At 38.0% G+C, this 101,041-nt stretch overlaps 1 pseudogene; it reads right to left on the reverse strand.

Moving 5' to 3' along the window:
- Positions 1–602: 602 nt before the first annotated feature.
- On the reverse strand, positions 603–60,167 carry LOC117094168 (annotated as a pseudogene).
- Between the last annotated feature and the right edge of the window lie 40,874 nt (positions 60,168–101,041).

Here is a 101,041-nt window from a genome sequence, read left to right on the forward strand (position 1 = left end):
GCCCATTTTCTGTGAGTAATGATCATCAATCTTTAAATTATTTAAGAGCCAGGGCAAACTGCAAGAGATACTAAGTAAAGGGAACTAAGTGGGCATTGTAGTTTTAGGCAAGCAAGTCTGTCTTTCTTTTAAAGGATTTTCTAAACCTGCCGTAATGGAAACACGAAGCAATAGCAACATAAGGGACAAAACACTTAGAAGCACAAAAACATGTCTCATTTAATCTACTTTTCCCAGCTACGTCAGGTTAGCTTTTGGATGTAAAACCTGCCATATTATTCCCAAGGCTCAGCTTAATCAATTTTGGAATATTCTCCTCCAAAAGGAGAAATCACATCTCTCCAGTTTCTCACAAGAGAGAAAGCATTTGCAGCATTATCCAATCTTAGTCTTTCCTATTTCTGGGCCCTACCTGTACTATAGGGAGGATGTAGGAGTCTCAATTTAACCAAAGAAATGGACTCAGAGCCCCCCCTTAACAGCCACTAGGAGAATCAATCATTTCTGCGTAGAAACTGAGATCTGACTAGGTGCCCATTTCATCCCTGCCTATATGCTGGTCATCCAGTGAGGTGAGGAGTAGGAGGAGAGGGCAACCTGGGTTACCCTGTAAGCTTGCTGGTGATAACCAAGGACTTTCTCTGGGGCAGAACGTGGTCACTAGTCACCAGGTTCTTGTTTGGTTCTGCACTTGGCAGCCGCTTATTCTTCATCTTGGCTTTGGCCATGTTGTAGTCTCCTGAGACAAAGTACCTTTTCCCTTTCTGTAATCTCTTCATAAGGAAGTCAGAGCCTCTGGGCTCTTGTCCTAGGCTTGGGTATTTGGACTTTAGCTTTGGCTCCTCAACTCTCTCAGAGAGAATACCTTCTTTATTCTGCATCTTCGTTTCTCCTTGCTGGTCTTCTCCACAGGGTTCTGTCTTTCTTGTTACTGGGATGTCGTGGGACTGAGTCTGTGGAGTGTAGGAGGGCCCAGAAAGTCAACCTGACAAGGGAAAGGGGAAGGGAAATGGGGACAACCTATGCTGCTGCTTTGACTCCTGTCACTAGGGTTGCTCAGTCAAAATAGCCATAAATTGTTTTTCTGATTTATTTGTATTGTTTATCTGTATTCTCTTGCATCTCACTTAGTTTCTTTAATAACATTATTTTGAATAATTTTCCAGACATTTCATAGATTTTCTTTTCTTTGGGATCTTTTACTGGAGAAGTGTTGTTTTTCATTTGAGGCATCATGTTTCCTTGCTTTTATGTATTTCTTGTGTCCTTATGTTGATATCTGTGCATTTGGTATGAGTTACTCCTTTGAATTTTATGGATTGGCTTTTGTACAGAAAGACTTTTTTCTATAGATGTATCTATAGCATTGGTTGGGTAGGATGATTTGGCTTTGATTCTGAGTGGCTGCAGGAGTATAGTGTCTGTATAATTTTTTCTGCTATAATCAGTGTATGTGAGTTCCTCAGTGGCTTAGGTTGCAGTAGTTAGCAGAGTCTATGGTGAGGTTTTGCACAGGACAAGGATCCCAGGAGGGCCAGTCCTTGGATGTCAGTGGTGGCAGCAGCGAGTTGGGTGTGCAGGTCTTCGGGCCCCTGAGTAGTGTGTGTGCATGCCAGCAATGGTAGGCCTAGGCAGACCAGTCCTTGGGCCTCCAAATAGCTTGCTTGGGTGCTGGCAGTGGTGGGCCAGGTGGGCCTTTTGTTCCTGGATGGCATGCATGGCATTGGTGGTAATTGTGGCAGCAGGCCAACCTGAGTGGCATGCACAGGTGCCAGCAGTGATGGTGGTAGGCTGGCTGAGCTGGTCACCAGGCCCCAGGGAGGTTCATGTGGGTGCTGGTAGTGTGGGCAGAGTGGCCTCATTTCTTATGTCCCTGGACAGTGCATGTGTGCACTGGTGGCAGCAGGCAGGGCAGGCCTACTCCCAGGCCCCAAAGCAGCATGCACAGACAGCAGTGGTGATGGAGTGGGACTGTCCTCAGGACCCCAGTAGTGTGTGCAGGTACTGAAGGCCACAAGTGGGGCAGATTGATCCCTGGGCACCTGGATGACATGCTCATTCATGCCAGTACCCAGGCCCCCTGAAGACATGAGCAGTGGCCTTGCTGCTAGAGGAAGGGAGGTTGCTTACAGTGGTAGCAGCAGCCCTGGGCATGCAGCTCTCAGGCTCTGGGAGGTGTATGCTTTAGCTCTCCTTGTCCCAGTGGCAGCCTCCTTGTTGCATTTCACCTCCTCTTCTTTGGGGTCTAGGATATTGTGTGGCTAGAGTGCTAGGCAACGTGCTGTACTGCTGGGTCCAGTTGACATCGTAACACTACAACCCTCCGAGGGTTGGCAGTGTGGCTCCAGGGTTGTGAAGATGCAGGTAGAGCAAGATGTAGTTAGGTGGAAGGTGGGGTCTCAAAATGGTGCTGTGCTGCAGTTGCTTGGGTCTCGATAGTGTGTGGGATCCAGTGCAAAGTCCATCTCTGGAACCAAGCCCTTGCATGGGCTCCAGGCAACTCCCTATACTAGTCTTGGGGTCCATGTGGGCTGAGAGGCTCTCCCTTGGCTGGATTGCAGGAGTTTGCATGGGAATGTGGCTCACTAGGGATATTTTGCTTACATTTTCCCCTCAGTGAGGAGTTCCTCCTGGCTCCAAGCCAGTGCTGACTAGGCTGACTGCTTTGATTCTCTGTTCTTTGGTGCTTCAGAGGTTTCCTTGCTGAATTCCTGTGTTCTGTCTTAGAAGCTCCATTCAACATAGGGCTATCTACTTGCTCTTTTGTCCTTCTTTGTGGAGGAGGTGAATGCTGGGTACCTTTAGTCAGCCATTGCGAAGCTATCTAAATTGAAATGTTTCATAGATGCCATGCAATCAGTGATATCTTTAATAAATGCCTGAAATTCTATTAAAATCATGGAATATGTTTGTTGTGTACAAAGGTACAGTGATTATGTAGTTCTGATAATAGTTCATCTTGTTTATTATATTTTCTTTATATGGTTTTAAGGTATGAGTAATTTCTTGATTACTCATACTCTTTCTAGATTACTCAAGAAATTAATTTCTTGAAATAAATTATTTACATTCTTAAATAAGGAGATATTCTTAAATGTCTTTCTTTCTAAGCCACATAATTTTTGTAACTTTAAGAATATAAAGAATATTTTCTTGAGCTATTTTTCATAATTACTTACTCTCAGTAGTATAGAAAAATTATAAATTATAATTAAAATTTATCTTTACATTGAATTCTTAGTCATGCACAGACTCCATATCACCTTTTAGAATTAGAAAGGAGAGATTTAAATAGTATAGACTATTAAATTCACAAAGTAATCACATGAAGGGGATCTAAAAAATGTCTGTAGTCTAAAGTCTTGTTCTTTACAATGTAGTAAAAATATATGAAATACAAATTTGGCTCTGAACTTTAAACTTGAAGAACTCTACAAACAGTACAGGAAATATGTTTCGAAAAATAGCCAGAAATCAAAGGTCAATTTAATATGCCTAACAAAATGAGAGATTACCAAAAGTGGTTTTCTTTTTTATTCCTTCCTTTTTTTATTGAAGGAAAGCATTCTATCTGTAAATGTCATTCTCTTTAAAATGCTCAAAATAATTTCCAAAAGAATAAATCTTTTATTGAGATTTTTACACTGCTTATCAAAAAGTTTTCATTCTCTATACCTCACTTACTTTTGACATTATAAATGTGTATCTCTTGAAAAGCATCTTTTATTAAATAAATATTTACATATGACTCAGTCTACTACTAGTCCAGGCAGTATGGATTTAAAGGTGAGAAGACATAGTCTTGATTCATAAGGAGCAATGGGCATTTCCTAATGATTTAACAAGTTTAAGAATCATTATTTGAGAAAGACAACAAATATTTTCAGTCTAATGCCATGTGAAAACAAATTGTATTTTATCGCTGATTTAACATGGGAGGGTGTGTGTGTCAGTTATGTGTGTGTATCAGTTATATATTATTATATAATAAATGTTAGTGGCCCAAAAAATGTACCATATTTCATAAGGCTTGTCAGGTTCATCTGGATTGTTTTAGTCTATTTACTCTTTGTCTCAGCTGAGGCTGCAGACATCTGCAGGTCTGACTGGGCTCCATCATCCAATATAATTCATACACATGACTGGCAGTTAGCATTGGCTTGTATCTTGTTTCTTCTTCTCATGACTTCTCAACTTGGCTTAGACTTCTAAGAATGTGGCAACTGGGTTCCAAAATAAAGTATTTCAAGCAATGAAGGCAAACACTGTAAATCCCTTGAGACTTAGTGCCAGAAGTTACATAGTATTTCTTGTACTGCATTTTATTAATGGAAACATATTACAGGGATAGCCAGGTTACTGAGAGGAGAAGTAGAATCCAGCCTCAATAGGAGGAATCAAATAATTTACAGCCATCTTCAAGTAACTACAGGGGGAAAAGTCTCCATGTTTGGTGAGAAATTGACACAGTACCCTATAAACTGTTTCAGACTCTGCCATTACTTAAATGATTATTTGCTTTTTCTAAACATTGCTCCTTTTTGCACAGTGATTGAAAACAGAGTTCATTGTATTGGACATTATAACTTTTTGATCTGGCACACAGCTTTTGAAAAATATATATAAGTAACATGGCTGCAGGATAATTACCACTGGCACGTAAAAGTAGAAGAAAAACTTAAAAGTTTACATTTGATTTATGAAAACTCACTGAAAATTTCTAAGTGCAGTTTATAAATACAACTTGTTTATGCTCATTGCTTGGTTAGACTCGAAATGACAGAAATTTTGATGATTGTTACACCACTCTTGTAGCAGAGATTTCTAGGTATTGCCTCCCTTTCACTTTCTCCTCCTTCCTTAGTGTAGATCTGTATACTTTTAGCTTAACTAAAGGATTACACTTCCAAGGGTCTGTTACAGTTAGTTGTATGACTAAGTGTCAGTGATCAGTCATAAGAAGTGTTAGGTGAGCGCTTTTTGTCTTCTTTCATTTTACTGTTCAAAGTAGATGATACTGCTGAACAAGGATCACATCCAGATATGGAGTGGGAAGCTGAAAAGAGTCTGGTTTCCTGATGACATTGTGGAACACTTATGCCAGCCCTTGACTGCCAACCTCAGGATTGCTTTTATGTGAGAAAAATAAACTTCTGCTTGTATAGCTACTTTTATTTGGGATTTTTGTTGTCACTGTTGTTATAAGGATCCAAGCGTAATCCAAACTGATTCACCTGCTAAGCAAGTTCTCTATCCTGAACTTAAATTTAATGAAAATATAGTCAGTTTTGAGAGTTATCTTTTCTATGGGTGTTTTAAACATGATTTTGCCTTTTTTTCTTTTCTTTTTGACCTGCCACTTACTTGGTGGCTTCAATGAAAGAAATATTGTATGTGCGCACATGTACTCATTTACATGCAAGGAAAATTAAAGAATTGTTAACGCTGACCTCAGATAATATTCTGGTTGTTGTTTGCCAAGTACTAATTGGCCAAAAGCTACACCAAAATAAGTGAATTCTTTTATGTCTATTGTTTCGATTATCAGAGCTCTATTGAGAATTTCAAGCAAGAAATGAGTAAGTCTAATTAAAATCAAGTGCAAAGTTAAATACTTTAACATTAATATGACTAGCATGTAATCAATGGTTGATACAAGTAAAACTTTACAACATATTATATAAATGGAAATATGTAACAATGGCTCTGAAAAGTTGTATACAAATCTTCATGTGGACATATGTTTGTATTTCTCTTGGGTATATCCCCAGGAGTAAAATTCTGGGTCATGTAGTAACTCTATGTTTAATAATTTTAGAAACGACTAGACTGGTTTCCAAAGTGGTTGTACCATTTCACATTGCCAGCAGAAGAGTATGAGGGTTCTGCTTTCTCTACATCCTTGACAACAATTACTGCTGGACTTTTTGATTCAAGACATCCTAATAGATGTGAAGTAGAATCTCAAATGTGGGTTTTTGTTTTGTTTTGTTTTGTTTGAGGCACAATCTCCACTTACTGCAACCTCTGCCTCCAAGGCTCAAGCAATTCTCGTGCCTCAGCCTCTCAAGTAGTTAGGATTACAGGTATGTGCCACCACACCAAGCTAATTTTTGTGTTTTTAGTAGACACAGGGTTTCACCATGTTGGCCAGACTGGTCTCAAACTCCTGGCCTCAAGTGATCCACCCAACACGGCCTCCCAAAGTGCTGGGATTACACGCATGAGCCATGGTACCCAGCCTCTCATTGTGGTTTTGATTTACATTTCCCTGATAACTAATGATGTCAAATATCTTTTCATGTGCCTATTGGCCATTTGTTTATCTTCATTGGAGAGATAGGTCTATTCACCTCTTTGCCCATGATTTGATTGAGTAGTTTGCCTTTTTATTATTGAGTTGTAAGTGTTCTTTGTATATGCTAGATACAAGTGCCTTGTCAGATATACAATTTGCAAATATTTTCTCCCATGCTGTGAGCTGTATTTCTACTTTCTTGATGGTATTCTTTGAAACAATACCTGTTAAATTTTGATGATGTCTTATTTATCTTTTTTTTTTTTTTTTCTGCTTTTGCCACTTGTGCTTTTGGTGTCATATCTGAGAAACTGTTGCCTAATCTGAGGACATGAAGATTTACTCCTATATTACCTTCTAAAAGTTTCATAGTTTTAACCCTTATGGTTAGATCTATTATCTACTTTGAGTTAGTTTTTGTATTTGGTTTCAGATAGGAATTCTGCTGAATTATTTTGTATATGGTTATCTGGTTGTCCCAGCACCATGTGTTGAAAAGATGATTCCTTCCCCACTGGAGGACCTGAGCATCCTTGTCAAAAATCAATTGACCTTCAATGTAAAGGTTTATTCTTGGACTCTCAAATTCTATTCCTTAATTTATATGACTAATTTTATGCCAGTATCACACTATCTCAATTACTGAAGTTTGTAGTAAGTTTTGAAATTGAGATATGTTAATTTCCCAACTTAGTTCTTCTTTTATTAGATTGTTTTAGCAGTTCTGTCTTTTGAATTTCTATATGAATTTTAGTACCAGCTTGTACACTTTTGCCAAAAAAAAAAAGGCATGTGGAATTTTTTTGGGAATCACATTGAATCTGTAAATCAATTTGGGGAGTATTGCTATCTTAACAATATTAAGTGTTCCAATATATGAACATAGAATAGGTTTTTTATTTAGTTTTTATTTTTTAATTTATTATTTATTATTTTTATTTTTATTTATTTATTTATTTTTGAGATGGAGTCTCACTGTGTTGTCCAGGCTGGAGTGCAACGGCATGATCATGGCTCACTGCAACTCCGCCTCCCAGGTTCAAGCAATTCTCCGACCTCAGCTTCTCAAGTAGCTGGGATTACAGGAACCTGCCATCAGGCCTGGCTAATTTTTGTATTTTTGTAGCAATGGGGTTTCACCATGTTGGCCAGGCTCACCTTGAGCACCTGAGCTCAAGTGATCTGCCCACCTCAGCCTCCCAAAGTGCTGGGATTATAGGGGTGAGCCACGGCACCTGGCCTAGTTACTTTTTAAATACTTATTTCAATGATGTTTTAGAGCTTTTTCAGTGTATAAGTCTTACATATCTTTTGTTAAATTTATTCCTCAATATTTTTGATGCTACTGTAAATAGAATTGTTTTATTAACCTCATTTTCTAATTTTTTATTATTAGTGTATAGAAATACAGTTGACTTTTGTGTATTGATCTTATATCCTGCATCCTTGATGAATTCATTTATTAGTTTTAACAGTTTTTCTGTGGGTTTCTTATTATTTTCTATATACAAGAAAATGTCGGGTATGAATAGAGTCAGTTTTATTTCTTATACTCAGATGCCTTTTTTTTTTTTTTTTTTTTTTTTTTTTTTGACACGGAGTCTTGCTCTGTCGCCCAGGCTGGAGTGCAGTGGCCGGATCTCAGCTCACTGCAAGCTCCGCCTCCCGGGTTTACGCCATTCTCCTGCCTCAGCCTCCCAAGTAGCTGGGACTACAGGCGCCCGCCAACTCGCCCGGCTAGTTTTTTCTATTTTTTAGTAGAGACAGGGTTTCGCCGTGTTAGCCAGGATGGTCTCGATCTCCTGACCTCGCGATCCGCCCGTCTCGGCCTCCCAAAGTGCTGGGATTACAGGCTTGAGCCACCGCGCCCGGCCTATTTATTTTTATTTCATAATTGACCATAATAGAACCTCCAGTACAATGTTGAATTAAGTGGCAAGAGTGGACATTCTTGTCCTGTTCCTTATCTTAGAGTGAAAGCAATCAATCTTTCAGCACTAAGTCTGACGTTAGCTGTGGGTTTTCAAAAATACATGCTCTGGCCGGGCGCGGTGGCTCACGCCTGTAATCCCAGCACTTCGGGAGGCCGAGGCGGGCGGATCACGAGGTCAGGAGATTGAGACCATTCTGGCTAACACGGTGAAACCCCGTCTCTACTAAAAAATACAAAAAAAAAATTAGCCGGGCGTGGTAGTGCGCGCCTGTAGTCCCAGCTGCTTGGAGGCTGAGGCAGGAGAATGGCGTGGACCCGGGAGGCGGAGCTTGCAGTGAGCCGAGATCTCACCACTGCACTCCAGCCTGGGCGACAGAGCGAGACTCCGTCTCAAAAAAAAAAAAATACATGCTCTTTATCAAGTTGAAGAAGTTCTGTTCTAATCTGTACCTCGTTTGCTGAGTATTTTTATAATGAAAAGGTTTTGGGTTTAGTTTTGTTAAATGCTTTTTCTCTATCTATTGAAATGATTATGAAGGTTTTGTCCTTTATTCTATTAACATAATGTGTTGCAGTGACAGATTTTTATATATTAGAACAACTTTTCATTCCTGGGACAAATGCCACTTGGTCATGATATATAATCCTTTTTATATGTTGCTGGATTCAGTTTACTAGTATTGTGTTAATGATTTTTCTGACTATATTCATAGGAGATGTTGGTCTGTTGTTTTCTTTTCTTCTGATGTGTTTGGTTTTTGTATCTGGACTCATAAAATAAGTTGGAAAGTTTTTCCTCCTCTTCTATTTTTTATGGAAGAATTGGCGAACGATTGGTGTTAGTCTAATAAATGTGTGGTAGAATTTACCAGGAAAGCCATCTGGACCCAGGCTTTTTCTTTGTGGGAAGTTTTTTTGATTACTAGTTCAAATTCTTTTAAAAGTCTACTAAGATTTTAAAATTTCATCTTGAGTTAGTTTCAGAGATGTGTTTCTGTTTTCAGAAATTTGTCCATTTCATTTAGGTTAATCTAATTATTTGTTATACAATTGTTCCTAGTATTTCCTTATAATCATTTTTAATTTTATAAACTCATTAACAATGCTCCCTCTTTTATTCCTGATTTTAATATATTTTTCTCTCTTTTTTTCTTGGTCAACCTAAGCAAAAGTTTTGCCAATTTTCTTAGTCCTTTCAAAGAACTAATTTTGGTTACATCGATTTTCTCTCTTATTTTTCTAGTCTCTCTTTCAGTTATATACACTCTCATCTTTATTATTTCCTGCCTTCTGCTTGCTTGTGACTTAGTTTGCTCATCATTTTTTAGTTTCTTAAGGTTTGAGGTTAACTTATTGATTTGAGATCTTTCTTTTCTTCATATAGGAATTTACAGGTATAAATTTCCCCCTAAGTATTGATTTAGTTGCATCCTATAAGTTTTGGTACATTGTGTTTTTATTTTCATTAGTATCAAATTATTTTCTAATTTCCCTCGCAATTTCTTCTTTGATCCATTGTTTAGTTAGGAGGGTGCCTACCATTGATGTCAAATTATAGTATACAGGGGAAAATACTGAAAGGAAATTTTAATAATTTATAGTGTGAAGTACGTCCTACTCTGAAAACAAATTACTCGCATTTAATAGAACATACCATTGCTTCACCGCATGACTGTGTTTATTATCACATATTCCAAGATGGTGTGGGTAGATCTCAAGGTTTTCATTATGTTTTCACTACCTACAATATCCTTTATTTTGTCTGATTCCGTTTCAGTTTCTCTGATTGTTCAGCAATCAGTGCAGCAGGGTGGTTTTTCTCCTTCATCTTCAGGAGGCCATGTGGTTAGCAAAGAAAGTCAAACATTTATTATATTTTCAATTTTCAGCATAACAAGAGTTCCAGCAGAAGAGGACTGACATTTAGTGGACCTGTAATGTATTTCATGTGTTATTTTAAATTAATTATTTCAAAAGAATATGGTAAGGAAAATTGTTCTCATTTTCCAGTTGAGTCTCAGGAAATGTCAGTAGTTTTTCAAAAAGTCAAAACAATAAATCATAGACATGGGATTTAAACCCAGTTTTGTGCTATGTTAGTGCTCATAGTCTTTCCACTGCATCTGCTTCCTGAGGAGCAAAGAAGGAGGACCATCACTACTAGATTTGGGGAGTTTTATAATTAGCACTAGAAACATGGTAGCTATGTCAGGTTCCACAATCTTTCTTTACTTTCTCAAAGCTTTTACTTTTTAATTATCTGTTAATTCTCAACTAAATGTTCTCCACCAGATGATCCACTTTAAAATGAGTTGGTTTACAGAGTGTTTGATACTACAATTCTTCTTCTTTCTATTAGATCTGTTTATTGCATTATCCACATTCTAGCCATGATTTACATGCCACCAAATCTTGGTGGTACCTAAGATAGAATCTGTAATTTTGCTGCAAAATCCTTTGCCTGTTATTTTTCATGTTGTATCCCAGTAGATTTGAAGTTAATAGTACTATTCCTATCATTTTACTCTATCCTTCGCCTGTTCTTATTCTTTTTGTCCTAGCTGTTGGCCTTCCCCATCTTGTCATACTTTTATGGTGTTTTCTTCATTTCCGTGGTCAGCTTAAAGCTTATAAGTTTAGTGGTTAAGATAGATTCTGGTGTGCATAGAAGTAATAAAGGTACATTATTATTGTAGTTTAAAGGTTGTATATGATAAGACATTTTGTTTTTACTGAATGGTCTATTCCCCATCCCAAGGCAAGCATGAATAAAAATAAGTTAAACGTGAAAAAAAAAAGATGGATTCTGAAGCCAGCCTGTTAGATTCAAATTCTTTCTCTGACAACTGACCTGAAATGTAAGAACTTGGGTATGTTACTTTACCACTTCAACCTACCTTACAGGGTTATTGTGAACTTAAATAAGTAGACACATGTAAAATGCTTTATCAGAGTTCAGCATACAGTGTTCAAGAGCTTTAACTCTTATTTCTCTTATTAGTATTATTCATTAAGTCAGTCACTATGATTCACATATAATTTTCTTTCAGTAAGAGTATAAGCTGGCACCTAGAATTGTAATATTTTTTAAAGAATTTCTACATGATTAGCCATTAGCATCCTACAATCCTCTCACTTTTTTACTATCACATTCATAGCTTTTCTTGAATAAGTTTTTATAAATTCTGGGCGTCTGGCAGCATGCCATAGTAGAAGAATTTAGAATATTGGGCTAGAAAAGAGATTTGTAAACTTAATAGGGTCTGATTTCTCCTTGTTTGATCAAGCACAGGACAATCAACATCCTTCCAAAGGTTTGGGCTGCCTTTAATGAATGGGATGCATCCTTATATGATTCCAGGAGGGCACACTTCCTCCTCTCTTCCACTAACTAACCTCTCCACCATATTTTGATTTTCCTGGAACTCTGCATCTTCTATAACAAAACACATTTCTCAAGTCTTGTCGTTTTGCAGAGAGATCTTTCTTAGAAAAACAAAGCATAAACTCTGCAGGATATTGGATCACCTCTCTTTAGCCTTGAGGTGAAATATAAGCTTTTTTGTTTCCCTATGGATACAACTTTTACAGGATATATGGGTAGAGGATTAGAAGATAAATGCTTTTGAGATGAGGACTCAGCTTTTCTGGTTCACCAATTTCCTTCTGTTCTCTATGCCTTCTCCTACCCAACCTTCTAATTGAAGGTAATTTCAAGTAACAACAGCTTTCTTCAGCAACTGCCATGGAATGAAAATCATAGGAGACATTTGTAAAATTATAGTTTCAGGGTCTGACCTTGAGCTCTTAAATCAGAATCTCTGAGTTTGAGGTTATACAAGTCTGTATTTTTTAAAATTCCATCCAGGATATACACATTTTCTCTATTTTTTTTCCTTTATATACCTGATAGTAAATACATATGTGTACATATATATTTAAATAAATATTTTATATATGTGTGTGTGTGTATATATATGTTTAATGTTAATACAAGATGAGCATCTTACTATATTGCCCAGGCTGGTCTCAAACTCCTGGTCTCAAAAACCTCAGCCTCCAAAGTAGCTGGGATTACAGGTTCAAGCCACTGCACAAGGCATGATAGTAAAATTTGAACACTGGGTTTATTTTTTTACTTTTTTAAAAAAATTTTTCTTAAATTATTCAAACTTCTCTCTGTTAGTTTACCTTCTGGGAGATTACCTTGCTTTATTTCTATCTTTTTTATTTAAAAGCTTATTTCAAAAACTGATTTCTAGGTACACTTCTTGTTTTCTAAATGTTATAAATTTCTTGTTTTATGCAGGCGGGCGATATTCTCTCCCTATCTTCAAAGATACAAAGTAGCTTCAGTTTCATCTGGGGTCAGTTTTCCTATTTGTTTATTTTGGTTTTCATCTTTAATGTTATATATTATTTTCATCTTCTGGTGACTATCGGGGGAACCCACCCCCAATAGTTAACATGAGTTCTTTTCTGTTTCCCTAAGTGTCTCGGCTGGTCTGAGAAATAAAGGGAAAGAGTACAAAAGTGAGAAATTTTAAAGCTGGGTGTACACGGGAGATGTCACATGTCGGCAGGTTCCGTGATGCTTCCTGAGCCATAAACCCAGCAAGTTTTTATTAGCAATTTTCAAAAGAGGAGGGAGTGCACGAATAGGGTGTGGGTCACAGAGATCACATGCTTCACAAGGTAATAGAATATCACAGAGCAAGCAGAGGCAGGGAGAGATCACAGGACCACAGGATGGGCGAAATTAAAATTGCTAATGAAGTTTTGGGCACGCATTGTCATTGATAACATCTTATCAGGAGTCAGGGTTTGAGAGCAGACAACTTGTCTGACCAAAATTTATTAGGCGGGAATTTCCTCATCCTAATAAGCCTGGGAGCACTACAGGAGACTGGGGCTTATTTCATCCCTTTGACTTCAACTGTAAAAGACGGCCACCTCCAAGGGGGCCGTTCATAGACCTACCCTCAGGTGCACATTCTCTTTCTCAGGGATGTTCCTCGCTGAGAAAAAGAATTCAGGATATTTCTCCTATTTGCTTTTGAAAGAAGAGAAATATGGCTCTGTTCCATCCGACTCACTGGCAGTCAGAGTTTAAAGTCTTATCTCCCTTGTTCCCTGAACATTGCTGTTACCCTGTTCTTTTTTCAAGGTGCCCAGATTTCATATTGTTAAAACACACATGCTCTACAAACAATTTGTGCAGTTAATGGAATCATCACAGGGTCCCGAGGAGAAATACATCCTCCTCAGCTTACGAAGATGATGGGATTAAGAGGTTAAAGTCAAAACAGACATAGGAAATCACAAGGGTGTTGACTGGGGAAGTGATAAGTATCCATGACATCTTTACAATTTATGTTCAGAGATTGCAGCAAAGACAGGCGTAAGAAATTATAAAAGTATTAATTTGGGGAACTAATAAATGTCCATGAAATCTTCACAATTTTTGTTCTTCTGCCATGACTTCAGCTGGTCCCTCCTTTTGGGGTCCCTGACTTCCCGCAACAGGTGACCTTGGATACTGAGTCAAATTTAATATCTAAGAGGGATTATTGGGTAGGAACTCTGTTTGTGGATAGAGTTAGTAATACCAGGCTTCTTTCAGAGTGAGTGTTAAGGGAGCTACCTATTACTGTCAAGTGTCAGAAACAGGAGGACTGTTCCAAAAGGCACTAACACACTCAGTAGCTATCCTAGTTATCTCTAGATTTTTTTTAAACCATCTAACAATTATATCTTCATTTTTCCTTTTTCATCTTGGAAGGAGATACAAGCTGTATATAATATTCTGTATAAAAGGGTGGGGAAATGGGGTGAGGTAAGTTGGAATCAACTTTTTTTGTGGTACACACAAACCTCTAATCAATTCCCCTATTTTCTGCCTCTGTTTTCACTCCTGTCCTTTGTCTTACCTGCTTGTTGTCTCAGGTCTGGAGCCTTGATTGATTTTCTACTGCACTGAATCCCATTTTGTTTCAACTCTAGGCTATGGCTTCCACAAATTTGTCTCATTTATCAATACTATTTTCATGTGCTTTTCTCTTGCAGAAATATGTTGAAATAATTCATTTGCTGAAGCCACTATCTCATGTTAATAGGCCTTAGTTATCTGTTACTGTCATTTGAATGGGGATCAATAGAGAGGAGAGACAAAGCCTATGCACAGCTGAACCACCATCTTGGACAGCTGATATAAGGTTGCTCGGCAGTGACAGTTATTCCAAGTGGATGTTCCCATCTTTTGCAAGGCCCAACCTTGAATTCAGCTCTGATTTTGCTAAATTAGCTTGATCATGTGATTCTCCAAGATTCTTTCTACTGAGATGCTCTCCCACTGATAAGAAGCGTCTTCTTATCAAGGAGAATTTTGGTGTCTTCTTTTGTTCTGGCCCATGTGTACTGTATCTGCCAAAGATTTCCTAATTTCTAACGTAGCTACATTTTTTCCCCCCATTTAGACCATTTAAATAGAAATCTGTCCAGACTGGAGATAAATGCCCATCTCAGTTGCCATTTGACTAGAAATCCTCTCCAAGCTGTTGTGGGGTGAATTGTCTTCCACTCACACCTAATTTTATATATTAAAATCCTAATACCTAGTACCTCAGCATGTAACTATCTGGGAGATAGGATTTTAAAGAGGTAATTAAGTAAAACTGAGGTCATGAGGGTAAGTCCTAATCCAATATGACTATTGTCCTTCTAAGAAGTGATCAGGACACAGACGGGCATGCAGAGGGAAGATCATGTAAATACATAGAAGGCCATCTGCAAGTCAACAGGAGATGCCTCAGAAGAAACCAACCTTGCTGACACCTTTTTCTCAGACTTCCAGCCTCTAGAACTGTGAAACAATTAATTTCTGTTGTGTAAGTCTCCCAGCCTGTGGTACTTGGTTATGGAAGTCCTGGCAAATGAATAGACAAGCTATTAATTGAGACAAGCTCTTGTCTTAAGACAAGGACATTAAGATACAGCAAAGAAGACGGCTAATGAGTGGGGATGGTAGACTTACACTCAGGGCTTCTGACTCCCTCCTAATTCTCTTTTGTATTACACTACCCCTGTCTTTCTACTAGCTGGTTCCTAGAACATATATTATCCAAGGGTCACTAATAGCATGGACCACAGGTCCTGTATCAATAGTTCATTCCATGTATCTTTCAGTTTTACATTCTGACTGTTGAATTTCTCTTATTTATGTTGAGCTGAAATTTGTAGCCCAGTAGCTAACACTGGTTGGTGCTGGATTTTCCTTGAAGGAACAAGAATAAAGATAATTATTTTCCATGTAGTAAGTCTTCATTAGCATACTTTCCCCTTTATCGTCCACCCCATAATTGCTTCTCTTTTCTGACTGAGCAGGTTCCTTCAGCAACTTCTTTTTAAAATCTTTTAAATTACAGTAAAATACATATAACATAAAATTTACCATTTTAGCCATTTTTAAGTGCACAGTTCAGTCGTACTACACACATTCACGTTGCTGTGCAACCATCACCAATATCTAATTTCAGAAATCATTTTATCTTGCAAAACTGAAATTCTATACCTATTAAACAACAACTCCTCATTCCCCCCTACCTCCTGCTCCTGCCAACCACCATTGTACTTTCTGTCTCTATGTTTTGATTTCTCTAAATACCTCATATAAATTGAATCATGAAGAATTTCTCTTTTTTGTGTGTGACTGGCTCATTTTACTTCACATAATGTCCTCAACCAGTTTCTTCTATAACAGGATTTGTAGCTCCTTCCCAATTTCAGTCATTCTTCTCCGAAAACTCTTTGTTCATATCCCATTCAAGAAAGTGGAGTTCAGACAACACATATTAATCCAAGCATAGTCTGAGAGGCAGCGAAGAGAATTCATTCTGGATATGATGTTTCTAATAAAGAACACGTGAGATCTTTTTGATTGCCTCCTGCCACTGTTGACTCATTGAGCTTTACTATCAACTCAGAGCCCTAAGTCCATTAAGGCACTTCTTCCCACTGTCCAGCCCCTACCATTGTGTATCACCAGGCACAAGGAACATTCGCAATTGCATATCAAGGTCATAATGAGACTGAAAAAAGGATCTACATAAAAAATGAATTTTCTTATGCAGTTTCTTCTATAATAGCATTTCACATTTCCATTAAATTCTAGTCCATAGGTAGAATCAATGCAGTGACATTGGGAGATAGAAAGTAATAAAAATTATTAATATACACTGACCCTGCTTTCCAAACGCACATTCTGTAATGACCCAGAATTACTATGCTGAGCACATTTTTTTTCACCGAAAGCACAAACATATCAAATGGAACATTTTTTATTTTACAAATACATACTTGTTTGCATTTAATAGGCAGTTCTCAAAAATGATGCCAAGCCACAATTATATGTATGTGATAAAATAGGTTGTGAACCCAGGTATGGTCATTTGTTATTAATGAGAATACTAAAGTTTTATAAATGAGGTACCTTTTGTTAAAACTTGAGGTGGATCGAAGGATATCTCTCTCATTTGTTTTCTGGTATGGAAGGAAAATGGTTGAGTTATAATTAGTTAGCTAGGTGGAAATTGTTCATAATTCAGTCTTCTTGGAATGCAACTGTTATTAATGTACTGATAATACCTGAGGGATTATGAATCACTTAAGTTATTTTAAGTTGCAATTTTAATTATTTTTTATTTTACCAAGTGGATAAATTTATTATAAGGAAGAAAATTATAAAGAAAACGTAACTAGGAATGTGAATCTTAGGTCTACATTACATCCATAGGACTGTTTAGAAATGCTTTAGTTCCCAGCTGTTTCTTTGTTTCATCAAAATCTGTGTAACCAAGGGAAAGTGAACATGTGAATATCACCCATCCCATATATTAAAACCATATGTGTGTGTGTGTGTGTGTGTGAGTGTATGTGTGTGTGACTGTATGTGTATATATAGAGAAAGAGAGAGAGAATCACTGATGAAGGCAATTTGGATAATATATGTATCTGGGAATATAAATATAGTATTTTACATTGTAAAAACCTTATAATGTATAAGATTATATTTTACAAGACACTTGAAGTATTGATATTTAGGCAAGTGACTATCTCATGCTAGTCAAATTCCCTAAGTATATAATTCACTGACTCCTGCTAGGACAGCATTTTGGTAAAGTAGTCATCAAGATAGATGGCATTTTGATGTGTGAAATGGACAGACTGTATAGCATTACGTTTAACTTTGAAGTTGGAAAATTGTTTAGTGGTGTCATAGTTTGCTAACAGTTTCCCCCGAAATACCTATAGCTTCTTAAACCTATAGGAGACTTTCAGACAATATCAGCACCTTCAGAAAATACATATTACTCAGGAAATGATACATTTGCTAATAAAAATAATTTATATATTCATTTATCAATAAATAGGTTCAGAGAATCATCCTATACTTTTGGTTGAGAATCATGTACAAAAAATGTAGTCAAGGTACTCAAATTGTCTTTCTAATAGACCATTTCTTATCAGCTTTACTTGGTCCATAATTTTCAGTGTGACTAGCTTTTTTTCTGATCTTTAGGTCATACTTCAATTAAGTAGTATTTTATTGATAAAAGCTTTTTCTAATTAAATTACAGTCCTGTGCTGCATAGTGGGTTTCAGTCAACAAGAGACTGCATATATGATGGAGTCACCTAGTAAGCTAAGGTTAATTTATTATTGAAGAAATAAAAATATTTTAAAATAAATTTAGTGTAGTCTAGGTATGCAGTGTTTAGAAAGACTAGAGTAGTGTATGGTAAAGTTCTAGACTTTCACATTCACTCACTACTTGCTCACTAACTCACTCAGAGCAACTTCTAGTTCTGCAAGTTCCATTTATAGTCCATTTATAGTAAGTGCCCTATACAAGTGTACCATTTCTTATCATTTATATAGTATTTATAGTCCCTTCCCTATGTTTAGGTATCTTTAGATATGCATACTTTCCACTGTGTTACCACTGCCTGCAGTATTCAGTACAGTAACATGCTGTACAGGTGTGTAACCTGGGAGCAAGAGTTATACTGTATAGCCCAGGTGTGTAGTAGGCTATACCTCTTAGGTTTGTGTAAATATACTCTGATGTTTGCACAATGACAAAATCACCTAAAGATGCATTTCTCAGAATGTATGTCATTCTTAAATTGCGTAAAAATCTCAACTTTCTCTTTTAGGATGAATATAGATTTTACTGCTTCTTGTCTTTGTTCTTTTGCTTTGTGCATCCACTTGTGTATTGTTTTACCCTACTGTATTTTATCATTTATTGTTTATTATAATTATTTTTTGAGACAAGGTCTCCCTGTGTTATCTAGGCTGGAGTGCAGTGGTGTGATCTTGGCTTACTCCAGCCTCAACCTCCTGAACTCAAGCAATCCTCCCACATCAGCCTCCTGAGTAGCGAGTAGCTGGGACTATAGGCACGCGCCACCGCTCCTGGCTAATTTTGTTTACTTTTTGTAGAGACAAGGTCTCACTATATTGTTCAGGCTGGCTTCAAACTCCTGGGCTCAAGCAATCCTCCCGCCTTGGCCTCCCAAAGTGTTGGGATTATGGGCGTGATCCACTGTGTCCAACCCCCACTATATTTTAATTTACCACTGCCTGTACCCTCTTCAGCAACTATAATCTTAATTATTTCCAAGTTTGAATTGACAGAATTTAGCTTCCTACTAAATGACTGGAAATTAATTTTCTCATATACCAAATGTCCCCAGGTTTTGCGAATAGGTAGCAAGGTTTCAGTGTGACACTATTTGAGGTTCTGTAGGCAGTTAATGAAGTTTTTCTTTTAAAGAAATCTTTTCCTTTTCACCAAATGGCCTCCAGATTGCTGGGCTGGCTGGACTGGTGTGCCCTTAGCAATATCCTCAGGGCCTGACATAGGTGGAGCTTGCCCCTTTCCTGTGCTGCTGTGGTTGGTATCCTCCTGCTGTTGCTGGACCTGCTCCCATTATTACTGCCTCAAGCCTCTGCAGTCAGTTCTCTTAGTTGCTCCCTTGACCCTTCGCTGTACTCATCTTCCCCAGTCTTCCAACTAATCTGCCTTTGGTGTTGATAGGCCTTTTTTTTTTTAAAGATTTTATTTTCTTTATCCGGATAGGAAATTAGACATTTTACCAAGGTCTAACAATGACTGGTTCTTCAAAGTGAGCACAGTCTTTTAAACTCAGGTGATGCATGCAATAACCTTGTGGAAGTGGTTCAGCCAGCTCTTCACTTGCATGAAGGCACAGGGTCTGTCCTTTTCTTTCCAGAGGCCCCCTCTCATATTCCACTGCCAGTTTCTGTTAGGCGTGACTTTTATGACAATGGTATTTCCTTCCTTATGGTTATGAAACCAATCAACTGCACACCAGGTGTATAGCATTTCCATACTAACTTTCAGCAGCTGACATCACCACTGATGCAGGTTCACGCCGTCTTTGAGCTATGCCACCTTTAGCATGTTGATTCTTCTCATATTGGCCCCAGCACGGACACAAGATGACTGTAACAGCTCCAGACATCACACAGTGAGTTTCAGTGTCTGAAAGAGTGTCTATCCTTTTATAAGAGCCGAGAACACTCCTCTATAAGTCACCCAGCAGATTTGCCTTCACATTTCAATGGTCCAAGCAGCATTGTTGGACCCACTCTGAAACTGGGAAGGGAAATGGAGTGGCCTTGATTGGCTTATGCTACACAAGATTTATCCCCAGAGTTGAGGAGGGGACTAGGTTCTCCTGAAACACATGGATTCGTATACAGAATCCAAGTTCTATTACTAAGAAAAGTCCAGGGATAGAATTGGCTATAGAATAGGCCCCCGTCACGTCTGCTGCTGGAATGAAAAACTTTGCTTGAACAGATGAGAACTGTGCCCAAAAATACTGAGATGAGCCTTTGGGAAATAAACTATCCAAAAGGCCTTCTGCCAGACTGCTCTAGCAGTGTTCTTTTGATTCCTGTTGCACTTGTTAATGTAACACTTACTGACACTTAGCACATCTGACCTTTTGGGGTCAATTATCCTATGTTCTGTTTCCCCAACTAGACAGCAGATGAATATTTTAGCAGGTTGAGATTCATGAAAGGGCAGTGCAGGAATCAGGTATCTCACCATGTTTCTAATCTCAGTTGCCTTCCGTGTGCAGAGCAGGGACTGGCCCTAAGCACTGGATGAAGTCAGCTGACTGGTCTTGCCTTCCCCAGTGCAGAGCCTGCAAACTGCCAGTTGTGGGCTGTGTCAGGCTAACACACATGCTGTTTTAACATTACAATGTTTTTTAATTTTTTTAAAAGAAAACTGAATAGTTTTTAACATTTAAAAATTGGAAAATGTTCTATAAAATCTTGATTTCTCTTTTTTTAAAGAAAAAAATCTGATACTATGACACCACTGAGTCCATATCCTTTTAGAGCAGCAGCTGACTTGGGCTGCCCAGTGCTGGCCTTTTTAGAGTGGAGCCTGGGCTTTCCTGTCTTCTAAGGTGCTGCCCGGATCTTGTTCTCCTCACAATAAGAGCATTTAAGGTACCTGTTGGGCTTCTGTAACATTTATGTTTGAGATTGCTATTGTGCATCATCCTGTATATTGACGCCATGTTAATTTTTAAAAATCTGCTGCTGCACACTTTTGATTACTTTTGGTTGTCTTTTTTTTTTTTTTTTTTTTTTTTGAGACAGAGTTTCACTCTTGCCCAGGCTGGAGTGCATTGGCGGTGATCTCTGCTCACTGCAACTTCCACCCCCCGGGTTCAAGCGATTCTCCTGCCTCAGCCTCCTGAGTAGCTGGGATTACAAAGGCCACCACCGCTTCTGGCTAATTTTTGTGTTTTTAGTGGAGACGGGATTTCACCATGTTGGCCGGGCTGGTCTCAAACTCCTGACCTCAAGTGATCCACCCGCCTCGGTCTCCCAAAGTGCTGCAATTAAAGGTGTGAGCCACCACACCCAGCCTCAGTTGTCTTTAAATAAAGTTTTCAGCCTCCTTGGTAGTGTTTTGCCCATCACATACATGGAGATTCCCTATCTCCACTGCACATTGCCATTCCTCAAACAATGGTATCCCTACTTGCTTCCATGACTTTGTTAGAAAACGCCTTGGGTCTGGAACACCTCTGTGGTAAGCTAAATAATGCAGCTCCTGTTCACCAAAGATGTTCATCTCCTAATCCCTGGAACCTGTGAACATGTTACCTTCCATGGCAAAAGGAGATTTTTGCAGATGTGATTTAGTTAAGCATCTTAGGATGGGGAGATTATTTTGTATTACCTTGGTAAGCCTGATATGATCACAAGGGTCTCCTTATAAGAGGAGACCAGATTGGAAGAAGGTAATGTGAAGTCAGAAGGGGAGTTTTTAGAGTGATGCAATTACAAATTACAAAATGCCGGCCGGGCGCAGTGGCTCACACCTGTAATCCTATCACTTTGGGAGGCCAAGGTGGGTGGATCACGAGGTCAGGAGTTCAAGACCAGCCTGGCCAAGATGGTAAAACCCCGTCTCTACTAAAAATACAAAAATTAGCCAGGCATGGTGGCAGGCGCCTGTAATCCTAGCTACTCAGGAGGCTGAGGCAGACAATTACTTGAACCTGGGAGGTGGAGGTTGCAGTGAGCCGAGATCCTGCTGCTGCACTCCAGCCTGGGTGATAGAGCGAGACTCCATCTCAAAACAAAAGCAAAACGAACACACAAAAAAGAAATGCCAGAACAGCCATCAGATGGTGTAGGAAGCATGGGTTGGCCTCCAGAAGTAAGCAGACCTGCTGACATTTTTAACTCCCGAAGATGAAGTTTAGACTTCTGCCCTCCAGGACTACAAGAGTAAATTTGTGTTGTTTTTAAGCCACCAAGTTTGTGGTAATTTATTATAGTTACAACAAGAAAATCACTATAACTTCCTTCCTCTATCTTTCCTTATAAATGTTACCTTCTCATTGAGATCCTTGGGAATCATCAAAACATGCACAGTCTCACTGATTTTATGTGCGTACATATCTTAATTCCCCTACTAGTTTACAAGCCCATTGAGAATAGGCCCTTTGTGATTCAATATGGTGCTTTTCCCAGAACTTATTGTTATTATTTCTGAGATGGAGTTTCGCTCTTTTTGCTCGGGCTAGGGTGCAATGGCACGATCTCTGCTCACTGCAACCTCCACCTCCCAGTTTCAAGTGATTCTCCTGCCTCAGCCTCCTGAGCAGTTGGGATTACAGGTGACTGCCACCATGCCTGGCTAATATATATATATATTTTTTGTATTTTTAGTAGAAACAGGGTTTCACCATGTTGGCCAGGTTGGTCTCCAACTCCTGATCTCAGGAGATTCGTCAGCCTCGGCCTCCCAAAGTGCTGGGATTACAGGTGTGAGCCAATGTGCCCAGCCTTCCCGGAACATATTTAAGTGCTTGATCATGGCTAATAGTTAATAAATATTTGTTGAGTGAAAGAAAGGGAAGACTAGGAATATTAGTGGCCAAAATGGCCATGAGGTGCAATTATAGGTAAGTTTAATAGTATGCTTAAATAACAATAGTTTATATGGCTTCATATCTTGGAATTTTAGTACCTCTAGATTAGTTGAATTCGCCTAATGAACTTTCAGGAAAGGATAAAAGAAAAGAGGAAAGGAGAGGAGAGGAGAGGAGGGGAAAACTTGACAAAAACCCAAAGAATAGACTTTCTCTGCTTCATCTTTATTTTGGGTGTGGTGTGAATCACAGAAAGACATTTCCTGTTGGAGCACTAGGATAAGCAACTTTTCTCATTAAGTTTTCAATTCCACTTCTATTGATGGCTCGTCCTAGATGGTATAGATTATAGAATTCTAAAGGCATGTTTGTCTTATGAGACCTTTGGTCAAGAATGGCATTCTACTCTAGACGTTGTAGATTCCCATAGCAAATGAGGTCAAGAAAATTTTTCTTTGGTTTTGTGACACATATTAGATCACAGCTGTCTAAGTGAACAATGTACTATTTCAGTGCTACTTACACATTGGCATCCAAGCAGTTCATCTCCAGGGAAAGTTACACATTTGCATAATGTCACTGAAGGTTTGTGTTCCTGTATTAACTGACAGAGATGGGCAATGACAGGCTACCAGGCAGCTGGGTTGATGGCAGAGCCTCTGAAAATAGAGTGCACATTCTTTCAAGATGACATCGGCCTTCAATTAAGGGAAGGTAGGAAGATACCCAAAGGAAGGAGAATGGGGAAAAGAGAAAGAGCGAGCTACTAAAGAGTTGGAATGATAGACGGTAGCTTTGATTACTGAAGGAAGGAGGGAAGCAAATATTTTCATTATGTTGGACTTTGGATGACAGAATGTGATACTTGGTACATATGGATGAAACATTTTATTTAACTCAAGGATTAATGAAAGAGGAGAACAAATAGATTAAGATTAGGCTAATGTTATTACTGTTGTTTTTCCTTGTGGATTACAACTTAAAATCTTGTCTTTCTTACGCGGAACTGCAGTGAAATGTGACCTTACCGTCTGTCCTCGTGTAGGTTCATGAGAGCAAACTTTGTTTATACATCTTGCCCATTCTGATGGAGAACCCAGCACCTGATCTAATTCTTCAGAAAATCTACTTTACATGTGAACAGCTTAAAAATGAGACATGAACATTACTTATTTTATAGAACATTTGATTTATATGTGTGTATAGGGCATTGATGGTGGTGGTGGTCATATCACACAAATCACCAGCTCTGTCTCAGCAACTGCTATGTAATGTATGTTCTGAAACTCACCGAAAAAAAAGGCCTCCAATTAACAGGGCCCACCAATTTTAAAAGGCAGATAGCAATTACCTTTTGTTACTTATGCATTCCTTTGGGGTTGCAGCCAACACCTCATTGGCTCAGTGTCTTAGGTTGTGTTCCCTAGAAGCAAATGCTGAGATGAGGATTTGAGCACAAGTGATTTATTGAAGGTGTTTCCAAGAGAAACTGGAAAAAGAGTGAGGGATGCAGAATGCAGAAGAGGAAGAAGCCAGGCAAAGGTACAGCCTTAGGTGAAGTCCTAGACTTGCCCCTATCCAGTGGCATAGAAATTACACCTCACAGTTGGTGATTGGAGGCAAGAAAGCTGGGCTTCCATGCTCTGGTACCATTAATAATTGGCCAAGAGCCAACTCAATGGGCTATAAACCCTCATGTATTTGAGGCTTTCGCTGTGTACAGTTTCCTGAGGGCCATCCCTCAAAGAAGAAGCACTGTTGTGGGCCCTGACAGGCAATCACACATTGAAGCTGGGGAAAAGCGGGGACAAAGAAACAGGAAGAGGGATCCAAGAGAATCTTAGCTAAATGCTGACACTGACTGCTACACTTATCAAAGTACTCTTTTCAAATACCAAGTGCCTCTTCAAGGGGAATTCTTGATAACAACATTTCTCTCTCTCACTTTATTTTTATTGCCCTTCACTAAAAGATTTTCCTTCCCCTGATTACTGTAACAGTATTAATTAAGGTAAATTGCCCTGTGAAAATGGTATAGAAAATGAAATGGGCTATACAGGTCAAAATTTGCTATCAACATGAGCTCTTTATTCCCTTGACTCCATTTGAATACTTTGCCCAAACTGACTTCTTGGATTCTGGTCCTGTGCCCTAAGGACTTAGTTATGGTATTTCCGGATTTTTTTCTGGTAACTCTGTAGCCTTACTGGTTTTGAAGTGAATATGTCAACAAACTGCTTTCCTTTCCTTCCGTGACCTCCCTAGGTTTGAACTCTGTTGTGCATTACTGAGATTTATTCCTAGCTTGTTAATGATAATGGCCATAATAGTAAAAGTGACAGCTATCATTTATTGAGTTCTTTTGTGTGTCAGGCAATTTAGAAATAAATTCTCACATTGTCCTTGATAATTGGGTGTTACTATTTTCTTTTTATGAATGAAGAAACTGAAGCAAAGTGGGAGAAAAATAAAACTTTCCCAAGGACCTCTCCTTTTTTTCAACATGCTACATTGGGGTTAGCCTGTCTAAAAACCCATACCCCTTCTCCCCTCACATCACCACTCACTGCTATCTCTAAGCAACTTGAATTTTACAAAATTGGGGCAAATTAAAGGCAAACACATATTTGCTTTTTTGAGGTCAGTAGCAAGTTGTCTTCTTCAGTGAGGCCTGCTGGTAAATGGTAATTCATTCTTCAACTCCTATGTGTAGACTGTCAACTAACAGCAAAAGAGATAGTAGTTCTTTTGTAACTTAATATCTTTTGAATTAATTTTTTCTGTCCTCATTAAAGGCTCTTAGCATATCAAAAAGGTGTTTTAAAAATCACCCTGAGAATCCAAAGAGCAAACCCAAGCACATTTTGATATATTCATAATGAGGCCAGCTACCTCAGTTAATAAACAGGCCACAGCACTATGAACAGAAGTGTCCCCCAAATAGTCCACAGGGATGAGACTAGTGATGTCAAAGGCCTCTGGCAGTTTGGCAATTCTCCAATGTTCTGACTCCTGTGATGCCATTGAGAGGTAAGAGGGAGGAGATTATCTGCACTGGGACCCTTTCTAGGCTGCTTTTAAGTCTAGGTTAAATGTTTTAGGTTATTTTTATTTTCTTTTTAAAATCCAGATTGGACTTATTTTATCTGTCTCTCAATGTAGGAACTTCATTTTCTACTATCTTGGGAAGATCTGGTTGGTTATCTATTGCTGTGTAACAAAGCATGTCAAATTTAGTGGCATTTTTAAGAAAAATATTTATTAAGTAGGGAATCCTTCCCCCATTGCTTGTGTTTGTCAGGTTTGCCAAAGATCAGATGATTGTACATGTGTGGCATTATTTCTGAGGCCTCCGTTCTGTTCCATTGGTTTATATATCTGTTTTGGTACCAGTACCATGCTGTTTTGATTACTGTAGCCTTGTAGTATAGTTTGAAGCCTGGTAGTGTGATGCTTCCAGCTTTGTTCTTTTTGCTTAGGATTGTCTTGGCTATATGGGCTCTTTTTTGATTCCGTATGGAATTTAAAGTAGTTTTTTCTGATTCTGTGAAGAAAGTCAGTGGTGGCTTGATGGGAATAGCATTGAATCTATAAATTACTTTGGGGAGTATAGCCATTTTCATGATATTGATTCTTCCTGTCCATGAGCATGGAAGGTTTTTCCATTTGTTTGTGTCCTCTCTGATTTCCTCGAGCAGTGGTTTGTAGTTCTCCTTGAGGAGGTCCTTCACATCCCTTGTCAGTTGTATTCCAGGAACAGAAAACCAAACACTTCATATTCTCACTCATAAGTGGGAGTTGAACAATGAGAACACATGGACACAGGGAGGGGAACGTCACATACCTGGGCCTGTTGAGGAGTCTGGGGGAAGGGGCGGGATAGCATTGGGAGAAATACCTAATGTAGATGACAGGTTGATGGGTGCAGCAAACCACCATGGCACATGTATACCTGTTTAACAAACCTGCACGTTCTGCACATGTATCCCAGAACTTAAAGTATAATTAAAAAAAAGAAAACAAGGTATTATATCAATTTTTTTTTCGTGTGTGTGAGGGATATTGTTTTATACCATGTGATGTCTATTAGGATCACTCTGTGATCTTCAGTTAGTGTCTGAACTATTAGAATAATAACTCAATGGATGAGTTGAAGTGTAGAATGAATGCAATTGAGGTAAGAATTAGTGAATCAGAGGATCAAGTTGAGGAATTCCCTCTGAAAACATAAAAAAAGGTAAAAAAAAAAATAGAGGGAATGAAAGAAAAGTTAAGAGATATGAAGGGTACAAGTAAGAAATGCCAATGCCCCTTTAATATGAATTCCAGAAAGATAAAAGAATTAATGGAAGGGAGAAAAAAATAAACAATGATGATTACAAGTTCAACGTACAAAAATCAATAGCATTCTTCTACAAAAGATAATATAGCTAAGTAAGAAATATAGTAAAATGGGATACTTTTGGCAATAGAAACTACGAGATATTCAGGAATAAGCCTAACAGAATGCACAAGATCTTAAGCAGAAGAATTCTTTTTAAATTGCTGAAGTTAATAAAAAGAAGAATTAAATAAGTCAAGAGATATGGTATATCCAAGGATGAGATTACATAACATAGGAAAAACCTAATTTTCTCCTCAAAATTAATCTTAAATATAATGCCATTCCAGTTAGAATTCCTGGAGGATTCTTTCATGAAATTTGAGAAACTGGCTTTCTAAAATTAATATGGGAAAATAAAAGCCCATAAATAAATATAAACTTTTTTAAATAAAAAAAGGGAAAACATGTCATATCAACACTTGGGATCTAGTACAAAGAAGTAAAAACAGCATGACACTGGTGCAGGAAAAGAGAACTGACTAAAGGAACAGTACGAAAGTTCCAGAAGTATGTATTAGGTTGGCGGAAAAGTAATTGCGATTTCGTACCATGAATTTTTAATCATTATAACTAGGTTAAAACACATTTTTAATAATCAAAATAGGAAGCATTACTATCAACCAATGTTACTTAAAAATTTGTACTTCGGGATTCCATGAACTCTTGGAAAGCATTTTCTGCATCCTGCTGGTTATGGGAGCATTTTCTCAGCAAAAAGCGTCCAGATGCTTAAAGAAGTAGTAGTTGGTTGGCAAGAGGTCAGGTGAATGTGGTGGATGAGACAAAACTTCAAAGCCCAATCCGTTCAGCTTTTGAAGTGTTGGTTGTGCCACGTAGAGTTGGGCATCATTGTGGAGGAGAATTGGGCCCCCTCTGTTGACCAATGCAGGCTGCAGGCATTGCAGTTTTCAGTGCATCACATCGATTTGCTGAGCATACCTCTTGGATGTAATGGTTTTGCTGAAATTCAGAAAGCTGTAGTAGATCAGACTGGCTGGTGGCAGACCACCAAACAGTGACCATGACCTTTTTTTGGTGCAAGTTTTGTTTTGGGAAGTGCTTTGAAGCTTCCTCTGAGTCCAACCAGTGAGCTGGTCATTGCCGGTTGTTGTATAAAATCCACTTTTCGTTGCATGTCACAATCCGATCGAGAAATGGTTTGTTGTTGTTTTGTAGAATAAGAGAAGATGAAACCTCAAAACGACAATTTTAAAAAAATTTTTGCTCAGTTCATGAGGCACCCTCTTATCGAGTTTTTTCACCTTTCCTATTGGCTTCAAATGCCAAACGGCCATAGAATGGTCAACGTTGACTTCTTCGGCAACTTCTCGTGCAGTTGTAAGAGTATCAGCTTTGATGACTGCTCTCAATTGGTTGTTGTCAATTTCCAATGGCCAGCCACTATGCTCCTCATCTTCAAGACACTGGTCTCTTTTGCAAAACTTCTTGAACAACCACTGCCCTGTAAGTTTGTTAGTGGTTCCTGGGCCAAATGCATTGTTGATGTTGTGAGTTTTCTCTGCTGCTTTATGACCCATTTTCAACTCAAATAAGAAAATCACTTAAATTTGCTTTCTGTCTAACATCACTTCCATAGTCAAAAATAAATGTAAAATACACAGCAAGTAATAAGTCATTAGCAAAAATCATAAAGCAAGAAATGTACATTAAAATGATGTATAACATAACCACATTTATTTAAGAATGGATCTCAGTATCAAACGGCAAATTTCAAACAGTGCAAAAACTGCAATTACATTTGCACCAATCTGTACATGTGGAGTTCAGTGTATGATGGCCATTACAAATCAGTAGGTATACAGCAGATGATTAATGGATAATGTTAAAGAAATTATCCTTCTATGAAGAGAGAAAATAAAATAGACTTGCTACTTAACACCATATGGCCTTCAGATGGGTTAAAGACTTAAATAATAAAGATAAAGTTACAAAATTAAGTAACGTAAAACATATGAGAATATCTTTATTATCTTGAACTGTGGAAGAATGTAAAAAATTAGATTCTCTAAAGTAAAAACCATTAGGTAAAGCTTCATGTTTCTTACTTTTACTGCAAATTTGTTTCTCTTTAATGAAGTTTACCATCACCAAGTTAAGATATGCTGCTAGACTGGAAGAAGATATTTGCAATATCTAAAATATAAAAAGGGATTAAATGTCTAGAACATAGAGTAAATGTCCAAATTAGCAAGAAAAAGGACAGCCAATAGATATTTGGGCAAAGATGATGTAATTCAGAGAAGAGAAAACCAAATGGCTAATAAGTGTAAAATAAAAAGATGTTCAAGAGAAATGCAAGTTAAATTTATGACTAATCACTAATTTGCCAAATGTCAAACATGAGAAAGTCATGTTGAGGTTAAGGAGATCAAGGAGGAGGGAATCCTCATATTCAGTCATTTGGGGGAGTATCCTGGCAGTGCTTAGTGATATTAGATATGGATGTACCATTAAACCCCACAAGTCCGTTCCAGTGTGTATACTTGATAGAAACTCAAGCACAGACCCATAAGGAGCCATGTTTGAGGACACTCACAGCAGCATTTCTACCAGGCAAAATTTTGTCTCAGATAGATGACTGCCCTTAGGGAAACTGGCATTTAAGCTGTGTTATAGGCTGGGTGTGGTGGCTCATGCCTGGAACTCCAGCACTTTTGGAGGTCAAGGTGGGCGGATCACTTAAGGTCAGGGGTTCAAGACCAGCCTGGCCAACATGGCAAGAACCCATCTCTACTAAAAAGATACATTTACTGTGGCTCCAGCTTTCAGGGCACTCTTATTGCCTACTCTCACCTCTGACCTGACAGAGTTTTGAGAAAATCTTGTGGTTTGCAGTTTTCATGCTGTATCAAATAATGAACTGGATTCCATAAGGAAGACAAATAATACAGGTAATAGAATTATTCTGCATTTAGAAAGTCCCTCGTTTCATTCTTCAGTCCTTGTGTTTTTTGAGTATGAAGTGACACTAGAAATGCATCTTCAGCCATTCCCAGTGAAGACTACATATCTGAAGTGATTATCAAATTGTTTTTTTACAAACCCTCAGCAGCAGATTTTATTTTGATTTTTTTAAAAAAAGGATATATACACGCAACACATGTATGTATACATACATATGTTAAAAAGTTTGCAACAGTTTGCATTTATATACATACTGAGGGAGTTAGAATATGCTATCATAGCATATTGACTATTTACATAGTTAGACTCTTGAAAAGCAGCAGGTGCAAAAAGATCACTTTGACCTTCATGCTGTTTCATAAGAGCAAAGGATGAAATTCCCAGGTGAAAGGCACTCTTCCTGTACTAGAAGAAAAGGCAACATCCTTATCTTCAAGGACAAGAAGTTGAGATTGAGAGAACACTGTACAGACCTTGTTATAATAACTCTTATCTTTTAAACCTCCCTGCATAATTTAGTCACATGTTCACAGTTTACTGTTCGTTGTCCAATTCAGTATAAAGCAACTGACTCTAGATGCTTTTTTGGTCTTCATTTCTTTATAAAGGTACCTGTGCTATGTAAAATGTGTATTAAATACATGTGTATGCTTTTCTCTTGTGAATCTACTTTATCTCAATTTAATTCTTGCACCTAGCCAGGACCCTAAGAGGATGGAAGTAGAATTTTTCTGCACCTATAGTTTATACATACAAACATATATATACACAGGCACACACAGAGTTTGTAACAGAATTTGCATATATATGCAAATATATGTATACATGTGTGTATGCACATACACACATGTATATGCATCTACATACATGTGTATACGTGTATACACATATACATAGGTACATACACGTGTATACATATGTATGTACATAAACATATACATTCCAACTGTTGCAAACTGATATAAGCCCATTTGGTCTGTCAGAAATTATTTCCTGGATGCTATCTGCAGTATCCAGTATTTGGAAGTAGGTGAGGGACTATTGGTTCAGTTTGCTTGAATCAGGCTTTGTGCCTATTATGCTGGTGTGCCCTTCAGTTTAGTAGTTTAGCACTCTTAAAAGTGTCCTCGTTTGGCTGATAAATTATATGGCTACCTTGCTTTGGTTCCTCCTCTACAAGCTGTTTACCAGGTAGTGTATCACATTGAAAACAAATCTTAGACCCAATTTTGTCATATATACAAACTTTTGTTAGCAAGCACGTTCAAAGACAGTCATACAACCCATTTGAAAAGCCTGATGAGGGGCCATCTTTGTGTTTCCACAGGTCCTCCAGCAGCACCTTGTCTAAAGGTCTTGTGTGGCATAAAGCTTAAATAATTCTGAGGGGGCCGGGTGCGGTGACTCATGCCTGTAATCCCAGCACTTTGGGAGGACGAGGCGGGTGGATCACCTAAGGTCGGGGGTTCAAGACCAGCCTGACTAACATGGAGAAGCCCCCATCTCTACTAAAAATACAAAAATTAGCCAGGCATGGTGGCACATGCTTGTAATCCCAGCTACTCGGGAGGCTGAGGCAGGAGAATCGCTTGAACCCGGGAGGCGGAGGTTGCAATGAGCCAAGATCGTGCCATTGCACTTCAGCCTGGGCAAAAAGAGCGAAACTCCGTCTCAAAAAAAAAAAAATTAAATAAATAAATAAATAAATAAATAATTCTGAGGGCTCTCTTTAAGAAAAAAGTGATACAAAATTTCAAATACAAAACTGAAGATAAAAATGAATATTTACTTAGTGAAAAGAAAACACAACAAATCACACATTTTGTGGAGCTGACAGATACCATAAACATCAAACAATTCAGACAAATACCCCAATATCCTGCCGGGCTCATCACTATAATAGTTTTTTTCTACTTTTGTTGTTGTTTTTACAATGACTTTGGTTATTTCCTCCTATATTGGCAAATTAAAAATGATTTGTTATTGTTTCATTTACTGACCAATATTTAACTTATTATATTTACTGCTTTAAAAATTTTTATTGGCTATTCTAGAATTTACAATACATATTTTTGCTTTATCAGAATCTACTTAAAAATATTATACCACTTTGGCTGGGCACAGTGGCTCACGCCTGTAATCCCGCACTTTGGGAGGCCGAGGCGGGCATATCACCTGAGGTCAGGAGTGTGAGACCAGCCTGGCTTACATGGCGAAACCCCATTTCTACTAAAAATACAAAAATTAGCCGGGTGTGGTGGTGCACACCTGTAATTCCAGCTACTCAGGAGCCTGAGGCAGGAGAACAGAACCACTTGAACCTGGGAGACAGAGGTTGCAGTGAGCCGAGATCATGCCACAGCACTCTAGCCTGGGCGACAGGGTGAGACTCTGTCTCAAAATAAATAAATAAATACATAAATAAATAAATAATATTATACCATTTTAGGTAGTGTACTTTAAAAGTACCGGTGACACTATAAAACAACCACACAAACAAGTCTGCATAATAACCAGCTAACATCATGAGGAGAGGATCAAATCAACACATATCAATACTAACCTTGAATGTAAACCAGCTAAATGCCTCAATTAAAAGGCACAGAGTGGCAAGCTGGATAAAGAGCCAAGACCCAGTGGTATGCTCTCTTCAAGAGACCCATCTCATAGGCAGTGACACACCTAGGCTCAAAATAAAGGGATAGAGAAAAATCTGCCAAGCAAATGGAAAACAGAAAAAAGCAGGGGTGTGAGTCCTAATTTAGGACAAAACATACTTTAAACCAACATAGATCAACAAAGGCAAAGAAGGGCATTACATGATGATAAAAGATACAACTTAATAAGAAGACTAACTATCCTAAATATATATACGCTCACATAGGAGCATCCAGATTCATAAAGCAAGTTCTTAGAGACCTTCAAAGAGACATAGACTCCCACACAATAATGGTGGGAGACTTCAACACCTCACTGACAATATTAGACAGATTACTGAGACAGAAAATGAACAAAGATATTCAGGACCTGAACTTAGCACTGGAACAAATGTATCTGATAGATATATACAGAACTCTCCACACAAAAACAACAGATACACATTTTTCTCATTGCCACATGGCACATACTCTAAAATTGACCACACAATCAGACATAAAACACTCCTCAGCAAATGCAAAAGAACTAAAATCATAACAACCACTCTGTCAGATCACAGTGCAATAAAATTAGCAATCAAGACTAAGAAATTTGCTCAAAACCATACAATTACATGGACATTAAATAACCTGCTCCTGAATGACTTTTGGGTAAATAATGAAATTAAGACAGAAAACAGGAAGTTCTTTGGAACAACCAGAACAAAAATACAACATAACAGAATCTCTGGGACACAGCTAGAGCAGTGTTAAAAGAAAAACTTGTAATACTAAATATTGACATCAAAAAGTTAGAAAGCTCTTAATTTAGCAACCTAACACTGCAACTAAAAGAACTAGAGAACCAACAGCAAACCAACCCCAAAGCTAGCAGAAGACAAGAAATAACAAAAATCAGAACTGAACCAAAAGAGATTGAGATACAAAAAATCATTCAAAAGATCAAAGAATTCAGGAGCTGATTCTCTGAAAAACAACAACAATAACAACAACAACAAATTAATAAAATACACTGCTAGCTGAACTTATAAAAAAGAAAAGAGAGAAGATCCAAATAAACACAATTAGAAATGACAAAGGGAGTGTTACCACTGACCCCACAGAAATACAGATAACCACCAGAGACTATTATGAGTACCTTTATGCACACAAACTAGATAATCTAGAAGAAATGGATAAATTTCTGGACACATTTACCATCCCAAAACTGAACCAGGAAGAAAATGAATCCCTGAACAGACCAATAAGGAGTTTCAAAATTGAATTAGTAATAAATAGCCTACCAACCAAATAAAGCCCAGGACCAGACAGATTCACAGCTGAATTCTACCAGATGCACAAATAAGAACTAGTACCATTCCTACTGAAACTATTCCATAAAATCGAGGAGGAAGTACTCCTCCTTAACTCATTCTATAAAGCAAACATCATCCTGATACCAAAACCTGGCAGAGATATGACACAGAAAGAAACTTCAGGCCAATATCCTTGATGAACATTGGTGCAAAAATCCTCAACAAACCAGCAAACCAAATCCAGTAACACAGGAAGAAGCTTATCCACCACCATCAAGTGGGCTTTATCCCTGAGTTGCAAGGTTGGTTTAACATACACAAATCAGTAGATGTGATTCATCACATAAACAGAACTAAACACAAAAACCACATGATCATCTCAATAAAGAAAAGGCTTTCAACAAAATTCAATACTCCTCCATGTTAAAAACTCTCAATAAACTAGGTATTGAAGGAACATACCTCAAAATAACAAGAGCCATTTATGACAAACCCACAACCAACATCACACTAAATGCACAAAAGCTGGAAGTATTCCCCTTGAAAACTGGCACAAAAAACAGGATACCCTCTCTCATCACTACTATTCAACATAGTATTGGAAGTCCTGGCCAGAGCAATCTGGCAAGAGAAAGAAATAAAGGGTATCCAAAAGTCAAACTATTCCTGTTTGCAGATGACATGATTCCATATCTAGAAAACCCCATAGTCTTGGCCCCAAAGCTCCTTAAGCTGGTAAACAACTTCAGCAAAGTCTCAGGACACAATATCAATGTATACAAATCACCAGCATTCCTATACACCAACAATCATCAAGCCAAGAGCCAAATCAGAAATGCAATCCCATTCACAACTGATACAAAAAGAATAAAACACTTAGGAATACAGATAATCAGGGATGTGAAAGATCTCTACAGTGAGAACTACAAAACACTACTCAAAGAAATCAGAGATGAGACAAACAAATGGAAAAACATTCAATGGTCATGGGTTGGAAGAATCAATATCATTAAAATGGCCATACTGCCCAAAGCAATTTATAGATTCAGTGCTATTCCTACCAGACTATCAATGAAATTCTTCAAAGGACTAGAAAAAACTATTTTATAATTCATATGGAACGATAACAACAAAAAAGCACAAATAGCTAAGGCAATCCTAAGCAAAAAGAACAAAACTAGAGGCATCACATTACCTGACTTCAAACTATACTACAGAGCTACAATAACTCAAACAGCATGGTACTGGTACAGGAACAGACACGTAGACCAGTGGAACAGAATGGAGACCCAAAAATAAGTCCACAGACCTAAAACTATCTTATCTTCAACAAAACTGACAAAAACAAGCAATGTAGAAATGACTATCTATTCAATAAATGGTGCTGGGATAACTGGCTAGCCATATGCAAAAGATTGAAACTGTACCCCTTCCTTACACTGTATACAAAAATAAACTCAAGATAGGTCAAAGACTTAAACATAAAATCCAAAACTATAAAAACTCTGGAAGACAATCTAGGCAATACCATTCTGAAAATAGGAACAGGCAAGGACCTCATGACCAATATGCCAAAAACAATTGCAACAAAAGCAAAAATTGACACATGGGATCAAATTAAACTAAAGAGCTTCTACACAGAAAAAACACTATCAACAGAGTGAACAGACCACCTACAAAATGGGAGAAAATATTTTCAAGCTATGCAGCTGACAAAAATCTAATATCTAATATCTATAAGGAACTTAAACAAAGCTACAAGAAAAAAAAAAACCTCATTAAAAAGTGTACAACAGGCATGAACAGACACTTTTCAATAGAATACACACCTGCAGCCAACAATCATATGAGAAAAAGCTCAACATCACTGATCATTAGAGAAATGCAAATTAAAACTACAATAAGTTACCATCTCACACCATCTCACAGTTTGAATGACTACTATTAAAAAGTCAAAAAATAACAGGTGCTGGCAAGGTTGCCGGAAAAAAATGCTTATATACTGTTGGTGGGAGTGTAAATTAGTTTGATCATTGTGGAAAACAGTGTGGCAATTCCTCAGAGACCTAAAACCAGAAATACCATTTGACCCAGCAACCCCATTACTGGGTATATATCCAAAAGAATATAAATTTTTCCATCATAAAGACACGTACACACATGCAGTGCTACTCACAATAGCAAAGACATGAATCAACCTAAATGCCAATCAATGGCAGATTGGATAAAGAAAGTGTGGTACATATACACCGTGGAATACTATGGAGTCATAAAGAATGATATCATGTCCTTCTCTGGAACTTAGATGGAGCTGGAGGGCATCATTCATAGCTAACTAATGCAGGAACAGAAACCCAAATACTGCATGTTCTCACGTCAAAGTGGGAGCTAAATAATGAGAGCAAATGGACACAGAGAGAGGAACAACAGACACTGGGGTCTACCAGAAGATGGAGGGTAGGAGGAGAAACATCATCAGGAAAAATAACTACTTGGTTCTAGGCTGAATACCTGGATGATGAAATAATCTGTACAAGAAAACCCCCATGACATGAATTTACGTATATGACAAACTGCACATGTAACCCTGAACTTAAAAGTTAAAAAAAGTGTACCTTCATTTCTCCTTCCTGCTCTTTTTGCTATTGTTTTTATCATTATATTTCTTCATGTCTTATGAATCCCACAATATATTATCTTATAATTATTTTTAGCAAATTAGAAAATTCAAAAATATAAGTAATATATTATCCACATATTCGCCTTATCCACCTGTCTTTATTCCTTTGTGGAGATTTAAGTATTCATGGGTTACCCTTTTACTTGAATCAGAAAAAACCTTATATAACATTTATTGTGTACAAGTCTGCTAATGACAAGTCTGTCTGTTTTTGTTTATCTGAAAAAGCCTTTATTTTCCCTTCTTTTTGAAGTATATTTTCACTGGATAGCAAATTGATTGTTTTTCTTCATCACTTTATGTATGTCATCCTATTTTTTGTTTGTTCGTTTTTGCTTGAATTAGTTCTAACTAGAAATCAGTGTAATTCTCCTTTTGCTTTTCTTTAAGTAATGTCTTTTTACTCTGGTTGCTTTTAAGGTTATCTTCTTATCACTGGTTTTCAGCAATTTTACTATGATGTTTGTGCTTGGGATTGGTTGAGCATATTGAGCCTCTGTGGGCTTACAGTTCTCATTAAATTTAAAAATACTAGGTTATTCAATTCCTCTTTCTCCACCCTTTTTGATTCTTGAATTTAAGTATTTTTATCTCATAGATCTCAGAATTCTTGATATTGTCCCATCAATAAATGCTTGCCCATTTTGTTCAGGATTTTTTTTCCTTTCTGTGATTCAGTTTGGAAGATTTCTTTCACCATATCTTTAAGTTATTATAGTGTTTACTTTGATGTTAAGTACATATAGGAAGTTTGTCATTTCTGACATGTAATATTCATTTCAATAAGTTTCACGTCTTTTTAAAAATAGTTTTCATGTCTTTCTTCATTTTGTTCATGTTCTCCTTAGTATAGTTGACCCTTGAACAACATGGGGTTTAGGGGTATTGACCTCTCCGTGCAGTTGAAAATGTGTGTATAACTTTTGACTCCATAAACACTTAACTACTAATAGCCCACTGCTGACTGGAAGCCTTACCAATAACACAGTAAACACATATTTTGTATGTTATATGTATTATACTGTATTCTTACAATAAAGTAAGGTAGAAAAAATTTTACTAAGAAAATCATAAGGAAAATAAAAATATTTATTCCTCATTATGTGGAAGTGGATCATCATAAAAGTTTTCATCTTCATTATCTTCACATCGAGTAGGCTGAGAAGGAGGAAGAAGAGGAGGCGTTGGTCTTGCTGTCTCAGGGCTGGCAAAGGCAGAAGAAAATCCATTTATAAGTGGGCTTGTGTAGTTTGGATTCATGTTATTCAAGGGTCAACTGTATTCTACCGTGACTTTTTCCTTTTATTTAGTTTTTGTTGGTTACTAACCGCATTTTGCTACTTCTTTACACGTCTTTATAATTTTCAATTGGATGCTAGATATTTTCAAGAATCAATATTTTGCTGTCTTTTTTTTAAATGTGGAATTTTATTTTATCAGTCAGTTGAGATAAGGCTGTAGTTTTGAGGCTTGTTCTGAATCTTTTTTAGTGTGGATCCTGAGTTGTCCTTACTGTAGCTCTAGTTAGTCCTATTGCTAGGGCAAAACCCTTTTGGGGTCTGTATTCAATGGCCTAGTGCTTCAATAAAGTCTTCGCTTTGGTTAATTGGAACTTGGATATCTCCCAGCCCCATGTAAGCACTGAAAATTGATCAGCTGGGTGGTGGGTGAGGGGAGGGAGAGCATTAGAACAAATAGCTGATGCATAAGGGGCTTAAAACCTAGATTACGGGTTAATCGGTGCAGCAAACCACCATGGCACACGTATATCTGTGTAACAAACCTACACGTTCTGCACTTGTATCCTGGAATTTAAAGTACAATTTAAAAAAACTTATTCAGCTTACAGTTGCCCTATAGTTTTCTTACTCAAGAGAATACCTTTGTTTAGCATGTCCTCTCCAGTATTCTACTCTTTCAGCTTCCTCCATGTACTCTGAACATCCTTTCTTCCTGTCAGCAAGCCCACTGTGGTTTGCTTAGGTTTTCTCCATTTCTGTGCTACAGCCCAGAAATTACTTCTATGAAGCAGACCAGAGCAATGGTAGGATTCACCTTGTTTGTTTACTTTTTCGTAGGGTTTACTGTCCTGGACTTCCTGTATTTTAGTCTCTGTAAACTCTTATTTAATACTATGTTAAATTTTCCAATTAGTTTTGTTTGGGTGGAAGTCATTAATTCATCATGGCTAGAAATAAAACTTATACCTTCTAATTTCTTCCATAAAGAAAACTTTTAAAAATTATATTAGATCACTACAAGAGTAAGAATTTTTATTCTGTTCGCCAATTTGGCCAAGTGCTAAAATGCCTGTGCTAAACTACTAATTATGTAGTTTCTCAATAAATATTGGTTAAATACTTGAATAGATTAATAAAATCTATTTTTAACCAATTTGACCTCTGTTATAGCTCAGAAAGGAAGACTGATGATATGATTATGTTAGCCCGTTTCTGGAATGTATACTTTTTATCACCACTTTTAAATGCTGATTATTATTAATAATTATTTAGTGGCATATTCCTGATTACAGCACTTCAAATATTATCTAATATTTGAAGGGTACAGGAATAAGTTAAAAATATTGAATGTGTACATATATATACCACCTTACCTATATTGAAGTATTATTTTATTTTATTTTATTATTATTTTTTGAGACAGAGTCTCCCTGTACTGTCTAGGCTGGAGTGCAGTGGTGTGATCTCACTCGCTGCAATCTCTGCCTCCCAGGCTCAAGCGATCCTCCCACCTCAGCCTCCCAAGTAGCTGGGACTACATGTGCACACCACCATGCCCAGTTATTATTTTTTTTTTTGTATTTTTGTTAGATATGAGTTTTCACTCTGGTGCCCAGGCTATGTTGAAGTATTTTAGACAAAACTACAGATGACATATAACACAACACAAAAAGGCAGTAAGTAAAAATTCTCCTTCCCACGCCCGATTCTTACTCTCTCAATTCCCTTTTCACAGTTGCTCCTTTTTAAAATCAGCCTGTGCATATACAACTTACAAATACCTGTCCTTTTGTCTCACAATGATCACATATTAAATATACTAACCTGCATCTTTCTACTTTAATATATCTGTGAAGAAGAGTTTCATAAACCACCTCACTGTTTTAATAGTTGCCTAGTATTTCATTGAATAGTTATATCATAATTTATTTAAAACATGTTTTTTGATGAAAATCTGTTGTTTCTGCAGTTAATTGCAGTTATAAGCATTGCTGCAATGAACAACTTTGCATATGTCCTGGTGCTTTTTACATGCCACAGTTCTATACAATTATATAAAGTAGTAATGAAAACTACTCCAAACCAGGTAATGAACAAATAATCCTTCTATAAAACAGTTCTTTATTAGTGGACAGTAATTGCATAGCCCCAGTTAAAATTATTATAATAAGAAACCTCGAGCACACAAAACGACCCAAAAATATTAACATTGCTTTGTAATACACCGTTGCCTCTTCTCAACTGGCTCTGTGTAACAATATGTGGTATTACTATGGTAAAAGTTGTTTTTATTAAGGAAAGAAATTACATCCTTGCACTTCCTTGATCTTGGGATTAGAGAAAAGAAATTGCAAACCTTGAGCCTTTTTGTATGTGTGTGCAAAAAAAAAAAAAAAAACAACAACAACAAAAAACCAAAACCCAAAACAAGAAACACTTACGTAAATGAAGAACCAGAATCTTGTTTGCATTTTCTGCATTTAAAAAAATCTACTGTATAATTTGTTAAATTAGTTGTTTGCATTCATAGGAGAATTGCATTTGTCTTGCCTTTATTTTCTCATTAAGTTGTCTTGGGACACCCCCTCCAACAGAGAGAACTATTGTTCACAGTTCTGAAATGCACGATAGTCTTGTGCTGGTAAAATTGTGGCTACAATGAGTTATCTCTGAGAAGATGAGGCACAAATATTCTTTCATATGTTAGAAAAATTCAACTTTCCCAAAGAATAATTGTGGATCAGGAAGTCCTTCAAATACTTTTCTTGTTCTCCTATTAACATCTTTGAGTATTGAAGAAATTCCCCATGGAAGCCTAAAGACATTATTAAAACAAAGCAGGAGTTTGGATTTTGTAATGTAAAGATTCTTGATAGACACATGAGAGCCTGGACGTGGAATAATTCTTAACTCCTCACAATTAAAGGTCATTTTGTATGACATTCAAAATGTAATTTTCTTAAGACTTTGATTCTTAATTGTTTTTTTCCTTATCAATACCTGGAGGGTTTCCCAGATCTTCCATACTTCACAGTGTTCCTTTTATAATAGCTACCCAAAACATTCAGAACAGGCGATCTTCGAAATGTCATGTTAAGAGCGAGAAAAGCCAGAGGACCAGTTCTCTGGGAGACAGTCGGCTAGATTTGGGGTTCAGGCCACAGCATATCTCAGCAATAGGATGGGTGTGAGATGAGGGAAGAGAGAGAACCAGGTTTTTTGGAAAGCTAGTGGATTCTCATGGCTATGAGAATAATAATAGAGTGGGTAGCCCTCCAGGAACTGCTTCTGATGACACCCCATTTATTCTATCACTGTCTTAGAGGCTGGGGTAAATTCTGATTTGACCAGCAACTGTGACGTGCAAATAATTGGAACTTATGGAACAAAACCTCTCCCCTGATAGCTCCTCTACAGTAATGACAGCTATAAGGAAGTAACTGACGGCAAACCATTGTTATTATTTAACCTTTATAGTCAACAGCAGGCTGGGTGGTGTGAAAAATGAGGAATACAATACTGAGATAGTTTGATGAGTTTATATTGTCAAGTAAACAGTGGCAGCTAGAACAGTACGCTATCCTCTTAAAAGGGACAGGACAAATTTGCCGAATTCAATGGTTTGTTTCTTTTCTCCTCCCCCTCTTAGTGTTCTTCTTTGATGACTCATATATCACAGCTCAGGGGTTTGACAACTTGGTTATGCATTGGAACCATCCAGAGAATTTTTAAAAACACTGCTGCCTGCTTCTCACCCTAAAGATGTTGTTCACCAATATAGGCCAAGTGCTAAAATGTCTGTGCTAAACTACTAATTGTGTAGTAGTTTAAAACCTGGGGTTCTATCACTCTTCTTTCATCTTGTAGCCATTTTACTGCTGAGATATGCTATGGCCAGAACCCCAACTCCAGCAGGCTGTGTCCCAGAGAACTGGTCCCCTGGCTTTTCTGCTTCTGAAGAAGATATTGTGAAGATCACCTGTTCTGAATGTTTGGGTAGCTATTATAAAATGTCAAGCTATATAATAAATCAAGGGCATTTTCTAGGCATCAAGATTTTGAAAACCTCTCTATATAATACCCACTGGTCTCCTGCTCCTCTGCTAAGTGGATTTCAAGGGGGGTCTTTTGAAGACAATGCCTTATCCCTTATCTACAGCAAAGGATCTAATGGTATAGATTTTTGGCAAATTGTTTGATAGTAAGTCTCTAATTAACGTGTGAATCACATTTTAGCCATTAGTCTGTTCGCTTGGGATAGATATGTAAGAAAGACCCCTGTTAAGCTTTCCATGTCATGCTTCCAACCAGCTTCAGCTAATTTATTCTGGATCAAAGGTATATTCTTCCATTACCTGGTTCCTTTATATAGACCTAGAGAGTCCAGATTGAGTTACAACTGCTCCTGTGGCCACCCCACATCCTTCCTGCTTTTCTCCCATCATCTAAAAAGCATATTGGATGTTTTGCAGGCTCTGAGATGCCACCCTAGAAGTAGCCATTAGGTCAAGGTGAGGCTCCCCCAAGGCCACAGACATACCAGATGTAGGCTATGTCTAACTCTCAATGTTCTGCAGTAAGTTGATGTATTAGTTATTTATTGCTTTATAACAAATTACCCCACAACTTAGCATGTTTAAAACAACAAACATTCATTATCTCAGTCAGTCTTTGAGGCTCGGGAATCCAGGAATGGCTTTGCTGGATGGTTCTGGCTCAAGGTCTCTCAACAGGTTTTAGTCAAGCTGTCTTCTGAAGTTTTAACTGGGGTGAGAGGATCTACTCCCAACCTCACTCACATGGTTGTTGAGAGGTCTCAGTTTCTTGCTAGCTGTTGGTCAGCAACCTCAGTTCCTTACTAGTTGGTTTCCCCATGAGGCTGGTCATGAAATGACATTGGCTTACTCCAGAATGAGTGTTAGAGAAAGAAAGAGAAACAGAGAGACAGGAAGATATAAACTGCAGTGCCTTTTGTAACTTATCTTGGAGGTGACATACCATCATTATGCTGTATATTATTGGTCACTCAGACCAACCTTGATACAACGTGGAAGGAGATGTCACCCCTGTAACACTCCACTAGAGTGTCAGTACCAGGATTTTGGATCATTGGGGGCCAGCTTGGAGACTGCTTACCACAACTGGGCCAGACCAAGCACAGCAAACTCATTAGCAAGATTAAATATGCTCTTCTTAGTTGGCTTTTGTTTATTGCTCATCTTCCATCGCTTGGATCTCTCATTTCATGCTTTCGCAATACTAAGCTACTTGTAGTTCCCCAAATACACCATGCTATTTTATTGCTGTGCTTGGTCCGGCCCAACTGTGGTAGCCAGCCTCCAAGATGGTTAGGGATGGGGGTCTCAGGAGGGATGGGTGAAAAGGATTTCGAAAGGCCACTAGAAAACTTTCAAGAGTGATGGATATATTCATTATCTTGATTTCAGTGGTGATTTTATGTGTGTATACACACACCAAACTAATCAATTTGTGCAGTTAAATATGTGCAGTTTATTATTTGTCCATCATGCCTCAATAAAGCTGCTTTACTAAAAATAAAAAAATTAAAGTGCTAGAACAACAACCACCAAAAAGAAATCCCTAGGGTATGAGTCAGAGGTCTGAACAATCCTCTCTTACTCAAAATACCACATATATTAGAGGGGTTACAACGTATCTTCAGAAGGTCATCCTGATGATTTGGATAATCAACAAGTTTCCTTTCCCAGCATAATTCATGGCAAGGAATGATCTCTTGCCACTTCTGATGGTGGATTACCGTTGAACGTAATATAGTATAATTATAAGGAAGATTCAGAAGCCAAAATGTGGGTGACGGTTAGATACGAAGCACAATGTATTTATGTTTCAAATAAGTCGAAGCAGAACAGGGATGATGAACATTTAACATTGTTCATCTGTCAATCACTGGGAGAAAAAATCTGCTATTCAAACTAAGTGCCTTGTAGTTGTCCAGTAGAGTAGACGGGTTTTGTGGATTCTACAGAGCCGGGCGCGGTGGCTCAAGCCTGTAATAATCCCAGCACTTTGGGAGGCCGAGACGGGCGGATCACGAGGTCAAGAGATCGAGACCATCCTGGCTAACACAGTGAAACCCCGTCTCTACTAAAAATACAAAAACTAGCCGGGCGAGGTGGCGGGCGCCTGTAGTCCCAGCTACTCGGGAGGCTGAGGCAGGAGAATGGCGTAAACCCGGGAGGCGGAGCTTGCAGTGAGCTGAGATCTGGCCACTGCACTCCAGCCCGGGCGACAGAGCGAGACTCCGCCTCAAAAAAAAAAAAAAAAAAAAAAAGAAATGCCCAATTGTGAGAATATTGACTTTTACATGCCCCCTTTAGTTGGCCAGGACGATGACAATTAGACACTGAGTATTAAATGGGAGTAGGTGGTAAGTATCACTAAAAGTCACTAGTGAAGTGTTTTAAGCAAGAAATACAAATTGGTTAGTGTTTTGGAAAGATTGCTTTGGTGCCAGAGTAGAGAATTGATTTAAATGCCTGTTCTCATTACTGAAGTCAAGGGATTTTTATTTCATCAATATTTTATTGTTTAATTGTCCTAAATTAGCATTGATTTGTACAATTATATTTCATTACTAAAGGACGAAAAATGACTCTTAAAACAGAGAAGTAATTCCTTAACATAATTTCAATTTAAACAGCCGGATAAATATACAGAAAGTTTTTTTTTTCTTTAATGTGGCCTTAATTCAGTAATGACAGTTTGAAACTACTCCCTGCTCACATTAAAACATTAAAAGTCTCCCGTGGCTGAAAAATGTGTGAGTGGGAGGGTGAGCCATGATAAACAGCTCCAAATGTAGTGAACAGAAGAAGCCGTCTCCTCTAGAGAGAGGTGAAGGGACAAGTTGCCCTTTAGAAATGAGACTCATAGCCTATTCTCTACTAAAGAAGGAAGCGGGCTTCACAGGCCACAAAATGTCATGCCACATTTTCAGAAAAATAACAAACCCAACTAACAGAGATCTTCAATATTTTATTCTCCTGGACAGACATTGAGACCTCTTTACAGATCCGGAATATCTTCTTGTCCTAAACAAGCAGTGCGACCCTTTATAGATCCTAAATGTCTTCTTGCATCAATCATGAGATCTCTCTTCAATGTATGTTATCATTATCATTTCATGTAGCCTTTGTGTAGTTAGCTAAATTGTAAAAACACATTCTATCTCTTCCTTCCCTCTTGAATGTCTTGAGATCTCATTTTGCTTAAATTAGTGTCATGTCATTGCCCTTCCCAGTTGACCATGTGGCAAATCATGAAGAGTTTTGAATTATACTCATGTATCAACCAAAGCTTGCCATACTGATGTTATAGAGGTAGAGTAGTGTGGTCCCTTCCTTCAGTGCTCCTTTCTGACTGTACAGTAGCTCTTATACATTGCGAAGGCTTCTTTTCATATTTTGAATCTGGATTGATTTTTCCTCAACAGTACTTGACTTAGCCTATGGTGTTTTAGGCCCTTTATTATCCTGGAATGGAAAATTGGGTACTGGAAAAATGAAGCAAGACTAGAAGAAATAAATTAGCATGACAGAAAAATTGCAAAAAATATCTGAGTATGTAGAAATGAAAGACCCTAGCCTGAATTCTAGGCTTGCTGTCGGATATACCTGGAAACTCAACTTTTTCTTTAGTCAGTTTCACATAAATACTTAGGGCCATGTAGTGTACTTTCTTTACAACTGTTGAGTACATAATCAGAGACTTTAGGCAGGTAGGAGAGGAGGCCATGAGGATATAAAGGTTGCCCCAAGACTATCCAAAAGCAAACTTACATGCCTGGTTGAACTTCTAGGGAGAGGGGTAGGTGGTATTTCATCTGTTATTCTCATGGCAAACTTTGAAGACCTGGGAAGTACCCATGAGGGTGCACATAGTTTTGTCTTTAGGACTTTCTCTCTCTGTGCTGTTAAAGGACTTCTCCAGCCTCTATTCATGACCATAGTTACATTCTATTAATCAAATCATCATCCTGTTGAAACACACATGTACCTGTCATATGAAATGAATAGAAATAGTCAGTGTGCTAGGAAAATCGTACTCCCAAAATGGGAACAAGAAAACATGATAAATGCCTTCAAATATTTGATGGACCACCAGGAGCTAGAAGGATTAGGTCATTTTATGTGGTTTCCAGTAGTAAAATCAGGAACAGAAAAAAGACATAGGTCAAGATAGGGAAGACTTTTTGTACAGTAAACAATTTAAGTTGGTCATAAGCAATTTTTCACCACTGAATGTGTTTGCATGGAAGCCTACTGCTGTCCTGTTAGATCACAAAGGATGCTTTCAAAATTCGGTCAAGCTAGATATTTTCTATGTCTCTTTAAACTGTAATATTCTAGAATTCAAACAGTAGGATAAGCTCAGTATCAACATTGTGAACTACAATTTTCATAAAACTTTTGTTTTCTATCATTGGAGATAATTAAGACTGTACTCATTTTTGTTCTGCATTGTGAGATGTTCTTGCTCCTCTCTGTGATTGTTGCCATTTTGTGTCTGGCATCTATTTTAATTTGTTATTTCGTGTGTTTATTTGTTTATTCAATCAACCATTTATACAACAAATATTGTTGCACTATTCTATACTAAATATTATGCTAAGGACCCCAAAGTGGAAATGACTTAGTATCTCCCTTGTCCTCATAAAAACGTGAGTCTCTGCTCAGCTGCTGCTAAAGTTGGAGCTTTACCCTTAAATGTATGTGATACTTCTAGTTTTTAACGGATTGTTTAGGCTCTTAAAAGGTACTGTTATTCATTCAACCTGCTGTCTCCAAGTATGGATGAACTTAAATATCCAAAGAGTCAGGTGAGAAGACATTTGAGATACATCATTTGGCTCCATATTTAAATACTGCTTTTTGGCCACGACAGAGTGATTGAACTGGTTTATGATCAGTGCTTACAGGCATGGGATACAGGTTCAAAGAGCAAGTTTCAAATCCTGCTTCCTCTGGTTACCACCTATGAAACCAAATTACTTAACCTTTCTGTCTTGATCTTCTCATCTGGAAAAGGGAACTGTGGCAGAACCTACCTGTGAGGATTCTTATGCGCAATAGAAATACTGTTTGTACAACTGCTTGCCACAGGACTTCATGTGTAGTAATTACTGAACAATGAGAAACAATTATTATGGTGCTTTCGATGAGGCTCTCCTCTGTGCTTACTTATATTTTAGCACTTATTGGATTGAATTTTGGTAACTATAGTTCTTTTCTTACATCTCTGTCACCCTCACTAAACTGTGAGGTTTCTAATTCCCTGACCTTACCTTAGTCTTCACTAGATCAGTGTTACAGGGCTTTCCAATCTTGTTCATGCCAGGAAAATACTGAAAATCTTAATGTTTGAGTGACACATCAGGGAAATGAAAAAGACTGATCTGGGTGAAGGTGAACAACCTGTGGGCTCTAATAACCCTGAACTGCCCAGCCTCCCTGAGGGCTGAGAGCATCTATCTGTCGGGACACCAGGAACTATGGCACGGTGGCTGGAAAGCTCTGGCCTCATCCAGTGTCTGATGGAGTGATAATCAGGGAATAGTTGGTAACTGTTCTGTTGCCTTTTTTCTTGGATTAGAAAGACTTCCACCTCCCGGCTCCATTCTGGTGCTTTAGAAATGAGACATTCTATTTATGTTTTTCTGCTTTTTGAGTGTAAATCCTATATCCTGAAATATTGAGCTGTTTCACCAAAATTTCCTTCACAGGGATCTACGGGCCCTTACTGAAAGAGATGTGGTTCATCTGGTAAGCTGTCCAGAAGACTTGGAGTTTCCAAGGTGGTTTAGGCCTCAGTGTGTTGTTTTATTATGAATTACTTGCATGTACATAGGAATTTTATAATGGATCTCCAGGAATAAGCTATAGGGGTATACAATATCTAGGTACAAACTTCTTTCTATTTTAGTTTAAATATCCATAATTGTTATGGGGAAATGCTTCTTTCCCTAACTCTCTGTAGTCCATGAAGAGGGATTTTTTTCTTAAATGTTTTAAGCCTCTTGCCTCAACTGTTCTTGTCATGGAGGTTGAATAAGCTTGTTGGTTGGTGGGTGAAAATTATTTATTCACAACTCTCTATTGGGTAAAGCCAGATACTGATAGTTCTTAGGCATGGAGAATCCTGTCTCTTGTTGCTATCCTCCATTCTCCTGAACCGTGTGCAGCACTTATCCTCAGGAGGTGTGTGTGTGTTCAGACTCAAGCTTTTTTTGGGGGGTCGACTGTTCCAAGGTATAAACCAGGAGGGGACAGGATTAGGGTGTTTTAACAATTCCATTTGGCTCTTCACTCAGCCATTTCCTTCAGTATGACTTTATCAGAAATGGTTTCTGCCTCTCTGATACCAGCATCTGATCTCAGTTGGTTCTGAGTTCAGGCAGAAAAAAGTGTTACCATTTATCAGATTCGCTAGGATGCCAACAGCAGTCAGTTACTATTTACTAGTACTCAATTTGGATTTAAAAACAAATCCTTAAAAGAGAAATGAGACATGTATATGGTAAAATAATTCAAACCATATACAAGAACAAAGTGAAAAGTAAAATTCTGTTTCTTTTCCCTTTGTCTCTCCTCACAAAGTTACCAACTATTAACATTTCTGTGAGCGTTTAGAGAAAAAGCACTTATGCTTACATATGTATTTATGTGCTTTAGAAAATGCGCACAAAAATGTTGGGTTAGGCAACAGTTTCTTAGACACAACACCAAAAGTACAAGTTATAAAAAAAGATTGATACGTTGCATTTCAAAATTAAAAACTTCTGTGCTTCAAAGGACATCATCAAGATAGTGAAAAGACAACCTATAGAATGGGAGAGAATATTTGCAAATTATATATCTGATTAGGGATTTGTATCAAAATATATGAATAACTCTTAAAACTCAATAATAAAAGATAAACAACTCAATTGAAAAATGGGCAAAGGATCTGAATAATTTCTCCAAAAAGATATAAAAATGACTAATATGCACATGAAAAGATACTCAACATAATTAGCCATTAGGAAACTGCAAATGAAAACCAAAATGATATGCCACATCACATCACTAGGAACGCTGTAATAAAGAAGATGGAAAAATAACAAGCACTGTCAAGGATGTGGAAAAAGTGGAATCTTCATGCATTGCTGGTAGTCATGTAAAAGGCAGCCACTTTGGAAAAGAGTCTGATGATTTCTCTAAACAGTAAACACAGAGTTACCATTTGATTTGCAAAACCTAGATAAATACTCAATAAAAATAAAAATATATGTATAGGCTGGGTGCAGTGGCTCATGACTGTAACCCTAGCACTTTGGGAGGTTGAAGTGAGAAGATCATTTGAGGTCAGGAGTTCAAGGCCAGCCTGGGCAATATAGTGATACCCCATCTCTGCAAAACATAAAAATGTAGCCAGGCATGGTGGTGTGCACCTGTAGCCTTAGCTACTGAGAAGGCTGAAGAGGGAGTATCACTTGAGCCCAGGAGTTTGAGGCTGCTCTGAGTTGTAATTGTGCCACTGCACTCTAGCCTGGGTGACAGAGTGAGACCCAGTTTCTAAAATGATTTTTAAAAATGACTACACAAAAGTTGTACATAGACTACAACGTGGTTGAACCTTGAAAACATGCTAAGTGAAAGAAGTCAATCACAAAAGACCACATATTGTATGATTCCGTTAATATCAGATATTCAGAATGGGCAAATCTAGAAACAGAAAGTAGTTTAGTGGTTACCAGGAGCTGGTGGTAGCGAGAATGGTGCATGACTGCTAATGGGTACAGGACTTCTTTTTGGGAAAATGAAACATTCTATAATGAGATTATAGTGATTGTGTATACAACTTTATAAATATACTTAAAATTAGGGAATTATACACTTTAAATGGATAAATTATGACATATGTAAATTATATTTCAATAAAGTCAGAAAGATAAGAAGGTACACATATATGACCCTTTTACACTAAACACATTTTAGGATGTTCCCCCCATATAAGCACATATAAAGCTGGTATGTTTTTACATGGTTATGAAATATCCTAAATTATGGGACAATTGATTGTTTTCTGTTATTTGACTTTCTATCAAATAATTTCCTGAAGTGGAAAGGAGGCTTGTTCTTGGCCTGTTCATATCCTACAAATGACCACAGTTAGGGCATGAGAAGCATTTAGAATGGATACAGCAGAAGATCAGGGAAAGAGGTGAATAGACTTTGATTCTGTAGATGAGGCTTGGAGTTTTGGAGAAGAAGCAGAACAGCTGTAGCCCAGTCGTTGGTGCCTGAGAGCCTTTCCTTGTCTGAACCAGTAGTTTTCCGGATATTAAAATTGGACCACCAGGCCTGTCCCAAATATGATGAACTTATTCAGAGTTAACTCAATGCACCTCTGTGGCTGATGATTTTGCTTTTTGATTAGGCCTGCTTTGCATTTCTTTGTGGGAGTCAATAGGTCATTTACTATTTCATACCTTACTTTAATATTTTTGCCTTCTCTCCTATCTCAGGCTTGTGAGTTTATTTTTATTCATAACTGAGACCTTGGAAGTTGTACCTTTTATGAATATTTATAAATATTAATATTTGTAAATGGAGAGAAAAAGAAAAACTCATTCTTTTATGAATATTTGCAAATATATTTTGCTGTTGGTTTCTGATAAGTTCTTTTTATCAGGTTAATGTTATTTCTTCTATTTCTTGATGAATAGATTTTCTTAAAAATCAGAAATAGATGTGGAGTTTTACCTGATTTGTGGGGACATTCATCACTATGGTTGTATATGTATTTATTGTTTCTTCTTTAATTCATTCATGTGGTTAATTGCATTAATGCATCTCCTAGTCTGTTTTTGATCATTCATTTGGAATTCACTTCACACATATTTATTTAGTGCCTTCTACATAGCAGATGATGTTTTGAGCACTGATGAAACAGTAATAAGCGAAACCGACATTATTCTTTAAAAACTGTTAAATATGATCGACTAGCATTTAGGGTTTTTTTGTATTAGATGTTAGAATCCATCTCAAGAAATATTTAAAGCTATGAACAAAGATATATTGATAAAGAGTGACTATTGCAACATTGTTTATAAACATTAACGTGCTCATCCATGGGAGAATGTTAAAGCAAATTTTAGTTCTTCCACCTATTGAATAATATGTAGTAGTTTGTTTATAAACATTAACATGCTCATCAATGGGGGAATGTTGAAATATATTTTAGTTCTTGACCCTATTGAATAATATATAGTAGTTAAAAAGAACCAAGTAGCTCAGCATATACAAATATGGAAAAAAATCAGTTTGCAAGATTTATGTTTCCATAACATCATGTCATTTTTGTAAAAATGAAGAAAATCTCTGTGTGTTTGTACTTTCTATAGGCATAAAAATATCTGGAAAGATATGAAACAACAAACTATTAACCGTGGATTCCTCTGGCGTCTGGGATGAGGAGTAGGGAGCATGAGGACATATTTTTACTTATTAATGTGGCACTATTGTACTGCTTGTTTTTTAAAAAAAACAACAGGCAGGTATTGTTGGGATTACAAAAGGAGAAAAATTAAATGTAGAGCTTGAGCATTAGAAGGAGAGCATAGAAAAACATTTTGAACACAACTCCATGGGTTAGTGCTCAACTGCAAGCAACGGAACTGTCATAGCTAGTTTTAAGCAGAACGCTACTTATTACTATGTATTAGATGATTTGTAGTATCATTCGAAAAGCCAGAGAAGCAGGTGGTAGATGGAATTTCCAGAAACAACTTCCAGCCCCAGAATCATATGGTCTCTGCTGTGATCAGGGTAGTTGTCACCACTGCCACAAGCAGCTGCAGACTCAGGAGACGGATGACTCCAGAACCACCCCATTTCTCCTGTGATCTGCCACCATCTGTGACACATACCCTGCCTCCCTCCCCATTCAACTCACTTCCAAATTCTATAGCCTCACAGGAATGTGTCTAACGGGCAAAACCGAAGTCTCATGTTGAACCCTAGCTGCAAAGGAGTCTAAAACTGTAATTTTGTGTTTTCCAAACACCACAGTAAAGGAAGATGTGCTAGAAGAAGTCTTGAATAAATATTAAATATGCAAGCCAAACACAGCATGTACCTCAATAAGCAAATAGTACATTGCTTTTCAAATACAATAAATAGTTATTTTCCCACAAAGACTGAGAAAGTCATCAATTCATTGGCAAAATACTTTTTGATATGTAAGAAATATATGCTTATTGTTAAAAAGTGGCCAAGTAAGAAGCACATAACAAAAAGGTAGATAAAAATAATCTGAAAGCCCATCCTCCAATGTTAATATTTTGATTATTAACATCGTTAGTATTTTTACCTTTCAAACACCTACACACACAATTCCTGGCCCCACACACGTAAAAAAAAGAATCATATTAAACATTGACAGAATCTGTTTTAAATGTGTAGCAAAGCTGGATGCAATGTTTAAAACGTAAAGTTAATTAAAAACCATAAAACATGTATTGACTTAATAACTTAGTTTAAAGACTTATTGAATTAATAGACACCGAGTTTATAAAATGAAATTCAGTTTTAAATCACTTTCATCGGGTCAAAAATAGGCTATCTTTTCTTCATTTTTAATGAACTCTAATTTTTGATTCCAAAGGTTTTGTTTTTAATTAACTTTTTAAACAAATTTTGAAAATATCTCCCTTAATACTGCCACTGGCCCTCAGTATTCAGAAAATTCTGTATACTGTTTAGTTTTAAAACAATGGAAAGATCAGTTATTAACCATCCCTATGACCCATAAAAGTCATGAAACCTGTCAGTACCTTTGTTTCCATGTTTGCAAAGCCAAGGTGTTGAACCAAATTATCTCTAAGGGTTCAGAACTATGAGATTGAACATTCCGTGAAGAGATTTCCATCCTTAGGGAAAAGTTTCAGACTGCAAAATCCTGGCTTTGATTTTCAGGACTGCTTTTCATGTACCGGGTGACCTTGGGCTCATTATGAACTGCTGGATGCCTCCACGTATGAATTTGAGCACTGAGATGAAAAGTAGCTCCTATTTACTTCCTGGAGTTTGATGAGGACTGCCAGCTCCCTTGCAGCAAATGTCCTATATACATATGATACCTAATTAAAGTAGGGACTGTAATGTGGTCCAAGAGATAGCTAAACAGAGTTCTTTAATTTCAGTGTAGATTTTAATCTTGAGATGACTTTGAGAGATGTGAAAACAACAGTGACAGCATTTTAAGACAACAAAAGAGCACAGGAGTTTATTTCAGGTAATGAATGGATTGTATGATCACGTCAAATAAAAAGTTTACCTAGCAATATAGATTACTCAGTCTATAAATCTACCAGTGTAGAAACATACATTTCATATATCCTCCTATATCTGAAAAAGCTTATACAAATTAAATGCGATTATCTCTGGGGATAGAATTACAAATGGTATTCAGAGTTTTCCAAGTTACTAATTGAATTACTTTTAGTAAGCCAATAACATTTTCTATGTCTAGAAAAAAACACGATTCAGTGCCTTAAAAAATGTAAATGAAAGTTGTGCTTTGTTGCATATATTCTGAGGCTGGAGCAGGTAGGTGGGATAACAAGGAAAGAAGGAGTACCTGTTAAATTATTCTGCCTGTTTTGAGAGAGAGAGAGGGATTGAAAACGCTAGTGAGTAGAAAGTTCCAAGACCCTTTCAATCATTCGTGACCCTAACTTCTCGCCTGTCAGATGACCTTAACTTTTGCTTCCAGTTTAAGATTTACCTTTAGGAATCAATGTTGTCCTTTCTGGACAATCACTTAACCTTATCTTGTTTAGCACTTGCAGTGGTGGATGCCAGGAACATTAAAGGCAAAAGGTGACATATTCCCAGGCCAGACTGTCTGCAGATGTCACTAGGACTATTTCAGTAGGCTTGTTTCTCACTGTCTCCATTTCCTCCCCTAATCCATTTTACAGTCTTCTTGCCATTGTTTTCTAAAGCACAGCTCTGATATTTGCATTCCTTTGCTCAATAATCATGAGCACTCCCCTAGTACAGAAAAGTAAGAAAAACAGAGACAAAATATCCTCCAAATAACTTTGGTGGGTTTTCAAGACCCTCTTTGTGCCCCAACTTACCTTTCCAACCTTATTTTTCCTTCAGGCTGCAATCCCTTCCTTTACTGCTCTTTGCCTTTGCTTATGCCAGTCCCTTGGATCAGCCTTCTTTACTTCTATGCCTCCATATCCCTGTCATTTAGGTTTTAGCTCAAACCCCTAGAAGGCCATCCCAAATTCCCTTCCCTGAAACACTCTATGCCTGCCTCTCAGCTCCCATAACACTCCATCTTTTCTTCTCTTGGGCACTTACTACCGTCCACCCCGTGGCTATTTGTGCTCTCTGGGAGCTCAGCCATCAACACACTCAGTCTCGGCTCTGAGCTGGTATTTTCTATTGTAGGACTGTAATAAATACGTGCTATTGAAGAATTGGGTTCAAAATTGTTCTGGGCTAGATCCCATCAGAGTAGCTATACAACGAATGCCTATTAAGCTTTTGAAAAAAAAAAAATTAACTTCTGCAGGCCACAGAAGCACCATTTAGTGCACAGGGCTATGATTTATTAAATAATCCTCTACCAGACCCAGGTTTTTTTTAAGATGAGTTGCTCATAGTTAACACTACACTGTCTTTTTGGGGGATTGTGAGCTCTTTCTTGGTACTAGCCCTTAAATCCACATCGATGTCTCTGAGGCTGTAAAATGGCAAAGTAGTTAATCAATGGCATTTGAAATTATAGGCAATGGAACAAATTTTCAACTTTTTGTCACACTTAGCCCGCTTTTTCTTTTCTGCCTTCTTGCCTCTTTGATTTATTTGTTTATATTTTTCTTTCTTAAATAGGTTGGATGTAGGCTATTTTTCAGAGTGATTCAGTTGGAGTAGCTGCCAGTCTCTATTAGTGACAATGTGTGAGTGTTTGGGGAGGTGAGTGGGAGTTTGAGGAGGAAGAGGTAAGAAAGGCTTCCCCCTCCCCAGGGAGTGGGGGCAGTGGCTGTTTCATCAAGGAAAGCAGAAGACCAGATTGTCTTTCCCCAGAATTATGTAAACCATCTCACCTTCACCTGTGACTCGATTAAGCAAACCTAAAATCAACAGATGACCATGAAATGAGCAATATTAAATTTCTCCACTTAGCAGCATGAAGTCATAAAATCGAAGCTAAATTCAAATAGGAAACATCACAAGTAATATTTCTTGAACAACTAGGTTTGTGATCTAAGATTTGTATCCACTACATATATATCTTATATATCACTCTTAGGTAATTTTGTTTGGCTACCCTGAGTCTGATACATTCTGGCTGCCCTCATCAAGTTGAATTTCTAGAGTGAAGAGCTATGGTTAAGCTTGTAGATAATGGTGATTTCCCCAACGATGTGCTACTCTTGAAAACCTTTTCTGGGTAGCCTTGTAGCCTTCCCTTAGTTAAGTCTGTGATCTTCTTGCCACGACTCTTTAAATTATTAATACAAGAGAGACAAGGGAGAGAGGAGAGAAGTGGCATGATGTGGGCATAAAGACATGTGAATAGAGTTGCTTTGTTCTGTTTATACATGTGGCAAAATTCTAAGAAAGGCTTGTACCTATTTTTATAACTACAACTTTCAAGGAGCTTTTCCTATGATTGACTTAGTTAAGAAATAATGTTTAAACATTTTGTTGAACCAATCTATATACAACTGTTGCCAATTTCTTTCCACAATATTAGCGCTGAATACTCATAGAAAAAAAACCACTCATTTTTCCTTTAATAATCAAATAATTCATGTTAATGTAGAAAAATGAGAAAAAAGAGAAAAACCTACAGGAGTGAATAATGCAGCAGCATGTTAAAACGGTACTCTTTTTATTATATCTTTGAGTTTCAGCAGAAACGGCAAAGGCTACAAATAATACAGTAGATTTCATGTACCTCATATTCTAAAGTACCATGTGAACCCTGTATGCAGGATGCACTAAGAAATGAAGGAGTTATTTGACACATATAACCTTGGGTGGTCTTCCATGTTGAGAGTATATAAGAATTGCTTCTTTCTTACCTCGGCCAAATGAGATAAGGGGTTTGAGAACATCTACTTGGAGGGATTCACATTTGTTCCCTGGTGTTTGGTGAACTCGGAACTGGGGTCTATTTTTTTTCCAGGAGAAATCCTAAGATGAGAAACGGACTTGAGTTTCTAAGAGTGAGCTGTGCTTTCTTTGAAGGTGGAACAAAGGTGTGTGTTTCTTGTGGAACAGATGTAGGTCCCATTGAAAGGAATGGCCTGGAATTATATTAAAATAGACCCTGTCCAGAATACTATGTGAAGAACCAATGTGACCCCAACGCGGACGTGGAATGCTGCAAGTTCAGGTGTCCAGAGGATATTCGATGTGTGTCAGAGGAGATGCTGCGAAGATGTGAAAGGAAATTATCATTAGAGGTGCACAGAGATGACTCTCAAAGGATTTTGCAAAAGATCTCTATAAAGCCAACAGTCAGTTCTGGACTGCCGTTTCTAAAGAATGTAAACACCAGATCACAGATGACTCATTCAAAGAAGACTGTCCTGACTGGGCACGGTGGGTCACGCCTGTAACCCTAACACTTTGGGAGGCCAAGGCGGCAGATCACTTGAGGTCAGGAGTTCGAAACCATCTTGGCCAACATGATGAAACCCCGCCACTACTAAAAATACAAAAAAAAAAAAAAATTGGCCGGGTGCAGTGGCTCACACCTGTAATCCCATCACTTTGGGAGGCCAAGACAGGCAGTTCATGAGGTCAGGAGTTTGAAACCAGCCTGGCCAAAACGGTGAAACCCCATCTCCACTAAAAATACAAAAATTAGCTGGGCGTGGTGGTGGGTGCCTGAAATCCCAGTTACTCAGGAGGCTGAGGCAGGAGAATTGCTTGAACCCGGGAGGCAGAGCTTGCAATGAGTTGAGAACACACCATTGCACTCCAGCCTGGGAGATAGAGTGGGACTCCATGTCAAAAGCAAAACAAAACAAAGCAAAACAAAAAAACCCAAAACCAACCAACCAACAAACAAAAACAACGAACATTGTCCCTACACCTTTACATCTGTTCACCTTTTTACCCTCATCCATCTCTGGAGAGGCCATACCTTTCCACTAGCAAATGGTGGAGGATGCAAAGTGAGAAAGAGAGAAGCTAAGATGTTATCTTTTTTCCACTGTAGCATCTTTAGTCTAAAGTGGGCTCAAGCATTATTCCTCATTACAGGAAAAGTGACACAAATTGGATAAGAATTTGGAGTTTTAATATTACACCTGACAGTGGTGTGTGATCCTTAGATTAGACTACACTTTTTATTATTTGGAAAAAGAGACCATTTTTTTGTTATTTAAGATAAACCAGAAAAAATTACAGGAACTCTTTGAAATTTGAACTAAAGGGCAGGGCACAATAAAGTCACAGAGGGATTTGTGGGAGCATTACTGAGAAAATATGGTTAGTTTCTGCGTACTGTTATAATAACAGTCACCTGAGATGCTGTTATAATAACAGTCACCTGAGATTACCCAGAGCTCGCCAGTGCGTGTTGGTTTATTTCTTCCCAGTCCTTTTTTCTTTGCCTCCATACATTTTGTAAAATCAAAAATTGGGATCATACGATATCATTTATGGTACATATTTCCCATCGATTTCCCCTAGCCCTTTATAAAGTCTTTAAAACGTCAGGCAACAATAGCAAAATTATTTAGAAAATAAATTTGGGTGTACCTGGAAGACATAAGGCAATTTAATGCTATTAATTTCCTGTAAAGGTCAAGGCAACTGTGTAATTGTCCAAGGACTAACATTAAGGACTATTACAGTGCTTTGCAAATCAGTTAGTTTTACTTGCTGCATTTTGTTGATAGAAGTGAGACACTGCAGCATATGAGAGCTTTACACTCCATTTCCATCCTGTGCAGAATGCAGGGGGTGTGAGTCCCTGGTCTATCCCCTTCATCACAAGTCATCAGTCTCTTTTGAAGTATCGGAAACACATGGTAATTGCAGCGAGACAATAATCTTGGCGCTATTTCATTAATTATGCCTCCTTCCCAGCTGGTGTTTTTATTTCAGGAATGTTTTGTCTTCCTTGTGTAGGCTTCATGCCCCTTGGGCAGGGACTGAATTTTCCATTTCGTCTTGTCTTGTGCTGTTGCCTAACAAACACTGAAATATAATTTAGAAAATGGATTTGGTTCACTTACAATTCATCTACAAAGATTGGCAATGCCACAGGTATTTTTCAGCCTTGTGTCTTGCAAAAAGAATATATTTCAGTTTTAGTTTCTCCAGTGTCTCCTCCTGGCAGGGACATGTGGGCGAAGGTGGTTCCTTTGGAAATGAGAACGTCAGACATTACAGATATTCATGGCAGAAGGGACCACTTCTTTCAGCTAAGATGTGACTGAGAAATATTGGCAAACTTGCTTTTTTTTCTATCACTATTGCACATTGACAGCCTATGATAGACTTTTTTTTATTGGTTTACACATTCTTTAAAAGTAGAATTAATTGATAACATATACAAATCAGAAGACTCACATAAAATTGAAGATAAAGTGAAAACAGCTGACAATTAAGTCGCATATTCCTTTATGGTAATAATCAGCTGAGGAGCTATTTTGCTTTCAGATAGGACGTGCCTACTCCATAATACTAGTTTCTGTGACTGCCTAATGTGTTACCAACTATGAGCCAGTGTGTTATTCACCATTTAACATTGTGCTTGTATTGCCTCTCCCCTCTATATTTAGCCTACTTTAGTCATCATATAGCTTGCCTTACCCTGTAAGCATTTTAATTTTGCAAACTCTGCCTTTTCCACATGGTCTTCCTGATCTGCCTGTTCAGTAGTTATAAGGTTCCAATCTAAGTATCCAGTTAATCATTGGAGAACCCTTCAGACAATGATATCATAAAATAGTCTATTTAGAAAGAATTCGATATGGTTATGCTTTGTGACCCCACCCAAATCTTGTCTTGAATTGTAATCCCCATAATCCTTTTAATCCCCAGGTGTCAAGGGAGAGACCAGGTGGAGATAATTGAATCATGGGGGCAGTTTCCCCCATGCTGGTCTAGTGATAGTGAGTTCTCACGAGATCTGATGGTTTTATCAGGGGCTCTTGGGCCTTTGCTTAGTACTTCTCTTTCTGGCTACCTTGTGAAGAATGATGCCTTGCTTCCCCTTCACTTTAAGCCGTGATTGTAAGTTTCCTGAGGCCTCCCCAGCCATGCTGAACTGTGAGTCAATTAAATCTCTTTCCTTCGTAAACTACCCAGTCTTGGGCAGTTGTTTACAGCAGTGTGAAAATAGGCTAATACAGTAAATATTATACAAATATTTGAAAACAAAAAATATATTTAAAGCTCCTTACTAATAAGATAAAAACTAACTCCAGCTTGGAGAATAACACTGTTGGCAAGTTAGTACTACCATAACTGAGCTAAGGTGTGTAGTTCTGGATTCTAGTTAGAACTGATGCAGAAAGAGGCAGCTGCTATATGTCTGGACAACACTCTAGTTGGTAACATGATGGTAAGCTTTGCTTATCTCATTGTTTGTTTAAATGGTTGGAATTATGTTTTTCTTTTCAAATTCCAGCTGTCAAGAGATCATTTATCTTATAAGGACTTCTGAAAGCCACTCACTCGCTCTCAGGACTTATTCTGCCAATTCTGCCAGCTTAACTTTGCATTAGGAAGCATAGACATCAGAATTTTGTCAAACTAGTTTAGACTTCAGGGGTGAAGGTTCTGTTTCAGTCTTTGCTAATCTCTTCCACCCACAGCACCTTCTAGTTGAGTAAATTGCAACCATTCTATCCAGCGGAAGTCAGATGTTAGGGAGTCGTCTTTGGCAGTTTTCTGACAACCATATGCAATTAAGTCCTGTTCTAATTCTTAAATACTCCTGACACATCTGCTTCTCTCCTATTGCCACTCTCCTTCTCCAAGCCACCATCCTTTCAAGAAAAGCCTTCTACTCCAGACCTCCCCAGTACAACAGCAGTTTTCCATTACCTTCAAGATGAAGTCCACAGTAATGAACATCTCTCCAAAACCCTCCATCTTCCACACTGCCTTCATCTCCAATGTCTTCCCAGAATCATTATGTCTTTTTGTCCCACCTCCAGACTCCCTAAGGACAGCACGCATGCTCTTCGTCTTTCTGGAATACTCTTATCTCACACTTTATTTCATGTCTACTTTTCACCTTGAACTTCTTTCCTCAGCCAGTCCTTCTCTGTACTTAGTACTCTCATAGCATCCTATCATTTTCTTTTTGAAATAACAATTACATTTTAATTTATTCTCCACTGGGTAGTAAGGTTCAGATTCTATTTGTCTTATTCACAGTTATAAATCTGATGCTTAGCACAGGGTCTGGAACCTGCTTGGTGCTCAAATATATTAAACTAAACATGAAGCCGCGAGGCTTTGAATACATAAGACATATGTGTGAGAGGTAAAAACCTGAGCAAATTGGTTATTTAACATTTGCAAATTATGCAGTTTTATTGCAGAAGTTAAGTAGAAAAATCATACAGGCAGAAAAATAAAGATAATAAAAATCTCTTTAAGTTCTTCAAGATAGGAACAACTGTAAATATTTTTGTATAAATTATTGCTGTGTTTATCCTCTATACATGTAGGTGTAGTTTATCTAATTTTTTAACTTAACACATTATGAAACTATTCCTGTGCTGCTATTCTATGAAACATCATTTTTAATGTCCATGGAATTGATGTTTCAAAATTAATGTCTGCATTCTTGCTTATAGGATTTTTAGATTGTTCACATTTTAACTTTTATTGTCTTAAATTTTTTAAAATTAAATGTCATGTCATTACTATATACTTTTAGCTTTTGGAATGGCTTGCAAGAAGAGTTGTATTACTGAAAAGTCTTAATACTGAGACACCATATAGCAGAGTGGTTAAGAGCATGGACTCTGGAGCTGCATATTCCAGGACTTGAGTCATGGCTCTGTTGCTAACCAGCCATGTGACTTTTAACATGTTACTTATTTTCTTTTCCTTTTTTCCTTTTTCTTTATTTTATTTTATGATAAGAACACAGCATGATATCTGCCTTAACAATGTTTTCAGTGTAAAATGCAGAAATGTTAACTATAGGCACGAGATTGTACGGAAGATAACTAGAACTTACTTATCTTGCATAATGGAAACTTTGTCAGTTGATCAGCAATTTCCTATTCCCCCCGCCGACCTCAGTTTCTGGTAACCACCATTTTACTCTGATTCCATGAGTGTTAACTATTTTAGATAACTCATAAAAGTGGTATCGTACAGTATTCTTTCCTGGCCCATTTTGCTTAGCATAACATCCTTCAGGTTTAACCATGTTATCAGTATGGCAAGACTTCCTCCTTTTTTTTAAAACAAGGCTGAACAATATCCTATTTGATGTGTTTTACACGTTTTTGTTATTTATCCATCGATAGACATTTAGATTGTTAATGTGGTATGGCTGTGTCCCCACCCAACTCTCCACTTGAATTGTGTCTTCCAGAATTCCCACGTGTTGCGAGAGGGACCCAGGTGGAGGTAATTGAATCATGGGGGCCAGTCTTTCCATGCTTTTCTTGGGATCGTTGAATAAGTCTCATGAGATCTGATGAGTTTATCAGGGGTTTCTGCTTTTGCTTCTTCCTCATTTTTCTCTTGCTGCTGCCACGTAAGAAGTGCCTTTCACCTCCTACCATGATTCTGAGGCTTCCCCAGCCGTGTGGAACTGTAAGTCCAATTAAACCTCTTTTTCTTCCCAGTCTCAGGTATGTCTTCATCAGCAGCATGAAAACAAACTAACACAGTTGTTATCGCATCTTGGCTGTTGTGAGTAGGGCTGCAGTGAACTTTGAGGTGTTACCTAACTTCTGTGTGTTTTAGCTCCTCATCTGTAAAATGTAACGTGATCACAAATCAGGCTTTCCTTAATGAATTGGGCTACTTCAATAAACTTTTTCCCTGCTTTCCTTCAATCCCCCTTCCAATCCAATTTACAGTCTGCTTTTAATTGACCCTTAATGCCCAGTTTTGATATTTTCAGTCTGTTGTTCAAGAATCATCAGTGCCTTTCTAAGTGGAAAAAATATCTCCGGACTCCTTCATTGAGTATTCAAGGCCTTCTATGTCTGTGCACCACCCTTCCCTCTACAATTGTATTCTCTGTTCCTTTTCTGCTCTTTATCTTGGCTCTTGTCAATGCTTTAGCTCTTCTTCTTCACCTCCACTTATTCCTAGCCTTATAATTAAGGACTCAGCTCAAACTCCTAGGAAGCTGTTTTCAATTCTCTTCCCTTGAAGTGCCCTCTTCCTTTCTGTGAATGCTTGCGACACTTTCTCTCTACTTCTCTCTGGTCACTTAAATTGTTTTAAATGGCAGTTTGGTTATTTGTGATTTTAGGGGAGGTCGTCAGCATGCAGTGACATGCACACTGTCAGTCTCTGATCTGGCTTGGTGTTTGCCACAGGACCATAACTTCATAGGCGTGCAATAAATAAGGGCTAAATGATTGAATGATTGAATAAGGGCTAAAAGCATTTGGGGGCTAGATCCTCCTACACTTTATTCGTTTTATTTTTTTGAGGCAGAGTCTTGCTCTGTCACCCAGGCTGGAATGCAGTGGTGTGATCTCAGCTCATTGCAACCTCTAGTTCCTGGGTTCGAGTGATTCTTATGCCTCAGCCTCCTCAATAGCTGGGGCTATGGGTGTGCACCACCATGTCTGGGTAATTTTTGTATTTTTAGTGGAGATGGGGTTTGCTCCATGTTGGCCAGGCTGGTCTTGAACTCTCAAACTCCTGACCTCAAGCAATCAGCCTGCCCTGGCCTCCCAAGGTGCTGAGATTACAGGTGTGAGACACCATGCCTGGCCCCCACTATACTTTAGAAGATAAATTAACTTTCCCAGCCCACAGTGCTTAAGCCGTATGGTTGTGATGCAAATTAATGAATAACATATGCAATTCACTTTTATCTAATTTGATTCTACTTTATGAAATGCCATCTTTTCTTACACCCACTGTTTTCTTGCTGAAATAATCTACATCATGGATTAATTCCAGGATTTCTAGCAGGCTTTTTTCTTTCTCCACCTCCATGTAGAGCTTGTTTCTTGTAAACAGGTGCAGTTTATTGTGTCCATTTCCATGTCTCTTTCCACTGCTCTTGCACGGTGACATGTGCTGCCACCTGTTGCATTCTAGAATATGCTAGCTGTCAATGTACAGCAAAAAGATGAGGGTAGGGTCAGGGTCATGAGTTTGGTGCTTCATCTGTCTCACAGAACAGTAGTCTCATGCAGTTGAAGGATGATTGCCCGGATTTTGATTGTCATCAACTTTAGAATGCTTGAGTCCGGGAGCAGGCAGCAAGGAAAATCGACATGTCTTTTTACCTTAATTCATGCTGCCTGTGTTTCATAAAGCGCCTCAATTCAGCATGAGAGTCAGCATCTCGATCCACCTGCCTTAGAGTTAGGGCAGAGACCACGTGGATTTTGGTATTGGGCTATCCAATAGACTTAATTGTAAATGTTAACTACCAACACTGAGTTTAAGTGGGAAGTGAGAAAATCGTGTTTCAGGTGCTGTTAGGCAGATGTCTTTGTCAGTTGGAAGCCATCAGGGACAATATTTAAAAAGTTTTCAATCAAAGAAGTTTTTATAACTGCAAGTTTGTATATCTAGCTGGTATAGCCCAATATGCCACCATAGCAGCTTGTGGCACTGTTTATAACGTCAGAGCAACAGGCTGTGAAACCCCCTGTGCAGATGGCATCCCACTTACTTCATGGTGCTTGGATAAATATCCAAATAATTTCCACATGGTGTAGTTTTGATTGGATAACAAGCCTCATTAGTTGCATTTGGGAAGGGAAGTACTCCTTTAGACTGGCATCAGAAATCAAAAGCCAGAAGGAGATGGAGGGAAAGAAAAAGGTTTAGGCTCAGAAGGCAGAAACTTAGATCAAGTTCAGCATGTTTTCGGTGGCTGTGTTGTCAGAAGACAAGATATTGATTCAGAAACCAGGATTTTTCTGAGAACATAAAGAACTCCAGGTATTTGTGCTTCGTTTTATTAGGATCCCATTTTCCCGCAGAGAGAATGAAAAGAATGTACATTCGTTTTAGAATACAGGAATCTGGATTTATTTTCTCTTAATCATCACAAGCCCTGAAGCTTGCTTCCTGCTGTGCTTAGTGGAATCATAAAACATACAAATTTCTCATGGCATAAATATTTCTCAAATATTAGCATATGGACTGACTAATGTTACTGAGTTTAAAAATTTAAAATCAAGTAATCAAGAGAAACAAGGATGTTGACATTGCTTTATAATGAGGGTTTGAAACTAGTAATTATTAACTGATTCATGATTGCAAAACAATTGGAAAACAAAAAGCACAAGGAAAAGGCTTTAGAAGAAATGCAATGAGGTCAGATAGTGCCTTTTAAGCACAACCATAAAGGAAGACGATGTATGAATGTGATTAGGAATTTTCCTTTTTATAAAGAAGGACTTTGGAAATTCTTTTCATTTGCCCCTTCAATGTAGATTTTCATCTTCTGTCTTTCATCACCTGCCCATCTAGCCTTGACTTCATTGAAACTAATGAATAGCTGTGGGTGTCAGCTGGCACAATAACAACAGTGCCAGTCCTCCTGAGATGTGATAGGCATCTACCCAGTGAGATGTAATGATGATCAGGAGGTCTTTTCTACCACACAGATCCAGGGCAAAAGCATCCAGCTTCTCCTGTTGCCTGTTCCTTTGGCTTCAGATTGCGATTTGCAAATTCAGTTTGGCATGACTTAGGATTCTCTGCAGTACCTCTGGTTTACATCTGGGTTTCCCTGGACTTGCTCAACATTCACCCAAGTTTGGTTTTGTACCATCTTCCCCACAATCCTCTGGGGCAGTGAAAATGAAAATTCCTAGTCTTCACCCAAGACCGACTGAACCAGCACCTTTGGCAGTAGAGCCCAGGAGTCGTCATTATCAACAACCCAGGTGATTCCTTTGGAAAGATTTTTGTAAAGCTCAAGAAAGTAAAATTATCAAGCATACGTCTAAACTTAACCAGAGAAGACATAATTTTATTTTTGTTTTGAGTTTTTCATAAAAGATAGCAAATTGCAGATACAATTTAAGCTTCTTTTATACTCATCCTTCTACCCCTTCTTAGTAGTGATCACAGGACTATGGTTTCTCTTTAGTCCATATTTCATACTGTGGGAATTTCCATGTGGGAATTCCCTTCCAGTGTTTTTTTTTGGTTGGTTGTTTGTTTTTTTTTTTTAAATCATTTTTGCAAATCCCAAATCTTGAGAAAAAAATTGAGAAATTGGGAAAATGGGAAGAAGTATTATAAGTTCTCCTACAGGAATTAAAACTTGATCAACATAGAGGTATTGCTGGTTGGAAGGAATTCACTAAGGTCAAGTAGAAGGCAGAAAACACTGACAAGCAGAGCTGCTGATCACTTCAGGAACCAGGGTAAGAGTGTGTATGAAAGAAATAGTCACAGGCCAAATAGTGTCTCATGCTTTTGGGAGCCCAAGGTGGGAGGATAGCTTGAGACCAGGAGTTCGAGACCAGCCTGGGCAATAGAGCTAGACTGCATCCCCACAAAAAAGTAAAAATAAATAAAAATAAATAGCTGGGAATGGTGGCATATCCTGTAATCCTTCCTTGCTACTTAGGAAGCTGATAAGGGAAGATCCCTTGAACCCAGAAGCTCAAAACTGCAGTGAGCTATGATTGTTCTACTACACTTCAGCCTGGGCGACAGAGCAAGACCCCGTCTCAAAACCAAAACAAACAAAACAACAAAACACCCATAGTCCCAAGCTCGTAAGACAGTCTTGCTTGCAACTGTGGCCGTATTAAAAGTGTGTATTCATGGTTCTATCTGCTATAGCAGCGAGTTAGTCTTACGAATAAAATAAATATCTAGAAATTTATATGCATAGTGTACTTTAGATAAATCTTATGAGGTTTATACTTCAGATAAATCTTTAGATTAATCTTATAAATCTTGCATTCTAAGGAATAGCAAATTTTGGAAGCAAAAGTCCTTAAATTGTCAATTTTGGTATATAATTCTGTGTAATGCTGTTTACTTTGCTAGGAGATTTAAATGCAATTTGAATACTGTCCAACAATGTTTGGTGATGTTTTCTACTATATGAATCCTGGACAAATATTTATGAAATGTTCTCCTTGTTAACAAAGGAAATTAGTTCACATTTAGCAATCTGTACCCTAAAGTCCAGTTTGAAGGTGCTGTTTCTTCTACAAACACACTCTTAAAATTTAACCAGTGTCAACACAAAATGAAAGCATTTTATTTTGCATGTGGAATATTTATCTTTTATTTGAAAATGACTTTCACTGGTATTTTTTGTGTCAATGTCCTTTTCAAAAACATTTTTTTCTATCAAATACATGTAACAGAGCCAAGCACGGTGGCTCACGCCTGTAATCCCAGCACTTTGGGAGGCCAAGGTGGATGAATCACCTGAGGGTCAGGAGTTTGAGACCAGCCTGGCCAACATGGCGAAACCCCATTTCTACTAAAAATACAAAAATTAGCCAGGCATGATGGCGGGTGCCTGTAATCCCAGCTACTAGGGAGGCTGAGGCAGGAGAATCGCTTGAACCTGGAAGGTGGAGGTTGCAATGAGCCAAGATTGTGCCACTGCACTCCAGCCTAGGTGCTAGTGTGAGACTCCATCTCAAAAAAAAAAAAAAGAAAAGAAAAAAAAGTATAACATATAGAGATCATTTTTATGGCATTGAAATATATTTGTGTCACAAAAAGGGGTTAATAGTAAACTCTATTTTTTTTTTTCTACAAGACACTTCTGAAACGTTTACTATAACCCTATTACATAAAAACAATTCAGTCTCTTCTTGTGGCTACTTATTTTAAATGTGTAAAAAAATTTAATAAAACACAGAATAGATCATGATTTTAGGAATTCCTGAGAATTTCTTGTTCCAAACTCTGAAAATTAATACATGTCCAGAATATAGAAAAACTGGATAATACTTGGGGTGTCTCTGCTACTTTCTTTTTATTTTTTATTTTTTGAGAGGGAGTCTTGTTCGGTCTCCCAGGGTGGAGTGCAATGGCACAATCTCAGCTCACTGCAACCTCCGCCTCCTGAGTAGCTGGAATTACAGGCACCTGCCACTGCACCCAGATCATTTTTGTATTTTTTAGTAGAGATGGGGTTTTCCCATGTTGGCCAGGCTGGTCTCGAACTCCTGACCTCAGGTGATCCACCTGCTTTGGCCTCCCAATGTGCTGGGATTACAGGCATGAACCACCATGCCTGGCCACTACTTTCATTTTTAATGTAACATTTTTCAAGTGTATGGTATCAAGAACAAACATGTTAAAAGAGCTTTATGTAACTGCTCTGTGTATTAATTCCTTTAATCTCCATAACAACTCTATGAGATAATTTACTGTTATTACCACCAATTTCTAATGAAGAACCAAAAGGATTAAATGACTTGCATATCATGGTCACTCTGCTATATATATTGATAAAAATAGCTCTAGTTCATTTATTTCAGCTACTATATAATATTTTATCATAGGAATACACCATGAGTTTTCCATTGCCCTGTGAGTAGGCATTTATTTTGGATTTTCTACTTTAAGACATAATGAACATCCTCCTATATGTATTTATAGGATATGTAGGTACATATAACTATTTTCTGTATCTCTGGCTTATGAGACACATACGTTTTCAATTCTACCAGTTTTTACCAAACTGTTTTACAAAGGTTAGATCAAGTTACCCTTCCATGAGCTGTGCTGGGGTATTCTTATCTTCCTGTCTTCTCAGCAACACCTGACATGGTCAGTTTTCAGACTTGATGTGGTCTGATGAAATGATATTTTATTGTCTTAATTCGTTCATATCACATTATTGTCATTTAAAAAATGAAGACATTAAAGCTTAATAATTTGCTCAAGGTCATAGACCTAGCCAAGATCCCTGGAGCATAGAAAAGGGTAGTTGGATCATTGAAATAAAATTTTCCCCTGCTGGTAATTCCCTCCAAGCTTCACTTTGCAGTTGCATCTAGCAATTTATAAGAGAAAAGTTGCCCCCAAATAATCTGACTTCTGGAAATTTCCAATCCCAAATAGGCTCCCGAAAGTGTGTAAGTGGTTTTAAAAATGGGCTAGGTTAGGTAAGAGTTGGGCACTACATCTGATCATAGAAACAGAATTGTAGAGGTGGATAAACAATCTGTCTGGTACTTAATTTTCTCATCTGAAAAAGGAAGTTGTTGGATGAGATAATTTTCTTTTTCAAATATAATTTTAATTTTTTTCTCAATTTATAAGACAAGTGAAAGTTGAGCAACTTTGGTTGCAAGGTGGTGAAGGCCTGCCTAATCTTTTCTTTCCCCATGTCATCCACAACACTTCATGAAAGTTCCCCAGGGCTCCAGGAAATACATTCAAAAACCACTGAACATAATGATCTCTGAGGCCTATACCTAGTACTAATAGCAAAAGTGCGTGTACCTGATAAAAACTGGACCTATGTTGTCAAATACAAATGCTCCCTCAGCTTGTGATTGCTTTTGTACGTGATCTTGATATGCCATAAACCAAATCCATCCTTTAAACACCAGACAGCATTTAACAAAACTGATAATCTTGCTGTTTGTCCCCATTGCAAGTTTCATACATACGATGGTAGAAGTCTTGGGGTAAATGTTCTGAATTAACTGACCCATGAGTGATAGGTTTTCATACATGAGGAGTCATACTCAATGTTTATTGGTTACTACTGGTTTACCCAAATAGTTAGAGCAATAATGGCTAACTCCAAAATGTAGTCTGAGGAATTCCGGAAGCATTTTCAGTATCATGTGATTGTTTGTTTTTGGTCTTTCTGCACATGCTACTTTAAATGTCTTTTCTTCCAACTCTTTATTGAGAAGGAAAACCAAAGCAGATTCAAGGAAGCCAATTAGAATATATTTCCTTTCTTTGGCCAATTTTCTTTCAGTTTATACTCTTTTCTTATGAGAATAAATCAGTTTACATTTTGCATAGAGAGATCTTTTGCATTTTTAATATTCAGTTCCCAGCAAAATACTCCTCAATGCACTAGAAAGCTTATAGTAATTAGTCCCTTGGATTTGATAAACATATTCATGCATTTAAACCCAGCAATCAGCGTTCCAGCACACACATTTATTAACTGGTATCTGAAGTATTATGGAGCAGGAAAAAGTATATGTGGAAATTATAGGAAAAATTAACCAGGGATTTAAGATTAAGCAACATGATGAATAATTTATTGCCTTTGGATACTTTTATTATTTATTTTTGAATCCATGAAAGCATGAAAAATTAAGCCACTGAACTAGTTCCCTCTGCTAAGGGAAAGAAAACAACCAAAACTATTAGGATCACATCAGTTTAAAAGAAATAGACCTCAGCTGGAAGTGCTTGAATTTTCTAAACCAAAGCTTGAAAATTTATTCAGCAATGATGGTTCAACTCTCAGACTAGACAATTGGATATAGACGGATGCTGTATGAATCTTCCTGTATTAATTGGATAACAACCAAGGCATAGAATAATGGGAAAGGTCCAGGTGTGGTGGCTCATGCCTGTAATCCCAGCACTTTGGGAGGCCGAGGTGGACGGATCACCTGAGGTCAGGAGTTTGAGACCAGCCTGTCCAACATGGCGAGACCTTGTCTCTACTAAAAATACAAAAATTAGCCAGGCATGATGGCGGGTGCCTGTAATCCCAGCTACTAGGGAGGCTGAGACAGGAGAATCGCTTGAGCCAGGGAGGCGGAGGTTACAGTGAGCCGAGATCGTGCCTCTGCACTCCAGCCTGGGCACTAGAGTGAGACTCCGTCTCAAAAAAACAAAACAAACAAAACCAACTTTTTTATCCTATAAATTTAGAAAATCTCTAATTGGTTATTTACAATGTCAAAGCAAAGGTGACTTTCACACAAGATAAACAAGCAAACACACTAACAGAAAAAGTTAAAATATATTGAATAGGAAAGATTTTAAAGAAGCAAATGAAATTTTCACTTCATACAAGTATGAATAAGGAGAGGACACTAGCTAAGCTTGAAAGTCATATTTTGGAGATGAGTTTGGGATTCTAAGTATCAGCCTCTTTCCTTGAATATATTTTCCTCCCCTTTTCTCGAATAATTGAAAAAGTTGAATTATTTCTGCCCTAGGACTCTCCTACAATTTATTAAAGATAATGTTTTATAATAGAAAAAAGGTAAAGTATAAACATTAAACAATTGGGAGTAATAAAAATATTTTGTGGCTCAACTATATGGTAGAATGTACCCGTTAAAATTACATCCAAAGAGCTAAGAATTATTTTTTAAGATTATGTTTAATGACATGGGAAATGCAAATCTATAATGTTATATGAAAAAGAAGCAGACTACAGAATGGAATAGAAACTGTCTCAGTTTTATTTTAAAAAATGCATATTTACATATGTGTGGGGGAAAAAAGGACAGGCAAGAAATAAACCACATTTTCTAATCAGTAAATATAAACATTACAGAAATATACGAGCAGCTTTCCATGGTTATTTGTTCTTTCATAAGATCCCTTCCACAAACATTTCTTTGCTTTTCCTTTTTAAAAAATTTATCAGTGCCTCATAGCTACTAGATTCTTAGTATTTACTGAATTTGCCAGGATATTGTGAATTGAAGACCCTTCAAATAAGAAAAAAATATTAATTGCTTGGCCCTGTAAGTGGGTTATTTTGATGAGAGGATTATGAATTTTGTAGTGCTTAAGACTCGAAATGCCTGGGTGTAGATCCAGTCTGAACTGTGTGGTCTGGTACACGTGGCTTAACCTTTCTGTTAGGACTAAAGTTTTATGGTTGTATTGGAAACACTGAATGAGATGATCGTTTTAAAAGTAGTGAATGTGATGCCTGATACATTGTAAATGCTTAATATGTTATGGCTTTATTATAAAAATTTACACAAATAATTCAGATTGTTTAAAATTAAACTGGAAAAAGCTCACAGGTCATAAGCACAATGATTTTAATGAGAAACGAAGTGACTAGATTATTGTCACAAATACTTTACAAATTTGACATATAATCATTACTCTGTTGTAAAAATAAGTGATTATGTAAAGCAGTACATGAATGTAATTCCACTTAAGTATTTTTCTATTGTCTCTTTCTCGCTCATTCTCTCTCTCTGTCCATCCACCTATGCATCCGTAAAGAGAGAGAATCTAGAGTGATGTTAACACAAGTTACTTCTGAGTGATTCTCTTTGATGTGATTGTCTTATTCTTTATACTTTCCTGTAATTGTAGAAAATTTTATGAATGTGTATTTTTATAAAACTACAAAGGTGTTCTAAAAATCATAGAATAAAAATGAATGTCAACTCTTCTGTTATAATAATTATAAATCCAATTTAGTAGAAACAGAATTAATAAAATCATACTGTATAACCTATAGGCAAAAAGTTGTGGAATTAAACATAGCTTACTATTTTATGATAGAGTAGAAGTAGAATAAATTTAACAGAATTTGTAATTAGGAGAGATGACCACACATTTCAAAAGGTTCATTTTGCATAAGAAGAGAAATATGCCTTATGTTTTAGAAGAGTTTGAGCAAATATGTCCTAATTGCTATGGCTTCACAGAGTCTATTGCAAAAAGATACTAATGCTAGAAAGAATGATTTGAAAACATTTCTGTGCTATTTCTAACAGCAATATATATATATTTTTTTATTATACTTTAAGTTCTAGGGTACATGTGCATAACGTGCAGGTTTGTTACATATGTATACTTGTGCCATGTTGGTGTGCTGCAACCATCAACTCGTCAGCACCCATCAATTCATCATTTATATCAGGTATAACTCCCAATGCAATCCCTCCCCCCTCCCCCATCCTCATGATAGGCCGGGTGTGTGATGTTCCCCTTCCGAGTCCAGGTTATCATTGTTCAGTTCCACCTATGAGTGAGAACATGCGGTGTTTGGTTTTCTGTTCTTGTGATAGTTTGCTAAGAATGATGGTTTCCAGCTGCATCCATGTCCCTACAAAGGATGCAAACTCATCCTTTTTTATGGCTGCATAGTTCCATGGTGTATATGTGTCACATTTTCTAATCCAGTCTGTCACTGATGGACATTTGGGTTGATTCCAAGTCTTTGCTATTGTGAATAGTGCCCAATAAACATACGTGTGCATGTGTCTTTATAGCAGCATGATTTATATCCTTTGGGTATATACCCAGTAGTGGGATGGCTGGGTCATATGGTACATCTAGTTCTAGATCCTTGAGGAATTGCCATACTGTTTTCCATAATGGTTGAACTAGTTTACAATCCCACCAACAGTGTAAAAGTGTTCTATTTCTCCACATCCTCTCCAGCACCTGTTGTTTCTGACTTTTTAATGATTGCCATTCTAACTGATGTGAGATGGTATCTCATTGTGGTTTTGATTTGCATTTCTCTGATGGCGAGTGATGATGAGCATTTTTTCATGTGTCTGTTGCCTGTATGAATGTCTTCTTTTGAGAAATGTCTGTTCATATCCTTTGCCCACTTTTTGATGGGGTTGTTTGTTTTTTTCTTGTATATTTGTTTGAGTTCTTTGTAGATTCTGGATATTAGCCCTTTGTCAGATGAGTAGATGGCAAAAATTTTCTCCCATTCTGTAGGTTGCCTGAATAAACGAGAAACACCTGATAGCTACCAAATAACATAGAAAATCTACGTACAACAAAACCCAATGATTGAATTCCCTTTCTATGAAGTCGGAGGTATTACCAATCCAGCCACTCCCTGTAGTGGAGGCTGGGGTCCATCACACAGAGCCCCACCCCGGGACTGCAGTGTTCTATCCTCCAGCTGCTCAGCCAGAAGGGCTTGCCTCCCTTTCAAGAGAGCTGCCTCAAAAGACCTCATGCCCCTTCCTGGGAGCAATTGGCATCTCTTGGGCTCCCTTCTCACTCCCACCTCCTCAAAAAAGTTAGTTACCTCAATAGTGCTACATTTATACCCCTATTGCTTAATTTAATGACTTTAAGTAACATTTATATACTAATCACTGAAACCAAGAGGAATTTAGTGTATATAGGCTACGTTCCACTCCTTTGTGAAATTTATTTGTAGGTTTCTTTCTGGTTTTGTTTCCTTAAAACTACAAATTAAATACCTAAACTTCTGGAGTTTGAACCATTAATCATAAGCAGGGTCTAGTTATATAAAATTAGGAAATTAGTATACCTATACACTCTGAAGTCTCTCCTTCTGTCCAGTCGTTCCATTGACTTTTTTTTCTATTGAGAAAGTGTGTGTGTGTGTGTGTGTGTATATATATATAATATATATATAATAAAAATATACAAACAAAAATATACAAATATATATATATATTTTGCTCTGTTGCCCAGGCTGGAGTGCAGTGGCACTGTCACGGCTGACTGCAGCCTCAACCTCCCAGGCTGAAGTGATCCTCCCACCTCAACCTCCCAAGTAGCTGGGACTACACATGTGCACCATCACGACTGGCTAATTTTTAAATTTTTTGATGGAGATGGGGTTTCACCATGTTGCCTAGCCTGGTCTTGAACTCCTGGCCTCAAGCAATCTGCCAGCCTTGGCCTCCTAAAGTGTTGGGATTCAGTGTGAACCACTGTGCCCAGTCTAGTAGACTGATTTTCCAGAGGTGATTTATATAAGGAAATGTCTGTGTGTGTCATTCACATGTACATAGAATATAAATGTTTATTTTTCTATACTGATAGAGAAAATACATATATTTGAGAGCAAAAGAGTGAAACGAGAAAGAGACTCATTCCAGGCTTTTAAGATTTGTCCATAGGTTGATTATAAAAATTAAAACGCTAAACAGTACATAATAACGCTATGATTATCTAGGTTTTCTTCATTACAGAACTAAGCCAGGATGTTTATGGTTAAATCCAAAGAGAAGGAAATATAATGCTATGTCATTAAACCTGTGCCATTTGAAGGAAAATTTATCAGTATTATGATCAGATGGATTCTTCTTTCTTTTACTCAATAGTCGACTTCGTATTTGGATGACTTCATTATAGAGCTTGTCTCAAATTTCTGAACTATTTTCTAAATGCATTTTTTTCCATGAAACCCTCAAGATTTTTCCACATTCTTTCAACAAAGTAACTGAATTATTCTTCTAGAGCCTTCTAACTTACTATAATCTGGCCTGTTTTGCTAACATAGTCCTAGGATATCATCTCATTGCCCTTTTAAGTTGGTTTACTGTTTTATAAGATCTCATTTATTTTTCTTGAATTTCTTTTTCCTTTTTGCTAGAAGATAACTTTAAGTGCTATTTTCAGAAAGGGTCTTGGAGTATAAGTTTTGAGTCCTCTAACAACGTAATTATTTACATTGGCTTGATAGTTTGGCTAGACATAAAATCACATGTTCGTATCGTTTTTCCTCAGACATTTGAAGGCATTCCTTCCCTTTTAGAATTCAGCATTAGTAATGTTAATGTTGATTTTAATCTGACTCTTCTAGTTTTCTTCCTCTGGAGTCCAAAGCTTTCTTTTCAAACTTAAAATTCAGAAATTTCACCAGATTACGGCTGTGTGAGCCTTTTGTCATTTCCTCTTCTTGACATCGGCAACTTTTCCATCTGAAAATCTATGCACTCGTTTTAGGGAATTTTTTTTCTTATCTTGCTCATGACTTGCCTTTAATTCTCTATCCTCCTTATGGAATGCCTCGTAGACAGATGTTGTGCCTTCTGGATATAACTTCTGTGTGCTTTAATTTTTGTCTGCTTCATCATTTTGTCTTTTGGCCTTACATTCCGTGTGATTTATTTTTGTGTTATCTTTCAGATGTCTAACTTGGTCTTCAGTCATATTCATTCTAAGATTCAATCTCTCTAGTCAATTTTATATTTTAGTAATCAAATATATACATTCCAGGAATCCTTTTTGTTCTTAGATCTCCACTTTTTTTTTGTAATAGCAACCTATGCTTATTTCATGGATTTAATATCCTCTCTAGTATATTTGGGGATGATTATGGGTTAATTAGAATTTAATTCAAATTAGAGTAGAAAAGATATTTTTGACAACTTGTATGAGTTATGTTTCCTCCAGCGTTATTCCTTTTGTCTGCCTTGATCATTCTTTTCTGCATTTATTTTCATCAGATGTCTGACAAGAGTAGGTTAACTTGTGTAGGCAGCTAGTGTAGGTTGCCTTTGTTGTTGAATAAATCTTTTATTCAAAAGACCTCTCACTTGAATGGAAAGATTTAAAATAGCCACAAATTTCTTGATTCTCTCTCTCTCTCTAGAGGTACAGTCCATAACTCTATACCTACGTTCTGGATAAGATAAGCTCGGTTATGGCTTGACTAATAAAATATAGTAAAAATGTTGTGCCAGCTTCTTGCACAACAACAGGCCTTTTAAGACCAGGCCTTAAAAGGATCAGCAGCTTCCACTTCTATTTCCTGCCTCCTGGAACACTCTTGGAATCTAGCCACTATGCTGAGGGGAAGCCCAAGCAGCCTTGTGGAGAGGCCTGTATAAAGAGAAACTAGGCCTCTGAAAGCTCTGTCCAAGCTGTCAGCCAGAAGCCAACACTAACTAGTGGGCTATGTGGCTAAGTCATCTTAGAAGTGAATACTTCATCCCCAGTTGAAATGCCCCACCAATGTCACGTGGAGCACACATGAGCCATTCCAGTCAGTCCTGCCCGAATGGCTAATTTATAAGGAGAATAAACATATTGCTTACTGCAATATTGTTTATTGCTGTTTTAAGTTACTAAATTCTGTGCTGGTTTGTTACATAACAATAGATAACTAGGACAGAGATTGACTACAGAATCTGAGTTGGCAAGTTCTGTTCAAAAGTTCTCCTTTCAAGGTATATGGTGGAGAAAAGCAAAGCAAAATGAAGCACAGGAAGCATTATGCTGAATAAATTAAGCCAGATACAAAAGTGTGCATACTACATAATTCCACTTACACACATTTGTAAAAAAGGCAAAACCCATTTATACTGATAGAAATCAGATCAATAGTTGCCTGGGTAGGAAGTATAGGGATCGACTGGGAAAAATGATGGAAATGTTCTGGATCTTGGTTAAGATGGTGGTTAAATAAGTATATACATTTGTCAAAACTCATCAAACTGGCCAGACATGGTGGCTCATGCTTGTAATCCCAACATGCTGGGAGGCTGAGGCAGGTGGATCACTTGAACTGAGCAGTTTGAGACCAACCTGGGGAACATGGCAAAACCTCATCTCTGCAAAAAATACAAAAATTCCAGGCATAGCAGTGTGTGCCTGTGGTTCCAGTTACCTGGGAGGCTGAAGTGGGAAAATCACCTGAGACTGGGGAGGTCAAGGCTGCAGTGAGCAATTACTGTGCCACTGTACTCCAGCCTGGCTGATGGAGTGAGACTCTGTCTTAAAGAAAAACAAACAAAATACTCATCCAACTATTCCCTTAAAACACGTGCCTCTTCATTGGGTGTAAATCAATAAAGATAATATCCAAATTCCTTTCTCTGGGATTCGAGGCTCTTCATGATCTGGGAAATGTGTCCTCCAGAGCAATCCTCAATTCATCCCAAGTTCCTGTTCACCGGTTCCATGTTCACCATTCCTAAACATGAGTGTTCTTCCTAGTATCCATGACTTAGCTCTCCCTATGCTCTCCTTGTGAAAAACTTTCCCACCATCATGTAACTATCCAAATCCTATCTGTCTTTGAAGGCTAACGTCTAATATAAAATGTTACTGGATTTTACTGTCTGAATTGTTTTTCTTTGAGCCACCACAAGTTGTATGAACCATTCTCATAGAATATATGTTAGTGTGATTTATATTATACAGATGATCCCCAGCATACGATGGGGTTACCTCCCATTGTAAGTTGAAAATGCATTTAATATACCTAACCTGCCAAACATCATAGCTTAGCCTAGCCTACCTTAAACGTGCTCAGAACACTTCTATTAGCCTAGAGATGGGCAAAATCATCTAATATAATACTTATTTTTAAAATAAATCATTGGATATATCATGTAGTTGAATACTGTACTGAAAGTGAAAAACAGAATGGCTGTGTGAATACTTGAAGCACGGATTCTATTGGATACATAATGCTTTTGCATCATGAAGCTGAAAAACTATTTCAAGCCATCATCTATTATGAGATGTATGTTTCTCTTCCTTGCCAGACCCAAGCTCCTGGAGAACAAGGACTTTTTCTTCAACTTGTAACTCCAACAATTCTTTGTGCATAGAACAATGTTCTATGTACACAGTTGAGTTCTCAACAACTTTAACAATTTTATCACTTCTAGGTTAGGTCTCATTGCTAGTCATGTTTGTCAGGCCTCTGAGCCCAAGCCAAGCCATCGCATCCCCTGTGACTTGCACATATAAGCCCAGATGGCCTGAAGTAACTGAAGAATCACAAAATAAGTGAAAAATGTCCTACCCCACCTTAACTGATGACATTCCACCACAAAAGAAGTGAAAATGGCCGGCCCTTGCCTTAAGTGATGACATTACCTTATGAGAGTCCTTTTCCTGGCTCAAAAAGCTCCCCCACTGAGCACCTGGTGACTCCCACTCCTGCCCGCCAGAGAACAACCCCCCTTTGACTGTAATTTTCCTTTACCTACCCAAATCCAATAAAACAGCCGCACCCTTATCTCCCTTCGCTGACTCTTTTCAGACTCGGCCCACCTGCACCCAGGTGATTAAAAAGCTTTGTTGCTCACACAAAACCTGTTTGGTGGTCTCTTCACACAGACGTGCATGACAATGTTCATATTCTTTGTATAGCAACTTTTTCTGACATTACAAATTGGCTTTATTTCCATCTTGTCATACTACTTTCTTGTCATAGACACCCCTACTCATCCCTCTTCAAAGCTCCATTTTACTGACATTCACCGTTTATTCCAGGAACCTTCCTTTCAAAAACCATCTGTTCTACTGCTACGTGCTGGACTGGTTTTTCTCTGGGTCTGCTGGACTTTGGATACTTTAGGACTTCCTTGCCGCCTGCCATCTGTCACACATGTTAACACTGAGAACACTGGCTACCTCTGTCTTGTTCCATGAATTATCCTTTCATCCGCCTCCGCATTCTAGCAATCTGTGGAATCTCATCTACATACTGTCTCCTTTCCTATTCTATTTGCTATTATCAATTTATATTTCAAAATCTTTATTTACTAATATTTTAGTGGTATAAAGAGAAGAGACAAACACAGGGGTTCCATACATTATCTTTAACAAAAAGTTATATGTTCTAGGTGTCCCAATGATGTATGATGATATGTTTTGCTGCTGTGTTACTGTCTGCAAAACAACTTCTCTCTTTGGGACTTCACTTTTTCATCTATAAAATGATTGGGATGAATAAATGTCAAAATATTTCAGATTTAACATTCTTAGTGCATTGAGGTTCAAGCAGATAAAGACATATTTTTCCAATATTGAAAATTATTTGTGCATACCTGTCATAAGATGCAATTTTGAGTAGGTAACATAGATTGAAGTGAATTTGCAATATGTTCTAGCAACCATCCCCACTAGTTTTTTAATGAGGTGGTGCACATTCTCTATTTTGACAAAAGTCCTTGAGTCCATTTTGCACAGAGACTTGATTTGCTTTCAAGAAAACAAAACAGAGGTCAGGAAATTGAATCAACTTCTCATCCCAAAATGGTTAAATATACATGTGCTTGTGCTCTAACATGTGTGAGAGCTTTTTGGAATGATATTTATGGTGTGCCAAATGGGGTGATCTTAATTATTCATTGAAATGCTTTAAAAATACACATTGTAACATATAAATACTGTCCTGAACAATGCATCCCATGTTATTTATCAGTAATTACAGCAGTTACTCATATATTTTCTACAAATTTCCAAAGGTGTGGACCACTGAAACAAGAATGAGTGGTGTAAAGCTGCACTCATGAGAGTGGAAATCCAAGTGAAGGCAAAGTGGAATGCAGTTTCTCTTCTGGTGGCTTGTGTTCTTCTGGAAACGTTATATATGCACTTAAAAAATGCTAATTATTTTGCACTGAACCTAATTAATGAAACCTAAGCTCCCATAATTTGGGGATCTAGGACTCTTACTTTTGGAAATGGCATAAGTCAGCATAACTACGAGGATGGGGGAAATAAGGGAAACAATTTTTAATAGAGGGAGAGAGAAGGAAGGAAAATCCATGTGTAACTATGGAACCAAGTATGTATCACAATTGGAGGATGAATCTGGACTGTTTCTGATCTGTAAAGAAAAGGATCTGCAGAAAAATGCTAACAGTCTGATGTCTGAATTTCAAAGTCAGGAAACAGGATCAGAACCAAGGGGAGATAGAGATGCTGTGAGAACACCCGAGGGAGAAGAGCTGCTTGCTACGGAAGTACGCCTAACTCACTATTAATATTAATGTTCTGGTTACACAGAAATAGGATCACATTCCTGCACCTTAGAATTCCCCCAGGGTGTATTTTAGCTTGCCTTTCCTTTTCCAGAGAGGCCCATGTTATCAATTTAATATGTAAACTACTCTGTCGGGGTTCAGGACCCCTCCTGGAAGGGTTTGTGAAAAGGGAATGTTTGCCAATTTGCCTTTTGGAAAAGAGAAACTTAGAAGACAGTATTTTTCATTTTCTTCAAAATGACACAACAAGAAGCATAAACACAACATCAAAAGGAAACCATAAACCACACTCATATATGTAATCTAGTATACACTGGCGACATGAGACACATGCGTTCTGAAAACTCACAACTGGCAAATTAACAATGTATTCCCTAAATAAATCCTTCCTTTTCCTGTTCTCTGGAGTTCTTACGGGATTTACGCAGCAAAGTTTACCTCTTCTGTTTTTCAAAACCTACAAATGGGAATTTTTGAGGCCAACGTTGCTCAGTTTTCAGATTTTAAAGCCCACTTTGAAGTACTTGTTTCAAATCTCAGCAGCACAGTTCATTGTGTGGTTCTCAGGATGCATGGGTTTATTTGTGAACGTCCTCATGAGACTCATGCTTTTAGAAGCAGAGGTGCTTCCTAGTAATTATTGAGGAAATGAAGGAAATGCTGTTTTTCCCTAATGATACTTTAGATACTCTTGCTTGTCAATGGTTTCCAGGGCACACAATCACTTACAGCTACCCCTCCATAAAACAAGACTCCAGGACCCGTTTACAAGCAGGTCAACTGAAAGGAGCAGCACTGAGGATAACTTAACAGCAAAGGACAATCTGAGCATTCTCTCAATGTTTAGAGATCAATTGCCTTTCCACATCAAATGAAATGGTCATATTTCTAAGTGTCTTCTCAACAGCTTCATTGTACCCCTTATTTCCACCATGACTGCACATGTCCTATTGTTTCATGGGTGCCTTATTTGTTTTGTATGAGCTATAGAGCATTAGGCTGTTGTAGCAAAATATCATTAGGTCTGGCAAAGGACTGGATCACTAATGCTTTGTCATCAAGGATCACCGAACACAAATTTTTTGCCAACTCTTATGTGTTTATTAAGTGATAAATATCAAATAAAGCATATTGGTGTGTGCACATGCAAAGAAGTAGCATTTGAAATCTGTTAGTGAAGTGACATTCCAATGAAAAGCAAAATAGGAGTGCAGAAGCGTTTGTCAGTTTCACTACAGGGCATCCATGATTGTTGGTCTTTTCTATTTTTGACTTTGTGGTATTGGTCTGAAAGATAATCTTGGCCTGAGTTTGCTTCTTGGAATATTTGCCCATGGGTTTAAGTGGCCTAGCAGTCCACTTAATGCTTTGCAGAAGAGGAGGGAGCAGGGTGGGGTGTAAGGAAGAGGTGCAGGTGTGTATGGATGTTTCTGCCTATCTACGTGTAATTTTAGAGGTGGAAGTTATTTCTACATCATATAGAGAATATATATATATTCCTTCATGTCGTGGTTAATAGGACTTGCAGTTACTTGGGTTGGTTCTCAGCTCTTTGGCTTTAAGAACACAGAATTCCATAATTTTCCTGAGTTCACACATGGAATAAAGTGGTAAAGCTGAAGTTTGCACCCATGCTATCAGTTTGCAAGTCCGTGCTTTTTACACTACACTTTACTGCCTTCATCTCATGTAAGCACTTAGTAAATGCATCATCTAGTTGAGAAAGTTAGTTATCATTGTTATTATTCAAAAAATATTTGTAGAGAATCATTATGTGCCAGTCAAGCTGACAGTACCCCTATGGAAATGATGGTAGATTGGCAGAGAATGACACTTAAAAAGCCTACAAATTAGTATCTAATTATAACTATGATTAAAGGCTGTAAAGGGGAAGATACCTGGAACTCTAACAGAAAATAACATGGGATTCTGACCTAAACTAAGGGGAAGGGAAAGGCTTCCCCAGAGAAGTGATATTTGAACTGAGATTGAAGAATGAATAGGAGTTAAGTCGATAATGCAAGTGGGTAAGAAAGAAGTGGTGGTTGGGGGAGGGTGTTCCAATCAGAAGGAAAAACAGAAGCAAAAGAGTTCATTTGGGGAAACGGAAGATGGTAGGTGTATCTGGGGTGTCATGGCTGCAGGACATTGGAAGCACAAAATGGGATGGGAGAAGTTGACAAGGAACAGGAACAGATTGCAGAACAAAATGTATACAATGTAAGAGTCTGGATTTTTTCTAAGTATAATGGGAAGTCATTGAAGGCTTCTAAACTTAGCTGTAACAGGCTTGTGCTGTTTTTAAAGACATCGTTCTGTCATTGCAATATTTACTCATCCCCTCTTTAACCTCTACAAAGTCCCCAGAAAGGGTGATTACTGAGAATGAGTATGTGGGAGACTCAATCTACTCCATCCCTTTCTACAGATAACTTTTTAATAAACAGCATCAATTAATGCTGCAATGTTATTTCTCAAAGCCCAGAAATATTCTAGGTGCAAATTGTCTCCTATCTTCTACTGAACTGTAAGCATGTGAGTTATAACTTGCTTACTCTGTTAGGAATTATTGTTATATTACAACACTGTAATGTAACAATTATATTGTTATAATTATATTTTATTAAAATATAAAATACTGCTGGTCTTAGATGTTTTCTTCCTCTTGCAAAGCATAATTTGTAGGTGTTACTTAATGTTCTGCCTTAGACCGATTTCCCTAATTTTTACACCCATTACACTTTGCTGTCTTACTCTTTTCCATTGACTGAACTATAACTTTTATTTTACCCAACATAGATTTCTTAAATAACTGCTCTTAGTAGGTAGCAGATTATGCACTGAGTATTCAATGAAGAAAATGAACACTGTTCCTGTTTGTGTAGAGCCTGCAGGTTAGATTTGGAGATGGCTTCCAAATGCCTAGCTCCGTTCAGCCATTGGTCTGCTGAGCATATTGGAGGATCAACACATGGAAATTACATAGCATGCTCCCAGCAAGCTTATGATTCCAGATTTCAAACGTCAGAGCTACTTAGGTGACACTCTATCCACTTTGTACTCTCCTGCCTATTTCCCTGCTCAGAGATTCTCCCACTTGAGCCATTTGGTAGAAGCTTCTCTTATCTTGTCCTCACATTAATTCTCCAGTTCCAGAGCTACTGTCCTAGTTACATTTGTACTTAAATTATTGTTTTAATATCCTAACTGGGCTCATGGATCTGTGGTCACACTCTTTAGTACTAGTTGGATTCTTGATGGCAGATGCATCATCTTAAAAGCACACCCTGATCACGTCCTCATCGAAACTTCTCATGGTGCCCACATTGCTGGGGAAAGAAATCCCAACTCTTCAGCTTCACACTCCAGCTCTAAACTTTTGAGTTCAGTTTTTGCCCCTCAGGCATCCCTCAGTTCAGTTAAACTGGATTACTACTTTTCTCCAAACACACTTCATGATTTCTTACTTTTGTGTCTTTTGCTAATGAGGTTCTCACCATCTGGAATTTCTTCCTGAAATATGTCATCTGTCAAATTCCATCCTTCAAGACCCATTCAAAATGCTACCTACTTCATTAAGCTGTGCTTGAGTTCCCCAACAAGATAGGATCTCTCTCGCTCTTACTTTTTTTTTGTAAGGGGACAAATACTGATAAAAACAGTTCATAAACAGATGTTCATTTCAGCAGCTATTTAACTATCAGGTTGGAGAAAACACTGCGCCAGGTATGCTTTTTTGTTTCTCATGCATGTACATATCACCTATCTTATAATCCTGTAAGCTGAAAGCTTAGCTTTTAATTGATGTTACAAAAAATTGTGCAATATTTTCTAAGTCTAGGCACTGAGTCCTTGCGTGGACAAAAATGGAAGACTCTTGAGTCCATGAATCTGGTGTTCGTGAAGAGAGATTATCTCAGTGTGGGCCTGGCAGGATATTTAAAATGTTCAATGCAGACACGTGTTCTCTAACTAGTGTAATTATCATTTTTATATATGAAATAATATGTATCTGGGTGCTGGTGGAGCTGGAGGTATAGAAGATGGCAAGCCCAGAGTACAAGCTCCTGTCAGTAGTGGTTAGTTCACTATGGGCCTCAGCTGCACCCGTAAGCGGTAACAAGGGAGGCAATGCTATTTGTTCGTATCACTCTTTGTATCTTTGTCTCTTACATTTACTTTTTTCTGCTTATTTGCTACTTTAGGAGTAAATCAAAATAAAAACCTATTTTGAATTTTGTTCAGATGATCGTTCTCACTCAGGATATATCTGACCAGGGACTTCCGTACTCTATTTTTGAACAGCCAAGTCTCACAAAGTTAGCAAGCTGCCTTTGGAACTCGGCACCACAGGAGGCATCTTTGCCTTACTTCAGGAGCTACAAAGTCGCACTGGGCCCTGCTGGGCCTTTCCAGCTTCAGAAGCAGAAAAATCACACTTTTTAGATCAATGGAGAAAAGGGAATCTGGTCCTGTGACTTCAGTTCACCTTGCACATTTCTCCATATGTAGATAACCCAAAGGTCACTCTTTCAGGGCGACAAAAATTCTCTTCATTTAGTTTCCATCAGGAGGAATTTTCCCTTAACTCTCCGGGATTCCATGCACCATCTCTGTATTCTCTCCACAGAAGTAAAATGAGTTATGTAGGTGGTGGGTTGGTTAGGGGGAAGTTAATTTATTAAAAGTCTGTGCAAGGCGGATTTAGCATTACGGAATACAACATTAGGCCCCTCATTTTCACAGAGCATTTCCAAGGCCCTGGCTAGAGACTCTTCGATTCAAAGAGTGTTTAAGATTAGTGGCTGTAATGAAATATTTAAAATGCCCTAAAATCCTACAGCTCGTATAGGAATAAAACCTAATAAAAGTTTCCCCAAATTCAACAATAACCCTGCAGGCACTTTTGGTAACTTGTCAAAAAAAAAAAAAAAATCACCATGCTAAAGATTTAATTATAAATTCTCTTTCTACAGAAAATATTAGAAAATTGTTACATGGAAATGCAATCAAATGGTATTCTGTGGGGAAAAAAAAATTAAGGGGAAGGAGTATTGGAAAGGTGATTTCTAGTCAATTAAAGTATTATGTTTTGTGGTTTGTGATATTTGCTAGCACTAAATGTTTAAAATTTGGTGTGATTTCTCTCACTGTAAATGGGTATTTACTTTTGAATCTAATCTTGTGGTTTTTTAAAGTCTCCAAATTTTATTAGCTTCAATAGACATAAAATTAAATAGACTCAGTCAAATTGGTATACAAATATCAAAATGCTTAATCTCAATTTCTGTAACAGTGATTCTGATTTTCATGTCAATCACAGATGGATGACAAAGAGCTTGCAGACTAACACTGGGCCCTGGACCACACTATGTGTAGCAATGTGGTAGAAGGAATATTTGAAGAAATGATTTCAAGACTCTAGCTCTTAACCCACAATTCTAAACCCAAACTACCAATCAAGTGTGATAAGAACAGGATAATGGAATGTTGAAATGTACATAAACAATTTATCTTCTTGAATACTTTCTTAGGAAGGTACTATGAGGCACTTAAGCATGATAAAGGAATAAATCAAAAAAGTAAAAGACCAGGCTGGGCGCAGTGGCCCACACCTGTAACCCCAGCACTTGGGGAGGCTGAGGCGAGTGGATCACCTGAGGTCAGGAGTTCAAGACCAGCCTGGCCAACATAGTGAAACTCCATCTCTACTAAAAATACAAAAAGTTAGCCAGGCATGGTGGTACATGCCTGCAGTCCTAGCTACTTAGGAGACTGAGGCATGAGAATTGCTTGAACCTGGGAGGCAGAAGTTGTGGTGAGCCGAGATTGCGCCACTGTGCTCCAGCCTGGGTGACAGAGAGAGAGTATGTCTCCAAAAAAAAAACAAATGGGCAAGACAAGAGATGGGCATAGCATAGTGGCTCATGCCTATAATTCCAGGAGCTGAACCAGGAGGATTGCTAGAGGACAGGAGTTCGAGACTAGCCTGGGCAAGATAGTAAGATTCTATCTCTACAAAAATAAAATAACAAACTAGCTGGCTGTGGTGTAGTCCCAGCTACTCGGGAGGTTGAAACTTTATTCTTTTTTTTTTTTTTTTTTAATACATCTTAAAAGTATACAGACGTCAAGCTCCTCAAAGCTTGGATTCACTCCTGACCTCGGCCTCTCCACTGTAGACCAGCGTGACTACTCTGCAGATCCAAACTTTCCCTGCATGGGCTATTCCAAACACTAGATCAGTGGGGCTCAAACTTTAGCTTGTATCCGAATCGCCTGGAGGGTCTGCTCCAATGCCCACCTCTCCCAGAGTTTCAGATTCAGTAGGTCTGGGTAGAAACTGATTTGCATTTCTAACATGATCCCAGGTGATGCTGAAGCCAGTACTCCCAGGGCCATGCTTGGAGAGCTAGTCTCTAAATCAAAAGTCCTCAACTCTACCTGAATAGTAGTAAATGCCTAAGGAGCTTTAAAAGCTACTGATGCTGGGGGCATATCCTTAGTCAGTCTTCTGATTTAATTGGTCCAGGCAGGGAATATCTTACAAGTTTTCCAGAAGGTTCTAATGTGTATCCAAGGTTGAGAACCAGTAGTTTAGACTGGGATGGAGTCAGCTCACTTAGGTAGCAGATCTAAGCTATGCCTTTCAATATTACATTGTCAGTAAACAGGGGGACATTTTATATATTGTGATGTATTCAAATAGTGATAACACATGAAATCTGTGAATGAAATCAATTAAGGGCCTTTGTGAAACAGTTGTACATATTACACTATAGCTTTTGATATTTTAAAAATATATCAATATATATTTAGAAAATATTTTGTTCTGAAATTACTTTTGGGTCATGACACAATTGATTAAATGGAAGACAGGATACGGGATCTGAGGGAGTTCACAATCTTCATTTCTGACTAGAAGTTGGATCTTAGAGTAACTGGTTTGGTGTGTGCCCTCACGTGCATAATTTACCAAGCTCTGGAAATCTGCAATAGTTTATTAACACTTTCTAAAATTTTACTTTAAGTTCTGGGATACATGTGCAAACACGCAGGTTTGTTACGTAGGTATAAGTGCCATGGCGGTTTCCTGCACCTGACTTGTCCTCTAGGTTCCCTCCCCTCGCCCTCCAATCTGCCAACAGGCCCCCGTGTGCGCTGTTCCCCTCTGTGTCCGTGTGTTCTCTTTGTTCAAATCCCACTTATGTGTGAGAACATGAGGTGGTTTTCTGTTCCTGTGTTAGCTTGCTGAAGATTCTTAGAATAATACTTAACTTTTCATTTTATCTTCTGAATTTTATGCTATTTCTCTATTTGGCTTAGCAGCTGTAAGAAAATGTATTCCAACACTTACATATTTATGTATTTATTTATTTTTTGAGACGGAGTCTCGCTCTGTCGCCCAGGCTGGAGTGCAGTGGCCGGATCTCAGCTCACTGCAAGCTCTGCCTCCCGGGTTTACACCATTCTACTGCCTCAGCCTCCCAAGTAGCTGGGTCTACAGGTGCCCGCCACCTTGCCTGGCTAGTTTTTTTTTTTTTTTTTTTTTTTTTTTTGTATTTTTAGTAGATACAGGGTTTCACTGTGTTAGCCAGGATGGTCTTGATCTCCTGACCTCGTGATCCGCCCGTCTTGGCCTCCCAAAGTGCTGGGATTACAGGCTTGAGCCACTGTGCCTGGCCCTTATTTATTTATTTTTGAGATGGAGTCTTGCTCTGTTGCCCAGGCTGGAGTGCAGTGGTGTAATCTCACTGCAGCCTCTACCTCCCGAGTTCAAGTGATTCTCCTGCCTCAACCTCCCAAGTAGCTGGGATTACAGGCATGTGCCACCATGTCTGGCTAATTTTTGTATTTTTAGTAGAGATGGGATTTCACCACGTTGGTCAGGCTGGTCTTGAACACCTGACCTCAAGTGATCCACTGGCCTCAGCCTCCCAAAGTGTTGGGATTACAGGCGTGAGCCACTGGGCCCGGCCTATAACACTTCTCAAAATACTCCACTTATTTTTTTCTCACTAGGAACTACCTGTTAGGCTCATTTGCTGAAAACCAAGAGTATTGTGACATCTCTAGATTTCTGTTTAGCAGGGCCCTGCACCGGGGCTCTGCACCAGCTGGTCATCCTGTAGTGATCAGTGGCTTGAGAATGACAGTAATTTTCCTTCGAGTATCTGGGTGCCTCATAGAGATGGGAAGTCTTTAACTACATATTCTATCTCTATACTTATTATTCCATTTGGAAAACATGTCACATAGGGCCAAAGGGATCCAGTTATGCTGCAGATTCTGGTTAAATGAATACCTGATGAAGCGATAAACCTGTTTTAAAATGAATTTGCTGCTCCCATCAATTCCTTCCTACTCTGTTGCAAGCCTGAAAATGTATCAAATAATGAAACTGGATAATCTGCCCCTGCTAAATGCTACAAGTGATGTCCCCGGCTGCACATATGGTGAGCCCCTAATTTATTTAATTTCCAATTTAAAAAAATCCCAGAAATCTGTGGAGAAATGTCATTTCCATCTTTCAGGTTAATGTATTAAAAAAAAATCTGGCTGCATATGGAACTTAAATTGTATCAGGTTATTTAGACAAACATAGAATTAATTTACATGAAGTACAGTGTGACACTGCCATTAATTGTGATACAGTAGAGGATTACAGAGGGAGCAAAAAAAAAAACAATGCCTGATTTCTGTGGTTGACTCTACCGCTGGACAGATAATCCAAGAAGCACAAGTTTCAGACTGGGGAGTTCTGGAATTTGTCAGTTAACAGGTCACACCTGGTGAGGTTATCGTCCCCCCAGGCTTTTGAACTCCATGTGAACAATCCCTGGGGTGAGGAAACATGTTCTGATCCCAAAGTCCTTATGGAATTCACCCCTCCCAGAAGTACGGCTTTTATCCGAGTGCCTCATTTTGCCCTGGTGAGAGATTAGCATGCCTCATAAGAGCATTGAAACTAATTACTACAACAAATTAATTAATTACATGCACAAAAGGAGTTATTTCCTTGCATGGAGAGGGCTAGAAAAGAGAGCATATATCACTCTTAATAATTTAATTATAATGAAATAATAATGGCCTCTTGTTTCTGTAGGTCTTCAAAAATTGAAGGCTTAGGTGTGATTTTATTGGTGACTGGGGATGAGTTAAACAACCTTTCGGTGTCACTCTTCATTTGCTGTTTTCTGATAACTGCAGCGAAGCTTTCAAGTCGTAACTGAGTTATAATTATGCAACCATATGAGAATGCCGTGTTAACCCACCAGCAGTAGAAAATGGATATTCACTTTATATTTTTTCCAGCTGTGATGATGAGTTTATATTGAGCCCTGCTTTCAGACCCTACCCCCTTGGTGACCAATAGTATTTTTTTCTGAGATGACAGCTTAAGCCTTCAATAATGGATGTCTGTTGCCTTGCCTTCCACTTCCCTTCTGATGACAGCACCTCAGTGTTTCTGTGAAATATCAGCCTTTGACCATTTCAATCCACATGGTCGTAGGGGTAAGGGGATGTTCATCCCCCTCTTAAGCTCTGGGCAGGTACATGGACCAAGCATGGTAGATGAGGGTGCAGCATCTACAGGGGCACACTGACTGGTTTAGGAATGAGCATGGAATCATGAGACCTGGAATTCTTGCTGGGAATTTTAGAAGAGAGAAGTTTTGTATTTTTCTTGTGTCATTGCTAAACTAGCAGGATATAATTTGAGAGGCTCTGTTAGACCTCTGTTGCCACTATCTGAAGAGCCTGTTGGAAGAAAGTAGACCTGAGAAAAAGAAGAGGGCAGATGCCTCTGGATCCGGCTGTGCCTGAAGTAGACTCCTGGACTTGGACTTCAGACATTTAGAAGCTAAAAATCCTTTCTGTTGGATCGAACTGGGTTTCTGTTATGTAAATACAACAGTCCCCTCACACACAGTGCTCTGGCCATCATTCCTGTGAAATTTAAAAGCAGAAAATTGTAAACAGAGTTTCCCCGAAAGTATATCTGTATCAAAGAGTCCAATGCAGTGTTCTCTGCAGTAAAATTCACATGAATTCTAAGGCCCAAGGGTTCCTGAGGCAGGAGGGAGCTGAGAGTTTCTCACCTTAAAGAAGAAAAACTTGGAAATTTGAAATGTGTTTCTGAGAAACTGGGAATGTTAGCACTCTGTTCTGTATCTGAATGTTTTCATTTACAACCAACATGTGAGTTAAAAAATCAGAGACAAACATTTCTTTCTTGCAAAGTTTATAAATCGATTATTCTGTAGGATGCTCAATATTTTACAGAGGAGAAATATGGAATGGTTGACAAATGGAAATAAAATATTTGTAAGTAAATTAGTGCCTCCTTATTCACAGGTGGTACATTCCAAGATCCCTAGTGGATGTCTGAAACTGAAGATGGTGTTGAGCTCTATATGGACTTTTTTTTTTTTTTTCTGTACATATATACTTAAAAAGTTTAATTTCTAAATTAGGCCTAGTAAAAGATTAACATCAATAACTAATAATCAACTAGAACAATACAATGACAGTCAATCTGATGACCAAGATGGCTACTGAGTGACGAAAGAGTGCGTAGCATACACAGCAGGGAGACGTTGGACAAAGGATGACTCACATTCCAAATGGGACAGAATAGGCTCATGGAAGGTTGCATCAAGCTACTCACAGTGGCATGCAACTTAAAATTTGTGAATCGTTTGTATCTGGAATTTCCCATTTAACATTTTTGAACTGCGTTGACCATGGGTAACTAGAATTGTGAAAAGTGAAACTTCAGATAAGGAGACACTAGTGTCATGATTATTCATTGGAAACCTATTTGGTACTATTTTAATAATAATGTTGATTTAATTAGGTGAAAAAAAAGGGTTCACATGAGAAGATTATGGTAACCCCAGGCTGCGATATCTTCATATCTTTTGAGTTTACCCTTCCTTTTCTTTGGTTTTGTGTTGACTGAGTCTGTTAAGATGCCAAAATGTAAAGAACATCGAGGCTAGGAAGAAATTGCATCAACTAACGAGCAAAATAACCAGTTAATATCATAATGACAGGATCAAGTTCACACATAACAATATTAACCTTAAGTGTAAATGGACTAAATGCTCCAATTAAAAGACACAGACTGGCAAATTGGATAAAGAGTCAAGACCCATCAGTCTGCTGTATTCAGGAGACCCATCTCACATGCAGAGACATACATAGGCTCAAAATAAAGGGATGGAGGAAGATCTACCAAGCAAATGGAGAACAAAAAAAAGCAGGGGTTGCAATCCTAGTCTCTGATAAAACAGACTTTAAACCATCAAAGATCAAAAGAGACAAAGAAGGCCATTACATCATGGTAAAGGGATCAATTCAACAGGAAGAGCTAACTCTCCTAAATATATATGCACCCAATACAGGAGCACCCAGATTCATAAAGCAAGTCCTTAGAGACCTACAAAGAGACTTAGACTCCCATACAATAATAATGGGAGACTTCAACACTCCACTGTCAACATTAGACAGATCAACGAGACAGAAAGTTAATAAGGATATCCAGGAATTGAACTCATCTCTGCACCAAGCGGACCTAATAGACATCTATAGAACTCTCCACCCCAAATCAACAGAATATACATTCTTCTCAGCACCACATCACACTTATTCCAAAATTGACCACATAATGGAAGTAAAGCACTCCTCAGCAAATGTACAAGAACAGAAATTATAACAAACTGTCTCTCAGACCACAGTGCAATCAAACTAGAACTCAGGACTAAAAAACTCAATCAAAACCACTCAACTACATGGAAACTGAACAACCTGCTCCTGAATGACTACTGGGTACATAACGAAATGAAAGCAGAAATAAAGATGTTCTTCGAAACCAATGAGAACAAAGATACAACATACCAGAATCTCTGGGACACATTTAAAGCAGTGTGTAGAGGGAAATTTATAGCACTAAATGCCCACAAGAGAAAGCAGGAGAGATCTAAAATTGACACTCTAACATCACAATTAAAAGAACTAGAGAGGCAAGAGCAAACACATTCAAAAGCTAGCAGAAGGCAAGAAATAACTAAGATCAGAGCAGAACTGAAGGAGATAGAGACACAAAAAACCCTCCAGGCCGGGCGCGGTGGCTCAAGCCTGTAATCCCAGCACTTTGGGAGGCCGAGACGGGCGGATCACGAGGTCAGGAGATCGAGACCATCCTGGCTAACACGGTGAAACCCCGTCTCTACTAAAATATACAAAAAATTAGCCGGGCGAGATGGCGGGCGCCTGTAGTCCCAGCTACTCGGGAGGCTGAGGCGAGAGAATGGCGTAAACCGGGAGGCGGAGCTTGCAGTGAGCTGAGATCCGGCCACTGCACTCCAGCCTGGGCGACAGAGCGAGACTCCGTCTCAAAAAAAAAAAAAAAAAAAAACCTCCAAAAAATCAATGTATCCAGGAGTTGGTTTTTGAAAAGATCAACAAAATTGACAGACCGCTAGCAAGACTAATAAGAAAAGAGAGAGGAATCAAATAGTCGCAATAAAAAATGATAAAGGGGATATCACCACAGACCCCACAGAAATACAACCAACCATCAGAGAATACTATAAATGCCTCTACGCAAATCAACTAGAAAATCTAGAAGAAATGGATAATTTCCTGGACACTTACACTCTCCCAAGACTAAACCAGGAAGAAGTTGAATCCCTGAATAGACCAATAGCAGGCTCTGAAATTGAGGCAACAATTAATAGCCACCCACCAAAAAAAGTCCAGGACCAGATGGATTCACAGCTGAATTCTACCAGAGGTACAAGGAGGAGCTGGTACCATTCCTTCTGAAACTATTCCAATCAATAGAAAAAGAGGGAATCCTCCCTAACTCATTTTATGAGGCCAACATCATCCTGATATCAAAGCCTGGCAGAGACACAACAAAAAAAGAGAATTTTAGACCAATATCCCTGATGAACATCGATGCAAAAATCCTCAATAAAATACTGGCAAACCGGATTCAGCAGCACATCAAAAAGCTTATCCACCATGATCAAGTGGGCTTCATCCCTGGGATGCAAGGCTGGTTCAACATTCGCAAATCAATAAACGTAATCCAGCATATAAACAGAACCAAAGACAAGAACCACATGATTATCTCAGTAGATGCAGAAAAGGCTTTTGACAAAATTCAACAGCCCTTTATGCTAAAAACGCTCAATAAATTCGGTATTGATGGAACGTACCTCAAAATAATAAGAGGTATTTATGACAAACCCACAGCTAATATCATACTGAATGGGCAAAAACTGGAAAAATTCCTTTGAAAACTGGCACAAGACAGGGATGCCCTCTCTCACCACTCCCATTCAACATAGTGTTGGAAGTTCTGGCTAGGGCAATCAGGCAAGAGAAAGAAATCAAGGGTATCCAGTTAGGAAAAGAAGAAGTCAAATGTCCCTGTTTGCAGATGACATGATTGTATATTTAGAAAACCCCATTGTCTCAGCCCAAAATCTCCTTAAGCTGATAAGCAACTTCAGCAAAATCTCAGGATACAAAATTAATGTGCAAAAATCCCAAGCATTCTTATACACCAGTAACAGACAAGCAGAGAGCCAAATCAGGAATGAACTTCCATTCACAATTGCTTCAAAGAGAATAAACCTAGGAATCCAGCTTACAAGGGATGTAAAGGACCTCTTCAAGGAGAACTACAAACCACTGCTCAGTGAAATCAAAGAGGACACAAACAAATGGAAGAACATACCATGCTCATGGATAGGAAGAATCAATATCGTGAAAATGGCCATACTGCCCAAGGTTATTTATAGATTCAATGCCATCCCCATCAAGCTACCAATGACTTTCTTCACAGACTTGGAAAAAATGGCTTTAAAGTTCATATGGAACCAAAAAAGAGCCCGCATTGCCAAGACAATCCTAAGTCAAAAGGACAAAGCTGGAGGCATCACGCTACCTGACTTCAAACTATACTACAAGGCTACAATAACCAAAACAGCATGGTACTGGTACCACAACAGAGATATAGACCAATGGAACAGAACAGAGTCCTCAGAAATAATACCACACATCTACAGCCATCTGATCTTTGACAAACCTGACAAAAACAAGAAATGGAGAAAGGATTCCCTATTTAATAAATGGTGCTGGGAAAATTGGCTAGCCATAAGTAGAAAGCTGAAACTGGATCCTTTCCTTACCCCTTATACGAAAATTAATTCAAGATGGATCAGAGACTTAAATGTTAGACCTAATACCATAAAAACCCTAGAAGAAAATCTAGGTAGTACCATTCAGGACATAGGCATGGGCAAGGACTTCATGTCTAAAACACCAAAAGCAACGGCAGCAAAAGCAAAATTGACAATGGGATCTAATTAAACTAAAGAGCTTTTGCACAGCAAAAGAAACTACCATGAGAGTGAACAGGCAACCTACAGAATGGGAGAAAATTTTTGCAACCTACTCATCTGACAAAGGGCTAATATCCAGAATCTACAAAGAACTCAAACAAATATACAAGAAAAAAACAAACCCATCAAAAAGTGGGGAAAGGATATGAACAGACATTTCTCAAAAGAAGACATCCATACAGCCAACAGACACATGAAAAATGCTCATCATCACTCGCCATCAGAGAAATGCAAATCAAAACCACAATGAGATACCATCTCACACCAGTTAGAATGGCAATCATTAAGAAGTCAGGAAACAACAGGTGTTGGAGAGGATGTGGAGAAATAGGAACACTTTTACACTGTTGGTGGGATTGTAAACTAGTTCAACCATTATGGAAAACAGTATGGCGATTCCTCAAGGATCTAGAACTAGATGTACCATATGACCCAGCCATCCCACTACTGGGTATATACCCAAAGGATTATAAATTACTCTACTACAAAGACACATGCACACGTATGTTTATTGCGGCACTATTCACAATAGCAAAGACTTGGAATCAACCCAAATGTCCATCTGTGACAGACTGGATTAAGAAAATGTGGCACATATATACCATGGAATACTATGCAGCCATCAAAAAGGATGAGTTTGTGTCCTTTGTAGGGACATGGGTGCAGCTGGAATCCATCATTCTTAGCAAACTATCACAAGAAGAGAAAACCAAACACTGCATGTTCTCACTCATAGGTGGGAACTGAACAATGAGATCACTTAGACTCGGGAAGGGGAACATCACACACTGGGGCCTATCATGGGGAGGGGGGAGGAGGGAGGGATTGCATTGGGGAGTTATACATGATATAAACGTCATGCACATGTACCCTAGAACTTAAAGTATAATAATAAAAAAAAAAAAAAAAAAAAAAAAAGATTTTTATTTTTTAAGTGTTAATCACCTGGTCATGGAAGTCTGGAATAACATGATAAGGGCTGTTTGAACTGGGATAAAGGTAGCCTTCCATTGCCTCTTTCCTGCTCTTAGATGACAATTTCTGGGACTCAAAATAGAAGTCATGTCTTTTGAATAGCCAGTACCCTGTGTTTTATTGGCTTCAGTTGTTCCCTGGGTCAGCAGGTATCAGCTAAGAGCAGTCTGTGTGTAGGAATGAGTGAAGCTAATTAGCTCTGATGGGAATCAAATGTAGGATCTTGGGCTTATTAGCATTATCCTCTGTCCACCTGAGCAAACTGGATGTAGCGCAACAAATGAGAAGCTGGCAGATCCAGCCTTTGGCCACAGGCTTCACCAACACAGGTGTCATATTATATCTGAAAAGGAAGGAGTTGAAGTCAGTAACCTAATTCTGCCATTTCTCAGACCTGCCCACGAACTTTTGACCAGTTAGATAATACCAGTAAGTTAAAGTCACTTTTAGTTGAGGATGAGTTTAACCTTTAAAGGCAATTTTTTAAAATGTATTTTAAGTATCGACTTTAACACTTTAGGTGTTGTGGATTGAATTGTTTTTCCCCAAAATTCTATGTTGGAATTCCAGCCCCTAGCACCTCAAAATTGGACCATATTTTGAGATTGGGCCTTTATAGTTAAAACAGGGTAATTCAAGTTTTAACTTGACTTGACTTCTAAGTACGACATGACTACCGTACCTAGAAGTTTGCACACAGCTGCTCACATTGGGAAGATGATGTGAAGAGACAGAAGACAGCCAGGGGCAAACCAAGGAGAGAGGTCTGGACCAGACTTCTCCCATATGGCCCCCAGAAGGAACCAACCCTTCAGGAAGGAACCTCAATTTTGGATCTAGCCTCCAGAACTGTGAGGTAAAACATTTCTGTTTTTTAAGCCACAGTGTGTGGTGCATTGTTATGGCAGTCCTAGCAAACGAATACAGAAAGCCAGTGTCTTAAGCCTTGTGCCTCAGGATATCTCTTTCACCCTTTCTCTGCAAGGTGGTTATTACCTTCTCATCTAAAACTCGGGAGGCTTGCCTGTGGACTCACAGCTGCCTGCTGCAAGAGATTGGATTTAACCTGCGTTTGACTTCAAGTTTACTGGTTTTTACTTTTCCAAAAACAAATCCAGGAAGCTAAGGGAAATACACTATTTTCCTTAAAAAGGAAAAATATGAACATTTTCAGTGTTACACACAAAAAATATTATAATCACCCATGTGCCTACCACCTAAATTTAATAAGTGTTAACATATATTTCCTTTAGATCTTTTTCTCAAATAAATGCTTACAGATATTTCTCTTATGCTTCTGTCTGTAGATCATTGTTTTCTCCTCCATAAAGGCAAACACAGACACTACTTTGGTTTATATTCAGTTCCTATTTTAATATTTTCAGATATACATTTATCTATAAATAATGTGGTATTCCGTGTGTTCGTATAAAATAAAATAAATGGTATCATACGATACATATAAGTCTATAACTTTTCACCTAGCATAGTTTTGAGCCTTATCCAAGTGGACATAGATAGACAGATCTAGCTGGCCTACTTTAACTGCTCTGTCGTATCCTGTGACATTTATTCTCTAGTAAAAATAACTCTGCACAAAGTAATGTTGCAGTGACAATTGTTGAGCTTGTCCTTTGTGCGTGTGTGTGCGAGCTTTCCTTAGGTTATTATATGTAGAAACCAAACTGATGGGTTATGAGTAGGCATTTCTCCATTTTCAGTAAATATTACCAAATTGATCTGGAAGTAAGTAATGCCAAATCACACTTTCACTTGCAGTGTATGAGAATGAACGTTTTCCCACATTTTTGGTATTGCACACTTTAGGCTTTTGATTATCTGATGTAATTTTAAAACCTTTTGTATATTTTATATCTACACAAACACAGACATATATGTACATGTGTACACATAAATATATAGCCATAAAGCATATAACACTGCTTCCAGGTTTTAAATTTATATACTAAAGGTATATACATTACATATTATACCATGACTTGCTTTTTTCACTCAATGTATTCGAGATTTATTTAAATTAACATGTATTCCAGTTCGTTCATTTTCACTGCTATATAATCTATAAACATATTTCCATTTATGTATTCATTCTCCTCTTGATGGACACTTAGGATGTTTCTGACTTTCTAGCACATCAGTCAACTTTGCTGTGAACATGCTTATGTATGTCTCCTTTTACCTACACGTGAAGGTTCTCGATATGCCTGGCAGGGAAATTGCTGTCATAGGATAAATGTGCCTTCAGTTTTATAGACAATGCCAAATTGTTTTGAACAGTTCTATTTTATAATCCTACCAGCAGAGGAAGAAATTTGTCCTTTCTATTCTTGTCAACATTGGCTGTTGCTAATGTTTTCGGCTTGTGTGTAACTCATAGGTATGAATCAATATCTCATTCTGAGTTAGTGCATGCTGCCGAACTAGTAAATAGGCAAAGCAACCCTGACTTGTAGCATTTGTCCATTTCCATTGCGTAAATCTTCCCACGTGGCCAGTTTCAAGTTACCAACACGACAGCATTAATGTGGCAATGCTGACTTGGGAAGAGGTGGGAATGATCAACTTTTCCATGCTGGTTCAACTTTGCTTACTTTGGGATGACAAATTTATGGTTAAATTTACATTTAATTAAATTTACCTTTCCCTGATTACTATTTACATTGAGCATCTTTACGTATATTTTTTTCCACTATTTATATTTCTTATTCTACGAAATTCATTTCTCATTGATCTAAAATGTTTCCACTCTCATAAATTAAATGTGTAAGTGGTTTACAGGTGTTTCAATCTGTTTCACTGGCATATTTACTTATTTATTCATCAATGTCACACTATTTCAAGTTACAGTGATAAAAATATCTCCCCGTTCGCCTTTTCCTTTCTTGTTCTTCACCAGAATCATTTGGTACTCTTGACAGAATGGCATAGTGGCATCAACGGCAGGGACACTGGAGGCAAACTGGGGAAGAATCTTCATTTTTTTATTACTATTTTTCTGACCCTGGATAAGTTTTTACTGTCTCTGTGCCTCTGTTTTCTCAGGTATAAAATGGAAATGATAGTGGAACCTATTTTATAGTTCACGTTATTGTGGATATTAAAGAGTTGTTATTTTTAAAGTTCTTAGAGTGGTGCCTGATCAACTGAAAATACTACTAAGTATTTGCTATTATTCCATAAATACCTTCAGAATCAACCCATCAAGTTTCCTAAAACAAGATACCAGGATTTTCATTGGAATTTTACATATATATATATAATTTTGTTTTTATTTATTTATTTTTGAGACGGAGTCTTGGTCTGTGGCCCAGGCTGGAGTGCAGTGGCGCGATCTCCGCTCACTGTAAGCTCCACCGCCTCCTGGGTTCACGCCATTTTCCTGCCTCAGCCTCCTTAGAAGCTGGGACTACAGGCGCTCGCCACCACGCCTGGCTATTTTTTTTTTTTTTGTATTTTTAGTAGAGACGGGGTTTCACCGTGTTCGCCAGGATGGTCTCCATCTCCTGACCTCGTGATCCGCCTGCCTCGGCCTCCCAAAGTGCTGGGATTACAGGCGTGAGCCCCCGTGCCTGGCCAGAATTTTATATGTTAGCTTGGGAGATAGTCAACATCTTAATAATAGTGAGTTTTCCCTTGCACGCAAATAGTACAGTTCTACATGTATTTAAGTCCTCTTTACTTTTTTAATAGTAAAGCTTTAAAATTTTCTTCAAAAGCTTATGTAGATCTCTTGTTTTATCAAGTACAAGGTACCTTTTGTTCATCATTGTTGCGCCTTAAAATTTCAGACATTCTCTTCTATATGAGTTTTACGGTCAGTTTACATTTCAAAGAATTTGGAGGGAATTTTGATTAAACTTCATTGAATTTGTAAACTAATTTTGGGGATACTTTTCTAATATTCCCTTTATGAACATGGTATTTTTTACTTAGAATTGTTGAAGTTCTTGATTACTGTCATGCAAAACATTAGTGTTATGCTTAAGTACCTTACATTTTCTGTTGTCATTATAAATGAGATTTTTATTGCCATTACGTTTTCTATTTATGACCTTGGAGAGAAATGCTGTTACTTTTTACATGTTCATTCAGTTGCTGAACTCTAAGTTTTTATTATTTGATATTTTCTTGATTTATCTATGTAGATAGTAACATCTGCAAATAATGACAATTGTGTGTCTTTTTTTGTACAACTCACGTGTTATTTCTTTTATCATTTTTTTGATGACTAGGGACTCCAAGAAAATGTTGAACTATAGGAGTGGTAGAAAGTAATTGTGGATATTTATTTTGGTAGTACACCAAAACAGTTCATGGCAAGGAAGAATCTGAAATCATATCAATAAGTTACTCTGTTAGATGTGATACCCATTGGCGTATCTTGTACCACTTTGAACAGATCTTCCTCTGCCTGATTTTGTAATACTATAGCATGGAAAAAATTACATTCATTAAGATAAACACTGATCTTATCAGAACAGTCTTGAAATACTGCAAAGCTATCAAGCTCAGGGTGGTGAACACAAGTTTTCCAAAATTCTGATTTTCTAATTTTCACTTGAAAAGTTGAGTTTTATCATTGGCAAGAGATACTGCTTGTTATCAGTTGTTTTCCTTGAAGTAAGAAGATGTGCTACATTTATTCTTGAGAAAAATGTATGCAGAAAAACAAACTTTTAAATAGCTATAGCTTGTCCATCAGTCCTTCTTACAAGTAAACATGATGATCCATGAAAAAAACTGGTAGTTCGTTGTACAATTCAAACAATTGAATAGCTTTTCCTTAAGGTGACTTGAGTACTTTAGTATGCAGCAGAAAATACTTTATTTGTATTTCCCATTTTGTCGCACTGCATACTAAAAAGACGTACTCAAGGATTGAGATTTAATATAATTAATATCATTTCATGAAGATCATTCTTATGCAAAACTGACTTGGGAGCTGAGTGGGGGTTGCGTGTGTTGTTTTGTGCAAGCACATGTGAAAAATGCAGAACTCAAACTCTTGCACTTTGAGACCTGACAAAACTCTGGTATGGCTTCTAGTAGCATAACACCATGTCCCTAGGATGAACCCAGTGCCCCTTAAAGTGCCTGCCTGAGAAAGTTCAATGCTGCCAGAAAAGCTTACTATTTGTTCTAGTCAACACACACACAGTAATAGGCCTCTGACCTCCCTTTCTTAGTTCGCTAACTAAAATGAGCTCAGGATTGTAAATACATGGTTCTTGCTGCTCACTTGGGGGCCATTCCTTTGAAATGCAGTCATCAAAAAGGATAAGGCCTCTCTCTCCCAGTCTCTGTGGGAGGATAGAAGCCTAACTTAGATAACTACCTGCTAGTAGACACAGCTGGCCTACTTACCTTCACACTGACCAACGCTTTGTACTTGTTCACATCTCTGATTCTACTGAGTCCCTGCATTCACCCCTTCCTCATTCTCCTTTTAAAATACCCAAACCATGGAATACTATGCAGCCATAAAAAAGGATGAGTTTGTGTCCTTTGTAGGGACATGGATGCAGCTGGAAACCATCATTCATAGCAAACTATCACAAGAACAGAAAACCAAACACCGCATGTTCTCACTCATAGGTGGGACCTGAACAATGAGATCACTTGGACTCGGGAAGGGGAACATCACACACTGGGGCCTATCATGGGGAGGGGGGAGGGGGGAGGGATTGCACTGGGAGTTATACCTGATGTAAATGATGAGTTGATGGGTGCTGCACAAGTATACATATGTAAGAAACCTGCACGTTATGCACATGTACCCTAGAACTTAAAGCATAATAATAATAAAAAATAAAAATAAAAATGAAATACCCAAACCACCTCTGCCCAAATTGAAATCGAGCTTGAATGTTTCCCCTACTGTTAGTAGTCATTGAATAAAATTTGTTTTCACTGTTTTAATTGTATCTCCGACATATATCAGTGAAAAAGATGACCACTAGTACAGTTTAGTACCACTGCCTTGGTTTGAGCAGTTTTACCCACTGTTGCTTTTGTAATATCAGTGCAAATGTCAACACAATGAAAACAGAAAATA

The sequence above is a fragment of the Trachypithecus francoisi genome, unplaced genomic scaffold (genome assembly GCF_009764315.1).
Source record: "Trachypithecus francoisi isolate TF-2019V2 unplaced genomic scaffold, Tfra_2.0 Lachesis_group13, whole genome shotgun sequence".
NCBI classification, from domain to species: Eukaryota; Metazoa; Chordata; class Mammalia; order Primates; family Cercopithecidae; genus Trachypithecus; species Trachypithecus francoisi.